Source organism: Salmo salar, chromosome ssa18 (genome assembly GCF_905237065.1).
Source record: "Salmo salar chromosome ssa18, Ssal_v3.1, whole genome shotgun sequence".
Taxonomy (NCBI): domain Eukaryota; kingdom Metazoa; phylum Chordata; class Actinopteri; order Salmoniformes; family Salmonidae; genus Salmo; species Salmo salar.
The window spans coordinates 49,061,704-49,189,905 of record NC_059459.1 but is presented as its reverse complement, the minus strand read 5'-3'; the positions used below and the strand labels follow the sequence as shown (position 1 = coordinate 49,189,905).

The window sequence follows — 128,202 nt, the reverse complement described above, 5'->3', positions numbered from 1 at the left end:
TTACATCTGGAGTATTTCTCTTGTCTTATCCGGTGTCCTGTGTGTATTTAAATATGCTCTCTCTAATTCTCTCTTTCTCTCTTTCTGTCTTTCTCTCGGAGGACCTGAGCCCTAGGACCATGCCTCAGGACTACCTGGTATGATGACTCCTTACTGTCCCCAGTCCACCTGGCCGTGCTGCTGCTCCAGTTTCAACTGTTCTGCCTGCGGCTATGGAACCCTGACCTGTTCACCGGACGTGCTTGTTGCACCCTCGACAACTACTATGATTATTATTATTTGACCATGCTGGTCATTTATGAACATTTTAACATCTTGACCATGTTCTGTTATAATATCCACCCTGCACAGCCAGAAGAGGACTGGCCACCCCTCATAGCCTGGTTCCTCTCTAGGTTTCTTCCTAGGTTTTTGGCCTTTTTAGGGAGTTTTTCCTAGGGAGTTTTTCCTAGCCACCGTGCTTCTTTCACATGCTTTGCTTGCTGTTTGGGGTTTTAGGCTGGGTTTCTGTACAGCACTTTGAGAATATCAGCTGATGTACGAAGGGCTATATAAAAATAAATTTGATTTTGATTTGACTATGCATAGATAATAACAGAGAGTAGCAGAGGCATAAAGGGGGGGGGGCTGTTTAGGAGCCTTGACCCATGTCAAAACTTTTCAGTCTCCTGAGGGGAATAGGTTTTGTTTTGCTCTCTTCACGACTGTCTTGGTGTGCTTGGACCATGTTAGTTTGTTGGTGACACAATCATCTCTTTAGTCTTGGTTACGTTGAGGGATAGGTTGTTATTCTGGCACCACACGGCCAGGTCTCTGATCTCCTCCCTATAGGCTGTCTCGTCGTTGTCTGTGATCAGGCCTATCACTGTTGTGTCATCGGCAAACGTAATGATGGTGTTGGAGTCGTGCCTGGCCATGCAGTCGTGGGTGAACAGGGAGTACAGGAGGGGACTGAGCATGCACCCCTGGGGAGCTCCAGCGTTGAGGATCAGCTACCTACTCTCACCATCTGGGGGCGGCCCGTCAGGAAGTCCAGGTTCCAGTTGCAGAGGGAGGTGTTTAGTCCCAGGGTCCTTAGCTTAGTGATGAGCTTTGGTGTTGAATGCTGAGCTGTAGTCAATGAATAGCATTCTCACGTAGGTGTTCCTTTTGTCCAGGTGGGAAAGGGCAGTGTGGAGTGCAATAGAGATTGCATCATCTGTGGATCTGTTTGGGCGGTATGCAAATTGGACTGGGTCTAGGGTTTCTGGGATAATGGTGTTGATGTGAGCCATGACCAGCCTTTCAAAGCACTTCATGCTACAGACGTGAGTGCTACGGGGCGGTCATCATTTAGGCAGGTTACCCTGTTAGGGCTAGGGGGCAGCATTGACACGGCTGGATAAAAAACATACCCGATTTAATCTGGTTACCACTCCTACTCAGTAACTAGAATATGCATATACTTATTACATATGGATAGAAAACACCCTAAATTTTCTAAAACTGTTTGAATGGTGTCTGTGAGTATAACAGAACTCAAATGGCAGGTCAAAACCTGAGAGATTCCTTTACAGGAAGTGGCCTGTCTGACCATTTCTGGAACTTCTTTGCCATCTCTATCATTTACTAAGGATCTCTGCTCTAACGTGACACTTCCCACGTCGTCCATAGGCTCTCATAGCCCGGGAAAAAAGAGAATGTCGTCATTCCAGCCCCAGGCTGAAACACATTATCGCCTTTCTCAAGTGGCCCATCAAGAGACACTAGCTTATGCGCGTGACCCCGACCGCCCCCGCCTTTGGGATTTTTTCCTCTGTTTGCCGAAAAGGAGATTCCCTGTCGGAATTTTATCGCTTTTCTACGAGAAAAATGACGTAAAAATTGATTTTAAACAGCGGTTGACATGCTTCGACGTACGGCAATGGAATACTTAGAATTTTATTGTCAGGAATTGCGCCAAGCGCGACACTTCTTTACTATTTCGGATAGTGTCTGGAACGCATCGAACAAAACGCCGCTATTCGGATATAACGATGGATTATTTTGGACCAAACCAACATTTGTTATTGAAGTAGACGTCCTGGGTGTGCATTCTGACGAAGACAACAAAAGGTAATGACATTTTTATAATAGTAAATATGATTATGGTGAGTGCTAAACTTGCCGGGTGTCTAAATAGCGAGCCCGTGATGCCTGGGCTATATACTTAGAATATTGCAAAATGTGCTTTCACCAAAAAGCTATTTTAAAATCGGACATATCGAGTGCATAGAGGAGGTCTGTATCTATAATTCTTAAAATAATTGTTATGCTTTTTGTGAACGTTTATCGTGAGTAATTTAGTAAAATGTTAGCGAATTCCCCGTAAGTTTGCGGGGGTATGCTAGTTCTGAACGTCACATGCTAATGTAAAAAGCTGGTTTTTGATATAAATATGAACTTGATTGAACAAAACATGCATGTATTGTATAACATAATGTCCTAGGGTTGTCATCTGATGAAGATCATCAAAGGTGAGTGCTGCATTTAGCTGTCTTCTGGGTTTTGGTGACATTATATGCTGGCTTGAAAAATGGGTGTCTGATTATTTCTGGCTTGGTACTCTGCTGACATAATCTAATGTTTTGCTTTCGTTGTAAAGCCTTTTTGAAATCGGACAGTGTGGTTAGATTAACGAGAGTCTTATCTTTAAATGGCTGTAAAATAGTCATATGTTTGAGAAATTGAAGTAATAGGATTTTGAAGATTTTGAAAATCGCGCCACAGGCTGGCAGTGGATGTTACGTAGGTGGGACGAATTCGTCCCGCCGGTCCCATAGAGGTTACCTTAGTGTTCTTGGGCACAGAAACTGTGGTGGTCTGCTTAAAACATGTTATTATTACAGACTCAGACAGGGAGAGGTTGAACATGTCAGTGAAGACACTTGCCAGTTGGTCAGTGCATGCTCAGAGTACACGTCCTGGTAATCCGTCTGACCCTGCGGCCTTGTGAATGTTGACCTGTTTAACCTGTTGGATCTAGCGGGCAGCATTTGCACGTCTGGATAAAAAAAATGTACCCGATTTAATCTGGTTACTAATCCTACCCAGTAACTAGAATATGCATATACTTATTATATATGGATAGAAAACACTCTAAAGTTTCCAAAACTGTTTGAATGGTGTCTGTGAGTATAACAGAACTCATTTGGCAGGCAAAACCCTGAGACATTTTCTGACAGGAAGTGGATACCTGATGTGTTGTATTGACTTTAAACCTATCCCATTGAAAAACACAGGGGTTTAGGAATATTTTGGCACTTCCTATTGCTTCCACTAGATGTCACCAGCCTTTACAAAGTGTTTTGAGTCTTCTGGAGGGAGATCTGACCGAACAAGAGCCATGGAACGATGATGTCCCATTAGACACCTGGCGCGCGAGTTCATGTTGGGTACCCTCGTTCCAATACGTTATAAAAGAGTATGCATTCGTCCACCTTGAATATTATTCATGTTCTGGTTAAAAAAGGCCCTAATGATTTATGCTATACAACGTTTGACATGTTTGAACGAACGGAAATATATTTTTTCCCCTCGTTCATGACGAGAAGTCCGGCTGGCTTACATCATGTGCTAACGAGACGGAGATTTTTGGACATAAATGATGAGCTTTTTTGAACAAAACTACATTCGTTATGGACCTGTGATACCTGGAAGTGACATCTGATGAAGAGAATCAAAGGTAATGGATTATTTACATAGTATTTTCGATTTTAGATCTCCCCAACATGACGTCTAGTCTGTATCGCAACGCGTATTTTTCTGGGCGCAGTGCTCAGATTATTGCAAAGTGTGATTTCCCAGTAAGGTTATTTTTAAATCTGGCAAGTTGATTGCGTTCAAGAGATGTAAATCTATAATTCTTTAAATGACAATATAATATTTTACCAATGTTTTCTAATTTTAATTATTTAATTTGTGACGCTGACTTGACTGCCGGTTATTGGAGGGAAACGATTTCCTCAACATCAATGCCATAGTAAAACGCTGTTTTTGGATATAAATATGAACTTGATAGAACTAAAAATGCATGCATTGTCTAACATAATGTCCTAGGAGTGTCATCTGATGGAGATTGTAAAAGGTTAGTGCATCATTTTAGCTGGTTTTATGGTTTTGGTGACCCTGTCTTTGACTTGACAAAACATTACACACAACTCTTGTAAATGTACTGTCCTAACATACTCTAAATTTATGCTTTCGCCGTAAAACCTTTTTGAAATCGTAAAACGTGGTTAGATTAAGGAGATGTTTATCTTTCAAATGGTGTAAAATATTTATTTGGATTCAAATTTGCCGCTCTTGAAATGCACCTGCTGTTGATGGAGTGCACCACGGGTGGCACGCTAGCGTCCCACCTAGCCCCAAGAGGTTAAAGGTCTTATTCATGTTGGCTACGGAAAGCGTGATCACACAATCGTCCGGAACAAATCAAATCAAATCAAATGTGTCACATGCGCTGAATACAACAGGTGTAGACCTTACAGTGAAATGTTGAATACAACAGGTGTAGTAGACCTTACAGTGAAATGCTGAATACAACAGGTGTAGACCTCACAGTGAAATGCTTACTTACAAGCCCTTTACCAACAATACAGTTTAAAAAAAATACCCCCAAAAAGTATGAGATAGGAATAACAAATAATTAAAGAGCAGCAGTAAATAACAATAGCGTGGCTATATACAGGGGGTATATAGTCTAGGTAGCCATTAGTCTGGGTAGCCATTTTGATTAGCTGTTCAGGAGTCTTATGGCTTGGGGGTAGAAGCTGTTTAGAAGCCTCTTTGACCTAGATTTGGTGCTCCGGTACCGCTTGCAGTGCGATAGCAGAGAGAACAGTCTATGACTAGGGTGGCTTGGAGTCTTTGACAATTTTTAGGGCCTTCCTCTGACACCGCCTGGTATAGAGGTCCTGGATGGGAGGAAGCTTAGCCCTGGTGATGTACTGGGCCGTACGCACTACCCTCTGTAGTGCCTTGCGGTTGGATGCCGAGCTGTTTCCATGCCAGGCAGTGATGCATCCCATCAGGATGCTGGTTCTCTCATGCATGATTCAGTGTTATTTGCCTCGAAGCGAGCATAGAAGTAGTTTAGCTCGTCTGGTATGCTCGTGTCACTGGGCAGCTCTTGGCTGTGTTTCCCTTTGAAGTCTGTAATGGTTTGCAAGCCCTACCACATCCGACGAGCGTTGGAGCCGGTGTAGTACAATTCGATCTTAGTCCTGTATTGACGCTTTGCCTGTTTGATGGTTCGTTAGAGGGCATAGCGGGATTTCTTATAAGCTTTCTTATTAGAGTCCCGTTCCTTGATAACGGCAGCTCTAGCCTTTAGCTCAGTGCGATTGTTGCTTGTAATCCATGGCTTCTGATTGGGGTGTGTACGTACAGTCACTGTGGGGACGATGTCATCGATGCACTTATTGATAAAGCCAATGACTGATGTGGTGTACTCCTCAATGCCATCGGAAGAATCCCGGAACATATTCCACTGTGCTAGCAAAACATTCCTGTAGCTTAGCATCTGCTTCATCTGACCACTCTTTTATTGACTGAGTCACTGGTGCTTCCTGCTTGAATTTCTGCTTGGAAGCAGGAATCAGGAGGATAGAATTATGGTCAGATTTGCCAAATGGAGGATGAGGGAGAGCTTTGTACGCGTCTCTGTTTGGAGTAAAGGTGGTCTAGAGTTTTTTTTCCCCTCTGGTTGCACATTTAACATGCTGATAGGAATTTGGTAAAACAGATTTAAGTTCCCTGCATTAAAGTCCCCGGCCTCTGGATAAGCGTTTTCCTATTTGCTTATGGCGGAATACAGCTCATTGAGTCCGGTCTTAGTGCCAGCATTGGTCTGTTGTGGTATGTAGACAGCTACGAAAAATACAGATGAAAACTCTCTAGGTAGATAGTGTGGTCTACAGCTTATCATGAGATACTCTACCAAAACCTCAAGACTTCCTTAGATATCGTGCACCAGCTGTTGTTTACATATATGCATTGTCCTCCACCCCTTGTCTTACCAGACGCCGCTGTTCTAGCCTGCCGATAGAGTGTATAACCAGCCAGCTGTATGTTGATAATGTCGTCGTTCAGCCGCGAATCCGTGAAGCATAAGATATTACAGTTTTTAATGTCCCGTTGGTAGTTTAACCTCTATGGGCTAGGTGGGACGCTAGCGTGCCACCCGTGGTGCACTCCATCAACAGCAGGTGCATTTCAAGAGCGGCAAATTTGAATCCAAATAAATGTCAAAATTCAAATTTTTCAAAAATACAACTATTTTACACCATTTGAAAGATAAACATCTCCTTAATCTAACCACGTTTTACGATTTCAAAAAGGTTTTACGGCGAAAGCATAAATTTAGAGTATGTTAGGACAGTACATTTACAAGAGTTGTGTGTAATGTTTTGTCAAGTCAAAGACAGGGTCACCAAAACCATAAAACCAGCTAAAATGATGCACTAACCTTTTACAATCTCCATCAGATGACACTCCTAGGACATTATGTTAGACAATGCATGCATTTTTAGTTCTATCAAGTTCATATTTATATCCAAAAACAGCGTTTTACTATGGCATTGATGTTGAGGAAATCGTTTCCCTCCAATAACCGGCAGTCAAGTCAGCGTCACAAATTAAATAATTAAAATTAGAAAACATTGGTAAAATATTATATTGTCATTTAAAGAATTATAGATTTACATCTCTTGAACGCAGTCAACTTGCCAGATTTAAAAATAACCTTACTGGGAAATCACACTTTGCAATAATCTGAGCACTGCGCCCAGAAAAATACGCGTTGCGATACAGACTAGACGTCATGTTGGGGAGATCTAAAATCGAAAATACTATGTAAATAATCCATTACCTTTGATTCTCTTCATCAGATGTCACTTCCAGGTATCACAGGTCCATAACGAATGTAGTTTTGTTCAAAAAAGCTCATCATTTATGTCCAAAAATCTCCGTCTTGTTAGCACATGATCTAAGCCAGCCGGACTTCTCGTCATGAACGAGGGGGAAAAATATATTTACGTTCGTTCAAACATGTCAAACGTTGTATAGCATAAATCATTAGGGCCTTTTTTAACCAGAACATGAATAATATTCAAGGTGGACGAATGCATACTCTTTTATAACGTATTGGAACGAGGGTACCCAACATGAACTCGCGCCAGGTGTCTAATGGGACATCATCGTTCCATGGCTCTTGTTCGGTCAGATCTCCCTCCAGAAGACTCAAAACACTTTGTAAAGGCTGGTGACATCTAGTGGAAGCAATAGGAAGTGCCAAAATATTCCTCAGCCCCTGTGTTTTTCAATGGGATAGGTTTAAAGTCAATACAACACATCAGGTATCCACTTCCTGTCAGAAAATGTCTCAGGGTTTTGCCTGCCAAATTAGTTCTGTTATACTCACAGACACCATTCAAACAGTTTTAGAAACTTTAGAGTGTTTTCTATCCATATATAATAAGTATATGCATATTCTAGTTACTGGGTAGGATTAGTAACCAGATTAAATCGGGTAAATTTTTTTATCCAGACGTGCAAATGCTGCCCCCTAGCCCTAACAGGTTAATCTTCCTCGTAGGTCGTCGATTTTATTTTCCAATGATTGCACGTTAGCTAGTAGAACGGATGGCAAGGGGGGTTTATTGGATCGCCTACGAATCCTCAGAAGGCAGCCCGACCTCAGAAGGCAGCCCGCCCTCCGTCCTCTTTTTCTCCCTCGTCTCTTCACACAAATGACTGGGATTTGGACCTGTTCCCGGGAAAGCAGTATGTCGTTCACGTCGGGCTTGTCGGACTCGTTAAAGGAAAAAAAAAGCTTCTTCCAGTTCGTGGTGAGTAATCACTGTTCTGATGTCCATGTAAGGGCTGTCTGAAGAGAGAGTGGACCAAAACGCAGTGGAGTTAGTGTTCATCATATTTAATTAGAAAATGGAACACTATACAAATACAAAATAAGAAACTGACAGCCAACAGTCCTGTCAGGTGAAACACTGAACAGAAACAATTACCCACAAAACCCCAACGGAAAAACATGCACTTATGTGTGACTCCCAATCAACCACAACGAACTTCAGCTGTGCCTGATTGGGAGCCACACACGGCCCAAAACAAAGAAATACAAAAACATAGAAAAAGAACATAGAACGCCCACCCAATGTAACACCCTGGCCTAACCAAAATAAAGAACAAAAACCCCTCTCTATGGCCAGGGCGTTACAGTACCCACCCACCCCCCCAAGGTGCGGACTCCGGCCGCAAAACCTGACACTGAAGGGGAGGGTCTGGGTGGGCCTTCTTATGGCGGCGGCTCAGGTGCGGGCCGTGGCCTCTGCCCCACCCTTGGTGTCGCCCTCTTAGGTGTCGCACCTGGCCGCGCCGAAGGTCTGGTGGGCGACCCTGACTTCGCCCGGCTGGCGGGCGACCCTTGTTGCGCCCGGGTGGCGGATGACCCAGGCTGCGCCCGGCCGGCGGGCGGTGATGGCTGCGCCCGGCTGGCGGCGATGGCAGATCCGGACAAGCGGGCCACTCTGGCAGATCCGGACAGGCGGTCCACTCTGGCAGATCCGGACAGGCGGTCCACTCTGGCAGATCCGGACAGGCGGGCCACTCTGGCTGATCCGGACAGACGGGCCACTCTGGCTGATCCGGACAGACGGGCGGCTCTGGCGGCTCCTGACTGGTGGGCGGCTCTGGCGGCTCCTGACTGGCGGGCGGCTCTGGCGACTCCTGACTGGCGGGCGGCTCTGGCGACTCCTGACTGGCGGGCGGCTCTGGCGACTCCTGACTGGCGGGCGGCTCTGGCGACTCCTGACTGGCGGGCGGCTCTGGCGACTCCTGACTGGCGGGCGGCTCTGGCGGCTCCTGACTGGCGGGCGGCTCTGGCGGCTCCTGACTGGCGGGCGGCTCTGGCGGCTCCTGACTGGCGGGCGGCTCTGGCGGCTCCTGACTGGCGGGCGGCTCTGGCGGCTCCTGACTGGCGGGCGGCTCTGGAGGCACCAGACTGGCGAGGCTGGGCTAACGCACTAGATGCCTGATGCGTGGGGCTGGTACAGGATGTGCCAGTCTGGGCACACGCACCTTAGGGCTAGTGCGGGGAGCGGGAACAGGCCGAGTCAGACTGGGCTGACACACCTCAGGGCTAGTGCGGGGAGCTGGCCTGGGGCTCCATCCTCGCCCCGCCAAACTGCCCTTGTGCCCCCCCAAAAAAATTCTTCAGGCTGCCTCTCGGGTACCCTTACCAGCCGTGTTCCCCGGTCCTCGCCAGATATCCTCCGCTGCTTGGTCCTGGTATGGTGGGCTGTCTGAAGAGAGAGTGGACCAAAACGCAGCGGAGTTAGTGTTCATCATATTTAATTAGAAAATGGAACACTATACAACTACAAAATAAGAAACTGACAGCCAACAGTCCTGTCAGGTGAAACACTGAACAGAAACAATTACCCACAAAACCCCAACGGAAAAACATGCACTTATGTGTGACTCCCAATCAACCACAACGAACTTCAGCTGTGCCTGATTGGGAGCCACACACGGCCCAAAACAAAGAAATACAAAAACATAGAAAAAGAACATAGAACGCCCACCCAATGTAACACCCTGGCCTAACCAAAATAAAGAACAAAAAAACCTCTCTATGGCCAGGGCGTTACAGTCCAGAAGTTATTTTCGGTCATAAGCGACAGTAGCAGCAACATTATGTACAAAATAAGTTAAAAAAATTGTTACAAACAACGCACATAAAACATCTGCCATCTTCTCTGGCGCCGTCTTTAGTAGTAGTAGTGGTAGTCAAGGTGTTTCATCAGGAAATTGAGTCTATCATGGTTCATGTGGGATTCAATGACATTATGAAGGGCAGCTCAGAACAGCTGAAGATGGATTTTAAAGAACTGATTGGGTCTCTACTTGACACCAACAAACACCCCATAATATGAGTCCCTCTGCCCTCCCTAAATCATGACATTGAATGGTTCAGCAGACTTTTAGCTCTCCATAACTGGCCACGATACTATTGCAGCTCTGTGGGTGGAACATTTATTGACAATTTTGATACCTTCTGGAAACAAAGCTCGTATTATAAGGAGGATGGGATCCACACAAATCATTTGGGTTCCTGGATCCTTTCACAGCATTATAAGGCTGCGTTGACACAATGACTTATCAATGACCCAAGCCCAGCTCAGCTAATCCCTACCATTGTGTCGCTGAGTTGTCATAATGCTTCAGCAAATGTACATTACATTATCCCAGGGGTGCTGGAAGACACAATGTAAGTAACCTAATTTATGTCCCTCTAACTGCCCTGAATGGCTCTGCTGATCCTACAACTATTGTATGAAGTAATCATGTGCCTTTGACCAGACTTACACTGTTAGCACTGAGGCGGTTTGCCTTAGCAGGAAATCCACCATGTGCAGCTCACCCTGCACTAACGTAATTAACCTGAGCATGTCTACCTCCTGCTAAGCTTCCCGGGAAAGCAATAAGAACAACCAAGCATCCCAGAAAAGTGTTGAAAATTGCCCACATTAACATATGTAGCTTCATTTTTTTTCTTTTTTTTATATAACTTTTATTCAGCTAGGCAAGTCAGTTAAGAACTAATTATTATTTACAATGACGGCCTACTCCGGCCAAACCCGGACAACACAGGGTCAACTGTCCTCTGCTCTATGGGACTCCCAATCACGGCCGGATGTGAGGCAGCCAGTTAAGAAACAAGGTTCATGAAATCAATAATTTGCTAGTAACAGATGACATTCATATTCTGACTATCTCTGAAACTCACTTAGATAATACCGTTGATGATACAGTGGCAGCAATACATGGTTATAAGATCTACAGAAATGCCAAAGGTGGAGGTGTGGCCACATATATTCAGAGCCACATTCCTGTAAAGCTTAGAGAGGATCTCATGTTAAATACTGTTGAAGTAATATGGCTACAGGTTCATCTGCCTCACCTAATGCCCATTCTGGTGGGAAGCTGCTATAGACCACCAAGTGCTAACAGTCAGTATCTGGATAACATGTGTGAAATGCTTGATAATGTATTTTTAATTTTTTTATTTAATTTTATTTCACCTTTATTTAACCAGGTAGGCCAGTTGAGAACAAGTTCTCATTTACAACTGGACCTGGCCAAGATAAAGCAAAGCAGTGTGACACAAACAACACAGAGTTACACATGGGATAAACAAACGTACAGTCAATAACACAATAGAAAAAGTCTATATACAGTATGTACAAATGTAGTAAGATTAGGGAGGTAAGGCAATAAATAGGCCATAGTGGCGAAATAATTACAATTTAGCAATTAAACACTGGAGTGATAGATGGGCAGATGATGAATGTGCAAGTAGAGATACTGGGGTGCAAAGGAGCAAAAAAAAAAAAAATAACAATATGGGGATGAGGTAGTTGGGTGGGCTATTTACAGATGGGCTGTGTACAGATGCAATGATCGGTAAGCTTCTCTGACAGCTGATGCTTATAGTTAGTGAGGGAGATATAAGACTCCAGCTTCAGTGATTTTTGCAATTTGTTCCAGTCATTGGCAGCAGAGAACTGGAAGGAAAGGCGGCCAAAGGAACAGTTGGCTTTGGGGATGACCAGTGAGATATACCTGCTGGAGCGCGTGCTACGGGTGGGTGTTGCTATGGTGACCAGTGAGCTGAGATAAGGTGGGGCTTTACCTAGCAAAGACTTATAGATGACCTGGAGCCAGTGGGTTTGGCGATGAATGTGAAGCGAGGGCCAGCCAACGAGAGCGTACAGGTCGCAGTGGTGGGTAGTATATGGGGCTTTGGTGACAAAACGGGTGGTACTGTGATAGACTGCATCCAGTTTGCTGAGTGGAGTGTTGAAGGCTATTTTGTAAATGACATCGCCGAAGTCAAGGATTGGTAGGATAGTCAGTTTTACGAGGGTAAGTTTGGCAGCATTTGATATTAACTAGAGGCTAGGTCTCCTTTCCTTTATGACTGATATTAACTACAATGTAAGTCTCCTTTCCTTTAGGGCTGATATTAACTACAGGTTAAGTCTCCTTTCCTTTAGGGCTGATATTCACTACAGGTTGAGTCTCCTTTCCTTTAGGGCTGATATTAACTACAGGTTAAGTCTCCTTTCCTTTAGGGCTGATATTAACTACAGGTTAAGTCTCCTTTCCTTTAGGGCTGATATTAACTACAGGTTAAGTCTCCTTTCCTTTCGGGCTGATATTAACTACAGGTTAAGTCTCCTTTCCTTTAGGGCTGATATTAACTACAGGTTAAGTCTCCTTTCCTTTAGGGCTGATATTAACTACAGGTTAAGTCTCCTTTCCTTTAGGGCTGATATTAACTACAGGTTAAGTCTCCTTTCCTTTAGGGCTGATATTAACTACAGGTTAAGTCTCCTTTCCTTTAGGGCTGATATTAACTACAGGTTAAGTCTCCTTTCCTTTATGGCTATAACCCATACCATTATTTTACTATTGTTACATCTGCCACACCCTCTACTTCTCATCCTGTGTCTCCCTAACCTGCCGCCACTCCCCCAGGGCTCTCTCCCTCTCTCCCTCTCCCTCTCTCTCTCTGTGTGTTGGTGTATGTGATTGTGTGAGAGGAGACAGGTGTGCTGGAGGCAGAGCAGATCCCCACCAGCTGCAACCTGCAAGCATGTTGATCTCCTCTTCCTCTCTAATGCCTTTATTGATTTATTTACTATTTGTTAACTCATTGTTGACTGTGTTGTCTACTTCCTGTGTTGACAGGAAACAACTCTCAGGAAAGCAGTATCGCGGAAAAGGAGGATCTTCCTGTTCCTCAGAACGTCAAGATCACCAATATCACCTCTGACTCCTTCAAGATCAACTGGGACACGGACTGTAGAGCAAAGGACCACATCACTAACTACTTCCTAGACCTCAACAAGAAGGAGCACAACAACTCCAACAAGTTCAAACACAAGGTGCATCACTACAGTCAGTACATCAATACAGTCCATCAATACAGGTTAGATACAGTCCATCTTATAGTTCAAACACAAGGTGCATCAATACAGTCAGTACATCAATACAATACAGTCCATCAATACAGTCCATCAATACAGTACAGTCCATCATATAGTTCAAACACAAGGTACATCAATACAGTCAGTACATCAATACAGTCCATCAATACAGTCAGTACATCAATACAGTCCATCTTATAGTTCAAACACAAGGTACATCAACACAATACAGTCCATCAATACAGGTTAGATACAGTACATTGTTCAGACATCCTTCAGGGCTGTACGGTAATATACAGTTGAAGTCGGAAGTTTACATACACCTTAGCCAAATACATTTAAACTCAGTTTTTCACAATTTCTGACATTTAATCCTAGTAAAAATTCCCTGTCTTAGGTCAGTTAGGATCACCACTTTATTTTAAGAATGTGAAATGTCAGAATAATAGTAGAGAGAATGATTTATTTCAGCTTTTATTTCTTTCATCACATTCCCAGTGGGTCAGAAGTTTACATACACTCAATTAGTATTTGGTAGCATTGCCTTTAAATTGTTTAACTTGGGTGAAACGTTTCGGGTAGCCTTCCACAAGCTTCCCACAATAAATTGGGTGAATTTTGGCCCATTCCTCCTGACAGAGGTCAGGTTTGTAGGCCTCCTTTGCTCGCACATGCTTTTTCAGTTCTGCCCACAAATTTTCTATAGGATTGAGGTCAGGGCTTTGTGATGGCCACTCCAATACCTTGACTTTGTTGTCCTTAAGCCATTTTGTCACAACTTTGGAAGTATGCTTGGGATCATTGTCCATTTGGAAGACCCATTTGTGACCAAGCTTTAACTTCCTGACTGATGTCTTGAGATGTTGCTTCAATATATCCACATGATTTTCGTCCCTCATGATGCCATCTATTTTGTGAAGTGCACCAGTCCCTCCTGCAGCAAAGTACCCCCACAAACATGATGCTGCCACCTCCGTGCTTCACGGTTGGGATGGTGTTCTTCGGCTTGCAAGCCTCCCCCTTTTTCCTCCAAACATAACGATGGTCATTATGGCCAAACAGTTCTATTTTTGTTTCATCAGACCAGAGGGCATTTCTCCAAGAAGTACGATCTTTGTCCCCATGTGCAGTTGCAAACCGTAGACTGGCTTTTTTATGGTGGTTTTGGAGCAGTGGCTTCTTTCTTGCTGAGCAGCCTTTCCGTTTATGTCGTTATAGGACTCGTTTTACTGTGGATAGAGATACTTTTGTACCTGTTTCCTCCAGCATCTTCACAAGGTCCTTTGCTGTTGTTCTGGGATTGATTTGCACTTTTCGCACCAAAGTACGTTCATCTCTAGGAGACAGAACGTGTCTCCTTCCTGAGCGGTATGACGGCTGCATGGTCCCATGGTGTTTATACTTGCGTACTATTGTTTGTACAGATGAACGTGGTACCTTCAGGCATTTGGAAATTGCTCCCAAGGATGAACCAGACTTGTGGAGGTCTACCATTTATTTTTCTGAGGTCTTGGCTGATTTCTTTTGATTTTCCCATAATGTCAAGTAGAGGCACTGAGTTTAAAGTTAGGCCTTGAAATACATCCACAGGTACACCTCCAATTGACTCAAATGATGTCAATTAGCCTATCAGAAGCTTCTAAAGCCATGACATCATTTTCTGGAATTTTCCAAGCTGTTTAAAGCCACAGGCAACTTAGTGTATGTAAACTTCTGACCCACTGGAATTGTGATACAGTGAATTATAAGTAAAATAATCTGTCTGTAAACAATTGTTGGAAAAATAACTTGTGTCATGCACCAAGTAGATGTCCTAACTGACTTGCCAAAACTATAGTTTGTTAGCAAGAAATTTGTGGAGTGATTGAAAAAGGAGTTTTAATGACTCCAACCTAAGTGTATGTAAACTTCAACTGTATGTGTATGTTACACTATCCCTAATAGATCTCTGACCTTCGGGTTCTGCTCTCAGTGATTTGATGGTGCAGATCAGCTGTTAATCCCTTAAGCCTCCAGTAACGTTTCTGAGCCTGGCTAAAGGGTAGAGGCTAGAGAACTAGTGGATAATAGCTGAGGCTGTAGAGGCTACAGGCTAGAGGCTAGTGGGTAATAGCTGAGTGTGTAGAGGCTAGTGGGTAGTGGGTAGTGGGTAATAGCTGAGGCTGTAGAGGCTAGAGGCTAGAGGCTAGTGGGTAATAGCTGAGAATGTAGAGGCTAGTGGCTAGAGGGTAATAGCTGAGCCTGAAGAGGCTACAGGCTAGAGGCTAGTGGGTAATAGCTGAGTGTGTAGAGGCTAGTGGGTAGTGGGTAATAGCTGAGCCTGTAGAGGCTAGTGGCTAGAGGGTATTAGCTGAGGCTGTAGAGGCTAGTGGATAGTGGGTAATATCTGAGCGTGTAGAGGCTAGTGAGTAGTGGGTAATAGCTGAGCCTGTAGAGGCTAGTGGGTAGTGCGTAATAGCTGAGTCTGTAAAGACTAGTGGATAGTGGGTAATAGCTGAGCCTGTAGAGGCTAGAGGCTAGTGGGTAATAGCTGAGCCTGTAGAGGCTGGTGGATAGTGGGTAATAGCTGAGGCTGTAGAGGCTAGTGGGTAGTGGGTAATAGCTGAGGATGTAGAGGATGTAGAGGCTAGAGGCTAGTGGATAGTGGGTAATAGCTGAGCCTGTAGAGGCTGTAGAGGCTAGTGGATAGTGGGTAATTGCTGAGCTGTAGAGGCTGGTGGATAGTGGGTAATAGCTGAGTCTGTAGGCTAGAGGCTAGTGGATAGTGGGTATTAGCTGAGGCTGTAGAGGCTAGAGGATAGTGGGTAATAGCTGAGGCTGTAGAGGCTAGGGGATAGTGGGTAATAGCTGAGCCTGTAGTGGATAGTGGATAGTGGATAGTGGGTAATAGCTGAGCCTGTAGAGGCTGGTGGATAGTGGGTAGTGGGTAATAGCTGAGTCTGTAGGCTAGTGGATAGTGGGTAATAGCTGAGTCTGTAGGCTAGTGGGTAGTGGGTAATAGCTGAGTCTGTAGGCTAGTGGATAGTGGGTAATAGCTGAGGCTGTAGAGGCTAGTGGATAGTGGGAAATATGTAAGACTGTAGAGGCCAGTGGGTAATAGCTGAGTCTGTAGAGGCTAGTGGATAGTGGGTAATAGCTGAGGCTGTAGAGGCTAGTGGATAGTGGGTAATAGCTGAGCCTGTAGAGGCTAGTGGATAGTGGGTAGTGGGTAATAGCTGAGGCTGTAGAGGCTAGACGATAGTGGGTAGTGGGTAATAGCTGAGTCTATATTGGCTAGAGGCTAGTGGATAGTGGGTAATAGCTGAGGCTGTAGTGGATAGTGGGTAATAGCTGAGCCTGTAGAGGCTAGTGGATAGTGGATAATAGCTGAGGCTGTAGAGGCTAGTGGATAGTGGGTAGTGGGTAATAGCTGAGTCTGTAGAGGCAGGGGATAGTGGGAAATATGTAAGACTGTAGAGTCCAGTGGGTAGTGGGTAATAGCTGAGACTGTAGTGGATAGTGGGTAATAGCTGAGCCTTTAGAGTCTAGTGGATAGTGGGTAATAGCTGAGCCTGTAGAGGCTAGTGGGTAGTGGATAGTGGGTAATAGCTGAGACTGTAGAGCCTGGTGGGTAGTGGGTAATAGCTGAGGCTGTAGAGGCTAGTGGATAGTGGGTAATTGTAGAGGCTAGTGGATAGTGGGTAATAGCTGAGGCTGTAGAGGCTAGTGGATAGTGGGTAATAGCTGAGCCTGTAGAGGCTAGTGGATAGTGGGTAGTGTGTAATAGCTGAGCCTGTAGTGGATAGTGGGTAATAGCTGAGGCTGTAGTGGATAGTGGGTAATATCTGAGCCTGTAGAGGCTAGTGGGTAATAGCTGAGGCTGTAGAGGCTAGTGGATAGTGGGTAATAGCTGAGCCTGTAGAGGCTAGTGGATAGTGGGTAATAGCTGAGACTTTAGAGACCAGTGGATAGTGGGTAATAACTGAGCCTGTAGAGGCTAGTCGGTAGTGGGTAATAGCTGAGCCTGTAGAGGCTGGTGGGTAGTGTGGAATAGCTGAGGCTGTAGAGGCTAGTGGATATTGGGTAGTGGATAATGGCTGAGCCTGTAGAGGCTAGTGGATAGTGGGTAATAGCTGAGGCTGTAGAGGCTCGTGGATAGTGGGTAATAGCTGAGCCTGTAGAGGCTGGTGGATAGTGGGTAATAGCTGAGGCTGTAGAGGCTAGTGGGTAGTGGGTAATAGCTGAGAAGGTAGAGGTGTAGAGGCTAGTGGATAGTGGGTAATAGCTGAGCCTGTAGAGGCTAGAGGCTAGTGGATAGTGGGTAATAGCTGAGGCTGTAGAGGCTAGTGGATAGTGGGAAATATGTAAGACTGTAGAGACCAGTGGGTAGTGGGTAATAACTCAGTCTGTAGAGGCTAGTGGATAGTGGGTAATAGCTGAGGCTGTAGAGGCTAGTGGATAGTGGGTAATAGCTGAGCCTGTAGAGAATAGCGGATAGTGGGTAGTGGGTAATAGCTGAGGCTGTAGAGGCTAGACGATAGTTGGTAGTGGGTAATAGCTGAGTCTATATTGGCTAGAGGCTAGTGGATAGTGGGTAATAGCTGAGAGTGTAGAGGCTAGTGGATAGTGGGTAATAGCTGAGCCTGTAGAGGCTAGTGGATGGTGGGTAATAGCTGAGAGTGTAGAGGCTAGTGAGTAGTGGGTAATAGCTGAGCCTGTAGAGGCTAGTGGGTAGTGGGTAATAGCTGAGACACTAGAGGCTAGAGGCTAGTGGGTAATAGCTGTGCCTGTAGATGCTGGTGGATAGTGGGTTATAGCTGAGGCTGTAGAGGCTAGTGGGTAGTGGGTAATAGCTGAGGCTGTAGAGGATGTAGAGGCTAGAGGCTAGTGGATAGTGGGTAATAGCTGAGCCTGTAGAGGCTGTAGAGGCTAGTGGATAGTGGGTAATAGCTGAGGCTTTAGAGGCTAGAGGCTAGTGGGTAGTGAGTAATAGCTGAGGCTGTAGAGGCTAGTAGGTAGTTGGTAATAGCTGAGTCTGTAGGCTAGAGGATAGTGGATAGTGGGTAATTGCTGAGCTGTAGAGGCTGGTGGATAGTGGGTAATAGCTGAGTCTGTAGGCTAGAGGCTAGTAGATAGTGGGTATTAGCTGAGGCTGTAGAGGCTAGAGGATAGTGGGTAATAGCTGAGACTGTAGAGGCTAGGGGATAGTGGGTAATAGCTGAGCCTGTAGTGGATAGTGGGTAATAGCTGAGGCTGTAGAGACTGGTGGATAGTGGGTAGTGGGTAATTGCTGAGTCTGTAGGCTAGTGGGTAGTGGGTAATAGCTGAGTCTGTAGGCTAGTGGGTAGTGGGTAATATCTGAGTCTGTAGGCTAGTGGGTAGTGGGTAATATCTGAGTCTGTAGGCTAGTGGGTAGTGGATAGTGGGTAATAGCTGAGAATGTAGAAGCTAGAGGATAGTGGGTAACAGCTGAGGCTGTAGAGGCTAGAGGATAGTGGGTAATAGCTGTGGCTGTAGAGGCTAGAGGATAGTGGGTAATAGCTGAGGGTGTAGAGGCTAGTGGATAGTGGGTAATAGCTGAGGCTATAGAGGCTAGTGGATAGTGGGAAATATGTAAGTCTGTAGAGACCAGTGGGTAGTGGGTAATAGCTGAGTCTGTAGAGGCTAGTGGATATTGGGTAATAGCTGAGGCTTTAGAGGCTAGTGGATAGTGGGTAATAGCTGAGCCTGTAGAGGCTAGTGGATAGTGGGTAGTGGGTAATAGCTGAGGCTGTAGAGGCTAGACGATAGTGGGTAGTGGGTAATAGCTGAGTCTATATTGGCTAGAGGCTAGTGGATAGTGGGTAATAGCTGAGTCTATATTGGCTAGAGGCTAGTGGATAGTGGGTAATAGCTGAGGCTGTAGAGGCTAGTGGATAGTGGATAATAGCTGAGGCTGTAGAGGCTAGTGGATAGTGGGTAATAGCTGAGCCTTTAGAGGCCAGTGGATAGTGGGTAATAGCTGAGACTGTAGAGGATAGTGGGTAGTGGGTAATAGCTGAGGCTGTAGAGGCTAGTGGATAGTGGGTAATAGCTGAGTCTGTAGAGGCTAGTGGGTAGTGGGTAATAGCTGAAACTTTAGAGGGCAGTGGGTAGTGGGTAATAGCTGAGCCTGTAGAGGCTAGTGGATAGTGGGTAATAGCTGAGTCTGTAGAGGCAGGGGATAGTGGGAAATATTTATGACTGTAGAGTCCAGTGGGTAGTGGGTAATAGCTGAGACTGTAGTGGATAGTGGGTAGTGGATAGTGGGTAATAGCTGAGCCTGTAGAGGCTAGTGGGTAGTGGATAGTGGGTAATAGCTGAGGAAGTAGAGGATGTAGAGGCTAGAGGCTAGTGGATAGTGGGTAATAGCTGAGCCTGTAGAGGCTGTAGAGGCTAGTGGATAGTGGGTAATAGCTGAGACTGTAGAGGCTAGAGGCTAGTGGGTAGTGAGTAATAGCTGAGGCTGTAGAGACCAGTGGATAGTGGGTAATAGCTGAGTCTGTAGAGGCTAGAGGATAGTGGGTAATAGCTGAGGCTGTAGAGGCTAGTGGATAGGGGGTAATAGCTGAGGCTGTAGTGGCTAGTGGATAGTGGGTAATAGCTGAGCCTGTAGAGGCTAGTGGATAGTGGGTAGTGGGTAATAGCTGAGCCTGTAGAGACCAGTGGATAGTGGGTAATAGCTGAGGCTGTAGAGGCTAGTGGGTAGTGGGTAATAGCTGAGACTGTAGTGGATAGTGGGTAATAGCTGAGAGTGTAGTGGGTAATAGCTGAGTAGGTAGTGGGTGATAGCTGAGACTGTAGTGGATAGTGGCTAATATCTGAGCCTGTAGAGGCTAGTGGGTAATAGCTGAGGCTGTAGAGGCTAGTGGATAGTGGGTAATAGCTGAGGCTGTAGAGTCTAGTGGATAGTGGGTAATAGCTGAGACTGTAGAGGCTAGTGGATAGGGGGTAATAGCTGAGGCTGTAGTGGCTAGTGGGTAGTGGATAGTGGGTAATAGCTGAGACTGTAGAGCCTGGTGGGTAGTGGGTAATAGCTGAGACTGTAGAGGCTAGTGGATAGTGGGTAATTGTAGAGGCTAGTGGATAGTGGGTAATAGCTGAGACTGTAGAGGCTAGAGGATAGTGGGTAATAGCTGAGTCTGTAGAGGCTAGTGGATAGGGGGTAATAGCTGAGGCTGTAGTGGCTAGTGGATAGTGGGTAATAGCTGAGACTTTAGAGGCCAGTGGATAGTGGGTAATAGCTGAGCCTGTAGAGGCTAGTCGGTAGTGGGTAATAGCTGAGACTGTAGAGAACCAGTGGATAGTGGGTAATAGCTGAGCCTGTAGAGGCTGGTGGGTAGTGTGGAATAGCTGAGGCTGAAGAGGCTAGTGGATATTGGGTAGTGGATAATGGCTGAGCCTGTAGAGGCTAGTGGATAGTGGGTAATAGCTGAGCCTGTAGAGGCTGTAGAGGCTAGAGGCTAGTGGATAGTGGGTAATAGCTGAGCCTGTAGAGGCTAGTGGGTAGTGTGGAATAGCTGAGGCTGAAGAGGCTAGTGGATATTGGGTAGTGGGTAATAGCTGAGCCTGTAGAGGATGTAGAGGCTAGTGGATAGTGGGTAATAGCTGAGCCTGTAGAGACCAGTGGATAGTGGGTAATAGCTGAGCCTGTAGAGGCTGGTGGGTAGTGTGGAATAGCTGAGGCTGTAGAGGCTGTAGAGGCTAGAGGCTAGTGGATAGTGGGTAATAGCTGAGGCTGTAGAGGCTAGTAGGTAGTGGGTAATAGCTGAGACTGTAGGCTAGAGGCTAGTGGATAGTGGGTAATTGCTGAGCTGTAGAGGCTGGTGGATAGTGGGTAATAGCTGAGTCTGTAGGCTAGAGGCTAGTGGGTAGTGGGTATTAGCTGAGTCTGTAGAGGCTAGAGGATAGTGGGTAATAGCTGAGCCTGTAGAGGCTAGGGGATAGTGGGTAATAGCTGAGCCTGTAGTGGATAGTGGATAGTGGGTAATAGCTGAGGCTGTAGAGATTGGTGGGTAGTGGGTAGTGGGTAATAGCTGAGTCTGTAGGCTAGTGGGTAGTGGGTAATAGCTGAGTCTGTAGGCTAGTGGGTAGTGGGTAATAGCTGAGTCTGTAGGCTAGTGGGTAATAGCTGAGCCTGTAGATGCTAGAGGATAGTGGGTAACAGCTGAGGCTGTAGAGGCTAGAGGATAGTGGGTAATAGCTGAGTCTGTAGAGGCTAGTGGATAGTGGATAGTGGGTAATAGCTGAGACTGTAGAGGCTAGTGGATAGTGGGAAATATGTAAGACTGTAGAGACCAGTGTGTAGTGGGTAATAGCTGAGTCTGTAGAGGGTAGTGGATAGTGGGTAATAGCTGAGGCTGTAGAAGCTAGTGGATAGTGGGTAATAGCTGAGCCTGTAGAGGCTAGTGGGTAGTGGGTAATAGCTGAGGCTGTAGAGGCTAGACGATAGTGGGTAGTGGGTAATAGCTGAGTCTATATTGGCTAGAGGCTAGTGGATAGTGGGTAATAGCTGAGGCTGTAGAGGCTAGTGGATAGTGGGTAATAGCTGAGCCTGTAGAGGCTAGTGGATAGTGGGTAATAGCTGAGAGTGTAGAGGCTAGTGAGTAGTGGGTAATAGCTGAGCCTGTAGAGGCTAGTGGGTAGTGGGTAATAGCTGAGGCTGTAGAGGCTAGAGGCTAGTGGGTAATAGCTGTGCCTGTAGAGGCTGGTGGATAGTGGGTTATAGCTGAGGCTGTAGAGGCTAGTGGGTAGTGGGTAATAGCTGAGGCAGTAGAGGATGTAGAGGCTAGAGGCTAGTGGATAGTGGGTAATAGCTGAGCCTGTAGAGGCTGTAGAGGCTAGTGGATAGTGGGTAATAGCTGAGACTGTAGAGGCTAGAGGCTAGTGGGTAGTGAGTAATAGCTGAGGCTGTAGAGACCAGTGGATAGTGGGTAATAGCTGAGGCTGTAGAGGCTAGTGGGTAGTGGGTAATAGCTGAGCCTGTATTGGATAGTGGGTAATAGCTGAGACTGTAGTGGATAGTGGGTAATAGCTGAGCCTGTAGTGGATAGTGGGTAATAGCTGAGACTGTAGTGGATAGTGGGTAATATCTGAGCCTGTAGAGGCTAGTGGATAGTTGGTAATAGCTGAGACTGTAGAGGCTGTAGAGGCTAGTGGATAGGGGGTAATAGCTGAGACTGTAGAGACCAGTGGATAGTGGGTAATAGCTGAGCCTGTAGAGGCTAGTCGGTAGTGGGTAATAGCTGAGACTGTAGAGACCAGTGGATAGTGGGTAATAGCTGAGCCTGTAGAGGCTGGTGGGTAGTGTGGAATAGCTGAGGCTGAAGAGGCTAGTGGATATTGGGTAGTGGATAATGGCTGAGCCTGTAGAGGCTAGTGGATAGTGGGTAATAGCTGAGGCTGTAGAGGCTAGTGGATAGTGGGTAATAGCTGAGCCTGTAGAGGCTGGTGGATAGTGGGTAATAGCTGAGGCTGTAGAGGCTAGTGGGTAGTGGGCAATAGCTGAGCCTGTAGAGGATGTAGAGGCTAGTGTATAGTGGGTAATAGCTGAGCCTGTAGAGGCTGTAGAGGCTAGTGGATAGTGGGTAATAGCTGAGGCTGTAGAGGCTAGTGGGTAGTGAGTAATAGCTGAGGCTGTAGAGGCTAGTAGGTAGTGGGTAATAGCTGAGACTGTAGGCTAGTGGCTAGTGGATAGTGGGTAATTGCTGAGCTGTAGAGGCTGGTGGATAGTGGGTAATAGCTGAGTCTGTAGGCTAGAGGCTAGTGGATAGTGGGTATTAGCTGAGTCTGTAGAGGCTAGAGGATAGTGGGTAATAGCTGAGCCTGTAGGGGCTAGGGGATAGTGGGTAATAGCTGAGCCTGTAGTGGATAGTGGATAGTGGGTAATAGCTGAGGCTGTAGAGATTAGTGGGTAGTGGGTAATAGCTGAGTCTGTAGGCTAGTGGGTAGTGGGTAATAGCTGAGTCTATAGGCTAGTGGGTAGTGGGTAATAGCTGAGTCTGTAGGCTAGTGGGTAATAGCTGAGCCTGTAGATGCTAGAGGATAGTGGGTAACAGCTGAGGCTGTAGAGGGTAGTGGATAGTGGGTAATAGCTGAGCCTGTAGAGGCTAGTGGGTAGTGGGTAATAGCTGAGGCTGTAGAGGCTGGTAGTGGGTAGTGGAGCTGAAGCAGAGGCTAGTGGATAGTGGGTAATAGCTGAGGCTGTAGAGGCTAGTGGATAGTGGGAAATATGTAAGACTGTAGAGACCAGTGTGTAGTGGGTAATAGCTGAGTCTGTAGAGGCTAGTGGATAGTGGGTAATAGCTGAGGCTGTAGAGGGTAGTGGATAGTGGGTAATAGCTGAGCCTGTAGAGGCTAGTGGGTAGTGGGTAATAGCTGAGGCTGTAGAGGCTAGACGATAGTGGGTAGTGGGTAATAGCTGAGTCTATATTGGCTAGAGGCTAGTGGATAGTGGGTAATAGCTGAGGCTGTAGAGGCTAGTGGATAGTGGGTAATAGCTGAGCCTGTAGAGGCTAGTGGATAGTGGGTAATAGCTGAGAGTGTAGAGGCTAGTGAGTAGTGGGTAATAGCTGAGCCTGTAGAGGCTAGTGGGTAGTGGGTAATAGCTGAGGCTGTAGAGGATGTAGAGGCTAGTGTATAGTGGGTAATAGCTGAGCCTGTAGAGGCTGTAGAGGCTAGTGGATAGTGGGTAATAGCTGAGGCTGTAGAGGCTAGAGGCTAGTGGGTAGTGAGTAATAGCTGAGGCTGTAGAGGCTAGTAGGTAGTTGGTAATAGCTGAGTCTGTAGGCTAGAGGCTAGTGGATAGTGGGTATTAGCTGAGTCTGTAGAGGCTAGAGGATAGTGGGTAATAGCTGAGACTGTAGGGGATAGTGGGTAATAGCTGAGCCTGTAGTGGATAGTGGGTAATAGCTGAGGCTGTAGAGACTGGTGGATAGTGGGTAGTGGGTAATAGCTGAGTCTGTAGGCTAGTGGGTAGTGGGTAATATCTGAGTCTGTAGGCTAGTGGGTAGTGGATAGTGGGTAATAGCTGAGAATGTAGAAGCTAGAGGATAGTGGGTAACAGCTGAGGCTGTAGAGGATAGTGGGTAATAGCTGAGGCTGTAGAGGCTAGAGGATAGTGGGTAATAGCTGAGGCTGTAGAGGCTAGTGGATAGTGGGTAATAGCTGAGGCTATAGAGGCTAGTGGATAGTGGGAAATATGTAAGTCTGTAGAGACCAATGGGTAGTGGGTAATAGCTGAGTCTGTAGAGGCTAGTGGATAGTGGGTAATAGCTGAGGCTTTAGAGGCTAGTGGATAGTGGGTAATAGCTGAGCCTGTAGAGGCTAGTGGATAGTGGGTAGTGGGTAATAGCTGAGGCTGTAGAGGCTAGACGATAGTGGGTAGTGGGTAATAGCTGAGTCTATATTGGCTAGAGGCTAGTGGATAGTGGGTAATAGCTGAAGCGGTAGAGGCTAGTGGATAGTGGGTAATAGCTGAGACTTTAGAGGCCAGTGGATAGTGGGTAATAGCTGAGACTGTAGAGGATAGTGGGTAGTGGGTAATAGCTGAGTCAAGAGGCTAGTGGATACAGGGTAATAGCTGAGGCTGTAGAGGCTAGTGGATAGTGGGTAATAGCTGAGCCTGTAGAGGCTAGTGGATAGTGGGTAATAGCTGAGTCTGTAGAGGCTAGTGGATAGTGGGTAGTGGGTAATAGCTGAGTCTGTAGAGGCGGGGGATATTTGGAAATATTTAAGACTGTAGAGTCCAGTGGGTAGTGGGTAATAGCTGAGACTGTAGTGGATAGTGGGTAATAGCTGAGCCTGTAGAGGCTAGTGGGTAGTGGATAGTGGGTAATAGCTGAGCCTGTAGAGCCTGGTGGGTAGTGGGTAATAGCTGAGGCTGTAGAGGCTAGTGGATAGTGGGTAATTGTAGAGGCTAGTGGATAGTGGGTAATAGCTGAGGCTGTAGAGGCTAGAGGATAGTGGGTAATAGCTGAGGCTGTAGAGGCTAGTGGATAGGGGGTAATAGCTGAGGCTGTAGTGGCTAGTGGATAGTGGGTAATAGCTGAGCCTGTAGAGGCTAGTGGATAGTGGGTAGTGGGTAATAGCTGAGCCTGTAGAGACCAGTGGATAGTGGGTAATAGCTGAGGCTGTAGAGGCTAGTGGGTAGTGGGTAATAGCTGAGACTGTAGTGGATAGTGGGTAATAGCTGAGACTGTAGTGGATAGTGGGTAATAGCTGAGACTGTAGTGGATAGTGGGTAATAGCTGAGTCTGTAGTGGATAGTGGGTAATATCTGAGCCTGTAGAGGCTAGTGGGTAATAGCTGAGGCTTTAGAGGCCAGTGGATAGTGGGTAATAGCTGAGCCTGTAGAGGCTAGTCGGTAGTGGGTAATAGCTGAGACTGTAGAGACCAGTGCATAGTGGGTAATAGCTGAGCCTGTAGAGGCTGGTGGGTATTGTGGAATAGCTGAGGCTGAAGAGCCTAGTGGATATTGGGTAGTGGATAATGGCTGAGCCTGTAGAGGCTAGTGGATAGTGGGTAATAGCTGAGGCTGTAGAGGCTAGTGGATAGTGGGTAATAGCAGAGCCTGTAGAGGCTGGTGGATAGTGGGTAATAGCTGAGGCTGTAGAGGCTAGTGGGTAGTGGGTAATAGCTGAGACTGTAGAGGATGTAGAGGCTAGTGGATAGTGGGTAATAGCTGAGCCTGTAGAGGCTGTAGAGGCTAGTGGATAGTGGGTAATAGCTGAGGCTGTAGAGGCTAGAGGCTAGTGGGTAGTGAGTAATAGCTGAGGCTGTAGAGGCTAGTAGGTAGTGGGTAATAGCTGAGACTCTAGGCTAGAGGCTAGTGGATAATGGGTAATTGCTGAGCTGTAGAGGCTGGTGGATAGTGGGTAATAGCTGAGTCTGTAGGCTAGAGGCTAGTGGATAGTGGGTATTAGCTGAGTCTGTAGAGGCTAGAGGATAGTGGGTAATAGCTGAGCCTGTAGAGGCTAGGGGATAGTGGGTAATAGCTGAGCCTGTAGTGGATAGTGGATAGTGGGTAATAGCTGAGGCTGTAGAGATTGGTGGGTAGTGGGTAGTGGGTAATAGCTGAGTCTGTAGGCTAGTGGGTAGTGGGTAATAGCTGAGTCTGTAGGCTAGTGGGTAGTGGGTAATAGCTGAGTCTGTAGGCTAGTGGGTAATAGCTGAGCCTGTAGATGCTAGAGGATAGTGGGTAACAGCTGAGGCTGTAGAGGCTAGGGGATAGTGGGTAATAGCTGAGTCTGTGGAGGCTAGTGGATAGTGGATAATAGCTGAGACTGTAGAGGCTAGTGGATAGTGGGAAATATGTAAGACTGTAGAGACCAGTGGGTAGTGGGTAATAGCTGAGTCTGTAGAGCCTAGTGGATAGTGGGTAATAGCTGAGGCTGTAGAGGCTAGTGGATAGTGGGTAATAGCTGAGCCTGTAGAGGCTAGTGGATAGTGGGTAGTGGGTAATAGCTGAGGCTGTAGAGGCTAGACGATAGTGGGTAGTGGGTAATAGCTGAGTCTATATTGGCTAGAGGCTAGTGGATAGTGGGTAATAGCTGAGGCTGTAGAGGCTAGTGGATAGTGGGTAATAGCTGAGACAGTAGAGGCTAGTGGATAGCTGAGAGTGTAGAGGCTAGTGAGTAGTGGGTAATAGCTGAGCCTGTAGAGGCTAGTGGGTAGTGGGTAATAGCTGAGCCTGTAGAGGCTAGAGGCTAGTGGGTAATAGCTGTGCCTGTAGAGGCTGGTGCATAGTGGGTTATAGCTGAGGCTGTAGAGGCTAGTGGGTAGTGGGTAATAGCTGAGGCTGTAGAGGATGTAGAGGCTAGTGGATAGTGGATAATAGCTGAGGCTGTAGAGGCTGTAGAGGCTAGTGGATAGTGGGTAATAGCTGAGGCTGTAGAGGCTAGTAGGTAGTGGGTAATAGCTGAGTCTGTAGGCTAGAGGATAGTGGATAGTGGGTAATTGCTGAGCTGTAGAGGCTGGTGGATAGTGGGTAATAGCTGAGTCTGTAGGCTAGAGGCTAGTGGATAGTGGGTATTAGCTGAGTCTGTAGAAGCTAGAGGATAGTGGTTAATAGCTGAGACTGTAGAGGCTAGGGGATAGTGGGTAATAGCTGAGCCTGTAGTGGATAGTGGATAGTGGGTAATAGCTGAGGCTGTAGAGATTGGTGGGTAGTGGGTAGTGGGTAATAGCTGAGTCTGTAGGCTAGTGGGTAGTGGGTAATAGCTGAGTCTGTAGGCTAGTGGGTAATACCTGAGCCTGTAGATTCTAGAGGATAGTGGGTAACAGCTGAGGCTGTAGAGGCTAGAGGATAGTGGGTAATAGCTGAGACTGTAGTGGATAGTGGATAGTGGGTAATAGCTGAGACTGTAGAGGCTAGTGGATAGTGGGAAATATGTAAGACTGTAGAGACCAGTGTGTAGTGGGTAATAGCTGAGTCTGTAGAGGGTAGTGGATAGTGGGTAATAGCTGAGGCTGTAGAGGCTAATGGATAGTGGGTAATAGCTGAGCCTGTAGAGGCTAGTGGGTAGTGGGTAATAGCTGAGGCTGTAGAGGCTAGACGATAGTGGGTAGTGGGTAATAGCTGAGTCTATATTGGCTAGAGGCTAGTGGATAGTGGGTAATAGCTGAGGCTGTAGAGGCTAGTGGATAGTGGGTAATAGCTGAGCCTGTAGAGGCTAGTGGATAGTGGGTAATAGCTGAGAGTGTAGAGGCTAGTGAGTAGTGGGTAATAGCTGAGCCTGTAGAGGCTAGTGGGTAGGGGGTAATAGCTGAGGCTGTAGAGGCTAGAGGCTAGTGGGTAATAGCTGTGCCTGTAGAGGCTGGTGGATAGTGGGTTATAGCTGAGGCTGTAGAGGCTAGTGGGTAGTGGGTAATAGCTGAGGCAGTAGAGGATGTAGAGGCTAGAGGCTAGTGGATAGTGGGTAATAGCTGAGCCTGTAGAGGCTGTAGAGGCTAGTGGATAGTGGGTAATAGCTGAGGCTGTAGAGGCTAGAGGCTAGTGGGTAGTGAGTAATAGCTGAGGCTGTAGAGACCAGTGGATAGTGGGTAATAGCTGAGGCTGTAGAGGCTAGTGGGTAGTGGGTAATAGCTGAGACTGTAGTGGATAGTGGGTAATAGCTGAGACTGTAGTGGATAGTGGGTAATAGCTGAGACTGTAGTGGATAGTGGGTAATATCTGAGCCTGTAGAGGCTAGTGGGTAATAGCTGAGACTGTAGAGGCTAGTGGATAGTGGGTAATAGCTGAGGCTTTAGAGACCAGTGGATAGTGGGTAATAGCTGAGCCTGTAGAGGCTAGTCGGTAGTGGGTAATAGCTGAGACTGTAGGGACCAGTGGATAGTGGGTAATAGCTGAGCCTGTAGAGGCTGGTGGGTAGTGTGGAATAGCTGAGGCTGAAGAGGCTAGTGGATATTGGGTAGTGGATAATGGCTGAACCTGTAGAGGCTAGTGGATAGTGGGTAATAGCTGAGGCTGTAGAGGCTAGTGGATAGTGGGTAATAGCTGAGCCTGTAGAGGCTGGTGGATAGTGGGTAATAGCTGAGGCTGTAGAGGCTAGTGGGTAGTGGGCAATAGCTGAGCCTGTAGAGGATGTAGAGGCTAGTGTATAGTGGGTAATAGCTGAGCCTGTAGAGGCTGTAGAGGCTAGTGGATAGTGGGTAATAGCTGAGGCTGTCGAAGCTAGTGGGTAGTGAGTAATAGCTGAGGCTGTAGAGGCTAATAGGTAGTGGTTAATAGCTGAGACTGTAGGCTAGAGGCTAGTGGATAGTGGGTAATTGCTGAGCTGTAGAGGCTGGTGGATAGTGGGTAATAGCTGAGTCTGTAGGCTAGAGGCTAGTGGATCGTGGGTATTAGCTGAGTCTGTAGAGGCTAGAGGATAGTGGGTAATAGCTGAGCCTGTAGAGGCTAGGGGATAGTGGGTAATAGCTGAGCCTGTAGTGGATAGTGGATAGTGGGTAATAGCTGAGGCTGTATAGATTGGTGGTTAGTGGGTAGTGGGTAATAGCTGAGTCTGTAGGCTAGTGGGTAGTGGGTAATAGCTGAGTCTGTAGGCTAGTGGGTAGTGGGTAATAGCTGAGTCTGTAGGCTAGTGGGTAATAGCTGAGCCTGTAGATGCTAGAGGATAGTGGGTAACAGCTGAAGCTGTAAAGGCTAGAGGATAGTGGGTAATAGCTGAGACTGTAGAGGCTAGTGGATAGTGGATAGTGGGTAATAGCTGAGACTGTAGAGGCTAGTGGATAGTGGGAAATATGTAAGACTGTAGAGACCAGTGTGTAGTGGGTAATAGCTGAGTCTGTAGAGGCTAGTGGATAATAGCTGAGGCTGTAGAGGGTAGTGGATAGTGGGTAATAGCTGAGCCTGTAGAGGCTAGTGGGTAGTGGGTAATAGCTGAGGCTGTAGAGGCTAGACGATAGTGGGTAGTGGGTAATAGCTGAGTCTATATTGGCTAGAGGCTAGTAGATAGTGGGTAATAGCTGAGGCTGTAGAGGCTAGTGGATAGTGGGTAATAGCTGAGCCTGTAGAGGCTAGTGGATAGTGGGTAATAGCTGAGAGTGTAGAGGCTAGTGAGTAGTGGGTAATAGCTGAGCCTGTAGAGGCTAGTGGGTAGTGGGTAATAGCTGAGACTGTAGGCTAGAGGCTAGTGGATAGTGGGTAATTGCTGAGCTGTAGAGGCTGGTGGATAGTGGGTAATAGCTGAGTCTGTAGGCTAGAGGCTAGTGGATCGTGGGTATTAGCTGAGTCTGTAGAGGCTAGAGGATAGTGGGTAATAGCTGAGCCTGTAGAGGCTAGGGGATAGTGGGTAATAGCTGAGCCTGTAGTGGATAGTGGATAGTGGGTAATAGCTGAGGCTGTATAGATTGGTGGTTAGTGGGTAGTGGGTAATAGCTGAGTCTGTAGGCTAGTGGGTAGTGGGTAATAGCTGAGTCTGTAGGCTAGTGGGTAGTGGGTAATAGCTGAGTCTGTAGGCTAGTGGGTAATAGCTGAGCCTGTAGATGCTAGAGGATAGTGGGTAACAGCTGAAGCTGTAAAGGCTAGAGGATAGTGGGTAATAGCTGAGACTGTAGAGGCTAGTGGATAGTGGATAGTGGGTAATAGCTGAGACTTTAGAGGCTAGTGGATAGTGGGAAATATGTAAGACTGTAGAGACCAGTGTGTAGTGGGTAATAGCTGAGTCTGTAGAGGCTAGTGGATAGTGGGTAATAGCTGAGCCTGTAGAGGCTAGTGGATAGTGGGTAATAGCTGAGGCTGTAGAGGCTAGACGATAGTGGGTAGTGGGTAATAGCTGAGTCTATATTGGCTAGAGGCTAGTGGATAGGGGGTAATAGCTGAGGCTGTAGAGCCTAGTGGATAGTGGGTAATAGCTGAGGCTGTAGAGGCTAGTGGATATTGGGTAGTGGATAATGGCTGAGCCTGTAGAGGCTAGTGGATAGTGGGTAATAGCTGAGGCTGTAGAGGCTCGTGGATAGTGGGTAATAGCTGAGCCTGTAGAGGATGTAGAGGCTAGTGGATAGTGGGTAATAGCTGAGCCTGTAGAGCCCAGTGGATAGTGGGTAATAGCTGAGCCTGTAGAGGCTGGTGGGTAGTGTGGAATAGCTGAGGCTGAAGAGGTTAGTGGATATTGGGTAGTGGGTAATAGCTGAGCCTGTAGAGGATGTAGAGGCTAGTGGATAGTTGGTAATAGCTGAGCCTGTAGAGGCTGTAGAGGCTAGAGGCTAGTGGATAGTGGGTAATAGCTGAGGTTGTAGAGGCTAGAGGCTAGTGGATAGTGGGTAATTGCTGAGCTGTAGAGGCTGGTGGATAGTGGGTAATAGCTGAGTCTGTAGGCTAGAGGCTAGTGGATAGTGGGTATTAGCTGAGTCTGTAGAGGCTAGAGGATAGTGGGTAATAGCTGAGCCTGTAGAGGCTAGGGGATAGTGGGTAATAGCTGAGCCTGTAGTGGATAGTGGATAGTGGGTAATAGCTGAGGCTGTAGAGATTGGTGGGTAGTGGGTAGTGGGTAATAGCTGAGTCTGTAGGCTAGTGGGTAGTGGGTAATAGCTGAGTCTGTAGGCTAGTGGGTAATACCTGAGCCTGTAGATTCTAGAGGATAGTGGGTAACAGCTGAGGCTGTAGAGGCTAGAGGATAGTGGGTAATAGCTGAGACTGTAGAGGCTAGTGGATAGTGGATAGTGGGTAATAGCTGAGACTGTAGAGGCTAGTGGATAGTGGGAAATATGTAAGACTGTAGAGACCAGTGTGTAGTGGGTAATAGCTGAGTCTGTAGAGGGTAGTGGATAGTGGGTAATAGCTGAGGCTGTAGAGGCTAATGGATAGTGGGTAATAGCTGAGCCTGTAGAGGCTAGTGGGTAGTGGGTAATAGCTGAGGCTGTAGAGGCTAGCGATAGTGGGTAGTGGGTAATAGCTGAGTCTATATTGGCTAGAGGCTAGTGGATAGTGGGTAATAGCTGAGGCTGTAGAGGCTAGTGGATAGTGGGTAATAGCTGAGCCTGTAGAGGCTAGTGGATAGTGGGTAATAGCTGAGAGTGTAGAGGCTAGTGAGTAGTGGGTAATAGCTGAGCCTGTAGAGGCTAGTGGGTAGGGGGTAATAGCTGAGGCTGTAGAGGCTAGAGGCTAGTGGGTAATAGCTGTGCCTGTAGAGGCTGGTGGATAGTGGGTTATAGCTGAGGCTGTAGAGGCTAGTGGGTAGTGGGTAATAGCTGAGGCAGTAGAGGATGTAGAGGCTAGAGGCTAGTGGATAGTGGGTAATAGCTGAGCCTGTAGAGGCTGTAGAGGCTAGTGGATAGTGGGTAATAGCTGAGGCTGTAGAGGCTAGAGGCTAGTGGGTAGTGAGTAATAGCTGAGGCTGTAGAGACCAGTGGATAGTGGGTAATAGCTGAGGCTGTAAAAGGCTAGTGGGTAGTGGGTAATAGCTGAGTCTGTAGTGGATAGTGGGTAATAGCTGAGACTGTAGTGGATAGTGGGTAATAGCTGAGACTGTAGTGGATAGTGGGTAATATCTGAGCCTGTAGAGGCTAGTGGGTAATAGCTGAGACTGTAGAGGCTAGTGGATAGTGGGTAATAGCTGAGACTTTAGAGACCAGTGGATAGTGGGTAATAGCTGAGCCTGTAGAGGCTAGTCGGTAGTGGGTAATAGCTGAGACTGTAGGGACCAGTGGATAGTGGGTAATAGCTGAGCCTGTAGAGGCTGGTGGGTAGTGTGGAATAGCTGAGGCTGAAGAGGCTAGTGGATATTGGGTAGTGGATAATGGCTGAGCCTGTAGAGGCTAGTGGATAGTGGGTAATAGCTGAGGCTGTAGAGGCTAGTGGATAGTGGGTAATAGCTGAGCCTGTAGAGGCTGGTGGATAGTGGGTAATAGCTGAGACTGTAGAGGCTAGTGGGTAGTGGGCAATAGCTGAGCCTGTAGAGGATGTAGAGGCTAGTGTATAGTGGGTAATAGCTGAGCCTGTAGAGGCTGTAGAGGCTAGTGGATAGTGGGTAATAGCTGAGGCTGTAGAGGCTAGTGGGTAGTGAGTAATAGCTGAGGCTGTAGAGGCTAATAGGTAGTGGTTAATAGCTGAGACTGTAGGCTAGAGGCTAGTGGATAGTGGGTAATTGCTGAGCTGTAGAGGCTGGTGGATAGTGGGTAATAGCTGAGTCTGTAGAGGCTAGTGGGTAGTGGGTAATAGCTGAGAAGGTAGAGGATGTAGAGGCTAGTGGATAGTGGGTAATAGCTGAGCCTGTAGAGGCTGTAGAGGCTAGAGGCTAGTGGATAGTGGGTAATAGCTGAGGCTGTAGAGGCTAGAGGCTAGTGGGTAGCGAGTAATAGCTGAGGCTGTAGAGGCTAGTAGGTAGTGGGTAATAGCTGAGACTGTAGGCTAGAGGCTAGTGGATAGTGGGTAATTGCTGAGCTGTAAAGGCTGGTGGATAGTGGGTAATAGCTGAGTCTGTAGGCTAGAGGCTAGTGGATAGTGGGTCTTAGCTGAGTCTGTAGAGGCTAGAGGATAGTGGGTAATAGTTGAGCCTGTAGAGGCTAGTGGATAGTGGATAATAGCTGAGGCTGTAGAGGCTAGTGGATAGTGGGTAATAGCTGAGACTTTAGAGGCCAATGGATAGTGGGTAATAGCTGAGACTGTAGAGGATAGTGGGTAGTGGGTAATAGCTGAGTCAAGAGGCTAGTGGATACAGGGTAATAGCTGAGGCTGTAGAGCCTAGTGGATAGTGGATAATAGCTGAGGCTGTAGAGGCTAGTGGATAGTGGGTAATAGCTGAGCCTGTAGAGGCTAGTGGATAGTGGGTAATAGCTGAGTCTGTAGAGGCTAGTGGATAGTGGGTAGTGGGTAATAGCTGAGCCTGTAGAGACCAGTGGATAGTGGGTAATAGCTGAGGCTGTAGAGGCTAGTGGGTAGTGGGTAATAGCTGAGACTGTAGTGGATAGTGGGTAATAGCTGAGACTGTAGTGGATAGTGGGTAATAGCTGAGACTGTAGTGGATAGTGGGTAATAGCTGAGTCTATAGTGGATAGTGGGTAATATCTGAGCCTGTAGAGGCTAGTGGGTAATAGCTGAGACTTTAGAGACCAGTGGATAGTGGGTAATAGCTGAGCCTGTAGAGGCTGGTCGGTAGTGGGTAATAGCTGAGACTGTAGAGACCAGTGGATAGTGGGTAATAGCTGAGGCTGTAGAGGATGGTGTATAGTGGGTAGTGAGTAATAGCTGAGGCTGTAGAGGCTAGAGGCTAGTGGGTAGTGAGTAATAGCTGAGGCTGTAGAGGCTAGTAGGTAGTGGGTAATAGCTGAGACTGTAGGCTAGAGGCTAGTGGATAATGGGTAATTGCTGAGCTGTAGAGGCTGGTGGATAGTGGGTAATAGCTGAGTGTGTAGGCTAGAGGCTAGTGGATAGTGGGTATTAGCTGAGTCTGTAGAGGCTAGAGGATAGTGGGTAATAGCTGAGCCTGTAGAGGCTAGGGGATAGTGGGTAATAGCTGAGCCTGTAGTGGATAGTGGATAGTGGGTAATAGCTGAGGCTGTAGGCTAGTGGGTAGTGGGTAATAGCTGAGTCTGTAGGCTAGTGGGTAGTGGGTAATAGCTGAGTCTGTAGGCTAGTGGGTAATAGCTGAGCCTGTAGATGCTAGAGGATAGTGGGTAACAGCTGAGGCTGTAGAGGCTAGAGGATAGTGGGTAATAGCTGAGACTGTGGAGGCTAGTGGATAGTGGATAGTGGGTAATAGCTGAGACTGTAGAGGCTAGTGGATAGTGGGTAATAGCTGAGCCTGTAGAGGCTAGTGGATAGTGGGTAGTGGGTAATAGCTGAGGCTGTAGAGGCTAGACGATAGTGGGTAGTGGGTAATAGCTGAGTCTAATTGGCTAGAGGCTAGTGGATAGTGGGTAATAGCTGAGGCTGTAGAGGCTAGTGGATAGTGGGTAATAGCTGAGCCTGTAGAGGCTAGTGGATAGTGGGTAGTGGGTAATAGCTGAGGCTGTAGAGGCTAGTGGATAGTGGGTAATAGCTGAGCCTGTAGAGGCTAGTGGATAGTGGGTAGTGGGTAATAGCTGAGGCTGTAGAGGCTAGACGATAGTGGGTAGTGGGTAATAGCTGAGTCTATATTGGCTAGAGGCTATTGGATAGTGGGTAATAGCTGAGGCTGTAGAGGCTAGTGGATAGTGGGTAATAGCTGAGACAGTAGAGGCTAGTGGATAGTGGGTAATAGCTGAGAGTGTAGAGGCTAGTGAGTAGTGGGTAATAGCTGAGCCTGTAGAGGCTAGTGGGTAGTGGGTAATAGCTGAGCCTGTAGAGGCTAGAGGCTAGTGGGTAATAGCTGTGCCTGTAGAGGCTGGTGCATAGTGGGTTAGGGTTAGGGTTAGGGTGGGTAGTGGGTAATAGCTGAGGCTGTAGAGGATGTAGAGGCTAGTGGATCGTGGGTAATAGCTGAGCCTGTAGAGGCTGTAGAGGCTAGTGGATAGTGGGTAATAGCTGAGGCTGTAGAGGCTAGTAGGTAGTGGGTAATAGCTGAGTCTGTAGGCTAGAGGATAGTGGATAGTGGGTAATTGCTGTGCTGTAGAGAATGGTGGATAGTGGGTAATAGCTGAGTCTGTAGGCTAGAGGCTAGTGGATAGTGGGTATTAGCTGAGTCTGTAGAGGCTAGAGGATAGTGGGTAATAGCTGAGACTGTAGAGGCTAGGGGATAGTGGGTAATAGCTGAGCCTGTAGTGGATAGTGGATAGTGGGTAATAGCTGAGGCTGTAGAGTCTGGTGGATAGTCGGTAGTGGGTAATAGCTGAGTCTGTAGGCTAGTGGGTAGTGGGTAATAGCTGAGTCTGTAGGCTAGTGGGTAGTGGCTAATATCTGAGTCTGTAGGCTAGTGGGTAGTGGATAGTGGGTAATAGCTGAGAATGTAGAAGCTAGAGGATAGTGGGTAACAGCTGAGGCTGTAGAGGCTAGAGGATAGTGGGTAATAGCTGAGGCTGTAGAGGCTAGAGGATAGTGGGTAATAGCTGAGTCTGTAGAGGCTAGTGGATAGTGGGTAATAGCTGAGGCTATAGAGGCTAGTGGATAGTGGGAAATATGTAAGACTGTAGAGACCAGTGGGTAGTGGGTAATAGCTGAGTCTGTAGAGGCTAGTGGATAGTGGGTAATAGCTGAGCCTGTAGAGGCTAGTGGATAGTGGGTAATAGCTGAGGCTGTAGAGGCTAGACGATAGTGGGTAGTGGGTAATAGCTGAGTCTATATTGGCTAGAGGCTAGTGGATAGGGGGTAATAGCTGAGGCTTTAGAGCCTAGTGGATAGTGGGTAATAGCTGAGGCTGTAGAGGCTAGTGGATAGTGGGTAATAGCTGAGTCTGTAGAGGCTAGTGGGTAGTGGGTAATAGCTGAAACTTTAGAGGCCAGTGGGTAGTGGGTAATAGCTGAGGCTAGTGGATAGTGGGTAATTGCTGAGTCTGTAGAGGCTAGTGGATAGTGGGTAGTGGGTAATAGCTGAGTCTGTAGAGGCAGGGGATAGTGGGAAATATTTAAGACTGTAGAGTCCAGTGGGTAGTGGGTAATAGCTGAGACTGTAGTGGATAGTGGGTAATAGCTGAGCCTGTAGAGGCTGGAGGCTAGAGGCTAGTGGATAGTGGGTAATAGCTGAAGCTGTAGAGGCTAGAGGCTAGTGGGTAGCGAGTAATAGCTGAGGCTGTAGAGGCTAGTAGGTAGTGGGTAATAGCTGAGACTGTAGGCTAGAGGCTAGTGGATAGTGGGTAATTGCTGAGCTGTAGAGGCTGGTGGATAGTGGGTAATAGCTGAGTCTGTAGGCTAGAGGCTAGTGGATAGTGGGTCTTAGCTGAGTCTGTAGAGGCTAGAGGATAGTGGGTAATAGCTGAGCCTGTAGAGGCTAGTGGATAGTGGGTAATAGCTGAGGCTGTAGAGGCTAGTGGATAGTGGGTAATAGCTGAGACTTTAGAGGCCAGTGGATAGTGGGTAATAGCTGAGACTGTAGAGGATATTGGGTAGTGGGTAATAGCTGAGTCAAGAGGCTAGTGGATAGAGGGTAATAGCTGAGGCTGTAGAGCCCTAGTGGATAGTGGATAATAGCTGAGGCTGTAGAGGCTAGTGGATAGTGGGTAATAGCTGAGCCTGTAGAGGCTAGTGGATAGTGGGTAATAGCTGAGTCTGTAGAGGCTAGTGGATAGTGGGTAGTGGGTAATAGCTGAGCCTGTAGAGACCAGTGGATAGTGGGTAATAGCTGAGGCTGTAGAGGCTAGTGGGTAGTGGGTAATAGCTGAGACTGTAGTGGATAGTGGGTAATAGCTGAGACTGTAGTGGATAGTGGGTAATAGCTGAGACTGTAGTGGATAGTGGGTAATAGCTGAGTCTATAGTGGATAGTGGGTAATAGCTGAGCCTGTAGAGGCTAGTGGGTAATAGCTGAGACTTTAGAGACCAGTGGATAGTGGGTAATAGCTGAGCCTGTAGAGGCTGGTCGGTAGTGGGTAATAGCTGAGACTGTAGAGACCAGTGGATAGTGGGTAATAGCTGAGGCTGTAGAGGATGGTGTATAGTGGGTAGTGAGTAATAGCTGAGGCTGTAGAGGCTAGAGGCTAGTGGGTAGTGAGTAATAGCTGAGGCTGTAGAGGCTAGTAGGTAGTGGGTAATAGCTGAGACTGTAGGCTAGAGGCTAGTGGATAATGGGTAATTGCTGAGCTGTAGAGGCTGGTGGATAGTGGGTAATAGCTGAGTGTGTAGGCTAGAGGCTAGTGGATAGTGGGTATTAGCTGAGTCTGTAGAGGCTAGAGGATAGTGGGTAATAGTTGAGCCTGTAGAGGCTAGGGGATAGTGGGTAATAGCTGAGCCTGTAGTGGATAGTGGATAGTGGGTAATAGCTGAGGCTGTAGGCTAGTGGGTAGTGGGTAATAGCTGAGTCTGTAGGCTAGTGGGTAGTGGGTAATAGCTGAGTCTGTAGGCTAGTGGGTAATAGCTGAGCCTGTAGATGCTAGAGGATAGTGGGTAACAGCTGAGGCTGTAGAGGCTAGAGGATAGTGGGTAATAGCTGAGACTGTGGAGGCTAGTGGATAGTGGATAGTGGGTAATAGCTGAGACTGTAGAGGCTAGTGGATAGTGGGTAATAGCTGAGCCTGTAGAGGCTAGTGGATAGTGGGTAGTGGGTAATAGCTGAGGCTGTAGAGGCTAGACGATAGTGGGTAGTGGGTAATAGCTGAGTCTATATTGGCTAGAGGCTAGTGGATAGTGGGTAATAGCTGAGGCTGTAGAGGCTAGTGGATAGTGGGTAATAGCTGAGCCTGTAGAGGCTAGTGGATAGTGGGTAGTGGGTAATAGCTGAGGCTGTAGAGGCTAGTGGATAGTGGGTAATAGCTGAGCCTGTAGAGGCTAGTGGATAGTGGGTAGTGGGTAATAGCTGAGGCTGTAGAGGCTAGACGATAGTGGGTAGTGGGTAATAGCTGAGTCTATATTGGCTAGAGGCTAGTGGATAGTGGGTAATAGCTGAGGCTGTAGAGGCTAGTGGATAGTGGGTAATAGCTGAGACAGTAGAGGCTAGTGGATAGTGGGTAATAGCTGAGAGTGTAGAGGCTAGTGAGTAGTGGGTAATAGCTGAGCCTGTAGAGGCTAGTGGGTAGTGGGTAATAGCTGAGCCTGTAGAGGCTAGAGGCTAGTGGGTAATAGCTGTGCCTGTAGAGGCTGGTGCATAGTGGGTTAGGGTTAGGGTTAGGGTTAGGGTGGGTAGTGGGTAATAGCTGAGGCTGTAGAGGATGTAGAGGCTAGTGGATCGTGGGTAATAGCTGAGCCTGTAGAGGCTGTAGAGGCTAGTGGATAGTGGGTAATAGCTGAGGCTGTAGAGGCTAGTAGGTAGTGGGTAATAGCTGAGTCTGTAGGCTAGAGGATAGTGGATAGTGGGTAATTGCTGTGCTGTAGAGAATGGTGGATAGTGGGTAATAGCTGAGTCTGTAGGCTAGAGGCTAGTGGATAGTGGGTATTAGCTGAGTCTGTAGAGGCTAGAGGATAGTGGGTAATAGCTGAGACTGTAGAGGCTAGGGGATAGTGGGTAATAGCTGAGCCTGTAGTGGATAGTGGATAGTGGGTAATAGCTGAGGCTGTAGATTCTGGTGGATAGTCGGTAGTGGGTAATAGCTGAGTCTGTAGGCTAGTGGGTAGTGGGTAATAGCTGAGTCTGTAGGCTAGTGGGTAGTGGCTAATAGCTGAGTCTGTAGGCTAGTGGGTAGTGGATAGTGGGTAATAGCTGAGAATGTAGAAGCTAGAGGATAGTGGGTAACAGCTGAGGCTGTAGAGGCTAGAGGATAGTGGGTAATAGCTGAGGCTGTAGAGGCTAGAGGATAGTGGGTAATAGCTGAGTCTGTAGAGGCTAGTGGATAGTGGGTAATAGCTGAGGCTATAGAGGCTAGTGGATAGTGGGAAATATGTAAGACTGTAGAGACCAGTGGGTAGTGGGTAATAGCTGAGTCTGTAGAGGCTAGTGGATAGTGGGTAATAGCTGAGCCTGTAGAGGCTAGTGGATAGTGGGTAATAGCTGAGGCTGTAGAGGCTAGACGATAGTGGGTAGTGGGTAATAGCTGAGTCTATATTGGCTAGAGGCTAGTGGATAGGGGGTAATAGCTGAGGCTTTAGAGCCTAGTGGATAGTGGGTAATAGCTGAGGCTGTAGAGGCTAGTGGATAGTGGGTAATAGCTGAGTCTGTAGAGGCTAGTGGGTAGTGGGTAATAGCTGAAACTTTAGAGGCCAGTGGGTAGTGGGTAATAGCTGAGGCTAGTGGATAGTGGGTAATTGCTGAGTCTGTAGAGGCTAGTGGATAGTGGGTAGTGGGTAATAGCTGAGTCTGTAGAGGCAGGGGATAGTGGGAAATATTTAAGACTGTAGAGTCCAGTGGGTAGTGGGTAATAGCTGAGACTGTAGTGGATAGTGGGTAATAGCTGAGCCTGTAGAGGCTAGTGGGTAGTGGATAGTGGGTAATAGCTGAGACTGTAGAGCCTGGTGGGTAGTGGGTAATAGCTGAGTCTGTAGAGGCTAGTGGATAGTGGGTAATTGTAGAGGCTAGTGGATAGTGGGTAATAGCTGAGAATGTAGAGGCTAGAGGATAGTGGGTAATAGCTGAGGCTGTAGAGGCTAGTGGATAGGGGGTAATAGCTGAGGCTGTAGTGGCTAGTGGATAGTGGGTAATAGCTGAGCCTGTAGAGGCTAGTGGATAGTGGGTAGTGGGTAATAGCTGAGCCTGTAGAGCCCAGTGGATAGTGGGTAATAGGTGAGGCTGTAGAGGCTAGTGGGTAGTGGGTAATAGCTGAGACTGTAGTGGATAGTGGGTAATAGCTGAGCCTGTAGTGGATAGTGGGTAATAGCTGAGACTGTAGTGGATAGTGGGTAATATCTGAGCCTGTAGAGGCTAGTGGGTAATAGCTGAGGCTGTAGAGGCTAGTGGATAGTGGGTAATAGCTGAGCCTGTAGAGGCTAGTGGGTAATAGCTGAGGCTGTAGAGGCTAGTCGGTAGTGGGTAATAGCTGAGACTGTAGAGACCAGTGGATAGTGGATAGTGGGTAATAGCTGAGCCTGTAGAGGCTGGTGGGTAGTGTGGAATAGCTGAGGCTGTAGAGGCTAGTGGATATTGGGTAGTGGATAATAGCTGAGACTGTAGAGGCTAGTGGATAGTGGGTAATAGCTGAGACTTTAGAGACCAGTGGATAGTGGGTAATAGCTGAGCCTGTAGAGGCTAGTCGGTAGTGGGTAATAGCTGAGCCTGTAGAGGCTGGTGGGTAGTGTGGAATAGCTGAGGCTGTAGAGGATAGTGGATATTGGGTAGTGGATAATAGCTGAGACGGTAGAGGCTAGTGGATAGTGGGTAATAGCTGAGACTTTAGAGACCAGTGGATAGTGGGTAATAGCTGAGCCTGTAGAGGCTAGTCGGTAGTGGGTAATAGCTGAGCCTGTAGAGGCTGGTGGGTAGTGTGGAATAGCTGAGGATGTAGAGGCTAGTGGATATTGGGTAGTGGATAATGGCTGAGCCTGTAGAGGCTAGTGGATAGTGGGTAATAGCTGAGGCTGTAGAGGCTCATGGATAGTGGGTAATAGCTGAGCCTGTAGAGGCTGGTGGATAGTGGGTAATAGCTGAGGCTGTAGAGGCTAGTGGGTAGTGGGTAATAGCTGAGAAGGTAGAGGATGTAGAGGTTAGTGGATAGTGGGTAATAGCTGAGCCTGTAGAGGCTGTAGAGGCTAGTGGATAGTGGGTAATAGCTGAAGCTGTAGAGGCTAGAGGCTAGTGGGTAGCGAGTAATAGCTGAGGCTGTAGAGGCTAGTAGGTAGTGGGTAATAGCTGAGACTGTAGGCTAGAGGCTAGTGGATAGTGGGTAATTGCTGAGCTGTAGAGGCTGGTGGATAGTGGGTAATAGCTGAGTCTGTAGGCTAGAGGCTAGTGGATAGTGGGTCTTAGCTGAGTCTGTAGAGGCTAGAGGATAGTGGGTAATAGTTGAGCCTGTAGAGGCTAGTGGATAGTGGATAATAGCTGAGGCTGTAGAGGCTAGTGGATAGTGGGTAATAGCTGAGACTTTAGAGGCTAATGGATAGTGGGTAATAGCTGAGACTGTAGAGGATAGTGGGTAGTGGGTAATAGCTGAGCCTGTAGAGGCTAGTGGATAGTGGGTAATAGCTGAGTCTGTAGAGGCTAGTGGATAGTGGGTAGTGGGTAATAGCTGAGCCTGTAGAGTCCAGTGGATAGTGGGTAATAGCTGAGGCTGTAGAGGCTAGTGGGTAGTGGGTAATAGCTGAGACTGTAGTGGATAGTGGGTAATAGCTGAGAGTGTAGTGGATAATGGGTAATAGCTGAGACTGTAGTGGATAGTGGGTAATAGCTGAGTCTATAGTGGATAGTGGGTAATATCTGAGCCTGTAGAGGCTAGTGGGTAATAGCTGAGACTTTAGAGACCAGTGGATAGTGGGTAATAGCTGAGCCTGTAGAGGCTGGTCGGTAGTGGGTAATAGCTGAGACTGTAGAGACCAGTGGATAGTGGGTAATAGCTGAGGCTGTAGAGGCTGGTGGATAGTGGGTAATAGCTGAGGCTGTAGAGGCTAGAGGCTAGTGGGTAGTGAGTAATAGCTGAGGCTGTAGAGGCTAGAGGCTAGTGGGTAGTGAGTAATAGCTGAGGCTGTAGAGGCTAGTAGGTAGTGGGTAATAGCTGAGACTGTAGGCTAGAGGCTAGTGGATAATGGGTAATTGCTGAGCTGTAGAGGCTGGTGGATAGTGGGTAATAGCTGAGTCTGTAGGCTAGAGGCTAGTGGATAGTGGGTATTAGCTGAGTCTGTAGAGGCTAGAGGATAGTGGGTAATAGCTGAGCCTGTAGAGGCTAGGGGATAGTGGGTAATAGCTGAGCCTGTAGTGGATAGTGGATAGTGGGTAATAGCTGAGGCTGTAGGCTAGTGGGTAGTGGGTAATAGCTGAGTCTGTAGGCTAGTGGGTAGTGGGTAATAGCTGAGTCTGTAGGCTAGTGGGTAATAGCTGAGCCTGTAGATGCTAGAGGATAGTGGGTAACAGCTGAGGCTGTAGAGGCTAGAGGATAGTGGGTAATAGCTGAGACTGTGGAGGCTAGTGGATAGTGGATAGTGGGTAATAGCTGAGACTGTAGAGGCTAGTGGATAGTGGGAAATATGTAAGACTGTAGAGACCAGTGGGTAGTGGGTAATAGCTGAGTCTGTAGAGACTAGTGGATAGTGGGTAATAGCTGAGGCTGTAGAGGCTAGTGGATAGTGGGTAATAGCTGAGCCTGTAGAGGCTAGTGGATAGTGGGTAGTGGGTAATAGCTGAGGCTGTAGAGGCTAGACGATAGTGGGTAGTGGGTAATAGCTGAGTCTATATTGGCTAGAGGCTAGTGGATAGTGGGTAATAGCTGAGGCTGTAGAGGCTAGTGGATAGTGGGTAATAGCTGAGACAGTAGAGGCTAGTGGATAGTGGGTAATAGCTGAGAGTGTAGAGGCTAGTGAGTAGTGGGTAATAGCTGAGCCTGTAGAGGCTAGTGGGTAGTGGGTAATAGCTGAGCCTGTAGAGGCTAGAGGCTAGTGGGTAATAGCTGTGCCTGTAGAGGCTGGTGCATAGTGGGTTATAGCTGAGGCTGTAGAGGCTAGTGGGTAGTGGGTAATAGCTGAGGCTGTAGAGGATGTAGAGGCTAGTGGATCGTGGGTAATAGCTGAGCCTGTAGAGGCTGTAGAGGCTAGTGGATAGTGGGTAATAGCTGAGGCTGTAGAGGCTAGTAGGTAGTGGGTAATAGCTGAGTCTGTAGGCTAGAGGGTAGTGGATAGTGGGTAATTGCTGTGCTGTAGAGAATGGTGGATAGTGGGTAATAGCTGAGTCTGTAGGCTAGAGGCTAGTGGATAGTGGGTAATAGCTGAGTCTGTAGAGGCTAGTGGATAGTGGGTAATAGCTGAGGCTATAGAGGCTAGTGGATAGTGGGAAATATGTAAGGCTGTAGAGACCAGTGGGTAGTGGGTAATAGCTGAGTCTGTAGAGGCTAGTGGATAGTGGGTAATAGCTGAGCCTGTAGAGGCTAGTGGATAGTGGGTAATAGCTGAGGCTGTAGAGGCTAGACGATAGTGGGTAGTGGGTAATAGCTGAGTCTATATTGGCTAGAGGCTAGTGGATAGGGGGTAATAGCTGAGGCTGTAGAGCCTAGTGGATAGTGGGTAATAGCTGAGGCTGTAGAGGCTAGTGGATAGTGGTTAATAGCTGAGTCTGTAGAGGCTAGTGGGTAGTGGGTAATAGCTGAAACTTTAGAGGCCAGTGGGTAGTGGGTAATAGCTGAGGCTAGTGGATAGTGGGTAATTGCTGAGTCTGTAGAGGCTAGTGGATAGTGGGTAGTGGGTAATAGCTGAGTCTGTAGAGGCAGGGGATAGTGGGAAATATTTAAGACTGTAGAGTCCAGTGGGTAGTGGGTAATAGCTGAGACTGTAGTGGATAGTGGGTAATAGCTGAGCCTGTAGAGGCTAGTGGGTAGTGGATAGTGGGTAATAGCTGAGACTGTAGAGCCTGGTGGGTAGTGGGTAATAGCTGAGTCTGTAGAGGCTAGTGGATAGTGGGTAATTGTAGAGGCTAGTGGATAGTGGGTAATAGCTGAGAATGTAGAGGCTAGAGGATAGTGGGTAATAGCTGAGGCTGTAGAGGCTAGTGGATAGGGGGTAATAGCTGAGGCTGTAGTGGCTAGTGGATAGTGGGTAATAGCTGAGCCTGTAGAGGCTAGTGGATAGTGGGTAGTGGGTAATAGCTGAGCCTGTAGAGCCCAGTGGATAGTGGGTAATAGCTGAGGCTGTAGAGGCTAGTGGGTAGTGGGTAATAGCTGAGACTGTAGTGGATAGTGGGTAATAGCTGAGCCTGTAGTGGATAGTGGGTAATAGCTGAGACTGTAATGGATAGTGGGTAATATCTGAGCCTGTAGAGGCTAGTGGGTAATAGCTGAGGCTGTAGAGGCTAGTGGATAGTGGGTAATAGCTGAGCCTGTAGAGGCTAGTGGGTAATAGCTGAGGCTGTAGAGGCTAGTCGGTAGTGGGTAATAGCTGAGACTGTAGAGACCAGTGGATAGTGAATAGTGGGTAATAGCTGAGCCTGTAGAGGCTGGTGGGTAGTGTGGAATAGCTGAGGCTGTAGAGGCTAGTGGATATTGGGTAGTGGATAATGGCTGAGCCTGTAGAGGCTAGTGGATAGTGGGTAATAGCTGAGGCTGTAGAGGCTAGTGGATAGTGGGTAATAGCTGAGCCTGTAGAGGCTGGTGGATAGTGGGTAATAGCTGAGGCTGTAGAGGATAGTGGGTAGTGGGTAATAGCTGAGACTGTAGAGGATGTAGAGGCTAGAGGCTAGTGGATAGTGGGTAATAGCTGAGCCTGTAGAGGCTAGAGGCTAGTGGATAGTGGGTAATAGCTGAGGCTGTAGAGGGTAGAGGCTAGTGGGTAGTGAGTAATAGCTGAGGCTGTAGAGATTGGTGGATAGTGGGTAGTGGGTAATAGCTGAGTCTGTAGGCTAGTGGGTAGTGGGTAATAGCTGAGTCTGTAGGCTAGTGGTTAGTGGGTAATAGCTGAGAAGGTAGAGGATGTAGAGGCTAGTGGATAGTTGGTAATAGCTGAGCCTGTAGAGGCTGTAGAGGCTAGAGGCTAGTGGATAGTGGGTAATAGCTGAGGCTGTAGAGGCTAGAGGCTAGTGGGTAGCGAGTAATAGCTGAGGCTGTAGAGGCTAGTAGGTAGTGGGTAATAGCTGAGACTTTAGGCTAGAGGCTAGTGGATAGTGGGTAATTGCTGAGCTGTAGAGGCTGGTGGATAGTGGGTAATAGCTGAGTCTGTAGGCTAGAGGCTAGTGGATAGTGGGTCTTAGCTGAGTCTGTAGAGGCTAGAGGATAGTGGGTAATAGTTGAGCCTGTAGAGGCTAGGGGATAGTGGGTAATAGCTGAGACTGTAGAGCATAGTGGATAGTGGGAAATAGTGTAGAATGTAGAGACCAGTGGGTAGTGGGTAATAGCTCAGTCTGTAGAGGCTAGTGGATAGTGGGTAATAGCTGAGGCTGTAGAGGCTAGTGGATAGTGGGTAATAGCTGAGCCTGTAGAGAATAGTGGATAGTGGGTAGTGGGTGATAGCTGAGGCTGTAGAGGCTAGACGATAGTGGGTAGTGGGTAATAGCTGAGTCTATATTGGCTAGAGGCTAGTGGATAGTGGGTAAAACCTGAGGCTGTAGAGGCTAGTGGATAGTGGGTAATAGCTGAGCCTGTAGAGGCTAGTGGATAGTCGGTAATAGCTGAGAGTGTAGAGGCTAGTGAGTAGTGGGTAATAGCTGAGCCTGTAGAGGCTAGTGGGTAGTGGGTAATAGCTGAGACAGTAGAGGCTAGAGGCTAGTGGGTAATAGCTGTGCCTGTAGATGCTGGTGGATAGTGGGTTATAGCTGAGGATGTAGAGGCTAGTGGGTAGTGGGTAATAGCTGAGGCTGTAGAGGATGTAGAGGCTAGAGACTAGTGGATAGTGGGTAATAGCTGAGCCTGTAGAGGCTGTAGAGGCTAGTGGATAGTGGGTAATAGCTGAGGCTGTAGAGGCTAGTGGCTAGTGGGTAGTGAGTAATAGCTGAGGCTGTAGAGGCTAGTAGGTAGTTGGTAATAGCTGAGTCTGTAGGCTAGAGGATAGTGGATAGTGGGTAATTACTGAGCTGTAGAGGCTGGTGGATGGTGGGTAATAGCTGAGTCTGTAGGCTAGAGGCTAGTGGATAGTGGGTATTAGCTGAGCTGTAGAGGCTAGAGGATAGTGGGTAATAGCTGAGAAGGTAGAGGATGTAGAGGCTAGTGGATAGTGGGTAATAGCTGAGCCTGTAGAGGCTGTAGAGGCTAGAGGCTAGTGGATAGTGGGTAATAGCTGAGGCTGTAGAGGCTAGAGGGTAGCGAGTAATAGCTGAGGCTGTAGAGGCTAGTAGGTAGTGGGTAATAGCTGAGTCTGTAGGCTAGAGGCTAGTGGATAGTGGGTCTTAGCTGAGTCTGTAGAGGCTAGAGGATAGTGGGTAATAGTTGAGCCTGTAGAGGCTTGGGGATAGTGGGTAATAGCTGAGCCTGTAGTGGATAGTGGATAGTGGGTAATAGCTGAGGCTGTAGGCTAGTGGGTAGTGGGTAATAGCTGAGTCTGTAGGCTAGTGGGTAATAGCTGAGACTGTAGATGCTAGAGGATAGTGGGTAAAAGCTGAGGCTGTAGAGGCTAGAGGATAGTGGGTAATAGCTGAGACTGTAGTGGATAGTGGGTAATAGCTGAGGCTGTAGAGGCTAGTGGGTAGTGGGTAATAGCTGAGACTGTAGTGGATAGTGGGTAATAGCTGAGACTGTAGTGGATAGTGGGTAATAGCTGAGGCTGTAGTGGATAGTGGGTAATAGCTGAGACTGTAGTGGATAGTGGGTAATAGCTGAGTCTATAGTGGATAGTGGGTAATATCTGAGCCTGTAGAGGCTAGTGGGTAATAGCTGAGACTTTAGAGACCAGTGGATAGTGGGTAATAGCTGAGCCTGTAGAGGCTGGTCGGTAGTGGGTAATAGCTGAGACTGTAGAGACCAGTGGATAGTGGGTAGTGAGTAATAGCTGAGGCTGTAGAGGCTAGAGGCTAGTGGGTAGTGAGTAATAGCTGAGGCTGTAGAGGCTAGTAGGTAGTGGGTAATAGCTGAGACTGTAGGCTAGAGGCTAGTGGATAGTGGGTAATTGCTGAGCTGTAGAGGCTGGTGGATAGTGGGTAATAGCTGAGTCTGTAGGCTAGAGGCTAGTGGATAGTGGGTATTAGCTGAGTCTGTAGAGGCTAGAGGATAGTGGGTAATAGCTGAGCCTGTAGAGGCTAGGGGATAGTGGGTAATAGCTGAGCCTGTAGTGGATAGTGGATAGTGGGTAATAGCTGAGGCTGTAGAGGCTAGTGGGTAGTGGGTAATAGCTGAGTCTGTAGGCTAGAGGCTAGTGGGTAGTGGGTAATAGCTGAGTCTGTAGGCTAGTGGGTAATAGCTGAGCCTGTAGATGCTAGAGGATAGTGGGTAATAGCTGAGACTTTAGAGGCCAGTGGATAGTGGGTAATAGCTGAGACTGTAGAGGCTAGTGGATAGTGGATAGTGGGTAATAGCTGAGACTGTAGAGGCTAGTGGATAGTGGGTAATAGCTGAGGCTGTAGAGGCTAGTGGAGTAGTGGGTAATAGCTGAGACTGTAGAGGCTAGACGATAGTGGGTAGTGGGTAATAGCTGAGTCTTGGCTAGAGGCTAGTGGATAGTGGGTAATAGCTGAGGCTGTAGAGGCTAGTGGATAGTGGGTAATAGCTGAGCCTGTAGAGGCTGAGTGGGTAGTGGGTAATAGCTGAGACTGTAGAGGCTAGTGGATAGTGGGTAATAGCTGAGCCTGTAGAGGCTAGTGGATGAGTGGGTAATAGCTGAGGCTGTAGAGGCTAGAGCGATAGTGGGTAGTGGGTAATAGCTGAGTCTATATTGGCTAGAGGCTAGTGGATAGTGGGTAATAGCTGAGGCTGTAGAGGCTAGTGGATAGTGGGTAATAGCTGAGACTGTAGAGGCTAGTGGATAGTGGGTAATAGCTGAGACTGTAGAGGCTGAGTGGGTAGTGGGTAATAGCTGAGCCTGTAGAGGCTAGTGGGTAGTGGGTAATAGCTGAGCCTGTAGAGGCTAGAGGCTAGTGGGTAATAGCTGAGCCTGTAGAGGCTGGTGGATAGTGGGTTAGGAGGAGGGTGGGTAGTGGGTAATAGCTGAGGCTGTAGAGGGATGTAGAGGCTAGTGGATCGTGGGTAATAGCTGAGGCTGTAGAGGCTAGTGGATAGTGGGTAATAGCTGAGGCTGTAGAGGCTAGTAGGTAGTGGGTAATAGCTGAGACTGTAGGCTAGAGGCTAGTGGATAGTGGGTAATAGCTGAGCTGTAGAGGCTGGTGGATAGTGGGTAATAGCTGAGTCTGTAGGCTAGAGGCTAGTGGATAGTGGGTAATAGCTGAGTCTGTAGAGGCTAGAGGATAGTGGGTAATAGCTGAGACTGTAGAGGCTAGGGGATAGTGGGTAATAGCTGAGCCTGTAGTGGATAGTGGGTAATAGCTGAGGCTGTAGAGGCTGGAGGCTAGTGGGTAGCGGGTAATAGCTGAGGCTGTAGAGGCTAGTAGGTAGTGGGTAATAGCTGAGACTTGGCTAGAGGCTAGTGGATAGTGGGTAATAGCTGAGCTGTAGAGGCTGGTGGATAGTGGGTAATAGCTGAGTCTGTAGGCTAGAGGCTAGTGGATAGTGGGTAATAGCTGAGCCTGTAGAGGCTAGAGGATAGTGGGTAATAGCTGAGCCTGTAGAGGCTAGTGGATAGTGGGTAATAGCTGAGACTGTAGAGGCTAGTGGATAGTGGGAAATAGCTGAGACTGTAGAGGCCAGTGGGTAGTGGGTAATAGCTGAGACTGTAGAGGCTAGTGGATAGTGGGTAATAGCTGAGACTGTAGAGGCTAGTGGATAGTGGGTAATAGCTGAGCCTGTAGAGGCCAGTGGATAGTGGGTAGATAGCTGAGGCTGTAGAGGCTGACGATAGTGGGTAGTGGGTAATAGCTGAGTCTGGCTAGAGGCTAGTGGATAGTGGGTAAAAGCTGAGACTGTAGAGGCTAGTGGATAGTGGGTAATAGCTGAGCCTGTAGAGGCTAGTGGATAGTGGGTAATAGCTGAGACTGTAGAGGCTAGTGAGTAGTGGGTAATAGCTGAGCCTGTAGAGGCTAGTGGGTAGTGGGTAATAGCTGAGACTGTAGAGGCAAGAGGCTAGTGGGTAATAGCTGAGCCTGTAGAGGCTGGTGGATAGTGGGTAATAGCTGAGCCTGTAGAGGCTAGTGGGTAGTGGGTAATAGCTGAGGCTGTAGAGGATGTAGAGGCTAGAGGCTAGTGGATAGTGGGTAATAGCTGAGCCTGTAGAGGCTGTAGAGGCTAGAGGCTAGTGGATAGTGGGTAATAGCTGAGGCTGTAGAGGCTAGTGGGTAGCGAGTAATAGCTGAGGCTGTAGAGGCTAGTGGGTAGTTGGTAATAGCTGAGTCTGTAGGCTAGAGGCTAGTGGATAGTGGGTAATTGCTGAGCTGTAGAGGCTGGTGGATAGTGGGTAATAGCTGAGTCTGTAGGCTAGAGGCTAGTGGATAGTGGGTATTAGCTGAGCTGTAGAGGCTAGAGGATAGTGGGTAATAGCTGAGAGGTAGAGGATGTAGAGGCTAGTGGATAGTGGGTAATAGCTGAGCCTGTAGAGGCTGTAGAGGCCAGAGGCCAGTGGATAGTGGGTAATAGCTGAGGCTGTAGAGGCTAGTGGGTAGTGGGTAATAGCTGAGGCTGTAGAGGCTAGTGGATAGTGGGTAATAGCTGAGTCTGTAGGCTAGAGGCTAGTGGATAGTGGGTCTTAGCTGAGTCTGTAGAGGCTAGAGGATAGTGGGTAATAGTTGAGCCTGTAGAGGCTAGGGGATAGTGGGTAATAGCTGAGCCTGTAGTGGATAGTGGATAGTGGGTAATAGCTGAGGCTGTAGAGATTGGTGGATAGTGGGTAGTTGGTAATAGCTGAGTCTGTAGGCTAGTGGGTAGTGGGTAATAGCTGAGTCTGTAGGCTAGTGGGTAGTGGGTAATAGCTGAGTCTGTAGGCTAGTGGGTAATAGCTGAGACTGTAGATGCTAGAGGATAGTGGGTAAAAGCTGAGGCTGTAGAGGCTAGAGGATAGTGGGTAATAGCTGAGACTGTAGTGGATAGTGGGTAATAGCTGAGGCTGTAGAGGCTAGTGGGTAGTGGGTAATAGCTGAGACTGTAGTGGATAGTGGGTAATAGCTGAGACTGTAGTGGATAGTGGGTAATAGCTGAGGCTGTAGTGGATAGTGGGTAATAGCTGAGACTGTAGTGGATAGTGGGTAATAGCTGAGTCTATAGTGGATAGTGGGTAATAGCTGAGCCTGTAGAGGCTAGTGGGTAATAGCTGAGACTTTAGAGGCCAGTGGATAGTGGGTAATAGCTGAGCCTGTAGAGGCTAGTCAGTAGTGGGTAATAGCTGAGACTGTAGAGACCAGTGGATAGTGGGTAGTGGTAATAGCTGAGGCTGTAGAGGCTAGAGGCTAGTGGGTAGTGAGTAATAGCTGAGGCTGTAGAGGCTAGTAGGTAGTGGGTAATAGCTGAGACTGTAGGCTAGAGGCTAGTGGATAGTGGGTAATTGCTGAGCTGTAGAGGCTGGTGGATAGTGGGTAATAGCTGAGTCTGTAGGCTAGAGGCTAGTGGATAGTGGGTATTAGCTGAGCTGTAGAGGCTAGAGGATAGTGGGTAATAGCTGAGACTGTAGAGGCTAGGGGATAGTGGGTAATAGCTGAGCCTGTAGAGACCAGTGGATAGTGGGTAATAGCTGAGGCTGTAGAGGCTAGTGGATAGGGGGTAATAGCTGAGGCTGTAGTGGCTAGTGGGTAATAGCTGAGCCTGTAGGCTAGTGGGTAATAGCTGAGACTGTAGAGGCTAGAGGATAGTGGGTAATAGCTGAGCCTGTAGAGACCAGTGGATAGTGGGTAATAGCTGAGGCTGTAGAGGCTAGTGGATAGTGGATAGTGGGTAATAGCTGAGACTGTAGAGGCTAGTGGATAGTGGGTAATAGCTGAGCCTGTAGAGGCTAGTGGATAGTGGGTAATAGCTGAGGCTGTAGAGGCTAGACGATAGTGGGTAGTGGGTAATAGCTGAGTCATTGGCTAGAGGCTAGTGGATAGTGGGTAATAGCTGAGGCTGTAGAGGCTAGTGGATAGTGGGTAATAGCTGAGCCTGTAGAGGCTAGTGGATAGTGGGTAGTGGGTAATAGCTGAGGCTGTAGAGGCTAGTGGATAGTGGGTAATAGCTGAGCCTGTAGAGGATTGTGGATAGTGGGTAGTGGGTAATAGCTGAGGCTGTAGAGCCTAGACGATAGTGGGTAGTGGGTAATAGCTGAGTCTATATTGGCTAGAGGCTAGTGGATAGTGGGTAATAGCTGAGGCTGTAGAGGCTAGTGGATAGTGGGTAATAGCTGAGACAGTAGAGGCTAGTGGATAGTGGGTAATAGCTGAGAGTGTAGAGGCTAGTGAGTAGTGGGTAATAGCTTAGCCTGTAGAGGCTAGTGGGTAGTGGGTAATAGCTGAGCCTGTAGAGGCTAGAGGCTAGTGGGTAATAGCTGTGCCTGTAGAGGCTGGTGGATAGTGGGTTAGGGCTAGAGGCTAGTGGGTAGTGGGTAATAGCTGAGGCTGTAGAGGATGTAGAGGCTAGTGGATAGTGGGTAATAGCTGAGCCTGTAGAGGCTGTAGAGGCTAGTGGATAGTGGGTAATAGCTGAGGCTGTAGAGGCTAGTAGGTAGTGGGTAATAGCTGAGACTGTAGGCTAGAGGCTAGTGGATAGTGGGTAATTGCTGAGCTGTAGAGGCTGGTGGATAGTGGGTAATAGCTGAGTCTGTAGGCTAGAGGCTAGTGGATAGTGGGTATTAGCTGAGTCTGTAGAGGCTAGAGGATAGTGGGTAATAGCTGAGACTGTAGAGGCTAGGGGATAGTGGGTAATAGCTGAGCCTGTAGTGGATAGTGGATAGTGGGTAATAGCTGAGGCTGTAGAGATTGGTGGATAGTGGGTAGTGGGTAATAGCTGAGTCTGTAGGCTAGTGGGTAGTGGGTAATAGCTGAGTCTGTAGGCTAGTGGGTAGTGGGTAATAGCTGAGTCTGTAGGCTAGTGGGTAGTGGATAGTGGGTAATAGCTGAGAATGTAGAAGCTAGAGGATAGTGGGTAATAGCTGAGGCTGTAGAGGCTAGAGGATAGTGGGTAATAGCTGAGGCTGTAGAGGCTAGAGGATAGTGGGTAATAGCTGAGTCTGTAGAGGCTAGTGGATATGGGTAATAGCTGAGGCTATAGAGGCTAGTGGATAGTGGGAAATAGTGTAAGACTGTAGAGACCAGTGGGTAGTGGGTAATAGCTGAGTCTGTAGAGGCTAGTGGATAGTGGGTAATAGCTGAGGCTGTAGAGGCTAGTGGATAGTGGGTAATAGCTGAGGCTGTAGAGGCTAGACGATAGTGGGTAGTGGGTAATAGCTGAGTCTAATTGGCTAGAGGCTAGTGGATAGTGGGTAATAGCTGAGGCTGTAGAGGCTGAGTGGATAGTGGGTAATAGCTGAGGCTGTAGAGGCTAGTGGATAGTGGGTAATAGCTGAGTCTGTAGAGGCTAGTGGGTAGTGGGTAATAGCTGAGACTTTAGAGGCCAGTGGGTAGTGGGTAATAGCTGAGTCTGTAGGCTAGTGGGTAATAGCTGAGACTGTAGATGCTAGAGGATAGTGGGTAAAAGCTGAGTCTGTAGAGGCAGGGGATAGTGGGAAATATTTGAGACTGTAGAGTCCAGTGGGTAGTGGGTAATAGCTGAGACTGTAGTGGATAGTGGGTAATAGCTGAGCCTGTAGAGGCTAGTGGGTAGTGGATAGTGGGTAATAGCTGAGACTGTAGAGCCTGGTGGGTAGTGGGTAATAGCTGAGGCTGTAGAGGCTAGTGGATAGTGGGTAATTGTAGAGGCTAGTGGATAGTGGGTAATAGCTGAGACTGTAGAGGCTAGAGGATAGTGGGTAATAGCTGAGGCTGTAGAGGCTAGTGGATAGTGGGTAATAGCTGAGGCTGTAGTGGCTAGTGGATAGTGGGTAATAGCTGAGCCTGTAGAGGCTAGTGGATAGTGGGTAGTGGGTAATAGCTGAGCCTGTAGAGACCAGTGGATAGTGGGTAATAGCTGAGGCTGTAGAGGCTAGTGGGTAGTGGGTAATAGCTGAGACTGTAGTGGATAGTGGGTAATAGCTGAGACTGTAGTGGATAGTGGGTAATAGCTGAGACTGTAGTGGATAGTGGGTAATAGCTGAGCCTGTAGAGGCTAGTGGATAGTGGGTAATAGCTGAGGCTGTAGAGGCTAGTGGATAGTGGGTAATAGCTGAGCCTGTAGAGGCTGAGTGGGTAATAGCTGAGGCTGTAGAGGCTAGTGGATAGTGGGTAATAGCTGAGACTGTAGAGACCAGTGGATAGTGGATAGTGGGTAATAGCTGAGCCTGTAGAGGCTGGTGGGTAGTGTGGAATAGCTGAGGCTGTAGAGGCTAGTGGATATTGGGTAGTGGATAATAGCTGAGCCTGTAGAGGCTAGTGGATAGTGGGTAATAGCTGAGACTGTAGAGGCCAGTGGATAGTGGGTAATAGCTGAGGCTGTAGAGGCTAGTGGGTGAGTGGGTATTAGCTGAGCTGTAGAGGCTAGAGGATAGTGGGTCATAGCTGAGACTGTAGAGGCTAGGGGATAGTGGGTAATAGCTGAGGCTGTAGTGGATAGTGGGTAATAGCTGAGTCTGTAGGCTAGTGGGTAATAGCTGAGACTGTAGAGGCTAGAGGATAGTGGGTAATAGCTGAGCCTGTAGAGGCTAGTGGATAGTGGGTAATAGCTGAGGCTGTAGAGATTGGTGGGTAGTGGGTAGTGGGTAATAGCTGAGAATGTAGAGGCTAGAGGATAGTGGGTAATAGCTGAGGCTGTAGAGGCTAGTGGATAGGGGGTAATAGCTGAGGCTGTAGTGGCTAGTGGATAGTGGGTAATAGCTGAGCCTGTAGAGGCTAGTGGATAGTGGGTAGTGGGTAATAGCTGAGCCTGTAGAGACCAGTGGATAGTGGGTAATAGCTGAGGCTGTAGAGGCTAGTGGGTAGTGGGTAATAGCTGAGACTGTAGTGGATAGTGGGTAATAGCTGAGACTGTAGTGGATAGTGGGTAATAGCTGAGACTGTAGTGGATAGTGGGTAATAGCTGAGTCTGTAGTGGATAGTGGGTAATATCTGAGCCTGTAGAGGCTAGTGGGTAATAGCTGAGGCTGTAGAGGCTAGTGGATAGTGGGTAATAGCTGAGGCTGTAGAGTCTAGTGGATAGTGGGTAATAGCTGAGACTGTAGAGGCTAGTGGATAGTGGGTAATAGCTGAGGCTGTAGAGCCTAGTGGATAGTGGGTAATAGCTGAGCCTGTAGAGGCTAGAGGCTAGTGGATAGTGGGTAATAGCTGAGGCTGTAGAGGCTAGAGGCTAGTGGGTAGTGAGTAATAGCTGAGGCTGTAGAGGCTAGTAGGTAGTGGGTAATAGCTGAGACTGTAGGCTAGAGGCTAGTGGATAGTGGGTAATTGCTGAGCTGTAGAGGCTGGTGGATAGTGGGTAATAGCTGAGTCTGTAGGCTAGAGGCTAGTGGATAGTGGGTATTAGCTGAGTCTGTAGGCTAGAGGCTAGTGGATAGTGTGTCTTAGCTGAGTCTGTAGAGGCTAGAGGATAGTGGGTAATAGTTGAGCCTGTAGTGGATAGTGGATAGTGGGTAATAGCTGAGGCTGTAGAGGCTGGAGTGGGTAGTGGGTAATAGCTGAGTCTGTAGGCTAGTGGGTAGTGGGTAATAGCTGAGTCTGTAGGCTAGTGGGTAATAGCTGAGACTGTAGATGCTAGAGGATAGTGGGTAACAGCTGAGGCTGTAGAGGCTAGAGGATAGTGGGTAATAGCTGAGACTGTAGAGGCTAGTGGATAGTGGATAGTGGGTAATAGCTGAGGCTGTAGAGGCTAGTGGATAGTGGGAAATATGTAAGACTGTAGAGACCAGTGGGTAGTGGGTAATAGCTGAGTCTGTAGAGGCTAGTGGATAGTGGGTAATAGCTGAGGCTGTAGAGGCTAGTGGATAGTGGGTAATAGCTGAGCCTGTAGAGGCTAGTGGATAGTGGGTAGTGAGTAATAGCTGAGGCTGTAGAGGCTAGACGATAGTGGGTAGTGGGTAATAGCTGAGTCTATATTGGCTAGAGGCTAGTGGATAGTGGGTAATAGCTGAGGCTGTAGAGGCTAGTGGATAGTGGGTAATAGCTGAGCCTGTAGAGGCTAGTGGATAGTGGGTAATAGCTGAGAGTGTAGAGGCTAGTGAGTAGTGGGTAATAGCTGAGCCTGTAGAGGCTAGTGGGTAGTGGGTAATAGCTGAGGCTGTAGAGGCAAGAGGCTAGTGGGTAATAGCTGTGCCTGTAGAGGCTGGTGGATAGTGGGTTATAGCTGAGGCTGTAGAGGCTAGTGGGTAGTGGGTAATAGCTGAGGCTATAGAGGATGTAGAGGCTAGAGGCTAGTGGATAGTGGGTAATAGCTGAGCCTGTAGAGGCTGTAGAGGCTAGTGGATAGTGGGTAATAGCTGAGGCTGTAGAGGCTAGTAGGTAGTGGGTAATAGCTGAGTCTGTAGGCTAGAGGATAGTGGATAGTGGGTAATTGCTGAGCTGTAGAGGCTGGTGGATAGTGGGTAATAGCTGAGTCTGTAGGCTAGAGGCTAGTGGATAGTGGGTATTAGCTGAGTCTGTAGAGGCTAGAGGATAGTGGGTAATAGCTGAGACTGTAGAGGCTAGGGGATAGTGGGTAATAGCTGAGCCTGTAGTGGATAGTGGATAGTGGGTAATAGCTGAGGCTGTAGAGACTGGTGGATAGTGGGTAGTGGGTAATAGCTGAGTCTGTAGGCTAGTGGGTAGTGGGTAATAGCTGAGTCTGTAGGCTAGTGGGTAGTGGGTAATATCTGAGTCTGTAGGCTAGTGGGTAGTGGATAGTGGGTAATAGCTGAGAATGTAGAAGCTAGAGGATAGTGGGTAACAGCTGAGGCTGTAGAGGCTAGAGGATAGTGGGTAATAGCTGAGGCTGTAGAGGCTAGAGGATAGTGGGTAATAGCTGAGGCTGTAGAGGCTAGTGGATAGTGGGTAATAGCTGAGGCTATAGAGGCTAGTGGATAGTGGGAAATATGTAAGTCTGTAGAGACCAGTGGGTAGTGGGTAATAGCTGAGTCTGTAGAGGCTAGTGGATAGTGGGTAATAGCTGAGGCTTTAGAGGCTAGTGGATAGTGGGTAATAGCTGAGGCTGTAGAGGCTAGACGATAGTGGGTAGTGGGTAATAGCTGAGTCTATATTGGCTAGAGGCTAGTGGATAGTGGGTAATAGCTGAGGCTGTAGAGGCTAGTGGATAGTGGATAATAGCTGAGGCTGTAGAGGCTAGTGGATAGTGGGTAATACCTGAGACTGTAGAGGATAGTGGGTAGTGGGTAATAGCTGAGACTGTAGAGGCCAGTGGGTAGTGGGTAATAGCTGAGGCTAGTGGATAGTGGGTAATAGCTGAGTCTGTAGAGGCTAGTGGATAGTGGGTAGTGGGTAATAGCTGAGTCTGTAGAGGCTAGGGGATAGTGGGAAATAGCTGAGACTGTAGAGGCCAGTGGGTAGTGGGTAATAGCTGAGACTGTAGAGACCAGTGGATAGTGGGTAATAGCTGAGCCTGTAGAGGCTAGTGGGTAGTGGATAGTGGGTAATAGCTGAGCCTGTAGAGGCTAGTGGGTAATAGCTGAGACTGTAGAGGCTAGTGGATAGTGGGTAATAGCTGAGGCTGTAGAGGCTAGTGGATAGTGGGTAATAGCTGAGCCTGTAGAGACCAGTGGATAGTGGGTAATAGCTGAGGCTGTAGAGGCTAGTGGATAGGGGGTAATAGCTGAGGCTGTAGTGGCTAGTGGGTAATAGCTGAGCCTGTAGAGGATAGTGGGTAGTGGGTAATAGCTGAGCCTGTAGAGACCAGTGGATAGTGGGTAATAGCTGAGGCTGTAGAGGCTAGTGGGTAGTGGGTAATAGCTGAGACTGTAGTGGATAGTGGGTAATAGCTGAGCCTGTAGTGGATAGTGGGTAATAGCTGAGACTGTAGTGGATAGTGGGTAATATCTGAGCCTGTAGAGGCTAGTGGGTAATAGCTGAGGCTGTAGAGGCTAGTGGATAGTGGGTAATAGCTGAGCCTGTAGAGGCTAGTGGGTAATAGCTGAGACTTTAGAGACCAGTGGATAGTGGGTAATAGCTGAGCCTGTAGAGACCAGTGGATAGTGGATAGTGGGTAATAGCTGAGCCTGTAGAGGCTGGTGGGTAGTGTGGAATAGCTGAGGCTGTAGAGGCTAGTGGATATTGGGTAGTGGATAATGGCTGAGCCTGTAGAGGCTAGTGGATAGTGGGTAATAGCTGAGGCTGTAGAGGCTAGTGGATAGTGGGTAATAGCTGAGACTGTAGAGGATGTAGAGGCTAGAGGCTAGTGGATAGTGGGTAATAGCTGAGCCTGTAGAGGCTGTAGAGGCTAGAGGCTAGTGGATAGTGGGTAATAGCTGAGGCTGTAGAGGCTAGAGGCTAGTGGGTAGTGGGTAATAGCTGAGGCTGTAGAGAGGGCTAGTGGATAGTGGGTAATAGCTGAGGCTGTAGAGATTGGTGGATAGTGGGTAGTGGGTAATAGCTGAGTCTGTAGGCTAGTGGTTAGTGGGTAATAGCTGAGCCTGTAGAGGCTGGTGGATAGTGGGTAATAGCTGAGGCTAGTGGGTAGTGGGTAATAGCTGAGAAGGTAGAGGATGTAGAGGCTAGTGGATAGTGGGTAATAGCTGAGCCTGTAGAGGCTAGAGGCTAGTGGATAGTGGGTAATAGCTGAGGCTGTAGAGGCTAGAGGCTAGTGGGTAGCGAGTAATAGCTGAGGCTGTAGAGGCTAGTGGATAGTGGGTAGTGGGTAATAGCTGAGCCTGTAGAGCCCAGTGGATAGTGGGTAATAGGTGAGGCTGTAGAGGCTAGTGGGTAGTGGGTAATAGCTGAGACTGTAGTGGATAGTGGGTAATAGCTGAGACTGTAGTGGATAGTGGGTAATAGCTGAGACTGTAGTGGATAGTGGGTAATATCTGAGCCTGTAGAGGCTAGTGGGTAATAGCTGATGCGGTAGAGGCTAGTGGATAGTGGGTAATAGCTGAGCCTGTAGAGGCTAGTGGGTAATAGCTGAGGCTGTAGAGGCTAGTGGGTAGTGGGTAATAGCTGAGACTGTAGAGACCAGTGGATAGTGGATAGTGGGTAATAGCTGAGCCTGTAGAGGCTGGTGGGTAGTGGGTAATAGCTGAGACTGTAGAGGCTAGTGGATAGTGGGTAGATAAGCTGAGCCTGTAGAGGCTAGTGGATAGTGGATAGTGGGTAATAGCTGAGCCTGTAGAGGCTGGTGGGTAGTGTGGAATAGCTGAGGCTGAAGAGGCTAGTGGATATTGGGTAGTGGATAATGGCTGAGCCTGTAGAGGCTAGTGGATAGTGGGTAATAGCTGAGGCTGTAGAGGCTAGTGGATAGTGGGTAATAGCTGAGCCTGTAGAGGCTAGTGGATAGTGGGTAATAGCTGAGGCTGTAGAGGCTAGTGGGTAGTGGGTAATAGCTGAGACTGTAGAGGATGTAGAGGCTAGTGGATAGTGGGTAATAGCTTAGCCTGTAGAGGATGTAGAGGCTAGAGGCTAGTGGATAGTGGGTAATAGCTGAGGCTGTAGAGGCTAGTGGGTAGTGGGTAATAGCTGAGGCTGTAGAGCTGGTGGATAGTGGGTAGTGGGTAATAGCTGAGTCTGTAGAGGCTAGTGGATAGTGGGTAATAGCTGAGTCTGTAGAGGCTAGTGGATAGTGGGTAATAGCTGAGCCTGTAGAGGCTAGTGGATAGTGGGTAATAGCTGAGGCTGTAGAGGCTAGAGGATAGTGGGTAATAGCTGAGACTGTAGAGGCTAGGGGATAGTGGGTAATAGCTGAGCCTGTAGAGGCTGTAGAGGCTAGTGGATAGTGGGTAATAGCTGAGGCTGTAGAGGCTAGAGGCTAGTGGGTAGCGGGTAATAGCTGAGGCTGTAGAGGCTAGTGGGTAGTGGGTAATAGCTGAGACTGTAGGCTAGAGGCTAGTGGATAGTGGGTAATAGCTGAGCTGTAGAGGCTGGTGGATAGTGGGTAATAGCTGAGTCTGTAGGCTAGAGGCTAGTGGATAGTGGGTAATAGCTGAGGCTGTAGAGGCTAGTGGATAGTGGGTAATAGCTGAGCCTGTAGAGGCTAGGGGATAGTGGGTAATAGCTGAGACTGTAGAGGATAGTGGATAGTGGGAAATAGCTGAGACTGTAGAGACCAGTGGGTAGTGGGTAATAGCTGAGTCTGTAGAGGCTAGTGGATAGTGGGTAATAGCTGAGGCTGTAGAGGCTAGTGGATAGTGGGTAATAGCTGAGCCTGTAGAGGCCAGTGGATAGTGGGTAGATAGCTGAGGCTGTAGAGGCTGACGATAGTGGGTAGTGGGTAATAGCTGAGTCTATATGGCTAGAGGCTAGTGGATAGTGGGTAATAGCTGAGACTGTAGAGGCTAGTGGATAGTGGGTAATAGCTGAGCCTGTAGAGGCTAGTGGATAGTGGGTAATAGCTGAGGCTGTAGAGGCTAGTGGATAGTGGGTAATAGCTGAGCCTGTAGAGGCTAGTGGGTAGTGGGTAATAGCTGAGACTGTAGAGGCTAGTGGATAGTGGGTAATAGCTGAGCCTGTAGAGGCTGGTGGATAGTGGGTAATAGCTGAGGCTGTAGAGGCTAGTGGGTAGTGGGTAATAGCTGAGACTGTAGAGGATGTAGAGGCTAGAGGCTAGTGGATAGTGGGTAATAGCTGAGCCTGTAGAGGCTGTAGAGGCCAGTGGATAGTGGGTAATAGCTGAGGCTGTAGAGGCTAGTGGGCTAGTGGGTAGTGGGTAATAGCTGAGACTGTAGAGGCTAGTGGGTAGTGGGTAATAGCTGAGTCTGTAGGCTAGAGGATAGTGGATAGTGGGTAATAGCTGAGCCTGTAGAGGCTGGTGGATGGTGGGTAATAGCTGAGTCTGTGGCTAGAGGCTAGTGGATAGTGGGTAATAGCTGAGCCTGTAGAGGCTAGTGGATAGTGGGTAATAGCTGAGGCTGTAGAGGCTAGTGGATAGTGGGTAATAGCTGAGCCTGTAGAGGCTGTAGAGGCTAGAGGCTAGTGGATAGTGGGTAATAGCTGAGGCTGTAGAGGCTAGTGGGTAGTGGGTAATAGCTGAGGCTGTAGAGGCTAGTGGGTAGTGGGTAATAGCTGAGGCTGTAGGCTAGAGGCTAGTGGATAGTGGGTATTAGCTGAGTCTGTAGAGGCTAGAGGATAGTGGGTAATAGCTGAGCCTGTAGAGGCTAGGGGATAGTGGGTAATAGCTGAGCCTGTAGTGGATAGTGGATAGTGGGTAATAGCTGAGGCTGTAGAGATTGGTGGATAGTGGGTAGTGGGTAATAGCTGAGTCTGTAGGCTAGTGGGTAGTGGGTAATAGCTGAGTCTGTAGGCTAGTGGGTAGTGGGTAATAGCTGAGTCTGTAGGCTAGTGGGTAATAGCTGAGACTGTAGATGCTAGAGGATAGTGGGTAATAGCTGAGGCTGTAGAGGCTAGTGGATAGTGGGTAATAGCTGAGACTGTAGAGGCTAGTGGATAGTGGATAGTGGGTAATAGCTGAGACTGTAGAGGATAGTGGATAGTGGGAAATAGCTGAGACTGTAGAGACTAGTGGGTAATAGCTGAGTCTGTAGAGGCTAGTGGATAGTGGGTAATAGCTGAGGCTGTAGAGGCTAGTGGATAGTGGGTAATAGCTGAGCCTGTAGAGACTAGTGGATAGTGGGTAGTGGGTAATAGCTGAGGCTGTAGAGGCTAGACGATAGTGGGTAGTGGGTAATAGCTGAGTCTATTGGCTAGAGGCTAGTGGATAGTGGGTAATAGCTGAGACTGTAGAGGCTAGTGGATAGTGGGTAATAGCTGAGCCTGTAGAGGCTAGTGGATAGTGGGTAATAGCTGAGGCTGTAGAGGCTAGTGGGTAGTGGGTAATAGCTGAGACTGTAGAGGCTAGTGGGGAAAGCTGAGGCTGGTGGATAGTGGGTAATAGCTGAGGCTGTAGAGGCTAGTGGATAGTGGGTAATAGCTGAGGCTGTAGAGGATGCTAGAGGCTAGTGGATAGTGGGTAATAGCTGAGCCTGTAGAGGCTAGAGGCTAGTGGATAGTGGGTAATAGCTGAGGCTGTAGAGGCTAGAGGCTAGTGGGTAGTGGGTAATAGCTGAGTCTGTAGAGGCTAGTGGGTAGTGGGTAATAGCTGAGTCTGTAGGCTAGAGGCTAGTGGATAGTGGGTAATAGCTGAGCCTGTAGAGGCTGGTGGATAGTGGGTAATAGCTGAGTCTGTAGGCTAGAGGCTAGTGGATAGTGGGTAATAGCTGAGTCTGTAGAGGCTAGAGGATAGTGGGTAATAGCTGAGACTGTAGAGGCTAGTGGATAGTGGGTAGTGGATAATAGCTGAGCCTGTAGAGGCTAGTGGATAGTGGGTAATAGCTGAGGCTGTAGAGGCTGAGTGGATAGTGGGTAATAGCTGAGCCTGTAGAGGCTGGTGGATAGTGGGTAATAGCTGAGGCTGTAGAGGCTAGTGGGTAGTGGGTAATAGCTGAGACTGTAGAGGATGTAGGCTAGAGGCTAGTGGATAGTGGGTAATAGCTGAGCCTGTAGAGGCTAGAGGCTAGTGGATAGTGGGTAATAGCTGAGGCTGTAGAGGCTAGAGGCTAGTGGGTAGTGGGTAATAGCTGAGGCTGTAGAGGCTGAGTGGGTAGTGGGTAATAGCTGAGTCTGTAGAGGCTAGTGGGTAGTGGGTAATAGCTGAGTCTGTAGAGGCTAGTGGATAGTGGGTAATAGCTGAGCCTGTAGAGGCTGGTGGATAGTGGGTAATAGCTGAGGCTGTAGTGGGTAGTGGGTAATAGCTGAGACGGTAGAGGATGTAGAGGCTAGTGGATAGTGGGTAATAGCTGAGCCTGTAGAGGCTGTAGAGGCTAGTGGATAGTGGGTAATAGCTGAGGCTGTAGAGGCTAGAGGCTAGTGGGTAGTGGGTAATAGCTGAGGCTGTAGAGGCTAGTGGGTAGTGGGTAATAGCTGAGACTGTAGGCTAGAGGCTAGTGGATAGTGGGTAATAGCTGAGCTGTAGAGGCTGGTGGATAGTGGGTAATAGCTGAGTCTGTAGGCTAGAGGCTAGTGGATAGTGGGTATTAGCTGAGTCTGTAGAGGCTAGAGGATAGTGGGTAATAGCTGAGCCTGTAGAGGCTAGGGGATAGTGGGTAATAGCTGAGACTGTAGAGGATAGTGGATAGTGGGAAATAGCTGAAGACTGTAGAGACCAGTGGGTAGTGGGTAATAGCTGAGTCTGTAGAGGCTAGTGGATAGTGGGTAATAGCTGAGGCTGTAGAGGCTAGTGGATAGTGGGTAATAGCTGAGCCTGTAGAGAATAGTGGATAGTGGGTAATAGCTGAGGCTGTAGAGGCTAGACGATAGTGGGTAGTGGGTAATAGCTGAGTCATTGGCTAGAGGCTAGTGGATAGTGGGTAATAGCTGAGGCTGTAGAGGCTAGTGGATAGTGGGTAATAGCTGAGCCTGTAGAGGCTAGTGGATAGTGGGTAATAGCTGAGACTGTAGAGGCTAGTGGGTAGTGGGTAATAGCTGAGCCTGTAGAGGCTAGTGGGTAGTGGGTAATAGCTGAGACTGTAGAGGCTAGTGGATAGTGGGTAATAGCTGAGCCTGTAGAGGCTGGTGGATAGTGGGTAATAGCTGAGGCTGTAGAGGCTAGTGGGTAGTGGGTAATAGCTGAGGCTGTAGAGGATGTAGAGGCTAGAGGCTAGTGGATAGTGGGTAATAGCTGAGCCTGTAGAGGCTGTAGAGGCTAGTGGATAGTGGGTAATAGCTGAGGCTGTAGAGGCTAGTGGATAGTGGGTAATAGCTGAGACAGTAGAGGCTAGTGGATAGTGGGTAATAGCTGAGGCTGTAGAGGCTAGTGGAGTAGTGGGTAATAGCTGAGCCTGTAGAGGCTAGTGGGTAGTGGGTAATAGCTGAGCCTGTAGAGGCTAGTGGGCTAGTGGGTAATAGCTGAGCCTGTAGAGGCTGGTGGATAGTGGGTAATAGCTGAGGCTGTAGAGGCTAGTGGGTAGTGGGTAATAGCTGAGGCTGTAGAGGATGTAGAGGCTAGTGGATAGTGGGTAATAGCTTAGCCTGTAGAGGCTGTAGAGGCTAGAGGCTAGTGGATAGTGGGTAATAGCTGAGGCTGTAGAGGCTAGTAGGTAGTGGGTAATAGCTGAGTCTGTAGGCTAGAGGATAGTGGATAGTGGGTAATTGCTGAGCTGTAGAGGCTGGTGGATAGTGGGTAATAGCTGAGTCTGTAGGCTAGAGGCTAGTGGATAGTGGGTATTAGCTGAGTCTGTAGAGGCTAGAGGATAGTGGGTAATAGCTGAGACTGTAGAGGCTAGGGGATAGTGGGTAATAGCTGAGCCTGTAGTGGATAGTGGATAGTGGGTAATAGCTGAGGCTGTAGAGTCTGGTGGATAGTGGGTAGTGGGTAATAGCTGAGTCTGTAGGCTAGTGGGTAGTGGGTAATAGCTGAGTCTGTAGGCTAGTGGGTAGTGGGTAATATCTGAGTCTGTAGGCTAGTGGGTAGTGGATAGTGGGTAATAGCTGAGAATGTAGAAGCTAGAGGATAGTGGGTAACAGCTGAGGCTGTAGAGGCTAGAGGATAGTGGGTAATAGCTGAGGCTGTAGAGGCTAGAGGATAGTGGGTAATAGCTGAGCCTGTAGAGGCTAGTGGATAGTGGGTAATAGCTGAGGCTATAGAGGCTAGTGGATAGTGGGAAATATGTAAGACTGTAGAGACCAGTGGGTAGTGGGTAATAGCTGAGTCTGTAGAGGCTGGTGGATAGTGGGTAATAGCTGAGCCTGTAGAGGCTAGTGGATAGTGGGTAATAGCTGAGGCTGTAGAGGCTAGACGATAGTGGGTAGTGGGTAATAGCTGAGTCTATATTGGCTAGAGGCTAGTGGATAGGGGGTAATAGCTGAGGCTGTAGAGGCTAGTGGATAGTGGGTAATAGCTGAGGCTGTAGAGGCTAGTGGATAGTGGGTAATAGCTGAGTCTGTAGATGGTAGTGGGTAATAGCTGAAACTTTAGAGGCCAGTGGGTAGTGGGTAATAGCTGAGGATAGTGGGTAATTGCTGAGTCTGTAGAGGCTAGTGGATAGTGGGTAGTGGGTAATAGCTGAGTCTGTAGAGGCAGGGGATAGTGGGAAATATTTAAGACTGTAGAGGCCAGTGGGTAGTGGGTAATAGCTGAGACTGTAGTGGATAGTGGGTAATAGCTGAGCCTGTAGAGGCTAGTGGGTAGTGGATAGTGGGTAATAGCTGAGACTGTAGAGCCTGGTGGGTAGTGGGTAATAGCTGAGTCTGTAGAGGCTAGTGGATAGTGGGTAATGGTGTAGAGGCTAGTGGATAGTGGGTAATAGCTGAGAATGTAGAGGCTAGAGGATAGTGGGTAATAGCTGAGGCTGTAGAGGCTAGTGGATAGTGGGTAATAGCTGAGGCTGTAGTGGCTAGTGGATAGTGGGTAATAGCTGAGCCTGTAGAGGCTAGTGGATAGTGGGTAGTGGGTAATAGCTGAGCCTGTAGAGACCAGTGGATAGTGGGTAATAGCTGAGGCTGTAGAGGCTAGTGGGTAGTGGGTAATAGCTGAGACTGTAGTGGATAGTGGGTAATAGCTGAGCCTGTAGTGGATAGTGGGTAATAGCTGAGACTGTAGTGGATAGTGGGTAATATCTGAGCCTGTAGAGGCTAGTGGGTAATAGCTGAGGCTGTAGAGGCTAGTGGATAGTGGGTAATAGCTGAGCCTGTAGAGGCTAGTGGGTAATAGCTGAGGCTGTAGAGGCTAGTCGGTAGTGGGTAATAGCTGAGACTGTAGAGACCAGTGGATAGTGGATAGTGGGTAATAGCTGAGCCTGTAGAGGCTGGTGGGTAGTGTGGAATAGCTGAGGCTGTAGAGGCTAGTGGATATTGGGTAGTGGATAATGGCTGAGCCTGTAGAGGCTAGTGGATAGTGGGTAATAGCTGAGGCTGTAGAGGCTAGTGGATAGTGGGTAATAGCTGAGACTGTAGAGGATGTAGAGGCTAGAGGCTAGTGGATAGTGGGTAATAGCTGAGCCTGTAGAGGATGTAGAGGCTAGAGGCTAGTGGATAGTGGGTAATAGCTGAGGCTGTAGAGGGTAGAGGCTAGTGGGTAGTGAGTAATAGCTGAGGCTGTAGAGATTGGTGGATAGTGGGTAGTGGGTAATAGCTGAGTCTGTAGGCTAGTGGGTAGTGGGTAATAGCTGAGTCTGTAGGCTAGTGGTTAGTGGGTAATAGCTGAACCTGTAGAGGCTGGTGGATAGTGGGTAATAGCTGAGGCTAGTGGGTAGTGGGTAATAGCTGAGAAGGTGGGGATGTAGAGGCTAGTGGATGAGTGGGTAATAGCTGAGGCTGTAGAGGCTAGAGGCTAGTGGATAGTGGGTAATAGCTGAGGCTGTAGAGGCTAGAGGCTAGTGGGTAGCGAGTAATAGCTGAGGCTGTAGAGGCTAGTGGATAGTGGGTAGTGGGTAATAGCTGAGCCTGTAGAGCCCAGTGGATAGTGGGTAATAGGTGAGGCTGTAGAGGCTAGTGGGTAGTGGGTAATAGCTGAGACTGTAGTGGATAGTGGGTAATAGCTGAGCCTGTAGTGGATAGTGGGTAATAGCTGAGACTGTAGTGGATAGTGGGTAATATCTGAGCCTGTAGAGGCTAGTGGGTAATAGCTGAGGCTGTAGAGGCTAGTGGATAGTGGGTAATAGCTGAGCCTGTAGAGGCTAGTGGGTAATAGCTGAGGCTGTAGAGGCTAGTCGGTAGTGGGTAATAGCTGAGACTGTAGAGACCAGTGGATAGTGGATAGTGGGTAATAGCTGAGCCTGTAGAGGCTGGTGGGTAGTGTGGAATAGCTGAGGCTGTAGAGGCTAGTGGATATTGGGTAGTGGATAATGGCTGAGCCTGTAGAGGCTAGTGGATAGTGGATAGTGGGTAATAGCTGAGCCTGTAGAGGCTGGTGGGTAGTGTGGAATAGCTGAGGCTGTAGAGGCTAGTGGATATTGGGTAGTGGATAATGGCTGAGCCTGTAGAGGCTAGTGGATAGTGGGTAATAGCTGAGGCTGTAGAGGCTAGTGGATAGTGGGTAATAGCTGAGCCTGTAGAGGCTGGTGGATAGTGGGTAATAGCTGAGGCTGTAGAGGATAGTGGGTAGTGGGTAATAGCTGAGACTGTAGAGGATGTAGAGGCTAGAGGCTAGTGGATAGTGGGTAATAGCTGAGCCTGTAGAGGATGTAGAGGCTAGAGGCTAGTGGATAGTGGGTAATAGCTGAGGCTGTAGAGGGTAGAGGCTAGTGGGTAGTGAGTAATAGCTGAGGCTGTAGAGATTGGTGGATAGTGGGTAGTGGGTAATAGCTGAGTCTGTAGGCTAGTGCGTAGTGGGTAATAGCTGAGTCTGTAGGCTAGTGGTTAGTGGGTAATAGCTGAGCCTGTAGAGGCTGGTGGATAGTGGGTAATAGCTGAGGCTAGTGGGTAGTGGGTAATAGCTGAGAAGGTAGAGGATGTAGAGGCTAGTGGATAGTGGGTAATAGCTGAGCCTGTAGAGGCTGTAGAGGCTAGTGGATAGTGGGTAATAGCTGAGGCTGTAGAGGCTAGAGGCTAGTGGGTAGCGAGTAATAGCTGAGGCTGTAGAGGCTAGTAGGTAGTGGGTAATAGCTGAGACTTTAGGCTAGAGGCTAGTGGATAGTGGGTAATTGCTGAGCTGTAGAGGCTGGTGGATAGTGGGTAATAGCTGAGTCTGTAGGCTAGAGGCTAGTGGATAGTGGGTCTTAGCTGAGTCTGTAGAGGCTAGAGGATAGTGGGTAATAGTTGAGCCTGTAGAGGCTAGGGGATAGTGGGTAATAGCTGAGACTGTAGAGGATAGTGGTAGTGGGAAATATGTAAGAATGTAGAGACCAGTGGGTAGTGGGTAATAGCTCAGTCTGTAGAGGCTAGTGGATAGTGGGTAATAGCTGAGGCTGTAGAGGCTAGTGGATAGTGGGTAATAGCTGAGCCTGTAGAGAATAGTGGATAGTGGGTAGTGGGTGATAGCTGAGGCTGTAGAGGCTAGACGATAGTGGGTAGTGGGTAATAGCTGAGTCTATATTGGCTAGAGGCTAGTGGATAGTGGGTAATAGCTGAGGCTGTAGAGGCTAGTGGATAGTGGGTAATAGCTGAGCCTGTAGAGGCTAGTGGATAGTCGGTAATAGCTGAGAGTGTAGAGGCTAGTGAGTAGTGGGTAATAGCTGAGCCTGTAGAGGCTAGTGGGTAGTGGGTAATAGCTGAGACAGTAGAGGCTAGAGGCTAGTGGGTAATAGCTGTGCCTGTAGATGCTGGTGGATAGTGGGTTATAGCTGAGGATGTAGAGACTAGTGGGTAGTGGGTAATAGCTGAGGCTGTAGAGGATGTAGAGGCTAGAGGCTAGTGGATAGTGGGTAATAGCTGAGCCTGTAGAGGCTGTAGAGGCTAGTGGATAGTGGGTAATAGCTGAGGCTGTAGAGGCTAGTGGCTAGTGGGTAGTGAGTAATAGCTGAGGCTGTAGAGGCTAGTAGGTAGTTGGTAATAGCTGAGTCTGTAGGCTAGAGGATAGTGGATAGTGGGTAATTACTGAGCTGTAGAGGCTGGTGGATGGTGGGTAATAGCTGAGTCTGTAGGCTAGAGGCTAGTGGATAGTGGGTATTAGCTGAGCTGTAGAGGCTAGAGGATAGTGGGTAATAGCTGAGAAGGTAGAGGATGTAGAGGCTAGTGGATAGTGGGTAATAGCTGAGCCTGTAGAGTCTGTAGAGGCTAGAGGCTAGTGGATAGTGGGTAATAGCTGAGGCTGTAGAGGCTAGTGGATAGTGGGTAGTGGGTAATAGCTGAGCCTGTAGAGGCTAGTGGATAGTGGGTAATAGCTGAGTCTGTAGGCTAGAGGCTAGTGGATAGTGGGTCTTAGCTGAGTCTGTAGAGGCTAGAGGATAGTGGGTAATAGTTGAGCCTGTAGAGGCTAGGGGATAGTGGGTAATAGCTGAGCCTGTAGTGGATAGTGGATAGTGGGTAATAGCTGAGGCTGTAGAGATTGGTGGATAGTGGGTAGTGGGTAATAGCTGAGTCTGTAGGCTAGTGGGTAGTGGGTAATAGCTGAGTCTGTAGGCTAGTGGGTAGTGGGTAATAGCTGAGTCTGTAGGCTAGTGGGTAATAGCTGAGACTGTAGATGCTAGAGGATAGTGGGTAAAAGCTGAGGCTGTAGAGGCTAGAGGATAGTGGGTAATAGCTGAGCCTGTAGAGGCTAGTGGATAGTGGATAGTGGGTAATAGCTGAGGCTGTAGAGGATAGTGGATAGTGGGAAATATGTAAGAATGTAGAGACCAGTGGGTAGTGGGTAATAGCTCAGTCTGTAGAGGCTAGTGGATAGTGGGTAATAGCTGAGGCTGTAGAGGCTAGTGGATAGTGGGTAATAGCTGAGCCTGTAGAGAATAGTGGATAGTGGGTAGTGGGTGATAGCTGAGGCTGTAGAGGCTAGACGATAGTGGGTAGTGGGTAATAGCTGAGTCTATATTGGCTAGTGGATAGTGGGTAATAGCTGAGAGTGTAGAGGCTAGTGAGTAGTGGGTAATAGCTGAGCCTGTAGAGGCTAGTGGGTAGTGGGTAATAGCTGAGAGTGTAGAGGCTAGTGAGTAGTGGGTAATAGCTGAGACAGTAGAGGCTAGTGGGTAATAGCTGAGACAGTAGAGGCTAGTGGATAGTGGGTAATAGCTGTGCCTGTAGATGCTGGTGGATAGTGGGTAATAGCTGAGGCTGTAAAGGATGTAGAGGCTAGAGGCTAGTGGATAGTGGGTAATAGCTGAGCCTGTAGAGGCTGTAGAGGCTAGTGGATAGTGGGTAATAGCTGAGGCTGTAGAGGCTAGAGGCTAGTGGGTAGTGAGTAATAGCTGAGGCTGTAGAGGCTAGTAGGTAGTTGGTAATAGCTGAGTCTGTAGGCTAGAGGATAGTGGATAGTGGGTAATTGCTGAGCTGTAGAGGCTGGTGGATAGTGGGTAATAGCTGAGTCTGTAGGCTAGAGGCTAGTGGATAGTGGGTATTAGCTGAGTCTGTAGAGGCTAGAGGATAGTGGGTAATAGCTGAGACTGTAGAGGCTAGTGGATATTGGGTAGTGGATAATGGCTGAGCCTGTAGAGGCTAGTGGATAGTGGGTAATAGCTGAGGCTGTAGAGGCTAGTGGATAGTGGGTAATAGCTGAGCCTGTAGAGGCTGGTGGATAGTGGGTAATAGCTGAGGCTGTAGAGGATAGTGGGTAGTGGGTAATAGCTGAGACTGTAGAGGATGTAGAGGCTAGAGGCTAGTGGATAGTGGGTAATAGCTGAGCCTGTAGAGGATGTAGAGGCTAGAGGCTAGTGGATAGTGGGTAATAGCTGAGGCTGTAGAGGCTAGAGGCTAGTGGGTAGTGAGTAATAGCTGAGGCTGTAGAGATTGGTGGATAGTGGGTAGTGGGTAATAGCTGAGTCTGTGAGGCTAGTGCGTAGTGGGTAATAGCTGAGTCTGTAGGCTAGTGGATAGTGGGTAATAGCTGAGCCTGTAGAGGCTGGTGGATAGTGGGTAATAGCTGAGACTAGTGGGTAGTGGGTAATAGCTGAGAGGTGAGGATGTAGAGGCTAGTGGATAGTGGGTAATAGCTGAGCCTGTAGAGGCTGTAGAGGCTAGTGGATAGTGGGTAATAGCTGAGGCTGTAGAGGCTAGAGGCTAGTGGGTAGTGAGTAATAGCTGAGGCTGTAGAGGCTAGTAGGTAGTGGGTAATAGCTGAGACTTTAGGCTAGAGGCTAGTGGATAGTGGGTAATTGCTGAGCTGTAGAGGCTGGTGGATAGTGGGTAATAGCTGAGTCTGTAGGCTAGAGGCTAGTGGATAGTGGGTCTTAGCTGAGTCTGTAGAGGCTAGAGGATAGTGGGTAATAGTTGAGCCTGTAGAGGCTAGGGGATAGTGGGTAATAGCTGAGACTGTAGAGGATAGTGGTAGTGGGAAATATGTAAGAATGTAGAGACCAGTGGGTAGTGGGTAATAGCTCAGTCTGTAGAGGCTAGTGGATAGTGGGTAATAGCTGAGGCTGTAGAGGCTAGTGGATAGTGGGTAATAGCTGAGCCTGTAGAGAATAGTGGATAGTGGGTAGTGGGTGATAGCTGAGGCTGTAGAGGCTAGACGACAGTGGGTAGTGGGTAATAGCTGAGTCTAATGGCTAGAGGCTAGTGGATAGTGGGTAATAGCTGAGGCTGTAGAGGCTAGTGGATAGTGGGTAATAGCTGAGCCTGTAGAGGCTAGTGGATAGTGGGTAATAGCTGAGAGTGTAGAGGCTAGTGAGTAGTGGGTAATAGCTGAGCCTGTAGAGGCTAGTGGGTAGTGGGTAATAGCTGAGACAGTAGAGGCTAGAGGCTAGTGGGTAATAGCTGAGCCTGTAGAGGCTGGTGGATAGTGGGTAATAGCTGAGGCTGTAGAGACCAGTGGGTAGTGGGTAATAGCTGAGGCTGTAGAGGAGTAGAGGCTAGAGGCTAGTGGATAGTGGGTAATAGCTGAGCCTGTAGAGGCTGTAGAGGCCAGTGGATAGTGGGTAATAGCTGAGGCTGTAGAGGCTAGTGGCTAGTGGGTAGTGAGTAATAGCTGAGGCTGTAGAGGCTAGTGGGTAGTTGGGTAATAGCTGAGTCTGTAGGCTAGAGGCTAGTGGATAGTGGGTAATTAGCTGAGCTGTAGAGGCTGGTGGATGGTGGGTAATAGCTGAGTCTGTAGGCTAGAGGCTAGTGGATAGTGGGTAATAGCTGAGCTGTAGAGGCTAGAGGATAGTGGGTAATAGCTGAGAAGGTAGAGGATGTAGAGGCTAGTGGATAGTGGGTAATAGCTGAGCCTGTAGAGTCTGTAGAGGCTAGAGGCTAGTGGATAGTGGGTAATAGCTGAGGCTGTAGAGGCTAGAGGGTAGCGAGTAATAGCTGAGGCTGTAGAGGCTAGTAGGTAGTGGGTAATAGCTGAGTCTGTAGGCTAGAGGCTAGTGGATAGTGGGTCTTAGCTGAGTCTGTAGAGGCTAGAGGATAGTGGGTAATAGTTGAGCCTGTAGAGGCTTGGGGATAGTGGGTAATAGCTGAGCCTGTAGTGGATAGTGGATAGTGGGTAATAGCTGAGGCTGTAGAGATTGGTGGATAGTGGGTAGTTGGTAATAGCTGAGTCTGTAGGCTAGTGGGTAGTGGGTAATAGCTGAGTCTGTAGGCTAGTGGGTAGTGGGTAATAGCTGAGTCTGTAGGCTAGTGGGTAATAGCTGAGACTGTAGATGCTAGAGGATAGTGGGTAAAAGCTGAGGCTGTAGAGGCTAGAGGATAGTGGGTAATAGCTGAGACTTTAGAGGCTAGTGGATAGTGGATAGTGGGTAATAGCTGAGACTGTAGAGGATAGTGGATAGTGGGAAATATGTAAGAATGTAGAGACTAGTGGGTAATAGCTCAGTCTGTAGAGGCTAGTGGATAGTGGGTAATAGCTGAGGCTGTAGAGGCTAGTGGATAGTGGGTAATAGCTGAGCCTGTAGAGAATAGTGGATAGTGGGTAGTGGGTGATAGCTGAGGCTGTAGAGGCTAGACGATAGTGGGTAGTGGGTAATAGCTGAGTCTATATTGGCTAGAGGCTAGTGGATAGTGGGTAATAGCTGAGGCTGTAGAGGCTAGTGGATAGTGGGTAATAGCTGAGCCTGTAGAGGCTAGTGGATAGTGGGTAATAGCTGAGAGTGTAGAGGCTAGTGAGTAGTGGGTAATAGCTGAGACAGTAGAGGCTAGTGGGTAATAGCTGTGCCTGTAGATGCTGGTGGATAGTGGGTTATAGCTGAGGATGTAGAGGCTAGTGGGTAGTGGGTAATAGCTGAGGCTGTAGAGGATGTAGAGGCTAGAGGCTAGTGGAAAGTGTGTAATAGCTGAGCCTGTAGAGGCTGTAGAGGCTAGTGGATAGTGGGTAATAGCTGAGGCTGTAGAGGCTAGAGGCTAGTGGGTAGTGAGTAATAGCTGAGGCTGTAGAGGCTAGTAGGTAGTTGGTAATAGCTGAGTCTGTAGGCTAGAGGATAGTGGATAGTGGGTAATTGCTGAGCTGTAGAGGCTGGTGGATAGTGGGTAATAGCTGAGTCTGTAGGCTAGAGGCTAGTGGATAGTGGGTATTAGCTGAGTCTGTAGAGGCTAGAGGATAGTGGGTAATAGCTGAGACTGTAGAGGCTAGGGGATAGTGGGTAATAGCTGAGCCTGTAGTGGATAGTGGATAGTGGGTAATAGCTGAGGCTGTAGAGACTGGTGGATAGTGGGTAGTGGGTAATAGCTGAGTCTGTAGGCTAGTGGGTAGTGGGTAATAGCTGAGTCTGTAGGCTAGTGGGTAGTGGGTAATAGCTGAGTCTGTAGGCTAGTGGGTAGTGGATAGTGGGTAATAGCTGAGAATGTAGAAGCTAGAGGATAGTGGGTAACAGCTGAGGCTGTAGAGGCTAGAGGATAGTGGGTAATAGCTGAGGCTGTAGAGCCTAGTGGATAGTGGGAAATATGTAAGTCTGTAGAGACCAGTGGGTAGTGGGTAATAGCTGAGTCTGTAGAGGCTAGTGGATAGTGGGTAATAGCTGAGGCTTTAGAGGCTAGTGGATAGTGGGTAATAGCTGAGGCTGTAGTTGCTAGTGGATAGTGGGTAATAGCTGAGACGTTAGAGGCCAGTTGATAGTGGGTAATAGCTGAGACTGTAGAGGATAGTGGGTAGTGGGTAATAGCTGAGGCTGTAGAGGCTAGACGATAGTGGGTAGTGGGTAATAGCTGAGTCTATATTGGCTAGAGGCTAGTGGATAGTGGGTAATAGCTGAGGCTGTAGAGGCTAGTGGATAGTGGATAATAGCTGAGGCTGTAGTTGCTAGTGGATAGTGGGTAATAGCTGAGACGTTAGAGGCCAGTTGATAGTGGGTAATAGCTGAGACTGTAGAGGATAGTGGGTAGTGGGTAATAGCTGAGTCAAGAGGCTAGTGGATAGATTCAGGTAATAGCTGAGGCTGTAGAGGCTAGTGGATAGTGGGTAATAGCTGAGTCTGTAGAGGCTAGTGGATAGTGGGTAGTGGGTAATAGCTGAGTCTGTAGAGGCAGGGGATAGTGGGAAATATTTAAGACTGTAGAGTCCAGTGGGTAGTGGGTAATAGCTGAGACTGTAGTGGATAGTGGGTAATAGCTGAGCCTGTAGAGGCTAGTGGGTAGTGGATAGTGGGTAATAGCTGAGACTGTAGAGCCTGGTGGGTAGTGGGTAATAGCTGAGGCTGTAGAGGCTAGTGGATAGTGGGTAATTGTAGAGGCTAGTGGATAGTGGGTAATAGCTGAGACTGTAGAGGCTAGAGGATAGTGGGTAATAGCTGAGGCTGTAGAGGCTAGTGGATAGTGGGAAGTGGGTAATAGCTGAGCCTGTAGAGACCAGTGGATAGTGGGTAATAGCTGAGGCTGTAGAGGCTAGTGGGTAGTGGGTAATAGCTGAGACTGTAGTGGATAGTGGGTAATAGCTGAGAGTGTAGTGGATAGTGGGTAATAGCTGAGACTGTAGTGGATAGTGGGTAATAGCTGAGCCTGTAGTGGATAGTGGGTAATAGCTGAGACTGTAGTGGATAGTGGGTAATATCTGAGCCTGTAGAGGCTAGTGGGTAATAGCTGAGGCTGTGGAGGCTAGTGGATAGTGGGTAATAGCTGAGGCTTTAGAGACCAGTGGATAGTGGGTAATAGCTGAGCCTGTAGAGGCTAGTCGGTAGTGGGTAATAGCTGAGACTGTAGAGACCAGTGGATAGTGGGTAATAGCTGAGCCTGTAGTGGATAGTGGATAGTGGGTAATAGCTGAGGCGGTAGAGACTGGTGGATAGTGGGTAGTGGGTAATAGCTGAGTCTGTAGGCTAGTGGGTAGTGGGTAATAGCTGAGTCTGTAGGCTAGTGGGTAGTGGGTAATATCTGAGTCTGTAGGCTAGTGGGTAGTGGATAGTGGGTAATAGCTGAGAATGTAGAAGCTAGAGGATAGTGGGTAACAGCTGAGGCTGTAGAGGCTAGAGGATAGTGGGTAATAGCTGAGGCTGTAGAGCCTAGTGGATAGTGGGAAATATGTAAGTCTGTAGAGACCAGTGGCTAGTGGGTAATAGCTGAATCTGTAGAGGCTAGTGGATAGTGGGAAATAGCTGAAGGCTGTAGAGGCTAGTGGGTAGTGGGTAATAGCTGAGTCTGTAGAGGCTAGTGGATAGTGGATAATAGCTGAGGCTGTAGAGGCTAGTGGATAGTGGGTAATAGCTGAGCCTGTAGAGGCTAGTGGATAGTGGGTAATAGCTGAGGCTGTAGAGGCTAGACGATAGTGGGTAGTGGGTAATAGCTGAGTCTATATTGGCTAGAGGCTAGTGGATAGGGGGTAATAGCTGAGGCTGTAGAGGCTAGTGGATAGTGGGTAATAGCTGAGGCTGGCAGTGGATAGTGGTAATAGCTGACGTTAGAGGCCTGATATGGGTAATAGCTGAGACTGTAGAGTGTGGGTAGTGGGTAAGCTGGTAGGCAGGATAGGGGTAATAGCTGAAACTTTAGAGGCCAGTGGGTAGTGGGTAATAGCTGAGGATAGTGGGTAATTGCTGAGTCTGTAGAGGCAGGGGATAGTGGGAAATATTTAAGACTGTAGAGTCCAGTGGGTAGTGGGTAATGGCTGAGACTGTAGTGGATAGTGGGTAATAGCTGAGCCTGTAGAGGCTAGTGGGTAGTGGATAGTGGGTAATAGCTGAGACTGTAGAGCCTGGTGGGTAGTGGGTAATAGCTGAGGCTGTAGAGGCTAGTGGATAGGGGGTAATAGCTGATGCTGTAGTGGCTAGTGGATAGTGGGTAATAGCTGAGCCTGTAGAGGCTAGTGGATAGTGGGTAGTGGGTAATAGCTGAGCCTGTAGAGACCAGTGGATAGTGGGTAATAGCTGAGGCTGTAGAGGCTAGTGGGTAGTGGGTAATAGCTGAGACTGTAGTGGATAGTGGGTAATAGCTGAGACTGTAGTGGATAGTGGGTAATAGCTGAGCCTGTAGTGGATAGTGGGTAATAGCTGAGACTGTAGTGGATAGTGGGTAATAGCTGAGACTGTAGTGGATAGTGGGTAATATCTGAGCCTGTAGAGGCTAGTGGGTAATAGCTGAGGCTGTAGAGGCTAGTGGATGTGGGTAATAGCTGAGGCTGTAGAGGCTAGTGGATAGTGGGTAATAGCTGAGCCTGTAGAGGCTAGTCGGTAGTGGGTAATAGCTGAGACTGTAGAGACCAGTGGATAGTGGGTAATAGCTGAGCCTGTAGAGGCTGGTGGGTAGTGTGGAATAGCTGAGGCTGTAGAGGCTAGTGGATATTGGGTAGTGGATAATGGCTGAGCCTGTAGAGGCTAGTGGATAGTGGGTAATAGCTGAGGCTGTAGAGGCTAGTGGATAGTGGGTAATAGGTGAGCCTGTAGAGGCTAGTGGATAGTGGGTAATAGCTGAGGCTGTAGAGACTAGTGGGTAGTGGGTAATAGCTGAGACTGTAGAGGATGTAGAGGCTAGAGGCTAGTGGATAGTGGGTAATAGCTGAGGCTGTAGAGGCTAGAGGCTAGTGGGTAGTGAGTAATAGCTGAGGCTGTAGAGGCTAGTAGGTAGTGGGTAATAGCTGAGGCTGTAGGCTAGAGGCTAGTGGATAGTGGGTAATTGCTGAGCTGTAGAGTCTGGTGGATAGGTGGTAATAGCTGAGTCTGTAGGCTAGAGGCTAGTGGATAGTGGGTATTAGCTGAGCTGTAGAGGCTAGAGGATAGTGGGTAATAGCTGAGCCTGTAGAGGCTAGGGGATAGTGGGTAATAGCTGAGCCTGTAGTGGATAGTGGGTAATAGCTGAGGCTGTAGAGATTGGTGGATAGTGGGTAGTGGGTAATAGCTGAGTCTGTAGGCTAGTGGTTAGTGGGTAATAGCTGAGTCTGTAGGCAATAGCTGAGACTGTAGAGGCTAGAGGATAGTGGGTAACAGCTGAGACTGTAGAGGCTAGAGGATAGTGGGTAATAGCTGAGGCTTTAGAGGCTAGTGGATAGTGGGTAATAGCTGAGGCTGTAGAGCCTAGTGGGTAGTGGGTAATAGCTGAAGACTGTAGTGGATAGTGGGAAATAGCTGAGACTGTAGGTGGAATAGCTGAGACTGTAGGAGACGCTGAGTCTAGTGGGTAGTGGGTAATAGCTGAGTCTGTAGAGGCTAGTGGATAGTGGGTAATAGCTGAGGCTGTAGAGGCTAGTGGATAGTGGGTAATAGCTGAGCCTGTAGAGGCTAGTGGATAGTGGGTAGTGGGTAATAGCTGAGGCTTTAGAGGCTAGTGGATAATAGCTGAGGCTGTAGAGGCTAGACGATAGTGGGTAGTGGGTAATAGCTGAGTCTATATTGGCTAGAGGCTAGTGGATAGTGGGTAATAGCTGAGGCTGGGGCTAGTGGATAGTGGGTAATAGCTGAGCCTGTAGTGGATAGTGGGTATAGCTGAGACGTAGTGGATAGTGGGTAATAGCTGAGGCTGTAGAGGCTAGTGGGTAATAGCTGAGGCTGTAGAGGCTAGTGGATAGTGGGTAATAGCTGAGTCTATACTGTAGAGGCTAGTGGATAGTGGGTAATAGCTGAGGCTGTAGAGGCTAGTGGATAGTGGGTAATAGCTGAGCCTGTAGAGGCTAGTGGATAGTGGGTAATAGCTGAGGCTGTAGAGGCTAGTGGATAGTGGGTAGTAGCTGAGTCTGTAGAGGCTAGTGGGTAGTGGGTAATAGCTGAGGCTGTAGAGGGCAGTGGGTAGTGGGTAATAGCTGAGCCTGTAGAGGCTAGTGGATAGTGGGTAATAGCTGAGGCTGTAGAGGCTAGTGGATAGTGGGTAGTGGGTAATAGCTGAGCCTGTAGAGACCAGTGGATAGTGGGTAATAGCTGAGGCTGTAGAGGCTAGTGGATAGTGGGTAATAGCTGAGACTGTAGAGACCAGTGGATAGTGGGTAATAGCTGAGCCTGTAGAGGTTAGTCGGTAGTGGGTAATAGCTGAGACTGTAGAGTCCAGTGGATAGTGGATAGTGGGTAATAGCTGAGCCTGTAGAGGCTGGTGGGTAGTCTGGAATAGCTGAGGCTGTAGAGCCTAGTGGATAGTGGGTAGTGGATAATAGCTGAGGCTGTAGAGGCTAGTGGATAGTGGGTAATAGCTGAGGCTGTAGAGGCTAGTGGATAGTGGGTAATCGCTGAGACTGTAGAGACCAGTGGGTAATGAATAGCTAAGACTGTAGAGGCTAGTGGATAGTGTGTAGTGGGTAATAGCTGAGTCTGTAGAGGCCAGTGGGTAATGCATAGTGGGTAATGAATAGTAAGCCTGTAGAGGCCAGTGGGTAGTGGGTAATGCGTAGTGGGTAGTGCGTAGTGGGTAATGAATAGTGAGGCTGTAGAGGCCAGTGGGTAATGCATAGTGGGTAATGAATAGTAAGCCTGTAGAGGCCAGTGGGTAGTGGGTAATGAATAGTGGGTAAATGCGTAGTGGGTAATGAATAGTGATTCTGTAGAGGCCAGTGGGTAGAGTCCAGTGTGTAATGAATAGTAAGACTGTAGAGGACAGTGGGTAGTGGGTAATGAATAGTGGGTAATGCGTAGTGGGTAATGAATAGTGAGGCTGTAGAGACCAGTGCGTAGTGGGTAATGAATAGTAAGACTGTAGAGACCAGTGCATAGTGGGTAATGAATAGTAAGCCTGTAGAGGCCAGTGGGTAGTGGGTAATGCGTAGTGGGTAGTGCGTAGTGGGTAATGAATAGTAAGACTGTAGAGCCTAGTGGGTAATGAATAGTAAGACTTTAGAGACCAGTGGGTAGTGGGTAATGAATAGTGGGTAAATGCGTAGTGGGTAATGAATAGTGAGGCTGTAGAGGCCAGTGCGTAGTGGGTAATGAATAGTAAGACTGTAGAGACCAGTGCATAGTGGGTAATGAATATTAAGACTGTAGAGACCAGTGCGTAGTGGGTAATGAATAGTAAGACTGTAGAGACCAGTGCGTAGTTGGTAATGAATAGTAAGACTGTAGAGGCTAGTGGGTAATGAATAGTAAGACTGTAGAGTCCAGTGGGTAATGCGTAGTGGGTAGTGGGTAGTGCGTAGTGGGTAGTGTATAGTGGGTAATGAATAGTAAGACTGTAGAGACCAGTGGGTAATGCGTAGTTGGTAGTGCGTAGTGGGTAGTGCGTAGTGGGTAATGAATAGTGAGACTGTAGATGCTAGTGGGTAATGAATAGAAAGACTGTAGAGACCAGTGGTTAATGTGTAGTGGATAGTGCATAGTGGGTAATGAATAGTGAGACTGTAGAGACCAGTGGGTAATGCGTAGTGGGTATTGAATAGTGGATAATGCGTAGTGGGTAATCAAATCAAATTTATTTATATAGCCCTTCGTACATCAGCTGATATCTCAAAGTGCTGTACAGAAACCCAGCCTAAAACCCCAAACAGCAAGCAATGCATATGAAAGAAGCACGGTGGCTAGGAAAAAATAAGTAATGAATAGTGGGTCATGAATAGTGGGTAGTACGTAGTGGGTAATGGGTAGGGAAAATGCGTAGTGGGTAATGCAAGTGGGTAATGCGTAGTGGGTAGTGAATAGTGGGTAATGCGTAGTGGGTAATGAATAGTGGGTCATGAATAGTGGGTAGTGCGTAGAGGGTAATACGTAGTGGGTAATGCGTAGTGGGTAGTGAATAGTGGGTCATGCGTAGTGGGTAGTGAATAGTGGGTAATGCGCAGTGGGTAATGCGTAGTGGGTAGTGAATAGTGGGTAATGCGTAGTGGGTAATGAATAGTGGGTAGTGCGTAGTGGGTAATGAATAGTGAGACTGCAGAGACCAGTGCTTAGTGGGTAATGAATAGTGGGCAGTGGGTAGTGCATAGTGGGTAATGTGTAGTGGGTAATGAATAGTGAGACTGTAGTGACCAGTGAGTAATGAATAGTGGGTAATGCGTAGTGGGTAATGAATAGTGGGTAATGCATAGTGGGTAGTGGGCAGTGGGTAATGAATAGTGAGACTGGTCTTTCACTGCAACACATTTGATATTTCCCTTTAATGTTTCATTTCCCACTGCTGTAATGCTGCTGGTACTAATACATGGCTTTGTAGCAGGTCTGCAGAGAGACACAGGGCTGTAAGCTCAGGCATCAGCAACGACGTCCACTACATGTTAAAACCTGTTGGGGATAGGGGGCAGTATTTGCACGGCCGGATAAAAAACGTACCCGATTTAATCTGGTTACTACTCCTGCCCAGTAACTAGAATATGCATATAATTAGTAGATTTGGATAGATAACACTCTAAAGTTTCTAAAACTGTTTGAATGGTGTCTGTGAGTATAACAGAACTCATATGGCAGTCAAAACCCTGAGACAAATCCTAACAGGAAATGGAAATCTGATGTGTGGAATCACTTCAAACCTTTTCCATTAAAACACACAGGGACTTATTAATCATTTAGCACTTCCTAAGGCTTCCACTAGATGTCAACAGTCTTTACAAAGTGGTTTGAGTCTTCTATGGTAGAAACTGACCCAAAGAGAGGCTTGGGAAGTTGGACACAGGGGGAGGGCCATTACTACTATGACGCGGGCGCCCATGGGAACCCTTTTGTTCCGAAAGGTTTAGTAAGACAATGCAATCGTCCGCCTTGAATATTATTGAAGCTCTGGTTGAAAAAGGCCCTAAAGATTTATGTTATATAACGTTTGACATGTTTGAACGAACGTAAATATACTGCTCAAAAAAATAAAGGGAACACTTAAACAACACAATGTAACTCCAAGTCAATCACACTTCTGTGAAATCAAACTGTCCACTTTGGAAGCAACACTGATTGACAATAAATTTCACATGCTGTTGTGCAAATGGAATAGACAACAGGTGGAAATTATAGGCAATTAGCAAGACACCCCCAATAAAGGAGTGGTTCTGCAGGTGGTAACCACAGACCACTTCTCAGTTCCTATGCTTCCTGGCTGATGTTTTGGTCACTTTTGAATGCTGGCGGTGCTTTCACTCTAGTGGTAGCATGAGACGGAGTCTACAACCCACACAAGTGGCTCAGGTAGTGCAGCTCATCCAGGATGGCATATCAATGCGAGCTGTGGCAAGAAGGTTTGCTATGTCTGTCAGCGTAGTGTCCAGAGCATGGAGGCGCTACCAGGAGACAGGCCAGTACATCAGGAGACGTGGAGGAGGCTGTAGGAAGGCAACAACCCAGCAGCAGGACCGCTACCTCCGCCTTTGTGCAAGGAGGAGCAGGAGGAGCACTGCCAGAGCCCTGCAAAAGGACCTCCAGCAGGCCACAAATGTGCATGTGTCTGCTCAAACGGTCAGAAACAGACTCCATGAGGGTGGTATGAGGGCCCGACGTCCACAGGTGGGGGTTGTGCTTACAGCCCAACACCGTGCAGGACGTTTGGCATTTGCCAGAGAACACCAAGATTGGCAAATTCGCCACTGGCGCCCTGTGCTCTTCACAGATGAAAGCAGGTTCACACTGAGCATGTGACATACGTGACTGAGTCTGGAGACGCCGTGGAGAACGTTCTGCTGCCTGCAACATCCTCCAGCATGACCGGTTTGGCGGTGGGTCAGTCATGGTGTGGGGTGGCATTTCTTTAGGGGGCCGCACAGCCCTCCATGTGCTCGCCAGAGGTAGCCTGACTGCCATTAGGTACCGAGATTAGATCCTCAGACCCCTTGTGAGACCATATGCTAGTGCGGTTGGCCTGGGTTCCTCCTAATGCAAGACAATGCTAGACCTCATGTGGCTGGAGTGTGTCAGCAGTTCCTGCAAGAGGAAGGCATTGATGCTATGGACTGGCCCGCCCGTTCCCCAGACCTGAATCCAATTGAGCACATCTGGGACATCATGTCTCGCTCCATCCACCAACGCCACGTTGCACCACAGACTGTCCAGGAGTTGGCGGATGCTTTAGTCCAGGTCTGGGAGGAGATCCCTCAGGAGCACATCCGCCACATCATCAGGAGCATGCCCAGGTATTGTAGGGAGGTCATACAGGCACGTGGAGGCCACACACACTACTGAGCGTCATTCTGACTTGTTTTAAGGACATTACATCAAAGTTGGATCAGCCTGTGGGTTGATAAATGGGTTGATAAATTGGATTTCCATTGATTATTTTTGTGTGATTTTGTTGTCACCACATTCAACTATGTAAAGAAAAAAGTATTTAATAAGCTTATTTCTTTCATTCAGATCTAGGATGTGTTGTTTAAGTGTTCCCTTTTTTTTTGAGCAGTGTATATATTTTTTGCACATTCGTGAAGACACTCAATTAGTATTTGGTAGCATTGCCTATAAATTGTTTAACTTGGGTGAAACGTTTCGGGTAGCCTTCCACAAGCTTCCCACAATAAATTGGGTGAATTTTGGCCCATTCCTCCTGACAGAGGTGGTGTAACTGAGTCAGGTTTGTAGGCCTCCTTTGCTCGCACATGCTTTTTCAGTTCTGCCCACAAATTTTCTATAGGATTGAGGTCTGGGCTTTGTGATGGCCACTCCAATACCTTGACTTTGTTGTCCTTAAGCCATTTGTCACAACTTTGGAAGAAACGCTACACACTAGCCTCTACAGGCTCAGCTATTACCCACTACAGAACTGAAAAAGCATGTGCGAGCAAAGGAGGCCTACAAACCTGACTCAGTTACACCACCTCTGTCAGGAGGAATGGGCCAAAATTCACCCAACTTATTGTGGGAAGCTTGTGGAAGGCTACCCGAAACGTTTCACCCAAGTTAAAGAAATTTGTGGAGTGATTGAAAAATGAGTTTTAATGACTCCAACCTAAGTGTATGTAAACTTCAACTGTATGTGTATGGAACACTATCCCTAATAGATCTCTGACCTTTGGGTTCTGCTCTCAGTGATTTGATGGTGCAGATCAGCTGTTAATCCCTTAAGCCTCCAGTAACGTTTCTGAGCCTGGCTACAGGGTAGAGGCTAGAGGCTAGTGGATAATAGCTGAGGCTGTAGAGGCTAGTGGGTAATAGCTGAGGGGGTTAAAGTCTAGTGGGTAGTGGGTAATAGCTGAGACTGTAGAGGCTTGAGTCTAATGGGTAGTGGGTAATAGCTGAGACTGTAGAGGCTAGAGACTAGTGGGTAATAGCTGAGTCTGTAGAGGCTAGTGGATAGTGGATAGTGGGTAATAGCTGAGAGTGTAGAGGCTGGTGGATAGTGGGTAATAGCTGAGAATGTAGAGGCAAGAGGCTAGTGGGTAGTGGGTAATAGCTGAGGCTGTAGAGGCTAGTGAGTAGTGGGTAATAGCTGAGCCTGTAGAGGCTAGTGGGTAGTGGGTAATAGCTGAGGCTGTAAAGGCTAGTGGATAGTGGGTAATAGCTGAGACTCATTAAGACCAAGCTCCCGTGCAGCAGCTCTATTTCCTTTTCCAACAGCCAGATCAATCGCCTTCAACTTGAAAGCTGCATCATATGCATTTCTCCGTGTCTTTGCCATGATGAGGGTGACAAAATGACTACCGTAATCAGAATGATGGGAAGTTTGAGAGCGCTCGATTTAATCTAAACAGTAAAGAAAAAATTTGTTTACCTTAACCCGTTCGGCAATTGAATTGGTCTAATGAAAGCTTCATGCCGCCAAAAAACTGAGCACGTCACAGAATGTGTTTTTTGGAGAAAAAAAAATTTGAAAGCGGGAAAAATCCATATATTAGCCGCGTCATTGTTTAAGCCGCGAGGTTCAAAGCCTGGGAAAAATATTGCGGTTTATAGTCCGGAATTTACGGTAACTACTGTCGTGTCTTTGGGGTACCATTAAACTGAAGACATGTTTATCAATTAACTCCCTGTAATTATTATCACGCGATTAAACTGATTACTCGTTTAATTGTAATTAACTAGGAGATCGGGGCACCAAGGAAAATATTCAGATTACAAAGTTATAATTTTCCTAATATAACTTTCCTACATTATAACATTATATATTATATTCTATTATAGTATAGGCCGATTATTTTCTGGTTTAAATGGTGTATTTTACCTCGCGTCCAGTCTCAATCCAAACGTCGTAAATTGTATCTGCACGAACCCAGCCTTTACTAAGAGTCATCCATACATCAATTGTCTTAAAATCATTTATTTACTAAACTAAGTAATTCACAGAAAGTATACAAACAGTAATTATCATCACAAAGAATTGGTAGATTAATGTGCCCTAGTGGCTAACAGGCATGGCTGGTGTCTTGTTGAACAATGGGTCATAAAGGGCAGCTGAGAAGACCCTACAGAGTTCATTAATATTAACAATTGATATGCTAATCCTTTGCACATGAACGCTCACTCATTCGAGAACAATTGCAATCAATATATATTTACGCTCAGTGTGTCGTCGGGATCCTTGTTGGAGCGTCGTTCTGTTGGAGAGTTCTCTCATCTCTCTCTCTCGGTTAGAATGGATCTTTCAAAGCGACATTCATTAATGTCGTCATAGAATGGATGTTTCGTTGGTCTTCGCGTTCAATGATATCATTTCTAGCTGCAGACTATTAATTAATATCAAAGACTTGTTCTTATTCTGTCGGTATCAATAGTCTAAAAGTTAACCACGTGGTATAGTTCACTTTCAGTAGAGTACTTGGATGGTCAAACCTATTGGCCAACTCGCAATGGAGTGGAGGCCGGGTCTGTTAGAAATGTAAATCAGGGTGGGTTTTATAGTGACCATAGAACAGGCTTGTCAAATTACGCCTGGTCCTGTCTGTGTCCCTGGGGGCGTGCCGATGACTGAGTGAAGCTTGGTACAGAAATCCAATTCTATCACATTAACATCAGAACATAGCATCTCAATGTATTACAAATAGCTTTATCCTTATTAATACATTTTATACAACCATGTGGATGCAAGTCTCATCGCTGAGGCTATTATATAAACCGTTTTATGGTAATATGGCTATATTGTCTCTTCTGAGTATCACAAAATTGTACCAAGTGGACCAGTTCGTAGCTGGATTCTTCACCAATCTTCCATACCTTCTCCAGAACACAAATGTCACTCGGTTCCCCTCAATTCTGTGAGTTGGAAGAATTTCCTGTGTCTCTCTATGGGACATGTGGCCAGAGACTCTTCTCTGGAATTTTACCACTCCTTCACACAGGGACTGGGTTGGGGAAGGTAGGTTGGGGGATGGTGCAAGGGGGGAGGGGGTCAACTGTCCTCCCTGTACTCAAAGAGGCCAACGTCATGACACTACCTTAACCTGTTGGGGATAGGGGGCAGTATTGACACGGCTGGATAAAAAAACGTACCCGATTTAATCTGGTTACTACTCCTGCCCAGTAACTAGAATATGCATATAATTATTGGCTTTGGATAGAAAACACTCCAAAGTTTCTAAAACTGTTTGAATGGTGTCTGTGAGTATAACAGAACTCCTATGGCAGGCCAAAACCTGAGAAGATTTCAAGCAGGAAGTGGCCTGTCTGAGAAGTAGTGTTTCATCTTGGCTCTTTTTATTGAAGACTCAGGATCTGTGCAATGACGTGACACTTCCTACGTCTTCCATAGGGTCTCAGAGCCCGGGAAAACGTTGAACGATATCGAGGCAGGCTCTGGCTGAAACACTTTATCGCTTTTGGCAAGTGGCCACTCAGAGTACTATGGGCTTAGGCGCGTGCCCGCTTCGACCGAATGCTTTGTTTTCCTTTGTCTGTTTATCTAAACGCAGATTCCCGGTCGGAATATTATCGCTTTTTTTATGAGAAAAATGGCATAAAAATGTATTTTAAACAGCGGTTGACATGCTTCGAAGTACGGTAATGGAATATTTAGAATTCTTTTGTCACGAATTGCGCCATGCTCGTCACCCTTATTTAGCCTTTAGGATAGTGTCTAGAACGCACGAACAAAACGCCGCTGTTTGGCTATAACGATGGATTATTTTGGACCAAACCAACATTTGTTATTGAAGTAGAAGTCCTGGGAGTGCATTCTGACGAAGACAACAAAGGTAAGAACATTTTTATTATAGTAAATCTGACTTTGATGAGTGCTAAACCTGCTGGGTGTCTAAATAGCTAGCCCTGTGATGCCGGGCTATCTACTGAGAATATTGCAAAATGTGCTTTCACCGAAAAGCTATTTTAAAATCGGACTTATTGAGTGCATAGAGGAGTTCTGTATCTATAATTCTTAAAATAATTGTTATGCTTTTTGTTAACATTTATCATGAGTAAATTCACCAGCACTGTTCGGTGGGAATGCTAGTCACATGCTAGTCACATGCTAATGTAAAAAGCTGGTTTTTGATATAAATATGAACTTGATTGAACAAAACATGCATGTATTGTATAACATAATGTCCTAGGGTTGTCATCTGATGAAGATCATCAAAGGTTAGTGCTACATTTAGCTGTGGTTTGGGTTTATGTAACATTATATGCTAGCTTAAAAAATGGGTGTCTGATTTTTTTCTGGCTCGGTACTCTGCTGACATAATCTAATGTTTTGCTTTCGTTGTAAAGCCTTTTTGAAATCGGACAGTGTGGTTAGATTAACGAGACTCTTATCTTTAAAATGGTGTAAAATAGTCATATTTTTGAAAAATTGAAGTAATAGCATATCTAAGGATTTGAATAACGCGCCACAGGATTCAACTGGCTGTTGAGTAGCCCATAGAGGTTAATAATTTTGGACCTCAGGAAGATTAGCTGCTGCCTTGGCAGGAACTAATGGGGATCCATAATAAACCCCTGGAAGAGTAGCTGCTGCCTTGGCAGGAACTAATGGGGATCCATAATAAACCCCAGGAAGAGTAGCTGCTGCCTTGGCAGGAACTAATGGGGATCCATAATAAACCCCAGGAAGAGTAGCTGCTGCCTTGGCAGGAACTAATGGGGATCCATAATAAACCCCAGGAAGAGTAGCTGCTGTCTTGGCAGGAACTAATGGGGATCCATAATAAATCCCAGGAAGAGTATCTACTGCCTTGGCAGGAACTAACGGGGATCCATTATAAACCCCAGGAAGAGTAGCTACTGCCTTGGCAGGAACTAATGGGGATCCATAATAAACCCCAGGAAGAGTAGCTGCTGCCTTGGCAGGAACTTACGGGGATCCATAATAAACCCCAGGAAGAGTAGCTGCTGCCTTGGCAGGAACTTACGGGGATCCATAATAAACCCCAGGAAGAGTAGCTGCTGCCTTGGCAGGAACTAATGGAGTTCCATAATAAACCCCAGGAAGAGTAGCTGTTGCATTGGCAGGAACTAATGGGGATCCATTATAAACCCCAGGAAGAGTAGCTGCTGCCTTGGCTGGAACTAATGGGGATCCATAATAAACCCCAGGAAGAGTAGCTGCTGCCTTGGCAGGAACTAATGGGGATCCATAATAAACCCCAGGAAGAGTAGCTGCTGCCTTGGCAGGAACTAACGGGGATTAATAATAAACCCCAGGAAGAGTAGCTGCTGCCTTGGCAGGAACTAACGGGGATTCGTAATAAACCCTCAGGAAGAGTAGCTGCTGCCTTGGCAGGAACTAACGGGGATTCATAATAAACCCCAGGAAGAGTAGCTGCTGCCTTGGCAGGAACTAACGGGGATCCATTATAAACCCCAGGAAGAGTAGCTACTGCCTTGGCAGGAACTAATGGGGATCCATAATAAACCCCAGGAAGAGTAGCTGCTGCCTTGGCAGGAACTTACGGGGATCCATAATAAACCCCAGGAAGAGTAGCTGCTGCCTTGGCAGGAACTAATGGAGTTCCATAATAAACCCCAGGAAGAGTAGCTGTTGCATTGGCAGGAACTAATGGGGATCCATTATAAACCCCAGGAAGAGTAGCTGCTGCCTTGGCTGGAACTAATGGGGATCCATAATAAACCCCAGGAAGAGTAGCTGCTGCCTTGGCAGGAACTAATGGGGATCCATAATAAACCCCAGGAAGAGTAGCTGCTGCCTTGGCAGGAACTAACGGGGATTCATAATAAACCCCAGGAAGAGTAGCTGCTGCCTTGGCAGGAACTAACGGGGATTCGTAATAAACCCTCAGGAAGAGTAGCTGCTGCCTTGGCAGGAACTAATGGGGATCCATAATAAACCCCAGGAAGAGTAGCTGCTGCCTTGGCAGGAACTAACGGGGATTCATAATAAACCCCAGGAAGAGTAGCTGCTGCCTTGGCAGGAACTAACGAGGATCCATAATAAACCCCAGGAAGAGTAACTGCTGCCTTGGCAGGAACTAATGGGGATCCGTAATAAACCCCAGGAAGAGTAGCTGCTGCCTTGGCAGGAACTAATGGGGATCCGTAAAAAAAACCCAGGAAGAGTAGCTGCTGCCTTAGCAGGTACTAACTGGGATCCATAATAAACCCCAGGAAGAGTAACTGCTGCCTTGGCAGGAACTAATGGGGATGCATAATTAACCCCAGGAAGAGTAGCTGCTGCCTTGGCAGGAACTTACGGGGATCCATAATAAACCCCAGGAAGAGTAGCTGCTGCCTTGGCAGGAACTAATGGAGTTCCATAATAAACCCCAGGAAGAGTAGCTGTTGCATTGGCAGGAACTAATGGGGATCCATTATAAACCCCAGGAAGAGTAGCTGCTGCCTTGGCAGGAACTAACGGGGATCCATTATAAACCCCAGGAAGAGTAGCTACTGCCTTGGCAGGAACTAATGGGGATCCATAATAAACCCCAGGAAGAGTAGCTGCTGCCTTGGCAGGAACTTACGGGGATCCATAATAAACCCCAGGAAGAGTAGCTGCTGCCTTGGCAGGAACTAATGGAGTTCCATAATAAACCCCAGGAAGAGTAGCTGTTGCATTGGCAGGAACTAATGGGGATCCATTATAAACCCCAGGAAGAGTAGCTGCTGCCTTGGCTGGAACTAATGGGGATCCATAATAAACCCCAGGAAGAGTAGCTGCTGCCTTGGCAGGAACTAACGGGGATTCATAATAAACCCCAGGAAGAGTAGCTGCTGCCTTGGCAGGAACTAACGGGGATTCGTAATAAACCCTCAGGAAGAGTAGCTGCTGCCTTGGCAGGAACTAATGGGGATCCATAATAAACCCCAGGAAGAGTAGCTGCTGCCTTGGCAGGAACTAACGGGGATTCATAATAAACCCCAGGAAGAGTAGCTGCTGCCTTGGCAGGAACTAACGAGGATCCATAATAAACCCCAGGAAGAGTAACTGCTGCCTTGGCAGGAACTAATGGGGATCCGTAATAAACCCCAGGAAGAGTAGCTGCTGCCTTGGCAGGAACTAATGGGGATCCGTAAAAAAACCCAGGAAGAGTAGCTGCTGCCTTAGCAGGTACTAACTGGGATCCATAATAAACCCCAGGAAGAGTAACTGCTGCCTTGGCAGGAACTAATGGGGATCCATAATTAACCCCAGGAAGAGTAGCTGCTGCTTTGGCAGGAACTAATTGGGATCCATAATAAATACAAAATACAAATAAGGCTTACTTTAGGGTTAGAGGACAGAATGTAGCTTCCAGCAGGGTAGCATACACTATATCATGGTTTACTACATCCTGCTTTCTGCCTCAGTCCATGTCCCCATGAAACGGATTTGTCTGTCCTTGTGTTTCAGGATGTCCCCACTAAATTGTTTGTCTATCCCTGTGTATCAGGATGTCCCCACTAAGCTGGTTGTCTGTCTCTGTGTTTCAGGATGTCCCCACTAAACTGTTTGTCTATCCCTGTGTTTCAGGATGTCCCCACTAAGCTGGTTGTCTGTCTGTGTTTCAGGATGTCTCCACTAAACTGGTTGTCTGTCTCTGTTTCAGGATGTCCCCACTAAACTGGTTGTCTGTCTCTGTGTATCAGGATGTCCCCACTAAGCTGGTTGTCTGTCTGTGTTTCAGGATGTCTCCACTAAACTGGTGGTCTGTCCCTGTGTTTCATGATGTCTCCACTAAACTGGTTGTCTGTCTGTGTTTCAGGATGTCCCCACTAAGCTGGTTGTCTCTCCTTGTGTTTTATTATGTCCTCATTAACCTCTCTGGGAAATGTGGGACGCTAGCGTCCCACCCGCGGGACACTCTATTCAACAGCCAGTGAAATAGCAGGGCGGCAAATTCAAAACAACAAAAATCTCATAATTTAAATTTCTCAAACATACAACTATTATACACCATTTTAAAGATGAACTTCTCTTTAATCCAACCACATTGTCCGATTTCAAAAAGGCTTTACGGCGAAAGCATAGCATTAGATTATGTTAGGACAGCGCCGAGACAAGAAAAACCACACAGCCATTTTCCAAGCAAGGAGAGGTGTCACAAAAACCGGAAATACAGCTGAAATTAATCACTAACCTTTGATGATCTTCATCAGATGGCACTCATAGGACTTCATGTTACACAATACATGTATGTTTTGCTCGATAAAGTTCATATTTATATCCAAAAACCCCATTTTACATTGGCGTGTAATGTTTTGCCTCCCAAAACTTCCGGTGAATGAGCACATCAATTTACAGAAATACTCATCATAAACATTGATCAAATATTAAACTGTTATTCAAAGAATTATAGATACACTTCTCCTTAACTTCTTACATCTAGGCGTTCCGCTAGCGAACCCCTAGCCAACAGCCAATGGGATCGCATGGAGCGAAATACAAAAACAACTAAAATACCACAATTCAATTTTCTCAAACATACGACTATTTTACACCATTTGAAAGATAAACCTCTCCTGAATCCAACCACGTTGTCCGATTTCAAAAAGGCTTTACAGCGAAAGCAAAACATTAGATTATGTTAGGATACCACCACAGCAAAAAAACAACAACACAGCCATTTTCCTAGCAAGGACATCCGTCCAAAAGCACAAAAGCAGCTAAAATTATGCACTAACCTTTGACAATCTTCATCAGATGACACTCCTAGGACATTATGTTAGACAATACATGCATTTTTTGTTCCATCAAGTTCATATTTATATCCAAAAAAACCATTTTACAGTGGCGCGTGAAGTTCAGAAAATGTATTCACCCCAAAATTTACGGTGAATGGGCACCATAATTTACAGAAATACTCATCATAAACGTTGACAAAATATATAATTAATTAAAGAAGTATAGATGAACTATTCCTTTATGCAACCGCTTTGTCAGATTTCAAAATAACTTTACGGAGAAAGCACATTGTTCAATATTCTGAGTACTGAGCCCCAAGCTATTCAGTTAGTCGTCCAGCCACGGCATCCACAAAACGCTGAAATATGTTAAAAATATTATCTTAACTTTGCTGATCTTCGGCTGAATGCACTCGGAAGGTCTCCCACTTCCACAAAAAATGTTAATTTGTTCGATAAAGTCCATAATTTATGTCGAAATAAATCCGTTTTGATCACCATTCCATCCAGATCACCATTCCAAAATGCATCTATCCACCGTCGGCGAAAAGTTATAAAGTTCCCTCAGCGTTTGTAGAAACATGTCAAACCATGTTCACAATCAATCTTTAGGGTGTTTTTAACCTCTCTGGGCTAGGCGGGACAAATTCGTCCCACCTACGTAACAGCCACTTGAAGCCTGTGGCGCGATTTTCAAAACCTTAAAAATCCTATTACTTCAATTTCTCAAACATATGACTATTTTACAGCTATTTAAAGACAAGACTCTCGATAATCTAACCACACTGTCCAATTTCAAAAAGGCTTTACAACGAAAGCAAAACATTAGATTATGTCAGCAGAGTACCAAGCCAGAAATAATCAGACACCCATTTTTCAAGCTAGCATATAATGTCACAAAAACCCAGAAGACAGCTAAATGCAGCACTAACCTTTGATGATCTTCATCAGATGACAACCCTAGGACATTATGTTATACAATACATGCATGTTTTGTTCAATCAAGTTCATATTTATATCAAAAACCAGCTTTTTACATTAGCATGTGACGTTCAGAACTAGCATACCCCCCGCAAACTTCCGGGGAATTCGGTAACATTTTACTAAATTACTCACGATAAACGTTCACAAAAAGCATAACAATTATTTTAAGAATTATAGATACAGACCTCCTCTATGCACTCGATATGTCCGATTTTAAAATAGCTTTTGGTGAAAGCACATTTTGCAATATTCTAAGTACATAGCCCAGGCATCACGGGCTAGCTATTTAGACACCCGGCAAGTTTAGCACTCACCATAATCATATTTACTATTATAAAAGTTTGATTACCTTTTGTTGTCTTCGTCAGAATGCACTCCCAGGACTGCTACTTCAATAACAAATGTTGGTTTGGTCCAAAATAATCCATCGTTATATCCGAATAGCGGCGTTTTGTTCGTGCGTTCCAGACACTATCCGAAATGGTAAAGAAGGGTCTCGCGCATGGCGCAATTCGTGACAAAAAAATTCTAAATATTCCATTACCGTACTTCGAAGCATGTCAACCGCTGTTTAAAATCAATTTTTATGCTATTTTTCTCGTAGAAAAGCGATAATATTCCGACCGGGAATCTCCTTTTCGGCAAACAGAGGAAAAAATCACAAAGACGGGGGCGGTCAGGTCACGCGCCTAAACCCAGAGTCCCTTGATCGGCCACTTGAGAAAGGCGATAATGTGTTTCAGCCTGGGGCTGGGATGACGACATTCAGGTTTTTCCCGGGCTCTGAGCGCCTATGGACGACGTAGGAAGTGTCACGTTAGAGCAGAGATCCTTAGTAAAAGATAGAGATGGAAAAGAAGTTCAAGAAATGGTCAGACTGGCCACTTCCTGTAAAGGAATCTCTCAGGTTTTGACCTGCCATTTGAGTTCTGTTATACTCACAGACACCATTCAAACAGTTTTAGAAACTTTAGGGTGTTTTCTATCCATATGTAATAAGTATATGCATATTCTAGTTACTAGGTAGGAGTGGTAACCAGATTAAATCGGGTATGTTTTTTTATCCAGCCGTGTAAATACTGCCCCCTAGCCCTAACAGGTTCACATAGAATTTTGATAATATTCCAACCGGACAATAGCAGATTCATTACAGAAGAAAAATAAAAATGGCTAGCCCTACGTGAGTGCGCACGAGGTAAGTCAATGACACCAGGTCGACCACTTACTGTTCCAGGTATTATTCAATCAAATTGCATTGTAGAAGCCTCAAACAAGGTTCTAATGACTGTTGACATCTAGTGGAAGCCTTAGGAAGTGCAATATGACATCACAGACACTGTAGTTTAGATAGAACATCATTTGAAATGACTACAACCATGTGAGGTCAAACTTCCTGGTTGGATTTTTCTCAGGTTTTTGCCTGACATATGAGTTCTGTAATACTCACAGACATCATTCAAACAGTTTTAGAAACTTCAGAGTGTTTTCTATCCAAATACTAATAATATGCATATCTTACCTTCTGGGCCCAAGTAGCAGGCAGTTTAATTTGGGCACGTCATTCATCTGAATTTCCGAATACTGCCCCCTGTCACTAAAAAGTTAAACTGGTTGTCTGTCCCTGTGTTTCAGGATGTCCCCACTAAGCTGGTGGCGAAGGCGGTGCCACTGCCCATGACAGTGAGAGGCCACTGGTTCCTGAGCCCCAGGACAGATTACACTGTAGCTGTCCAGACCGCCTCCAAGCAGAGTGACGGGAACTATGCTGTCTCTGAATGGAGTGAGATCATTGAATTCTACACTGCAGGTGAGAACAAGGGGAGGAGAGACGGGGTGACAAACAGAGATAGAAAGAGTGATGAAATAGAGGAGAGACGGGGTGACAAACAGAAAAGAAAGAGTGATGAAATAGAGAGAGAAACCGGAGAGAGAGTGCATGAAGATGTAGAAAGAGGTGGAGGGATAATTCGAGAGAGCTGGTGGGGGAGAGAGAGTTTAATTGAGGGAAGAACCGTGTCAATGAGCAGACAGACAGCTGATGGTTTAGAGTTACATAGCAGCAGAGATGTGACAGTGATTTCTTAATGGAGGACTATGAATAGCACCAAAGTCATCGTCATAGAGACAGACGGCTCCAATCCTCCAGGGTCACAACAACCAACTGACAACCAACTGGCAACCAAATGACAACTTCCTCAGGTTTTAATCCCCTGTTGAATAGCTTATCAAAAAGTGCAAGTTTGGTCTGTTTCAAGCAGACCACCATAGTCCCTGTGCCCAAGAACACAAAGGCAACCTGCCTAAATGACTACAGACCCGTAGCACTCACGTCCGTAGCCATAAAGTGCTTTGAAAGGCTGGTAATGACTCACATCAACACCATTATCCCAGAAACCCAAGACCCACTCCATTTTGCATACCGCCCAAACAGATCCACAGCTGATGCGATCTCTATTGCACTCCACACTGCCCTTTCCCACCTGGACAAAAGGAACACCTATGTGAGAATGCTATTCATTGACTATAGCTCAGCGTTCAACACCATAGTGCCCTCAAAGCTTATCACTAAGCTAAGGACCCTGGGACTAAACACCTCCCTCTGCAACTGGATCCTGGACTTCCTGATGGGTCACCCCCAGGTGATAAGGGTAGGTAACAACACATCCGCCACGCTGATCCTCAACACTGGAGATCCCCAGGGGTGCGTGCTCAGTCCCCTCCTGTACTCCCTGTTCACCCACGACTGCATGGCCAGGCACGACTCCAACACCATCATTAAGTTTGCAGACGACACAACAGTGGTAGGCCTAATCACCGACAACGACGAGACAGCCTATAGGGAGGAGGTCAGAGACCTGGCCGGGTGGTGCCAGAATAACAACCTATCCCTCAACGTAACCAAGACTAAGGAGATAATTGTGGACTACAGGAAAAGGAGGACCGAGTACGCCCACATTCTCATCGACGGGGCTGTAGTGGAGCAGGTTGAGAGCTTCAAGTTCCTTGGTGTCCACATCACCAACAAACTAGAATGGTCCAAACACACCAAGACAGTCGTGAAGAGGGCACGACAAAGACTATTCCTCCTCAGGAAACTAAAAAGATTTGGCATTGGTCCTGAGATCCTCAAAAGGTTCTACAGCTGCAACATCGAGAGCATCCTGACTGGTTGCATCACTGCCTGGTACGGCAACTGCTCGGCCTCCGACCACAAGGCACTACTGAGGGTAGTGCGTACGGCCCAGTACATCACTGAGGCAAAGCTTCCTGCCATCCAGGACCTCTACACCAGGCAGTGTCAGAGGAAGGCCCTAAAGATTGTCAAAGACCCCAGCCACCCCAGTCATAGACTGTTCTCTCTGCTTCCGCATGACAAGCGTACCGGAGAGCCAAGTCTTGGACAAAAAGGCTTCTCAACAGTTTTTACCCCCAAGCCATACGACTCCTGAACAGGTAATCAAATGGCTACCCGGACTATTTGCATTATGTGCCCCCCCAACCCCTCTTTTACGCTGCTGCTACTCTCTATTTATCATATATGCATAGCCACTTTAACTGTACATCCATGTACATACTACCTCAATTGGCCCGATCAACCAGTGCTCCCGCACATTGGCTAACTGGGCTATCTGCATTGTGTCTCACCACCCGCCAACCCCTCTTTTACGCTACTGCTACTCTCTGTTCATCATATATGCATAGTCACTTTAACCATATCTACATGTACATACTACCTCAATCAGCCTGACTAACTGGTGTCTGTATGGAGCCTCTCTACTGTATATAGCCTCTCTACTGTATATAGCCTCTCTACTGTATATAGCCTCTCTACTGTATATAGCCTCACTACTGTATATAGCCTCACTACTGTTTTTCACTGTCTTTTTACTGTTGCTTTATTTCTTTACTTATCTATTGTTCACCTAATACCTTTTTGCACTATTGGTTAGAGCCTGTTGTATTCAGTATTTCACTGTAAGGTCTACTACACCTGTTGTATTCAGCATTTCACTGTAAGGTCTACTACACCTGTTGTATTCAGCATTTCACTGTAAGGTCTACTACACCTGTTGTATTCAGCATTTCACTGTAAGGTCTACTACACCTGTTGTATTCAGCATTTCACTGTAAGGTCTACTACACCTGTTGTATTCAGGGCATGTGACAAATAAACTTTGATTTGATTCAAATAACTAGTATTATTATTTATTTTTTCCCAGACTACTCTACTGTGCATTATTATTTTTTCCAAGACTACTCTACTGTGCATTATTATTTTTTCACAGACTACTCTACTGTGCATTATTATTTTTCCCCAGACTACTCTACTGTGCATAATTTTTTTTTCCAGACTACTCTACTGTGCATTATTATTTTTTCCCAGACTACTCTACTGTGCATTATTATTATTTTCTCCCAGACTACTCTACTGTGCATTATTATTATTTCAGACTACTCTGCTGTGCATCTGGCACAGTTGCTGGAGAAGGCTGAGGGGGTAGCTGGCAGGATGTTGAGCTTCTCAGTGTTTTATCGGAACCAGCAGGAGGACTACTTCAATAAAACGAGGTACGTAAAGCATTATCTCTTACAGCATTATCTCTTACAGCATTATCTCTCATCCTTTAAAAGCTCAACAGCTTTCTATTGGTAATGAGAGAGTAGATGGTAGTACTGAATTGATACTAGTATTGGTAATAGTATTGAATTGATACTAGTATTGGTAATAGTATTGTATTGATACTAGTATTGGTAATAGTATTGTATTCTTAATGGTACTGGTAATAGTATTGTATTGATAATAGTATTGTATTGATAATAGTATTGGTAATAGTATTGTATTCTTAATGGTACTGGTAATAGTATTGGTAATAGTATTGTATTGATAATAGTATAGGTAATAGTAATTTATTCATAATAGGATTGGTAATAGTATTGGTAATAGTATTGTATTTATAATATTATTGGTAATAGTATTGTATTCTTAATAGAATTGGTAATAGTATTGTATTCTTAATAGTGGCCTTCCCTGTGGCTCAGTTGGTAGAGCATGCTGTGTGCAACGCCAGGGTTGTGGGTTCGTTTCCCACGGGAGGGCCAGAACAAAAACAAAAAAAAATGCATAAAATGAAATGTATGCATTCACTACTGTAAGTCGCTCTGGATAAGAGCGTCTGCTAAATGTACTAAAATGTAAAATGTAAAAAAAATAAAAATAGTATTGGTACTAGTATTGTATTGATAATAGTATAGGTAATAGTATTGTATTGATAATAGTATTAATAATAGTATTGGTAATAGTATTGTGTTCTTAATAGTATTGGTACTAGTATTGTATTGATAATAGTATAGGTAATAGTATTGTATTCTTAATAGTAATTGGTAATAGTATTGTGGTCTTAATAGTATTGGTACTAGTATTGTATTGATAATAGTATAGGTAATAGTATTGTATTCTTAATAGAATTGGTACTAGTATTGTATTCATAATAGTGTTGTATTGATAATAGTATAGGTAATAGTACTGTATTCATAATTGTATTGGTAATAGTATTGTATTCTTAATAGTATTGGTAATAGTATTGTATTGATAATAGTTTAGGTAATAGTATTGTATTCGTAATTGTATTGGTACTAGTATTGTATTAATAATAGTTTAGGTAATAGTGTTGCAAGATCGAATCGCTGTTACGGCTGTGTACGGGAGGCGAAGTCAGGTGCAGGAGAGCAGAGTAGATTTAACAGGCGCACTTTTATTCCGGTCAAGGAAGAGGCACAAAATGACATCAAAGTGCCCAAAAGAAAACACGGAACATGTACAAAAGTATAGCGCGTGAACATCGCACATAACAATAAACAATTACACACAAAGACATGATGGGGAACAGAGGACTAAATACATGTAGATTAATTGGGGAATGAAAACCAGGTGTGTATGGAACAAGACAAAACAAATGGACATATGACAAATGGAGCGGCGATGGCTAGAAAGCCGGTGACATCGAACGCCGCTCGAACAAGGAGAGGAGCCGACTTCGGCGGAAGTTGTGACAGTACCCCCCTTTGACGCGCGGCTCCAGCGGCCTCGGGGACAACCCGGAGGGCGAAGCGCAGGGCGATCCGGCCAACGACGGTGAAACTCTCGCAGCAGTTCGGGGTCCAACACATCCGCAACCGGAATCCAGCACCTCCCCCGGACCGTACCCCTCCCACTCCACGAGGTACTTCTTTTTACAGAAGGCGAGAGCCAAATCGGCATATTCTGGGGGGATGCACATGGTGGAGACCTGGTCTGGACTTTCCACCGTAGTAGCACCAACGGAAACCCCTACACACCTCCCCGAGCACTCTCGCGACCACCCCGTGAGAGCCCTCTGTTGCCAGGACATAGTGGGGTTATGATGAGCTAACCAGGGAAGGCCCAGTACCACGGGAAACGCAGGACAGTCAACGAGAAAGAGACTGATTTTCTCCTCGTGACCCCCCTGTGTCTCCATGGCCAGGGAGATGGTGGCTTCCCTGATTAGCCCGGACTCTAATGGTTGACTATCCAGAAGCATGAACCGGGAAAGGTCTACCTACAGGAATAATGGGGATCCCTAAACTAAGGGCTAACGCTCTGTCGATAAAATTCCCAGCTGCGCCTGAATCGACGAGCGCCTTATGCTGGCAATGCCGGGAAAAATCAGGGAAACAAACAGGTATAAACAGGTGGTCAACAGAGGACTCTGGATGAGTGTGGTGCAGACTAACCTGGGGTGACGGCAGAGTGCCCTACCTGTTACCTCGACTCCCAGAGGAACCGACACGGCACCGACCAGCAGTGTGCCCTCTACGGCCACAGATGGTGCGCGTGATGGCTCCTCCTCCAGTCTCCCTACGCGCAGCCCCTCCCAACTCCATGGGTACCGGAGCGGGGGTGCTGGAAGATGGCACCGACAGAGCCCCCTCTGGACATCCGCGGGTGACCAGCGGGTTATCCAACCGGATGGACAAATACACCAGTTGGTCAAAGGAGATGGTGGCATCCCTGCAGGCCAGCTCACGTTGGACGTCCTCGCGCAGGCTGCACCGATATTGGTCGATGAGGGCCCTGTTGCTCCAGCCTGCTCCGGCGGCCAAGGTCCGGAATTGCTGGGCGCACCTTGTCCCCTGCCTCAAATGGAAGAGCCGTTCTCCCGCCTCTCTCCCTTCGGGTGGATGGTTGAAGACGGCCCGGAAGCGACGGGTGAACTCCTCGAAGTGGTCCAACGACGTGTCATCTTCTCCCCACACGGCGTTTGCCCACTCCAGAGCGCTCCCTGAGAGGCATGAGACGAGGGCAGACACTCTCTCCCTTCCCGAGGTAGCTGGGTGCTCATTGGCCAGGTATAGGTCCAGTTGTAACAGGAATCCCTGGCACTGTGTGGCCGTCCCATCATACTCCCTGGGAAGGGAGAGACGTATCCCACTGGAACTGGCTCCAAATGGGACGGGTAGAGGTAACCTCGGTTGCGCTGGTCGAGGCACTGGAGAGACTTCCTGTCTCTCCCAGTGGTCCATAGTCTTGACAACGCGATCCATCATGGGACCAAGATGATGTAACATAGCCGAATGTTCCTGGACGCACTCCTCGACTCCTCTAACCGGGGTACCTGCTCCTGCTGACTCCATCGTTCGGTGTGTAATTCTGTTACGGCTGTGTACGGGAGGCGAAGTCAGGTGCAGGAGAGCAGAGTAGATTTAACAGCCGCACTTTTATTCCGGTCAAGAAAGAGGCACAAAATGACATCAAAGTGCCCAAAAGAAAACACGGAATATGTACAAAAGTATAGCACGTGAACATCGCACATAACAATAAACAATTACACACAAAGACATGATGGGGAACAGAGGACTAAATACATGTAGATTAATTGGGGAATGAGAACCAGGTGTGTATGGAACAAGACAAAACAAATGGACATATGAGAAATGGAAGGGCGAAAAATAAGAAAATAAGAATTTGTTCTTAACTGACTTGCCTAGTTAAATAAAGGTAAAAAATAATTGTATTGATAATAATATTGCTCTCCTGTGATCCAAACATCAGCCAGTAACAGACTAATGTAGCACTGATCTGTTTTTTTATTTATATATAGTATTATCTCAGATAGAAATATCTGATCTGGTTTATTATTTATAGTATTATCACAGTGAAGAGCACTCAGGTCAAAGCCTCTCCTCCTCAGCAGACACTGACAGCTTCTGGTTCTGCATTATGGAACCTCTTACCTCTCTCAGTATCTGTCAAATGATTAAGATTCTCAAAGTGTGATTCTGTTGAGATACATTCTGACATTGTAAAAGTGACCCGTGGTGAGTAACGAGGAAAGGTTTGTGTTCCTAAAAGCTATTTTTGCTTGTCCTTCAAGCAGGATAGGACTAATGGGAAGATGACCTGTTGTAGACTCAGAGTTCTGTTTCCTTGCTGATTGTCTGTCTCTGTGGTTGATTAACGTGGTCTGGTGTGGTGATAAGCCCCTCTTGTGATTCCAGAGAGACACAGGACAACCGGATGCTCCCGGCTGTAAAGGACAACAGTGGCAGCCACGGCTCTCCCATCAGTGGCAAGCTGGAAGGCATCTACTTCAGCTGCAACACGGAGTTCAACACAGGCAAGCCCCCGCAGGACTCCCCCTACGGACGCTACCGCTTCGAGATCCAGGCCGAGGCCCTGTTCAACACCAAGACCAACCTGTACTTCGGGGACTTCTACTGCATGTACACAGCTTACCATTACGTGATTCTGGTGCTGGCCCCAGAGGGCTATCCAGGGGACCTATTCTGTAAGGGCCGCCTCCCGGCGCTGGACATTTCAGACAACCGCTTCCTGACATGCACCCAGGAGGAGGAGGAGGGGCGGCTGGTGTTCCACCACGCCCAGGATGTGATTCTGGAGGTGGACCTGGCCCTAGGCAGCGTGGAGGAGATCCAAGGACACCAGCTCAGTAGCATGTCTACCATCAATGCTAAGAAGGACCCCAGTTGCAAGACCTGCAACATTAGCGTGGGACGCTAACCGGCTAACTGTGGGGGAGGGAGGGGGTGTTACTACGGGGTCCCTGCAGTTCTACGGATAATAATACTTCTCTACCCCTATTGGCTGTGGTGATTCTCTAACCCTATTGGCTGTGGTGATTCTCTACCCCTATTGGCTGTGGTGATTCTCTAACCCTATTGGCTGTGGTGATTCTCTACCCCTATTGGCTGTGGTGATTCTCTACCCCTATTGGCTGTGGTGATTCTCTAACCCTACTGGCTGTGGTGATTCTCTAACCCTACTGGCTGTGGTGATTCTCTACCCCTACTGGCTGTGGTGATTCTCTAATCCTATTTGCTGTGGTGATTCTCTAATCCTACTGGCTGTGGTGATTCTCTAATCCTACTGGCTGTGGTGATTCTCTAACCCTACTGGCTGTGGTGATTTTCTAACCCTACTGGCTGTGGTGATTCTGCAACCATATTGGCTGTGGTGATTCTCTAACCCTACTGGCTGTGGTGATTCTCTAATCCTATTGGCTGTGGTGATTCTAACAGACATCAGTCATATTATACAGGTGCAATGTAATGATATGCCAAAGGTAACAACACCTTGACCAAGCTGCTAGAAACAAGCTGTGGTAACAGCTTCAACAAGGCATAATGAATTAGTATTATGTAACATTGTCTTGTAATGGAATGTGATGATTTCTAGATCATTCTAATGTTATCTTGAAATGGAATGTGATGATTACTGGATCATTCTAATGTTATCTTGTAATGGAATGTGATTACTGGATCATTCTAATGTTATCTTGAAATGGAATGTGATTACTGGATCATTCTAATGTTATTGTCACATTCTGACCAGTAAAGGGGTTATTTGTTATTGTAGTTTGGTCAGGACGTGGCAGGGGGTATTTATTTTATGTGGTTCGGGGTGTGTGTTTATGTAGAGGGGTGTTTGGTTAGTGTTTTCCGGGGTTTTTGGGCTATGTTCTATGTTAGTATATTTCTATGTTCTAGTCGTTTTAGTTCTATGTTTAGTTTATTGATTTGGCCTTCAATTGGAGGCAGCTGCTCCACGTTGCCTCTGATTGAAGGTCCTATATAGAGGGGTGTGTTTCGTTTGGGTTTTGTGGGAAGTTGTGATTGCATAAAAGGGGTTTAGCCTGTAATCCTGTTCGTTCGTACGTTTTCTTGTTTTGTTTTCTTAAGTGTTCAAAATAAATATTTTATGAGCACTCAACCTGCTGCGCTTTGGTCCATTTACTACGACGACCGTTACAGTTATCTTGTAATGGAATGTGATTACTGGATCATTCTAATGTTATCTTGTAATGGAATGTGATTACTGGATCATTCTAATGTTATCTTGTAATGGAATGTGATGATTACTGGATCATTCTAATGTTATCTTGTAATGGAATGTGATTACTGGATCATTCTAATGTTATCTTGTAATGGAATGTGATGATTACTGGATCATTCTAATGGTATCTTGTAATGGAATGTGATGATTACTGGATCATTCTAATGGTATCTTGTAATGGAATGTGATTAATGTTATCTTGTAATGGAATGTGATGATTACTGGATCATTCTGTTATCTTGTAATGGAATGTGATTACTGGATCATTCTAATGTTATCTTGTAATGGAATGTGATTACTGGATCATTCTAATGTTATCTTGAAATGGAATGTGATTTCTGGATGATTCTACGGCAGGGATTCATTCCGATCGCGGGTTATAGGTATTGCGGTTTTTAAAGACAAGTTCCTATGGAGCTGATATATGCAGCGTTTCCAGTGAATGGGATCTCCACGAATGAAGGAACAATGCCTTTAAACCCGCGCTGGGATTGAATCCCAGCCTGAAGCATGGCAGGTTGCAGCATTACACTGATGTCAGTCTGATGTCTGATGGGTTCTGTGTTATATGTATTACCATCATTAACAGAAACCACATTATCCTGTGTTCAACATAATAAACATCACAAAACGAACATAGAAAAATATTTATTTTTACTGTATAAAAAATAAGTGAACCAGACTGAAATCACAGCCAAGGGATAGCTTTAGAAACATTCTAAACTAAATAACTGGTAAGTCAGTAAATGCTAAATGAGCGTGCGGTAAAGCTAACATTCAAACTGGTAAGTCAGTAAATGCTAAATGAGCGTGCGGTAAAGCTAACATTCAAACTGGTAAGTCAGTAAATGCTAAATGAGCGTGCGGTAAAGCTAACATTCAAACTGCTAAGTCAGTAAATGCTAAATGAGTGTGCGGTAAAGCTAACATTCAAACTGCTAAGTCAGTAAATGCTAAATGAGCGTGCGGTAAAGCTAACATTCAAACTGCTAAGTCAGTAAATGCTAAATGAGCGTGCGGGTAAAGCTAACATTCAAACTGCTAAGTCAGTAAATGCTAAATGAGCGTGTGGTAAAGCTAACATTCAAACTGTTTGTGTTATCAGAGGAGATGTGTACAACAGATCCTAACCAGGACGCATGATCGGATAGAAATGAGTCACATTTAACCACAACTGACTGAACCACAACAATTCAACAGTTGATGTTGGTTGACATGCAGAGACACAAAACAAGATTGAATTCTACTGCAATCAGCTGTTCCAATCTGACATGGTTCTGATTGGGGCTTCTTGATGACAGGGCAGGTTTGCACAGAGTTGAATTTTGAGCCATTTGTAGCGGTGTCTCATGCCGTACACTCTTAGAAAAAACAGGTGCTATCTAGAACCTAAAATGGATCTTTAGCTGTCCCCATTGGAGAAACCTTTAAAGAACTATTTTTGGTTCCAGGTAGAACTATTTTGGTTCCAGGTAGAACCCTTTTGGTTCCAGGTATAACTCTTTTGGTTCCAGGTAGAACCCTTTTGGTTCCAGGTAGAACTCTTTTGGTTGCAGGTAGAACCCTTTTGGTTCCAGGTAGAACCCTTTTTAGGTACCATATACAGTAGGACCCTTTCCACAGAGGGTTCCACATGGAACCCAAAAGGGTATGTGTGGAACCAAAAAGGGTTTTCCCTGGAACCAAAAAGGGTTCTCCTATGGGGACAGCTGAAGAACCCCATTGGAACCCTTTTTTCTAAGAGTGTATCCTCAGTATTGAGTTCACATTGCATCACTCCCAGGTGGCATCAAACACAGAGAGTTTCTCACCCACACCTCTGAGTAGACTGAAGCCATGAGACCTGTCAAAAGGAGTCCTCCCCAACTGGCAGATTATAGCGTAGTAAAACTATAGAATGCACTGCTATATTATTATAATAAATAAGGTATTATACACCTGTTAGGCCTTCCCTGTGGCTCAGTTGGTAGAGCATGGTGTTTGCAACGCCAGCATGGTGTGTGCAACGCCAGGGTTGTGGGTTCGATTCCCACGTGGGGCCAGTACAAAAAAAAATGCATGAAATGAAATGTATGCATTCACTACTGTAAGTCGCTCTGGATAAGAGTGTCTGCTAAATGACTAAAATGTAAAATTAGGGACTTTACACATCTCTTCTGATCAAACTGTTTCATGTATCCTACCAGGATGTCGGTATGTTGGGACCCTTAGGGCTTTATCCATGTATCCTACCAGGACGTCGGTATGCTGTAACCCTATTCAGTCTGGAAAGCAGAAGCATTACAGATTCCACCATAGAAATGTAGAAGGTCATTTCTGATTCAAACTCAGTTGACTAAAACAACACCAGCCTCGGTGAGGAATTCAAACTCAGTTGACTAAAACAACACCAGCCTTGGGGAGGAATTCAAACTCAGTTGACTAAAACAACACCAGCCTCGGGGCACAAGACTTGAACTTGAGTTCTCTGAGGTTAATGAGGCCAACAGATACGGTCCAAAGGAGAACCCTGTTGCGGTTCAGGTAGTGTTGCCTGTTCCAAATCTAATGTATTTAGAAAGCCCTTTTTACACCAGCCGATGTCACAAAGTGCTTATACAGAACCAGCCTTAAACCCCAAACAGAAAGTAATGCAGATGTAGAAGCACGGTGGCAAGGAAAAACTCCCTAGAAAGGCAGAAACTAGGAAGAAACCTAGAGAGGAACCAGGCTCTGAGGGGTGGCCAGTCCTCTTCTGGCTGTGCCGGGTGGAGATTATAAGAGTTTATGGCCATTAAGGCCAGATTGTTCTTCAAGATGTTGAAACGTTCATAGATGACCAGCAGGGTCAGATAATAATAATCATAGTGGTTGTAGACACCACCAGCCTCGGGGAGGAATTCACCTGGCCGTGCTGCTGCTCCAGTTCCAACTGTTCTGCCTGCAGCTATGGAACCCTGACCTGTTCACCGGACGTGCTACCTGTCCCAGACCTGCTGTCCCAGACCTGCTGGAACCCTGACCTGTTCACCGGACGTGCTACCTGTCCCAGACCTGCTGTCCCAGACCTGCTGGAACCCTGACCTGTTCACCGGATGTGCTACCTGTCCCAGACCTGCTGTCCCAGACCTGCTGGAACCCTGACCTGTTCACCGGATGTGCTACCTGTCCCAGACCTGCTGTTTTCAACTCTCTAGAGACAGCAGGAGCGGTAGAGATACTCTCAATGATCGGCTATGAAAAAGCCAACTGACACTTACTCTTGTGTTACTGACTTGTTGCACCCTCGACAACTACTATGATTATTATTATTTGACCCTGCTGGTCATTTATGAACATTTGAACATCTTGGCCATGTGCTGTTATAATCTCCACCCGGCACAGCCAGAAGAGGACTGGCCACCCCTCATAGCCTGGTTCCTCTCTAGGTTTCTTCCTAGGTTCTGGCCTTTCTAGGGAGTTTTTCCTAGCCACCACCTATTACCCTGGTTCCTCTCTAGGTTTCTTCCTAGGTTCTGGCCTTTCTAGGGAGTTTTTCCTAGCCACCGTGCTTCTACACCTGCATTGCTTGCTGTTTGGGGTTTTAGGCTGGGTTTCTGTACAGTACTTTGTGACATCAGCTGATGTAAGAAGGGCTTTATAAATACATTTGATTGATTGATTGACTGACTGTTAAATAGCCATCAACAGTTTTATTTCACCTTTATTTAACCAGGTCGGCCAGTTGAGAACAAGTCCTTTATTTAACCAGGTAGGCCAGTTGAGAACAAGTTCTCATTTACAACTGCGACCTGGCCAAGACGAAGCAAAGCAGTGCGACACAAACAACAACACAGAGTTACATATAAACAAATGTAGAGTCAATAACACAATAGAAACATCTATGTACAGTGTGTGCAAATGTAGAAGAATAGGGAGGTAAGGCAATAAATAGGCCATAGAGGTGAAATAATTACAATTTAGCATTAATACTGTAGTGATAGATGTGCAGATGATGATGTGCAAGTAGAGATACTGGGGTGCAAGAGGAAAATAACAATATGGGGATGAGGTAGTTGGATGGGCTATTTACAGATGGCCTGTGTACAGGTACAGTGATCGGTAAGCTACTCTGACATCTGATGCTTAAAGTCAGAGAGGGAGATATAAGAGTCCAGCTTCAGTGATTTTTGCAATTCGTTCAACACCATAGTACCCTCCAAACTCATCATTAAGCTTGAGACCCTGGGTCTCGACCCCGTCCTGTGCAACTGGGTCCTGGACTTCCTGATGGGCCGCCCCCAGGTGGTGAAGGTAGGTAACAACACCTCCACTTTGCTGATCCTCAACACTGGGGCGCCACAAGGGTTCGTTCTCAGCCCTCTCCTGTACTCCCTGTTCACCCACGACTGCGTGGCCATGCACGCCTCCAACTCAATCAAGTTTGCAGACGACACAACAGTAGTAGGCCTGATTACCAACAACGACGAGACGGCCTACAGGGAGGAGGTGAGGGCCCTCGCAGTGTGGTGTCAGGAAAAAAACCTCACACTCAATGTCAACAAAACAAAGGAGCTGATCATGGACTTCAGGAAACGGCAGAGGGAGCACCCCCCTATCTACATCGACGGGACAGCAGTGGAGAAGGTGGAAAGTTTTAAGTTCCTCTGTGTACATATCACCGACAAACTGAAATGGTTCACGCATCAGCGCAACAACGCCTCTTCAACCTTAGGAGGCTGAAAAAATGTGGCTTGTCACCGAAAACCCTCACTAACTTTTACAGATGCAGAATCGAGAGCATCCTGTCGGGCTGTATCACCGCCTGGTACGGCAGCTGTACAACCCACAACCGCATGGCTCTCCAGAGGGTAGTGAGGTCTGCATAACGCATCACCGGGGGAAAACTACCTGCCCTCCAGGACACCTACACCACCCGATGTCACAGGAAGGACAAAAAGATCATCAAGGACAATAACCACCCGAGCCACTGCCTGTTCACCGCGCTATCATCCAGAAGGAGAGGTCAGTACAGGTGCATCAAAGCTGGGACAGATCAAAGCTGGGACAGATCAAAGCTGGGACACATCAAAGCTGGGACAGATCAAAGCTGGGACAGAGAGCTGGGACAGATCAAAGCTGGGACAGATCAAAGCTGGGACAGATCAAAGCTGGGACAAATCAGAGCTGGGACAGATCAGAGCTGGGACAGATCAAAGCTGGGACAGAGAGCTGGGACAGATCAGAGCGGGGACAGATCAAAGCGGGGACAGATCAAAGCTGTGACAGATCAAAGCTCGGACAGAGAGTTGGGACAGATCAAAGCTGGGACAGATCAAAGCTGGGACAGAGTGCTGGGACAGATCAAAGCTGGGACAGAGAGCTGGGACAGATCAAAGCTGGGACAGATTAATAAACAGCTTCTATCTCAAGGCCATCAGATTGTTAAAGAGACACCACTAGAGAGGTGGCAGCCTACCTACAGACTTTAATAATGGAACACTAGTCACTTTAATAATGGAACACTAGCCACTTTAATAATGGAACACTAGTCACTTTAATAATGGAACACTGGCCACTGTAATAATGGAACACTGGTCACTTTAATAATGGAACACTGGTCACTTTAATAATGGAACACTGGTCACTTTAATAATGGAACACTGGTCACTTTAATAATGGAACACTGGTCACTTTAATAATGGAACACTAGTCACTGCAATAATGGAACACTGGCCACTTTAATAATGGAACACTAGTCACTTTAATAATGGAACACTGGTCACTTTAATAATGGAACACTGGTCACTTTAATAATGGAACACTGGTCACTTTAATAATGGAACACTGGTCACTTTAATAATGGAACACTGGCCACTTTAATAATGGAACACTGGTCACTTTAATAATGGAACACTAGTCACTTTAATAATGGAACACTGGCCACTTTAATAATGGAACACTGGTCACTTTAATAATGGAACACTAGTCACTTTAATAAATGGAACACTAGTCACTGTAATAATGGAACACTGGTCACTGTAATAATGGAACACTAGTCACTTTAATAATGCCACTTTAATAATGTTTACATATCCTACATTACTCATCTCATATGCATATACTGCATACTGTATCCTTCACTATCTAGTCTTTACTATCTATTGCGTCTTAGCCGCTCTGTCACTGCTCATCCATATATTTTATACTCATATATTCTTATCAAATGTGACCAATAACATTTGATTTTGTGTAGCAAGTTGCTAAGCTAACGTTAGTTAGGTGATGAGACTAATGAAGCATAACCCAGTTAACATAAATGGAAATACTCTCATGACAACCTTGTTGATTAATATTTATAGATGCCTGTTAGATTGGCCAGCTGTTACATTACATTAGCCAGTTTTGAATTCACACTTTATTTACACAAAGCTAGCTACTACTCATAATATTGCTGCTAGCTTGGCGTAGGTCCCTGTTCTCTTCCTGCTGTATATTTCTGTCTGGATGTTTCTAGCTACTACTCATAATATTGCTGCTAGCTTGGCGTAGGTCCCTGTTCTCTTCCTGCTGTATATTTCTGTCTGGATGTTTCTAGCTACTACTCATAATATTGCTGCTAGCTTGGCGTAGGTCCCTGTTCTCTTCCTGCTGTATATTTCTGTCTGGATGTTTCTAGCTCGATGTTCAACACTCTCTAGCGAGTCGGTTGTTCTGAGCGGAGAAATTAGTACGCCTGGTTTGGACACGTTAGACGAGGAGATGAACTGCTGCCAGGCCCCGTCAGGACGGCTCTCACTAGAAGAGTCCGCCATCGGCCTTCCTGCAACGTCAACAGAACGGAGTGGTTAATGTTGACTGTTGTGATGATGTTTGTGTAGACAGTGACCCCCCCCCCCCGTCGCCACCTGTGGAACTACGTGGTTTGATTCAGGAGAGGTGTATCTATAAAACGGTATAAAATAGTCCTATATTTGAGAAGAAAAAAAATATTACATTTTGCTATGGTTCGGTTATGAATATGGCGATATGATTTTTCGCTGGATGTTGATCCCGCATGCGGGACGAGCGCTTCAAGAGGATATTATTAAATGCAGGAGGCACTGCTCAAATGAATGGTCCAGAAATAACAACGCTACATCCACAATGAGTGGACAAAATATTAAGAACACCTTCCTCATATTGAGTTGCACTCCCTTTTTGCCCTCAGAACAGCTTCAGTTCGTCGGGGCATGGACTCTACAAGGTGTTGAAAGACTTCCACAGGGATGCTGGTCCATGTTGACTCTAAGGCCCAGGTTCCCACAGTTCTGTCAAGTTGGCTGGATGTCCTTTGGGTGGTGGACCGTTCATGCTTGTTACACGCGGGAAACTGTTTGAGCGTGAAAACCCAGCAGCATTGCAGTTATTGACACAAACCAGTGTGTCTGGTGCCTGCTACCATACCAGCTCAATGGCCCTTACAACTTCACCCTCTGAATGGCACACACACACAATCCATGTCTCTACACACACACACATACACAATCCATGTCTCTACACACACACACACACACACACACACACACAATCCATGTCTCTACACACACACATACACAATCCATGTCCCTACTCACACATACACATGGATGTTGTATTGTATATATGTGATAGTAGAGTAGTGGCCTGAGGGAACACAGTGCGTTGTGAAAAGTGTTATGTAATGTCATGTAATATTTGTATTGTGTATAACTGCCTTAATGTTGCTAGACCCCTGGAAGAGTAGCTGCTGCCTTGGCAGGAACTAATGGGGATCCATAATAAACCCCAGGAAGAGTAGGTGCTGCCTTGGCAGGAACTAATGGGGATCCATAATAAACCCCAGGAAGAGTAGCTGCTGCCTTGGCAGGAACTAATAAACCCCAGGAAGAGTAGCTGCTGCCTTGGCAGGAACTAACGGGGATCCGTAATAAACCCTCAGGAAGAGTAGCTGCTGCCTTGGCAGGAACTAACGGGGATCCGTAATAAACCCTCAGGAAGAGTAGCTGCTGCCTTGGCAGGAACTAACGGGGATCCGTAATAAACCCTCAGGAAGAGTAGCTTCTGCCTTGGCAGGAACTAACGGGGATCCGTAATAAACCCTCAGGAAGAGTAGCTGCTGCTTTGGCAGGAACTAACGGGGATCCGTAATAAACCCTCAGGAAGAGTAGCTGCTGCCTTGGCAGGAACTAACGGGGATCCGTAATAAACCCTCAGGAAGAGTAGCTGCTGCCTTGGCAGGAACTAACGGGGATCCGTAATAAACCCTCAGGAAGATTAGCTGCTGCCTTGGCAGGAACTAACGGGGATCCGTAATAAACCCTCAGGAAGAGTAGGTGCTGCCTTGGCAGGAACTAACGGGGATCCATAATAAACCTCAGGAAGAGTAGCTGCTGCCTTGGCAGGAACTAACGGGGATCCATAATAAACCCTCAGGAAGAGTAGCTGCTGCCTTGGCAGGAACTAATGGGGATCCATAATAAACCCCAGGAAGAGTAGCTGCTGCCTTGGCAGGAACCAATAAACCCCAGGAAGAGTAGCTGCTGCCTTGGCAGGAACTAACGGGGATCCGTAATAAACCCTCAGGAAGAGTAGCTGCTGCCTTGGCAGGAACTAACGGGGATCCGTAATAAACCCTCAGGAAGAGTAGATGCTGCCTTGGCAGGAACTAACGGGGATCCGTAATAAACCCTCAGGAAGAGTAGCTGCTGCCTTGGCAGGAACTAACGGGGATCCGTAATAAACCCTCAGGAAGAGTAGCTGCTGCCTTGGCAGGAACTAACGGGGATCCGTAATAAACCCTCAGGAAGATTAGCTGCTGCCTTGGCAGGAACTAACGGGGATCCGTAATAAACCCTCAGGAAGAGTAGGTGCTGCCTTGGCAGGAACTAACGGGGATCCATAATAAACCTCAGGAAGAGTAGCTGCTGCCTTGGCAGGAACTAACGGGGATCCATAATAAACCCTCAGGAAGAGTAGCTGCTGCCTTGGCAGGAACTAATGGGGATCCATAATAAACCCCAGGAAGAGTAGCTGCTGCCTTGACAGGAACTAATGGGGATCCTTAATAAATACAAATACGAAAATTGACTCAAGGCTTAAAAATTCTTCCTGTCTCCTCCCCTTCATCTACACTGATTGAAATGGATTTAACAAGTGACATCAATAAGGGATCATTGCTTTCACCTGGATTCACCTGGTCAGTCTATCATTGAAAGAGCAGGTGTTCCTAATGTTTTGTACTCTCAGTGTATGTTACAAATGACAGTCAACCTCATAACTGAACACTATTCAAACAGTATGTATGTAGATGTTTTTATATGGCCTTCTGTATTGCAACATGTACATTCTTGGCAAATTGTTAAATAAAATCCCCAAAAGTATTTAGAAAATACAGTAGAAATGAATGAAAACACAACCTCAGATATGTTCAGTTTAATCACAATTTATTTCTGCTTAAATAATGAATTGGATCATCCATGTTGGTTGTCATACATATGTTACCAGATCATCAATCAATGCTTTAGGTGGTCTCATATGAATAGATACAACGGAAGGAAATATGGCACCAAAACCCAAAATGCCCCTTTAAACCACAGCAGGCTAAAAACATAACATTATTCTGATAAAATAATGACCAATGATTGGTTTAGAGCCAATACATATGATAACTGTTAACCCTTTCCAATGTGCCAGTCTACATTATAAATTGGGGTAAACGCTCTCTAAGCCTTTCCAATGTGCCAGTCTACATTATAAATTGGACTAAACGCTCACTAAGCCTTTCCAATGTGTCAGTCTACATTATACATTGGGGTAAACGCTCTCTAAGCCTTTCCAATGTGTCAGTCTACATTATAAATTGGGGTAATACCTCTCTAACCCTTTCCAATGTGCCGTCTACATTATAAATTGGGGTAAACGCTCTCTAAGCCTTTCCAATGTGCCAGTCTACATTATAAATTGGGGTAATAGCTCTCTAACCCTTTCCAATGTGCCAGTCTACATTATAAATTGGGGTAAACGCTCTCTAACCCTTTCCAATGTGTCAGTCTACGTTATAAATTGGGGTAAACGCTCTCTAACCCTTTCCAATGTGCCAGTCTACATTATACATTGGGGTAAACGCTCTAAGCCTTTCCCATGTGTCAGTCTACATTATATATTGGGGTAATAGCTCTCTAACCCTTTCCAATGTGCCAGTCTACATTATAAATTGGGGTAAACGCTCTCTTAGCCTTTCCAATGTGCCAGTCTACATTATATATTGGGGTAATACCTCTCTAACCCTTTCCAATGTGCCAGTCTACATTATAAAATGGGGTAAACACTCTCTAAGCCTTTCCAATGTGCCAGTCTACATTATAAATTGGGGTAATAGCTCTCTAACCCTTTCCAATGGACCAGTCTACATTACAAATTGGGGTAAACGCTCTCTTAGCCTTTCCAATGTGCCAGTCTACATTATATATTGGGGTAATACCTCTCTAACCCTTTCCAATGTGCCAGTCTACATTATAAATTGGGGTAATAGCTCTCTAACCCTTTCCAATGTGCCAGTCTACATTATAAATTGGGGTAAACGCTCTCTTAGCCTTTCCAATGTGCCAGTCTACATTATATATTGGGGTAATACCTCTCTAACCCTTTCCAATGTGCCAGTCTACATTATAAATTGGGGTAATACCTCTCTAACCCTTTCCAATGTGCCAGTCTACATTATAAATTGGGGTAATACCTCTCTAACCCTTTCCAATGTGCCAGTCTACATTATAAATTGGGGTAATACCTCTCTAACCCTTTCCAATGTGTCAGTCTACATTATAAATTGGGGTAAACACTCTCTAACACTTTCCAATGTGCCAGTCTACATTATAAATTGGGGTAATACCTCTCTAACCCTTTCCAATGTGCCAGTCTACATTATAAATTGGGGTAATACCTCTATAACCCTTTCCAATGTGCCAGTCTACATTATAAAATGGGGTAAACACTCTCTAAGCCTTTCCAATGTGCCAGTCTACATTATAAATTGGGGTAAACACTCGAAGCCTTTCCAATGTGTCAGTCTACATTATAAATTGGGGTAAACACTCTCTAACACTTTCCAATGTGCCAGTCTACATTATAAATTGGGGTAATACCTCTCTAACCCTTTCCAATGTGCCAGTCTACATTATAAATTGGGGTAAACACTCTAAGCCTTTCCAATGTGTCAGTCTACATTATATATTGGGGTAATAGCTCTCTAGCCCTTTCCAATGTGCCAGTCTACATTATAAATTGGGGTAATAGCTCTCTAACCCTTTCCAATGTGCCAGTCTACGTTATAAATTGGGGTAATACCTCTCTAACCCTTTCCAATGTGCCAGTCTACATTATAAATTGGGGTAATACCTCTGTAACCCTTTCCAATGTGCCAGTCTACATTATAAATTGGGGTAATAGCTCTCTAACCCTTTCCAATGTGCCAGTCTACATTATAAATTGGGGTAAACGCTCTCTAAGCCTTTCCAATGTGCCAGTCTACATTATAAATTGGGGTAATAGCTCTCTAACCCTTTCCAATGTGCCAGTCTACATTATAAATTGGGGTAAACGCTCTCTAACCCTTTCCAATGTGTCAGTCTACGTTATAAATTGGGGTAAACGCTCTCTAACCCTTTCCAATGTGCCAGTCTACATTATAAATTGGGGTAAACGCTCTAAGCCTTTCCCATGTGTCAGTCTACATTATATATTGGGGTAATAGCTCTCTAACCCTTTCCAATGTGCCAGTCTACATTATAAATTGGGGTAAACGCTCTCTTAGCCTTTCCAATGTGCCAGTCTACATTATATATTGGGGTAATACCTCTCTAACCCTTTCCAATGTGCCAGTCTACATTATAAATTGGGGTAATACCTCTCTAACCCTTTCCAATGTGCCAGTCTACATTATAAAATGGGGTAAACACTCTCTAAGCCTTTCCAATGTGCCAGTCTACATTATAAATTGGGGTAAACACTCGAAGCCTTTCCAATGTGTCAGTCTACATTATAAATTGGGGTAAACACTCTCTAACACTTTCCAATGTGCCAGTCTACATTATAAATTGGGGTAATACCTCTCTAACCCTTTCCAATGTGCCAGTCTACATTATAAATTGGGGTAAACGCTCTCTAACCCTTTCCAATGTGTCAGTCTACGTTATAAATTGGGGTAAACGCTCTCTAACCCTTTCCAATGTGCCAGTCTACATTATACATTGGGGTAAACGCTCTAAGCCTTTCCCATGTGTCAGTCTACATTATATATTGGGGTAATAGCTCTCTAACCCTTTCCAATGTGCCAGTCTACATTATAAATTGGGGTAAACGCTCTCTTAGCCTTTCCAATGTGCCAGTCTACATTATATATTGGGGTAATACCTCTCTAACCCTTTCCAATGTGCCAGTCTACATTATAAATTGGGGTAATACCTCTCTAACCCTTTCCAATGTGCCAGTCTACATTATAAAATGGGGTAAACACTCTCTAAGCCTTTCCAATGTGCCAGTCTACATTATAAATTGGGGTAAACACTCGAAGCCTTTCCAATGTGTCAGTCTACATTATAAATTGGGGTAAACACTCTCTAACACTTTCCAATGTGCCAGTCTACATTATAAATTGGGGTAATACCTCTCTAACCCTTTCCAATGTGCCAGTCTACATTATAAATTGGGGTAAACGCTCTCTAACCCTTTCCAATGTGTCAGTCTACGTTATAAATTGGGGTAAACGCTCTCTAACCCTTTCCAATGTGCCAGTCTACATTATACATTGGGGTAAACGCTCTAAGCCTTTCCCATGTGTCAGTCTACATTATATATTGGGGTAATAGCTCTCTAACCCTTTCCAATGTGCCAGTCTACATTATAAATTGGGGTAAACGCTCTCTTAGCCTTTCCAATGTGCCAGTCTACATTATATATTGGGGTAATACCTCTCTAACCCTTTCCAATGTGCCAGTCTACATTATAAAATGGGGTAAACACTCTCTAAGCCTTTCCAATGTGCCAGTCTACATTATAAATTGGGGTAATAGCTCTCTAACCCTTTCCAATGGACCAGTCTACATTACAAATTGGGGTAAACGCTCTCTTAGCCTTTCCAATGTGCCAGTCTACATTATATATTGGGGTAATACCTCTCTAACCCTTTCCAATGTGCCAGTCTACATTATAAATTGGGGTAATAGCTCTCTAACCCTTTCCAATTTGCCAGTCTACATTATAAATTGGGGTAAACGCTCTCTTAGCCTTTCCAATGTGCCAGTCTACATTATATATTGGGGTAATACCTCTCTAACCCTTTCCAATGTGCCAGTCTACATTATAAATTGGGGTAATACCTCTCTAACCCTTTCCAATGTGCCAGTCTACATTATAAATTGGGGTAATACATCTCTAACCCTTTCCAATGTGCCAGTCTACATTATAAATTGGGGTAATACCTCTCTAACCCTTTCCAATGTGTCAGTCTACATTATAAATTGGGGTAAACACTCTCTAACACTTTCCAATGTGCCAGTCTACATTATAAATTGGGGTAATACCTCTCTAACCCTTTCCAATGTGCCAGTCTACATTATAAATTGGGGTAATACCTCTATAACCCTTTCCAATGTGCCAGTCTACATTATAAAATGGGGTAAACACTCTCTAAGCCTTTCCAATGTGCCAGTCTACATTATAAATTGGGGTAAACACTCGAAGCCTTTCCAATGTGTCAGTCTACATTATAAATTGGGGTAAACACTCTCTAACACTTTCCAATGTGCCAGTCTACATTATAAATTGGGATAATACCTCTCTAACCCTTTCCAATGTGCCAGTCTACATTATAAATTGGGGTAAACACTCTAAGCCTTTCCAATGTGTCAGTCTACATTATATATTGGGGTAATAGCTCTCTAGCCCTTTCCAATGTGCCAGTCTACATTATAAATTGGGGTAATAGCTCTCTAACCCTTTCCAATGTGCCAGTCTACGTTATAAATTGGGGTAATACCTCTCTAACCCTTTCCAATGTGCCAGTCTACATTATAAATTGGGGTAATACCTCTGTAACCCTTTCCAATGTGCCAGTCTACATTATAAATTGGGGTAAACGCTCTCTAAGCCTTTCCAATGTGCCAGTCTACATTATAAATTGGGGTAATAGCTCTCTAACCCTTTCCAATGTGCCAGTCTACATTATAAATTGGGGTAAATGCTCTCTAACCCTTTCCAATGTGTCAGTCTACGTTATAAATTGGGGTAAACGCTCTCTAACCCTTTCCAATGTGCCAGTCTACATTATAAATTGGGGTAAACGCTCTAAGCCTTTCCCATGTGTCAGTCTACATTATAAATTGGGGTAAACACTCTCTAACACTTTCCAATGTGCCAGTCTACATTATAAATTGGGGTAATACCTCTCTAACCCTTTCCAATGTGCCAGTCTACATTATAAATTGGGGTAAACACTCTAAGCCTTTCCAATGTGTCAGTCTACATTATATATTGGGGTAATAGCTCTCTAGCCCTTTCCAATGTGCCAGTCTACATTATAAATTGGGGTAATAGCTCTCTAACCCTTTCCAATGTGCCAGTCTACGTTATAAATTGGGGTAATACCTCTCTAACCCTTTCCAATGTGCCAGTCTACATTATAAATTGGGGTAATACCTCTCTAACCCTTTCCAATGTGCCAGTCTACGTTATAAATTGGGGTAATAGCTCTCTAACCCTTTCCAATGTGCCAGTCTACGTTATAAATTGGGGTAATATCTCTCTAACCCTTTCCAATGTGCCAGTCTACATTATAAATTGGGGTAATAGCTCTCTAACCCTTTCCAATGTGCCAGTCTACATTATAAATTGGGAGTTCTCATATCTCCAGGTCTTTAATAGTAGAGGCATATTCCAGGTTACACAGCGGGCCCTCATAAAGCATTAGAATGAAGGTTCCCTCTCTGTCCTGCTGTCCCCCAGGTGGCTGTGTGAGTTCATGTTTCTTTAAAACAGTCAGTGCCAGAGCAGAGTAGACAGACTGATAGAAATAAACACCTTATTTCATAATACAATGTTCGCAAATGAGGAAAACTAAGTCAAACCAGGTGAATCTCATGCATCAAAATATTAGTACTCTGAGGAAATATTGTTCACAGAAGTGATGTTTGAGAGTTGCAGTGGAGTTAGGTTAAAATCAAGCTACCATTTTGATTTGACAAACATTTCCTGCTGATAATTAGACATGTGCAGTAACACCCAAGCGTTTTCATAAAGGTGGAATCAAATATTTGCATTTCATTCCAATGCTTTGCGAAGCTTTCCTACCAGAGCAGAAAGAACTTTCTATCAGTGACTAACTTCAGAAGGTTTTACAGTGTCGTTTATATCCAACCAAACCCCCCGTTATCATTAAAAAACACAGCCACATTATACACCCACCCCAGTGGTGTGGCTACAGGACAGAAAATATAAGGTTTGTAGAAGGTGACTCTAAGTGTTTCTCTAATCTGTCAATCAAACGTCCTGTTGTGCCTGATTGGTTCCGAGAAGATGCTTGGAGGTGTGGCTACTGTCGTCCTGACGCCATGATGGAGCAAGACCACACCCCTGTTCTCCTGTCACCGTGGTAACGACAGGTCACGGCTGGAGCCCAGGTTGTGGACAGAAAAGTACGTTTTTCATCATGCTCATGCGAAATCAAATAAAGTGGTCTTGCTGTAAAAACCATGCGTTAACGTGAAAGCTGCAGACACACGTTCTGATTGGCTGTTCTCCTGCTTCAAGGTTCCAGTTATCTCCCTTCCAGGAAGTCATGAAACATCAACAAACCTGCAAATCAAAAACACATGACAGGTGATTTAGATCAACGTGAGTTTAAACCTCTCACCACTGTGTATGCTGTGAATAGTTTAATGTCTCTCTTCATTAACCAACTGCACCAACCAGCTGAACTAACAAGACTGCAAGGCCCTCAGAAAGTGTCAGGGTTTGACTATAGCTGGGCAGGACACTGTGGGATTAGATTTGGGTTTGACTGGGGAGAGTTAGGATGAGACTATATCTGGGCAGGACACTGTGGGATTAGGGTTTGACTGGGGAGAGTTAGGATAAGACTATATCTGGGCAGGACACTGTGGGATTAGGATTAGGGTTTGACTGGGCAGAGTTAGGATAAGACTATAGCTGGGCAAGACACTGTGGGATTAGGGTTTGACTGGGGAGAGTTAGGATAAAACTATATCTGGGCAGGACACTGTGGGATTAGGATTAGGGTTTGACTGGGCAGAGTTAGGATAAGACTATAGCTGGGCAGGACACTGTGGGATTAGGGTTTGACTGGGGAGAGTTAGGATAAGACTATATCTGGGCAGGACACTGTGGGATTAGGGTTAGGGTTTGACTGGGCAGAGTTAGGATAAGACTATAGCTGGGCAGGACACTGTGGGATTAGGGTTTGGGTTTGACTGGGCAGAGTTAGGATAAGACTATATCTGGGCAGGACACTGTGGGATTAGGGTTTGACTGGGCAGAGTTAGGATGAGACCATATCTGGGTTTGACTGAAAAGGTACAGTATACACCTGTTGTATTCTGTGCATGTGACACCTTTGATATGGGGCTGAGTAAGCATGTTGTCAGTAGGGTCCCATCACTATGGGGCTGAGTTAGCATGTTGTCAGTAGGGTCACATCTCTATGGGGCTGAGTTAGCATTTTGTCATTAGGGTCACATCTCTATGGGACTGAGTTAGCATGTTGTCAGTAGGGTCACATCTCTATGGGACTGAGTTAGCATGTTGTCAGTAGGGTCACATCTCTATGGGGCTGAGTTAGCATATTGTCAGTAGGGTCACATCTCTATGGGGCTGAGTTAGCATGTTGTCAGTAGGGTCACATCTCTATGGGGCTGAGTTAGAATTTTGTCAGTAGGGTCACATCTCTATGGGGCTGAGTTAGAATTTTGTCAGTAGGGTCACATCTCTATGGGACTGAGTTAGCATGTTGTCAGTAGGGTCACATCTCTATGGGGCTGAGTTAGCATGTTGTTAGTAGGGTCATCTCTATGGGGCTGAGTTAGCATGTTGTCAGTAGGGTCATCTCTATGGGGCTGAGTGATAAGAGAATTATCTAATAAAGGTAAATGAATCAATAAACCATGATGAATTATTAGTCATATAGCAGGTTTAATGAATAATCAATGTAATGATCAATGTAGGGATCGATTAGTCTGATTAGTTCCGGAAAGTCCAGGAACCACTGGAGAGGGAAAGAAATGTGTGTATGCCATTAGGAGGGGCAGCAGGAGACAGATGGTCAAGGGAGTAAAAGCTTCAAAGAGTTCCTAACCTTGAGGGAAAAGAACAGGCTGAGCTCTGGATAGTGATAAACAAGTGTGTGAAGTCTATGGGGGATGCATGTCACCAACAGTTTGTGTGTAAATGCATGTGCGTAAGAAAGCAAGAACTATAATGACTGTTTTGTTATCCTGACCTCAGAACGTTCTCATGAATAAAGCTACAGAAACCTTTTGCAGAAAGCTGAGTCCTTGCCTAATTATTATAACCCATTGACTTACAAACCTTGGGCATTAGTCAAGGCGAATTGATTATTGATTATTATCATCAAGATATAAAATTCCTTTAACAATTGGTCCTATTCGAGCCGGATCTCAAACTGCCGCTGTCGTTCCAAGGAGACACCGAAACCGTGCACGGGCGGATGAAATATCCGTAAATCAAAGACCTGGCCCTTTTCTGTGGGTTCTTTACAGGCCGGTGGCAAACTGGTACGCGACAGAGGTGGTGACGAGATTCAACGAACATTGAAAACCTCAGCTGCAAATTATAAGGTTAGTAGACTTTATTCATACTTTTGGGGGAATAGCACCTGTATGATTACATTAAATAAGGGGTGAGTGATATACCTATAGGTCTGCATTGCATAGTGAAATGAGTGATACACCTGTGTGTCTGCATTGTATGGTGAAATGAGAAATACACCTGTATGTCTGCATTGTATGATGAAATGGGAAATACACCTGTATGTCTGCATTGCATGATGGAATAAGGGACACAATTGGGTGTTGGCATTTGATGAGAAAGCGATTGTTGTGAGTGAAAGACAAAAGCGATTGTTGTGAATGAGAGACAAAAGCGATTGTTGTGAATGAAAGGGAAAAGCGATTGTTGTGAATGAAAGGCAAAAGCGATTGTTGTGAATGAAAGACAAAAGCGATTGCTGTGAATGAAAGGCAAAAGCGATTGTTGTGAATGAAAGGCAAAAGCAATTGTTGAGAGTGTAAGGCGAAAGCGATTGTTGTGAATGAAAGGCAAAAGCGATTGATAAGAGTGAAAGTAGAGGATTTTAATGTACTCTGGGTGTTAGACGCTGAAAGTCGGGAATGTTATAGCTGGTGATCTGGCTTCAGAAGTTCGCGTGGAGAAAAATCGGTTTTAAAGGGAATCAAGTATTCTGCGCGAATGGAAGGCAGAAATTAGTTGTAAATTCAAAACGGCGAATTCGAAAACAAGGCAGGGTCCGAAATCGACCCTGAGCAACTGTGGCCACTGCATAAAACTAAACTAGGGCTTGTGGTGAGACCTGATAACGTAGCACAAGGGTCAAAAAACCATAAGGGGATAGTCGGTACCTAAATACGGCTTTAGGTCTGATATCTATGGGTGAAGTGAGACCTAATATGGTGGAGTGAGAAACAGATATTAGTGTCAACAGTTACATGAAGCAACAGATAAATAGGCTGTTAACTAGGGCTTTACGACCCCTGGAAAGTAGTTTATAGTTGCATACGTATGCGACCTAATGTCTGATCGACAGTCCCCTCTGTAGATAAAGTTTTGAGACAGATAGAGTAACTATGCTGGGATGAGGGATTGCGTGTGAGGAGAATTCTGTCAATAAATCGCGAGAAAAAGACAGACAGTAAAAACCTAAAAATAAAACGGGTTGCAGTGTTTGTCTATGAGCGAGATAAAGACCGGGTTAGGATAGATACGTATAATCATTCTAGCAGAACAACTCTATATTGCGAATAGAAGGTTAATAACGAAAACATATTGCTAGAATCAACAGGCGCAAGATAAAAGCCGTTTGCCCTTTTTGAGCGATGAGATAGAAGCAATTTGTAATTTAGCATGCGAATAATTATTCCCCAAATTCTAGACGAAAACATATTGCTAGAATCAACAGGCGCAAGATAAAAGCCGTTTGTCCTTTTTGAGCGATGAGATAGAAGCAATTTGAAATATAGCGTGCGAATAAATATTCTCCAAATTATAGGTTTAATAACGAAAACAAACAGGAAATCCCGGTATTGACGGGAGATGAACGTTTTATGCTGGGAAAAGATAAGAGGAACATTTATTTTGGGCCGAAATGGAGAAAGAAATACAATTTTGATGGATGTCTGAATGTTGAAAGATTGCAATTAATGGTAAAACAAATACATATGTCACGTCCTGGCCAGTATAAGGTTAATTGGTATTGTAGTTTGGTCAGGACGTGGCAGAGGGTATTCGTTTTATGTGGTTCGGGGTGGTGTGTTTGTTGAAGGGGCATTTGATTTAAGTATTCCGGGGTTTTTGGGCACTGTTTGGTTTTCATGTATTCTATATTTAGTCTAGTGTGTCTGTTTCTATGTTTGGTTAATTGGGGTTGGGACTCTCAGTTGAAGGCAGGTGTTGTCTATTTGCCTTTAATTGAGAGTCCCATATATTAGGGTGTGTTTGTTATTTGTGGGAGATTGTTCTGTGTTAGCCTTGTACCTTGCAGACTGTCAGTAGATCGTTCGTTCCCTTGTTTGTTGTTTTTTGTGTTCGTTTTGGAGTGAATAAATGTTCAAAAATGAACAACCGCATGCCTGCTGCGTTTTGGTCTACCTTTTCAGACGACGATTTCGCAATATCGTCAGAAGACGAAGATAAGTGTGACAACATAAGGTCAGTGGGGGTAAGACAGAGACGCAGCGCACAGAGGGCCTTGACACTGCTCGGGTTTGGCTGGCAGAAGCTAGAAAGAGAGCGGAGGGGGCCAAAAGTAAGGGAATTACTAAAAATGAATGTTTGGGTAGCCAGGAGCAGACAGAGAGGACTCCCACGGCTCCCACAGAGACACCATCTAAACCCGAATTATACCCCTCCCTGGCTGACCAGGGATGGCGGGAGAACCCAGATGACGAGGTGGTGGTAGTGAGACGGAGGCTACCACATCAAGTGCCGCCCGTACCAATACCCCCTCCCCCATATGCTGGTCCTCAGGGAGCTGAGGCAGGTAGAGAGGAAGAGACACAGGGAGCTGGACAGGATTTAGCCACTTTATTGAAAAAGTGGATAGAAACGGAGGGAGAGATAAAGATGACAACTAGGGGTAGAGAGCGTGTTGGTGGTGCTGCACAACCCAGAGCCCTCAGTAGACTCGTTTACCATAACCAAAGTCCGGATAGGAATAGACAAAAGAAAGGGGGAGATGGATGCTTTAACTGTAACGAACCGGGTCATTTTGCTAGAGAATGTGAGGTTCTGTGTAAACACTGCAATAAAATAGGTCGAAACTGTAAAAAGAGTGAATCGTTTGAGATAGAGCATCTAACAGTAACTGTCGGGGTAACAGAGTACCTGATAGCAAACCTAGGAGAAATAGCGGGGGGGAGCAGAGACTCTGTAGACAGAAGGTAAAAAACAGGGAGATACGCTGACAGAGACGGAGAGAAGCAGTGTTTCAATTGTCACAAGCTAGGACACCTTGCTAGACAGTGTAAAGCACCGTGTAACCACTGCAGGGAGGGAAGCCACACGGCAGAGGATTGTAAGGCCCCACCAAGGAACCGTAGACAGAGACAGTTTAGGGATAGACAGAGAGGAAAACAGGATTTAGCAAACTTATTGAGAAAAGTGGATAGAGACACTGTAGACAGAAGGGGAAAAACAGGGAGACGCGCTGACAAAGACGGAGAGAGGATGTGTTTTAATTGCGATAGAACAGGACATTTCGCCAGAGACTGTAAAACACCCTGTAAACATTGTGACCGAGTAGAACACAACTACCGAAATTGTAAACATGAACAATAGTGGTTCAGTGGTAGAAGTAAGAGAGGCCAAAGAGGGGGTCGAGACAAATACAAAGAGAAGGTCAGGCGCCCCCAGCCAGACTCAGAGGAGGAGGCATGACTAACTATGGAGAGCGGGGGAGCAGACACTAGCTAGTGAGGGGAAGGACGATTTTCAGAATTTAGTTATAAACAGCGATTGTGAAGTTTTTGAATTGGCTACAATTGATTTGGCAGTACAACAAGAACAGAAACCCTATTTGACACTAACAGTAATGGGAGAGAGAATCACATTTCTGTGTGATACTGGGGCGTGTCTTGTTTTCAGAGTTTTAATAAACACATGAAATTCTTTTGATAGGGAATGTTCTGGGAACCTGGGATACAAAATGTAGATGAAGTTCTAAGCCTTAATTTGTTAAATGTAGTAAGAAACACGGTTCTGAAAGGGTGGTATGACTTTTAACCCCTCTGGTGACTTTTCCTGTGTGGTCTGATCAGCCACATTGAAAAGCCATTTGGATGGTGAATTTAAGGTCATTGGTGATATTGATTTTAAGGGAATTTGTAGAACTGATAATTATGATGGAGTTAAAGTTCTTAGACACAATTGATAATTTGAACCAATGATAGGACTAAAAGGGCAAAGCCTTAGACTAAGGGTAGGCTTCCTTAAGTCTATTTTCCTAGAAGAATAAGGGTAAAATAATTTTTCTTGGTGGAGTAAATCAGATTAGTCATTTTGATCTGATTATAGGATTTGAAAATATTTTGACCAGTAGCAGGGGTATTTTTTTACATTGTCTAGATACGTTTATTTTTCCTTAGGAAGTCAGCTGTTGTTGAATTCAGTGTAAGAGATTTAACACAACAAGGCTGTGGAATTGATATACTAGTATTACTATATTTTGTTGTGAATAAGTTTAATAATGGGAGACTTATGTCAACAGGACAGGGATATATGACATCTGTAGGTGATCCAGGATTATTGAGGGTATCGAGATAAATTTAAGTAGATATGCAATATCTAGACAGGTTGATTTTTCTAAAAGTTCAGGAGTGCAACCAAGGAGACAATGAGACATTTTGTCAATATTTGGAAACAACCATATTATGAGAAAAAGCTGGAGACAGATAGAAGGGCAGACAGAGAGATCCTCCCCTGCACTGCTGAAACCTTGAGGGTTGGGGAGTAGCAGGAAGAAAGGAGGGGGGCCAGCAGGAGTAGATAGGAAGAGAATTTGGTTCACTAAGCTCTAGGATATTAATTCATGGAGAGACTATCAGCTCCATTGGCAGGCATGTATTTTAGTTTTGATTTTAAGTTTATGTTTGGTAAATTCGCTAGGAGGAGATATGATCATTTTGTTGAAAGTAATTGTTACCCTAACTAAAAGGGCAATGAAAGCTTAGTTGGTTTCAGGTGTTAGACACTGAACCATTGCTCAGATACTATTCTGCACAGTAGGTCGAAATAGTAGCATTGACTAGAACCGGTGCAATAAGAAAGGAGAGAAAGTTACTATTTACACAGACAAGCACATGGACATCTAAAACCATACAAAACAGCACAGATAAATCTTAAAGAAGGTAAAACACTTGACAGAGGATTGTTAACCTCTATGGGACCGGCGGGACGAATTCGTCCCACCTACGTAACAGCCAGTTGAATCCTGTGGCGCGATTTTCAAAACCTTTGAAATGCTATTACTTCAATTTCTCAAACATATGACTATTTTACAGCTATTTAAAGACAAGACTCTCGTTAATCTAACCACACTGTCCAATTTCAAAAAGGCTTTACAACGAAAGCAAAACATTAGATTATGTCAGCAGAGTACACAGCCAGAAATAATCAGACACCCATTTTTCAAGCTAGCATATAATGTCACAAAAACCCAGAAGACAGCTAAATGCAGCACTAACCTTTGATGATCTTCATCAGATGACACACCTAGGACATTATTTTATACAAAACATGCATTTTTTGTTCAATCAAGTTCATATTTATATCAAAAACCAGCTTTTTACATTAGCATGTGACGTTCAGAAAAAGCATACTTCCGGGGAATTTACTAACAATTTACTAAATTACTCACGATAAACGTTCACAAAAAGCATAACAATTATTTGAAGAATTATAGATACATTACTCGTCTATGCACTCGATATGTCCGATTTTAAAATAGCTTTTCGGATGAAGCACATTTTGCAATATTCTGAGTAGATAGCCCGGCATCACAGGGCTAGCTATTTAGACACCCGGCAAGTTTAGCCTTCACCAAAATCCCATTTACTATAACAAAAATGGTCTTACCTTTGTTGTCTTCGTCAGAATGCACTCCCAGGACTTCTACTTCAATAACAAATGTTGGTTTGGTCCCAAATAATCCATCGTTATATCCAAACAGCGTTGTTTTGTTCGTGACAAAACATTTCTAAATATTCCATTACCGTACTTTGAAGCATGTCAACCGCTGTTTAAAATCAATTTATATGCCATTATTCTCGTAAAAAAGCGATAATATTCCGACCGGGAATCTGCAATTAGCTAAACAGCCGAAGGAAAATACTGCACGGGGTCGAATCGGGCACGCGCCTAATTCCATTGTCCTCTGATGGGCCACTTGGAAAAGGCGATAATGTGTTTCAGCCTGAGGCTGCCTCGTCATCGTTCAGGTTTTTCCCGGGCTCTGAGAGCCTATTGGAGCCCTAGGAAATGTCACGTTACAGCTAAGATCCTGACTCTTCAATACACAGAAGCAAGAACAACAACACCTTGTCAGACAGGCCACTTCCTGCATGAAACCTTCTCAGGTTTTTGCCTGCCATAGGAGTTCTGTTATACTCAGACACCATTCAAACAGTTTTAGAAACTTTAGGGTGTTTTCTATCCAAAGCCAATAATTATATGCATATTCTAGTTACTGGGCAGGAGTCGTAACCAGATTAAATCGGGTACGTTTTTTATCCGGATGTGAAAATACTGCCCCCTAGCCCAAAGAAGTTAAATGATAGCCAAGGATGAAGGCCCCAGGGAGAATTGGACATGTGGAAAATGAAATGGGGCATCCTACAAGAGAAGGTCTGACATAAGGATAATTTACTTATCCTACCAAAGAGATTGTATGGATATGCAGCAATATTGATACATAGGCTAAGCAATGTATCAAGGGGAGGGAAGTATAGTAGAGTAGTTAGGAAAGAGTGATGGCCTAGAGGATAATTACTTAAAAAAAAAAAAAAATTGTAGAATATCCATTCCAACATTTGGAAATTGACTTATTGAACTATTCCGAATTGAGGGGAAGAAGGGGTGTTTAACAAGAATAGATAAGTATAGCAAATGGGTAGAAGTGTTCCCAACTTACTTGGTGGACATGATTATGGTAGCTAAAATATTAAGTCAAGATATTATCCCTAGAGTTGGTTTACTAGGAGCCATCTTTTTAAATGATGGATGACAGTTTAGCTAATCAGGTAGAGCCTATAGAATGCCAGAATTAGAGATACCAGAACAGGTAGACATAGAAGTTGAAGAAATACTAGCAGAGCACATGAGAAGACTGTTTGTTAACCAAACCCGTATGTCCAAGATTTTGTGTCCAACAGGTGAATTACAGGAGAAGGTGATTCACTCAGTTCAACCAGGAGACTGGGTGTGGATCCAGTCCCTGAGGAGAAAAGACGGGAAGCAGCCCCGTGGGGAAGGCCCATACCAGGTTCTGTTAAACCACTGCCTTTGCCATTAGAAAAGCTGAGAGAGTCACTTGGGTCCACGTTACCCACTGCAAGGAGGTATGTATACATATCCACTGCTGATCACACACAGAGTTAGGAGAAGAACCGATACCAACAGGGTCCGGGGGTTACCTCCTTAACGAAGATTCCCTATCCCGACCGTTCATCACTGTGTGTGCTCCTAGAGGTGTGAGTATGGGGTGGTACCTAGCAGAGAGACTAAGGGCAGGAGAGGGTTGGCGGTTTTTGGGAGGAGTAGAGACTCTAAGCTGCATCATAGTTTTGGTAACCTTTCTGATACATTCAGATCCACCACCTTCCGGTACTAATCATAGGATACCGTTGTCATTGAGAAGAAGTAGAAGATAAACTATATAATACACTGATGAGTGACATACAGAATAAGGAATCAAAGAAGAACAAGATGTAGAATTTAAGGTAAACATTAAACAATTTCCTGGGGAAGCAGACAACTGTACAGGAATTGGGGTTGGCCAGATTGAAGTACTCAGCCAACCCACCTCAGTTCACCTAAATTCCGGATGAATACCAGTGTTATAGATACAAGAATGGCACCGAGAACTTAGATGATTTTAATGGCTGAAAGTAATCGTTAATGTGACTGACTTAGGTTTGAAAGCACAGGAGAAAATGTTTAACCTCAAAGCACCTATAACTGATGTAGGGTGGGCTAGTACCAGCAAAGGACGCATACGACAGAAATTACCACAAAGGGTGGTTAGGAACTTGCGCCCTGGGGTTATTGGTCTAACCAGTTCGAGTTAGTCATCAGAGGCCAGTTATAGGAGGCTAAAGTAGGCACAGGAGGAGTTTTGACCAGGATGGGAGTAGCTTTACAAGATGGATGCTATTGGCATCCTCAGGGAAGTTCCAGATGAATACAAAGCTATGAATCAAATATGTGAAGGCTTTAACACTACATTATTTTGGTGGTTAACCTCTATGGGCTAGGTGGGACGCTTGCGTAACAGCCACTGGCAGCCTGTGGCGCGATTTTCAAAACGTTAAAAATCCTATTACTTCAATTTCTCAAACATATGACTATTTTACAGCTATTTAAAGACAAGACTCTCGTTAATCTAACCACACTGTCCGATTTCAAAAAGGCTTTACAACGAAAGCAAAACATTAGATTATGTCAGCAGAGTACCAAGCCAGAAATAATCAGACACCCATTTTTCAAGCCAGCATATAATGTCACCAAAACCCAGAAGACAGCTAAATGCAGCACTCACCTTTGATGATCTTCATCAGATGACAACCCTAGGACATTATGTTATACAATACATGCATGTTTTGTTCAATCAAGTTCATATTTATATCAAAAAACCAGCTTTTTACATTAGCATGTGACGTTCAGAACTAGCATACTTCCGGGGAATTCGCTAACATTTTACTAAATTACTCACGATAAACGTTCACAAAAAGCATAACAATTATTTTAAGAATTATAGATACAGACCTCCTCTATGCACTCGATATGTCCGATTTTAAAATAGCTTTTTGGTGAAAGCACATTTTGCAATATTCTAAGTACATAGCCCAGGCATCACGGGCTCGCTATTTAGACACCCGGCAAGTTTAGCACTCACCATAATCATATTTACTATTATAAAAGTTTGATTACCTTTTGTTGTCTTCGTCAGAATGCACACCCAGGACTGCTACTTCAATAACAAATGTTGGTTTGGTCCAAAATAATCCATCGTTATATCCGAATAGCGGCGTTTTGTTCGTGCGTTCCAGACACTATCCGAAATAGTAAAGAAGTGTCGCGCGCATGGCGCAATTCGTGACAAAATTCTAAATATTCCATTACCGTACTTCGAAGCATGTCAACCGCTGTTTAAAATCAATTTTTACGAAATTTTTCTCGTAGAAAAGCGATAATATTCCGACAGGGAATCTCCTTTTCGGCAAACAGAGGAAAAAATCCCAAAGGCGGGGGCGGTCGGGGTCACGCGCCTAAGCCCAGTGTCCCTTGATCGGCCACTTGAGAAAGGCGATAATGTGTTTCAGCCTGGGGCTGGAATGACGACATTCTGTTTTTTCCCGGGCTCTGAGCGCCTATGGACGACGTGGGAAGTGTCACGTTAGAGCAGAGATCCTTAGTAAATGATAGAGATGGAAAAGAAGTTCAAGAAATGGTCAGACAGGCCACTTCCTGTAAAGGAATCTCTCAGGTTTTGACCTGCCATTTGAGTTCTGTTATACTCACAGACACCATTCAAACAGTTTTAGAAAATTTAGGGTGTTTTCTATCCATATGTAATAAGTATATGCATATTCTAGTTACTGGGTAGGAGTGGTAACCAGATTAAATCGGGTATGTTTTTTATCCAGCCGTGTCAATACTGCCGCCTAGCCCTAACAGGTTAACAATAAATAAAAATGTGGATTGGATTAATGACATATTTTATAATTAACAGAGA

The 128,202-nt window shown here is 46.1% G+C and overlaps 2 protein-coding genes across 41 annotated transcripts in view; one reads left to right on the top strand and one right to left on the bottom strand.

The window, feature by feature from the left end:
- Positions 1 to 12,679: 12,679 nt before the first annotated feature.
- Positions 12,680 to 101,773, top strand: LOC106577184 (phytanoyl-CoA hydroxylase-interacting protein-like). Of its 2 annotated transcripts, XM_045701245.1 has the most exons (4): positions 12,680 to 12,989; positions 92,213 to 92,387; positions 95,032 to 95,149; positions 99,098 to 101,773. In XM_045701245.1, exons 2-4 carry the CDS (start codon positions 92,255 to 92,257, stop codon positions 99,618 to 99,620), a joined length of 774 nt encoding a protein of 257 aa, XP_045557201.1. In that variant the 5' UTR covers positions 12,680 to 12,989; positions 92,213 to 92,254; the 3' UTR covers positions 99,621 to 101,773. The 2 variants fall into 2 exon arrangements, with proteins under 2 accessions (XP_045557201.1, XP_014010484.1); XM_014155009.2 differs by lacking the exon at positions 12,680 to 12,989 and having other exon boundaries at positions 92,119 to 92,387.
- Positions 101,774 to 110,357: 8,584 nt separating this feature from the next.
- The window catches only part of LOC106577222 (ankyrin-3), a 587,325-nt gene continuing 569,480 nt past the window's right edge, over positions 110,358 to 128,202 (bottom strand). For all 39 annotated transcript variants that reach the window (XM_045701215.1, XM_045701221.1, XM_045701212.1 and 36 more), the window contains one exon: positions 110,358 to 116,777. The gene's annotated coding sequence lies outside the window, so the exon portion shown is untranslated. The remainder of the gene's footprint in view (positions 116,778 to 128,202) is intronic.

What these genes read in the sequence shown, in the direction of transcription:
- LOC106577184 (XM_045701245.1), top strand. Translation starts at nt 92,255, where the DNA reads ATGACAGTGAGAGGCCACTGGTTCCTGAGCCCCAGGACAGATTACACT. An exon ending in CATTGAATTCTACACTGCAG is followed by an intron (nt 92,388 to 95,031) that starts GTGAGAACAAGG and finishes TTATTATTTCAG; the next exon opens with ACTACTCTGCTGTGCATCTG. An exon ending in GACTACTTCAATAAAACGAG is followed by an intron (nt 95,150 to 99,097) that starts GTACGTAAAGCA and finishes TTGTGATTCCAG; the next exon opens with AGAGACACAGGACAACCGGA.